The sequence below is a fragment of the Lutra lutra genome, chromosome X (assembly GCF_902655055.1).
Source record: "Lutra lutra chromosome X, mLutLut1.2, whole genome shotgun sequence".
Classification (NCBI taxonomy): domain Eukaryota; kingdom Metazoa; phylum Chordata; class Mammalia; order Carnivora; family Mustelidae; genus Lutra; species Lutra lutra.
In genome coordinates this window covers 1,082,200-1,216,854 of record NC_062296.1, presented here as the reverse complement: position 1 = coordinate 1,216,854, position 134,655 = coordinate 1,082,200, and the positions used below count along the sequence as shown (strand labels likewise).

Sequence of the window (134,655 nt, the reverse complement as noted above, 5' to 3'; positions counted from 1 at the left end):
CCCTCGGGGCGAGGAGGCAGCTGGGGCCCGGACCGGGGATGTGATGGCGCTGGGTCTGTTCTCAGACCTTGATGCCTCAGACATCTGACCTGGGCCTCCTGGTGGCAATGGCACTCTGGGGAGGTGTCCCTCCCACCCACCTCAACACACACACTTGTGATTGTTCACTCTCTGCCTTTCCCCTCCCCCCAAATTGGGCGTGGGGTGTCTCCGTGGCCTGGGGCCTTCCTACGGAGGCTCTTTGTGGCCAGCCACCCTCGGCTCCGGGATCTGCGTTTGGCATCTCATTCTGGGAGGGCCTCCCGCCTTGCCTCTCCCAGCATCTGGCTCTGCTGCCCCCTTGGGTGTGGCCCAGTTGAGGGGAGGCCTCCTGGCTCCTTTCCAGCGGGGGCTGGGGGGTGACTGATGGCCGTCAAGCCCGCCTGTGCTCACTGCTCACTCATGCGCCCTGGTGGAGGCCCTTCGCACCCGGCCACGGTCACCATCTGGGACTTCGGTCTGCGGGTGGATGAGTGCCCTGGGCCAGGTGGGGGCGGGTGGAAGGCCTCTGATTTGCCCTTGCTTCTCCCCTCTCAGGCCTGTCCCTGGGTGCAGCTGCCGGCCATGCCTGCTGTTGGCCTCCTCCTGCTGGTCCTGCCTGCCGTGGCTGGGGCCGTGGGTGGCAGCAGGCCCTTCCCTGCCTTCTTGGTGACAGACACTACGCTCACCCACCTGGCCGTGCACCGAGTGACTGGGGAGGTGTTTGTGGGTGCGGTGAACCGCATCTTCAAGCTGGCCCCGAACCTGACCGAGCTGCGCACCCACGTCACGGGGCCCGTGGAGGACAATGCCCGCTGTTACCCGCCCCCCAGCATGCGCGCGTGCGCGCACCGCCTGGCGCCCGCGGACAACGTGAACAAGCTGCTGCTGGTGGACTACGCGGCCCGCCGCCTGGTGGCCTGTGGCAGCGTGTGGCAGGGCGTCTGCCAGTTCCTGCGCCTGGACGACCTCTTCAAGCTGGGCGAGCCCCACCACCGCAAGGAACACTACCTGTCGGGGGCTCAGGAGCCAGACTCCATGGCCGGCGTCATCGTGGAGCAGGGCCAGGGGCCCAGCAAGCTGTTCGTGGGCACCGCGGTGGACGGCAAGTCCGAGTACTTCCCCACCCTCAGCTCCCGCAAGCTCATCAGCGACGAGGACAGCAGTGACATGTTCAGTCTGGTGGGTGAGCCCTTTGCCCGTGCCCTCTCAGGCCAGTGCCAGGCGCTCGCGCCCCAGTGTCTCTGCTCGGCCCTCCCGAGATCGGCTCCCACTGCCCTCCTTGCATTCCCCCTGGCCCGCCCCTGGCCCACCCTGGGAGGAGACGAGCGACTGGTGGAGATGGGAGGACGGGTGAGGGCCCAGGATGCGGGCCATTACCCCACCACTCCCCGCGGTCGGTGGCCTTTGCGGCCTGGGTTCCCGGGACCACGGGGGCCAGGGGGGGCCCTTGTCCCACGCCGCCCCCTCCACCTGCTCCCCAGGTGTACCAGGACGAGTTCGTGTCCTCGCAGATCAAGATCCCCTCAGACACACTGTCCTCGTATCCCGCCTTCGACATCTACTACATCTACGGCTTCGTGAGCGCCTCCTTCGTGTACTTCCTGACGCTGCAGCTGGACACACAGCAGACGCTGCTGGATGCCGCGGGCGAGAAGTTCTTCACGTCCAAGATTGTGCGCATGTGCGCTGGGGACTCGGAGTTCTACTCGTATGTGGAGTTCCCCATCGGCTGCTCCTGGCGAGGCGTGGAGTACCGCCTGGTGCAGAGCGCCCACCTGGCCAAGCCCGGCCTGCTGCTGGCCCAGGCCCTGGGCGTGCCACCTGACGAGGACGTGCTCTTCACCGTCTTCTCCCAGGGCCAGAAGAACCGGGCCAGCCCCCCGCGGCAGACCGTGCTCTGCCTCTTCACCCTCAGCACCATCAACGCCCACATCCGGCGCCGCATCCAGTCCTGCTACCGCGGGGAGGGCACGCTGGCCCTGCCCTGGCTGCTCAACAAGGAGCTGCCCTGCATCAACACGGTGAGGGCCCCCGCCCCTGGCCCCCGCCGCCTCTCTAGACGCCTCTGACTTCCCGCGGGGTCCCAGGGCCCGCAGTTGGTCTTGGCTGGTGGGGAGCCAATCCCAGTTCCTGCTTCCTTCCAGAATGTGGGGTCACATGGCCTCCATCCAGCCACTGTCACCCAGCTCTGACTCTCACTGCACCCCTCCTGTTTCACCAGCCCATGCAGATAAATGGAAACTTCTGCGGGCTGGTGCTGAACCAGCCCCTGGGGGGCCTGCACGTGATCGAGGGGCTGCCTCTGTTGGCCGACAGCAGTGACGGCATGGCCAGCGTGGCTGCCTACACCTACCGCCAGCACTCCGTGGTCTTCATCGGCACACGCACTGGCAGTCTGAAGAAGGTAGGCTGGGGGCTGGGGCCAGAACATGCGCCGTGAGGCCCCGGACAGGGCAGGGCCCAGGGAAGGGAGGCAGACTGCCCAGACTGGGCCCCAGGAACCCAGTTACACTCTACCCTCACCAATGCTAGTGCCCACCATGGCCTAAAGGGCTGGCTTGTGTAACAGCCCAGGCCTGTCTTGGGGCCTCCTTGCTAGCCATCGTTGCTGAGTCCTCTGCTGAATGAATGAGGAAGAAATGTGGCTGTGGCACCCCCTCCCCCGCCGAGCCTGTGCCCTCTTGTCCCCTCATGGGCCCTGGGGCTGCTTCCATTCTGGGACAGGGGGTCGTGGGAAAGGGGGAGATGGACTCTGGGAGCTCCACTGTGCTCTGAAGGGACAGGAGTCAGGATGGCTGGCCCTGTGCTGCCCCCAGGAGGGCTGGGAACACGGGGCAGGGTGGGGGAGATTCGTAAAGAGAGCTGGGTCTGTACCCTTCCTGGGCCCTCATGTGCATCTGAAACCACGCTGGGGAGGCATCATTCCCAAATCACACCCTGCTCCCCATCTAAGGTGTGCCTCTCAGTAAGTCTCCAGAATAGTGCTCAGTAGTCCAAGCATTGTCAGTTTCTTGTTCCAGGACGGGTCACCCCGCAAAACACCCTTCCCCACCCCGAGCTCTTCCACCCTCTCCCCTAGGCCTAGGTACCATGAATCTCTCCGTCTCTAGTTCTTGGAGGCCTTTTTGACTGGCTGAGACACCCCCAGTGGCCTCCAGGGATGGCCTTTGAACCCCCCTTCCCCTGCCCATGGGGGTTTGGGGGGTGGGGGGCAGGCTGAGTGCCGAGCCCCTCCAGGCCCTGGCTGCAGCTTGATAAGAGGACGCCTTGGGTGCCTGTGGCACAGCTGTGACATCTGGCTGGCTTGTCTCGTGGCCCAGGTCCGGGTTGATGGCTCCCAGTATGCCCACCTCTACGAGACAGTGCCTGTGGTGGACGGCAGCCCCATACTCCGGGACCTGCTCTTCAGCCCTGATCACCGGCACATCTACCTCCTGAGTGAGAAGCAGGTGGGCCCGTGGCGGGTGGTGGTGGGCAGCAGGGCGGGGGGCTGGGTGGGTACTGACGCAGCTGTCCCCAGGTGAGCCAGCTCCCAGTGGAGACCTGCGAGCAGTATGGGAGCTGTGTGGCCTGCCTTGGCTCAGGGGACCCCCACTGTGGCTGGTGTGTGCTGCAGCACAGGTGAGGGTGGCCGCAGGGGGCCTGTGGGGAGGGTGGCTTTGGGAGGCCCTGCTCCAGGGAGGAGTCAGCTAGACCCCCTGTGGGCTGCCCACGTGCCCGTCTCTCTCAGTCATGCCCTTGTGGCCTCATCCTCCTTCCCCTTCTCTTTCATCCAACTAACGAGCAGAACCTCCATCCTCTGGGACACTCCTTGGACCCCAGGGGACGAGGACAGAGCACACTGTTGCCTGGCACTGTGGGCTGGGCCGGCTGGCCCCTTTTCCCTCCAGACCTCCATGACTCCCCTGGCCAGGGCCCTCTGGGGCGCCTGCATCACAGGCTCTGGCCTGATCCCATGCAGATGCTGCCGAGAAGGGGCTTGTCCGGGTGCCTCGGCCCCACACGGCTTTGCTGAGGAGCTGAGCAAGTGTGTCCTTGTGCGGGTCCGGCCCAACAACGTTTCAGTGACCTCGCCTGGGGTGCAGGTGAGTGGCCTGGCGGATGCATGTAGGGTGAGGCAGTGGGGGGGGGGCATGCCGCACTCTGACTCCTCTGCCTCCCCCAGTTGACTGTGGCCATGCGCAACGTGCCAGACCTCAGCGCGGGCGTGAGCTGTGCCTTTGAGGAGGTGACAGAGAGCGAGGCCGTCCTGCTGCCCTCCGGGGAGCTGCAGTGCCCCTCGCCCTCCCTCCAGGAGCTCCGGGCTCTCACCCGGGGGCATGGTCAGTGGGCTGGGGCTCTCTGGGCTGGGAGCACTCTGTGTCCCAGGCTTGCTCACAGCCACCCCTGGGCTCACTGCAGGGGCCACCCGCACCGTGCGGCTGCAGCTGCTCTCCAGGGAGACAGGGGTCAAGTTCGCCGGGGTCGACTTTGTCTTCTACAACTGCAGCGCACTCCAGTCGTGAGTCCTGGCCTTTCTGACCTCTGTCCCCCACATCTCTTCATCCCCTGCTGGGTTGTGTGGGCCTCAGGTGGGCCCTCATGCCCTCTTCCCTCCGTTTTCCCACTGGGCCTGGGGGAGAGTGGTAGGAGGGCAGGCCCGGTCCTCTGACTTCCGAAGCCTCTCCCCGACCAGGTGTGTGTCCTGTGTGGGCAGCCCCTACCCCTGCCACTGGTGTAAGTACCGCCACGTGTGTACCAGCCACCCCCACGAGTGCTCCTTCCAGGAGGGCAGGGTCCACAGCCCTGAGGTGAGGCGGGAGCAGGGGGAGGTGTTGCGCACCAGGGGGTTGGGCTCTCTGTAGGCTGGCCTTTGACCTTTCTGCCTTTGATCTCCCGGTTCTCAGAGCCTGGGGGCGGGGGCGTGCGTGTGTGGCTGACTGGTGTTCTCCCCTCAGGGCTGCCCTGAGATCCTGCCCAGTGGGGACCTCTTGATTCCAGTGGGCGTCATGCAGCCTCTTACCCTGCGGGCCAAGAACCTGCCGCAGCCACAGTCGGGCCAGAAGAACTACGAGTGCGTGGTCCGGGTTCAGGGGCGCCAGCAGCGGGTGCCGGCCGTGCGCTTCAACAGCAGCAGCGTGCAGTGCCAGAACGCCTCGGTGCGGGCCGGGCCGGGGCGGAGTGAGGGGGCGGGGCGGGGCGTGGGGCGGGGCGTGTGGGCGGGGCATCGGGGTATGGCAGGGCTAAGGCCCGCAGCCCCTCCCCCCTCCCCCGGGCTCACGCGGCTCCCTCTCTCCCAGTACTCCTATGACGGTGATGAGTACGGTGACACGGAGCTGGACTTCTCTGTGGTCTGGGATGGAGATTTCCCTATCGACAAGCCTGCCACCTTCCGAGGTGAGGGGTGGGATGGGGCTGGTGAGCTTGCTTCCTGGGGCCTGGTTGCTATGAGCTGGGGCCGCATATGGTGTGTGTGTGGGGGGACCCTTCATTGGGGTCCTCTGAGCCCCGGGCCCCCTGCACAGCTGCTCCCCAGCAGTGCCCTCTGCCCGCAGCTCTCCTGTATAAGTGCTGGGCGCAGCGGCCCAGCTGCGGCCTCTGCCTCAAGGCTGACCCTCGCTTCAACTGTGGCTGGTGCATCTCGGAGCACAGGTGCCAGCTGCGGGCCCACTGCCCGGCCCCCAAGACCAACTGGATGCACCCGAGCCAGAAGGGCATCCGCTGCAGCCACCCCCGCATTGTCCAGGTCAGTCCCCCCTGACCTTTTCTGTCGGCCGGGCACCTGCCAATCTGGGCTCACCCTGTTCCCTCTCCTCCTGTTCTGCAGATCCACCCACTCATGGGGCCCAAGGAGGGAGGCACCAGGATCACCATTGTGGGTGAGAACCTGGGCCTCAGCTACCGAGAGGTGGGCCTGCGGGTCGCGGGTGTGCGCTGCAACTCCATCCCCTCAGAGTACATCAGCGCTGAGAGGTGAGTGTGGCTGCGTGCGCACCGGGGCCCTAAGCCCTGGGCCCTCTGCAGCCGGCCCTGACCTTCTCGGACCCCCAGGATCGTGTGTGAGATGGAGGAGTCACTGGTGCCCAGCCCGCCGCCTGGGCCCGCCGAGCTCTGCGTGGGCGACTGCTCAGCTGACTTCCGCACGCAGTCTGAGCAGCTCTACAGTTTTGTGGTGCGTGAGCTGCCTGTCCCGCACCCCCCACTCCTGCTGAGTCCCCCCCACAGCTGCCCCTCAAGGGTGCTTCTCCCACAGACGCCAGCGTTTGACCGCGTGAGTCCCAGTCGGGGCCCCGCTTCCGGGGGCACACGGCTCACCATCTCCGGGAGCTCTCTGGATGCCGGCAGCAGGGTCACTGTGACCGTGAGAGATGGCGACTGCCAGTTTGTGAGGTGGGCAGGGCCCTGTCAGCTTCAGCCTGGGCATTTTGTAGGGGACACAAGGCAGGGTGGGTCCCGGCCCTGAGCCACCTGCCCTATGTGCCCTGCTTGCCAATGTAGGAGGGACGCCGAGGCAATCGTGTGCATCTCCCCTGTGTCCACTCTGGGCCCCAGCCAGGCGCCCATCACCCTGGCCATCGACCGTGCTAACATCTCCAGCCCTGGAGTCCTCTACACCTACACCCAGGACCCCACTGTCACTCGCCTTGAGCCCACCTGGAGCATAATCAAGTAAGACCCTAGGAAAAATGGGGAGCCTGGCCAGCATTGATGGCAGTCAGGGATGTGTCCCTGAGCTGTTCTGGGGCCTTGCCTGGTGGCCAGAGTCTCGGGCATCAGGTTACACCTCCTGGGAGACCGAGCCATCATCGGCAGAGGGGGCCCGGTCCTTCCGCTGACACGGCCCTTGGCATCCACCCAGTGCCCTCGGTAGAGGAGGCCCTGGGCTCCCCCGCAGCCTTGGTAGCTGTCCTGGGCCAGGCTGGGGGCATTGGGGGGAGGGAGGACCCTAACCCTAACCCTGAGGCCCCTCCCCCCCACCGCTCCCAGTGGAAGCACTGCCATCACTGTGAGTGGGACCCACCTACTGACAGTCCAGGAGCCCCGGGTCCGGGCTAAGTACCGAGGCATCGAGACCACCAATGTGAGTGCCGGCCGCTGTGGCCCCGCCCTGCCCCGCCCCCACCCCGCCCCTGTACCCTGTGGCCTCAGCCACTGGGCTGCCCTCCCTTGTCCCCACAGACTTGCCAGGTGATCAACGACACTGCCATGCTGTGTAAGGCCCCCGGCATCTTCTTGGGACGGCCGCAACCCCAGGCCCAGGGAGAACACCCCGATGAGTTTGGCTTCCTGCTGGACCACGTGCAGACGGCCCGCTCCCTCAATCGGTCCTCCTTCACCTACTACCCGGACCCCAGCTTTGAGCCACTCGGGCCCTCTGGCGTCCTGGATGTCAAACCCGGCTCCCATGTAGTGTTGAAGGTATGAGTGGGGCACAGGGGCCAGGAGAGGTGGGGAGGTGGGGAACCACAGCCGCGACCCTGTCGTGTCACCCCCCCACGCCAACAGGGCAAGAATCTGATCCCCGCAGCGGCTGGCACCTCCCGCCTCAACTACACGGTGCTGATTGGGGGCCAGCCTTGCGCGCTCACCGTCTCCGACACGCAGCTCCTATGTGACTCGCCGCGCCAGACCGGCCGGCAGCCTGTCATGGTGGGTGGGGACGGGGGAGGCCTCCAGGGGCGCGTGGGGTGGGCGTGGTGGCGTGCTCACGGCGCGCTGGTCCCCGCAGGTCCTGGTGGGCGGCCTGGAGTTCTGGCTGGGTACCCTGCACATCACGGCCGAGCGGGCACTCACCCTGCCGGCCATGGTGGGCCTGGCGGCGGGCGGCGGGCTCTTGCTGCTGGCCATCACCGCTGTGCTGGTGGCCTACAAGCGCAAGACCCAGGACGCGGACCGCACGCTCAAGCGGCTTCAGCTGCAGATGGACAACCTGGAGTCCCGTGTGGCTCTGGAGTGCAAGGAAGGTGCCTGGGCCGGGGGCGTGGCACGGGGTCCTGGGAGGGGGGCGGGGAGGAGGGGGGCCTCTCCCCTGCTTTGCTCACTCCGCTTCCCTGCCGCTCCCAGCCTTCGCAGAGCTGCAGACAGATATCAACGAGCTGACCAGCCACATGGACGGCGTGCAGATCCCGTTCCTGGACTACCGGACGTATGCTGTGCGCGTGCTCTTCCCAGGCATCGAGGCCCATCCGGTGCTCAAGGAGCTGGATGTGAGTCCCCGCCCTGCCTGCCCACTCGTTGTCCCCTCGGTGGACCCCCCACACTCTCTGAGACTCCCCGTCCCTCCCAGACACCCCCGCACGTCGAGAAGGCCCTGCGCCTCTTCGGGCAGCTGCTGCACAGCCGCGCCTTCGTGCTCACCTTCATTCACACGCTGGAGGCCCAGAGTAGCTTCTCTATGCGCGACCGTGGCACCGTGGCCTCGCTCACCATGGTGGTCCTGCAGAGCCGCCTGGACTACGCCACGGGGCTGCTCAAGCAGCTGCTGGCCGACCTCATTGAGAAGAACCTGGAGAGCAGGAACCACCCGAAGCTGCTGCTGCGCAGGTACTGGGAGGGGAGGCAGCCCCGCCCCCGGCCTGCCCCCCACCCCCGCTAGAGCAGGCCCTGTCCAGGCTGCCCTCTGCCCACTGGCCCAGCGCCCCTTATGCCCTAGGACTGAGTCGGTGGCCGAGAAGATGCTTACCAACTGGTTCACGTTCCTGCTGCACAAGTTTCTGAAGGTGCACTGGTGGGGATGGGGCCGGGGGCGGGCAGAGGTGACGGGCGCAGGGACGGGGGAGGCGGCTAGCTGGCAGGCAGGTGGCGACCCGGGTGCCCGACCCTGGCTGCAGGAGTGTGCCGGGGAGCCGCTTTTCCTGCTCTACTGCGCCATCAAGCAGCAGATGGAGAAGGGCCCCATCGACGCCATCACGGGCGAGGCCCGCTACTCTCTGAGTGAGGACAAGCTCATCCGGCAGCAGATCGACTACAAGACGCTGGTGAGCTGGGGGCCGGGTGGGCTGGGCTCCAGGCGCAGGGGAAGGAGCCTCACCCAGGACCCACCCCGTGGTGCCCCCCACTCTCAGACCCTGCACTGCGTGTTCCCGGAGAGCGAGGGCAGCACTCAGGTTCCAGTGAAGGTTCTCAACTGTGACAGCATCACCCAAGCCAAGGATAAGCTGTTAGATGCCGTGTACAAGGGCATCCCGTACTCCCAGCGCCCCAGAGCTGAGGACATGGACCTAGGTGAGCGGCCCTTTCCTTTCTTCCTGGCCCCCACACTGTGGCCACATCACACCCGCTGGCATTCACACCTCCATTTGGGCTCTGTCTTTGGAGGGGAGTGGGTCCAGGGACGGGGGGACCCCGGGCAGGACCTCAAGGGCTGTCTGTGGCCTGCAGAATGGCGTCAGGGCCGCATGGCCCGCATCGTCCTCCAGGATGAAGACGTCACCACCAAGATCGAGTGTGACTGGAAGAGGGTCAACTCGCTGGCCCACTACCAGGTGAGGGGCAGGGGCCTGCTCATCCCCAGGGCTACCTGGGAGCCATGGCCCCGTCCTGATGACATAGGAGCTAGGGCACCGGCTCCTCCCTTCTGCCCCTGTGGTCACGGTCCCTGCTCAGGGAGGCTCGAGTGCCTCTGCCCGTGCACCCTGTGGGGTCAGGGTGGCTGGTGGCTGGGGCCCTTGGCTCCTCAGCCTCCTGCACCACCTGCTTCTGTCTCCGGGCTTTCCAGGTGACAGACGGTTCCTTGGTGGCACTGGTGCCCAAACAAGTATCCGCCTACAACATGGCCAACTCCTTCACCTTTACTCGCTCCCTCAGCCGCTACGGTAGGTGCCTTCTGTGCGGCGGCCTTTGCTGGCTCTGTGCCCTTCGAGGCTGTGTTAGCCATCATGGGGGGCTCCCTCGTTGCATGGCCGGCTTTCTTCTGGTGGCCTCCCCAGGCCTTGCCCTTGGGAGGCCTTGAGTTTCGTGGACCCTAGAGGCAGGGCTGGGCCAGTGAGAGCAGGCAGGCCGCCCCTTCACTTGCTGGGCTCCCAGGACAGAGTGAGGCAAGAATCCTGTTGGGGGCCAGCCTGGCCCCGCTGGCCTAAGCGGCATGCCTGTCCTCGGCCCCAGAGAGCTTGCTGCGCACGGCCAGCAGCCCTGACAGCCTCCGTTCTCGGGCACCCATGATCACGCCCGACCAAGAGACTGGCACCAAGCTGTGGCACCTGGTGAAGAACCATGACCACACTGACCACAGGGAGGGGGACCGCGGCAGCAAGATGGTCTCGGAGATCTACCTGACGCGACTGCTAGCCACCAAGGTGTGGACCTGCTGGGAGCCACCATGGCCTGAGCCCAGACAACTTGTAGCCTGGCCTTGGCCCTGTGGTGGGCCTGGCCTGCCCTGGGGCGGGGTGGGGGGAGGCCACGGGATCAGTGGCATCCGGCGGGCCTTTCTCAAGGCTTTTGCTTCAGGAACTCCCAGGCAGAGGTTGAGGCTGGGCCTGTCTTGGGCGGGGCCCCTGTCCCCTGCCCTGGTTCTGCTGCGGGGCTGTCCCGGCCTGGCCCCATCACAGCCTGTGCTCTTGCCGAGCCCCTGCAGGGCACGCTGCAGAAGTTCGTGGACGACCTCTTTGAGACGGTGTTCAGCACGGCCCACCGGGGATCAGCCCTGCCCCTGGCCATCAAGTACATGTTCGACTTCCTGGACGAGCAGGCCGACCAGCGCCAGATCAGTGACCCTGACGTGCGCCATACCTGGAAGAGCAACTGGTACCGCCGGACGGGGGGGGCGACGCGTGGAGGAGCCGGACAGGGGGTCGCAGGACAGGGGTCCGAGCAGAGAGGGCGCCGGACAGGGCGTCGCAGGATGGGGATCTGCGCGGGGAGGGCGCCAGATAAGGGGGCCGCAGGACGAGGGTCCAAGTGGAGAGGGCGCTGGACGGTGGGGCCACAGGACAGGGGGCTGTGTGGGGAGGGTGCCAGATGGGGAGTTGCCGGACGAGGCTCTGCACGGGGAGGGCACCAGACAGGGGGGCCGCCAGACGGGAGGCTGCAGGACAGGGGGCAGTGCGGGGAGGACACTGGACGGGGAGGCTGCACGATGGGGGGGGCCGTATGGGGAGGGTGCTGGATGGGGGGCCATGCAGGGAGGGAACCAAATGGGGGCCGCAGGACGGATTGTGTTGGGGGCTGCTGGATGGGGGGGCCGTAGGACAGGGGACCGCCGCTGGACGGGGGACCGGGCAGGGAGAGTGTTAAAGGACGGGGGGTAGCAAGACGGGGGGCTATTAGGACGGGGGGTAGCAAGACAGGGGGCTATAGGATGGGGGGGCCACAGTGCTGCCAGCGAGCAGCAGGGGGGGTGGGGATGCTGGCCATGGGGTTAGGATGGAAGGCCATGGACTTGTGTTTCTCTCTGCAAGAAGGCTGGCGGGGAGTTAAGGGATGGCTAACCTCACTATGTCACACTGGCCATGCCCAGGCTGGCCGGGGAGCATTGGCGGGAGGGGGCCTCAGGCGCTCGCTCCTCTCCCCAGCCTGCCCCTGCGCTTCTGGGTGAACGTGATCAAGAACCCCCAGTTCGTGTTTGACATCCACAAGAGCAGCATCACGGACGCCTGCCTGTCCGTGGTGGCCCAGACCTTCATGGACTCGTGCTCCACGTCCGAGCACCGGCTGGGCAAGGACTCCCCGTCCAACAAGCTGCTCTATGCCAAGGACATCCCCAACTACAAAAGCTGGGTGGAGAGGTGGGCCCTGCAACCCCCTGCTGGGTGGGCCTGGGGGTGGTTGGGGGGAAGGAGGGCGTGCTGTGGGGGAGGGGAGCTTGACTAGGCAGCCCAGAGAGCCTGCTTGCCACCCCGCCCTCTCCCCAGCCCTGTCGGCTTTAGGAAGAAGGCCCGGAGAATGGCCTGAGAGCCAGGTCAGGGGTTTTGGCGGCACCTGCCTCTATGAGCTACTCAGGGTTCCAACAGGTACTACCGGGACATCGCGAAGATGGCGTCCATTAGCGACCAGGACATGGACGCCTACTTGGTGGAGCAGTCGCGTCTCCATGCCAGTGACTTCAACATCTTGAGTGCGCTCAGCGAACTCTACTTCTACGTCACCAAGTACCGCCAGGAGGTGCGTGCCAGTTCCACAGGCACCCAGTTGTTAGGCCCCGAACATGCACTTGGTGGCAAAGGTGGGGGGCTCAGTAAGGGTAAGGGAGCTCCAGGGCTTGGGAGGGGACAGAGAGGGCCTGGAGGCCATCTCTGAGATTGCTCACGGCGCCCCGCCTAGCCAGCCCCCAAGCTGGCACCTGGGATGCTTTCCTCAGATGCTGGGGTTTGAGGGACCTAGGAGAGAAGCCACGGGCCAGAGAGTAAAGTTCTGCTTGGGCAAAAGTAAAGGTCCAGGGAAGGGATGGGTGGATGTGGGGGTGCCCAGAGGGGCGAGGCCAGAAGGTGAGCAGGGCTAGCGCCTTATAGGGCCCATGGCTTTTGTGACTGCAGCCTCAGGAGGCTGGAAACATTAGAGATGTGGAATTGAGGATGTATTATTAGTGGAAATGAGAACCTTCCAGCCAGGACACGGCCCTGAAAGCCCGCAGCCTGCACGAGCTCACTGGGGCGGCCCACACAGCGAGTCCTGGGGCCCTGGGACACTCAGAGGTGGCAGAGGAGAGAGGGAGCAGCCATGGAGACTGAGGCGGGGCTGCCAGAGGGCTGGGAGGGACCCCGAGAGGGCAGGTGCAGGGTGACCTCCCGGTTCGGGAAGGGCCGCACACACGTGCGCACCGGCGCGGGGGTGGTCAGGGAGGAGGAGCGAGGGGCTCCGCGGGGGCTGCTGCCGGTCAAGGGACAGGACGCCTTCTGGAGACCCGCCGGAGAGGTTCGGGGCATGGGAGCTGCGTGTGCCGAGGGGCTAGGGAACTCGGGGTCAGCCGTCTGGGCCGCCCTCGGAAGGGGCTGCTCTCTGGCCCCCGAGAGCAGGGAGCCCAGTTCTGCAGCGGGAAGGGCTCTGGGGCGCAGGAGAAGCTGCCCCCCGAGTTGCCGGGGGAGGGATTGCGCCTCCTGTCCTGTGCCCGGGGCCCCCAGAGAGGACAGGGTGCGCGGAGGCGCCGGGGAGGGAAGAGCTCGAGCTGGGGAGGAAGGCTTTGGCCGGAGGGCACCGGCCCCTCCTCGCCAGCCCCACTCCCGGGGGGACACCCCCCTCCCCCAGGTTCTCACCGCTCTGGACCGAGATGCCTCTTGTCGGAAGCATAAGTTGCGACAAAAACTGGAACAGATCATCGGCCTCGTGTCCAGCAACAGCTAAGGGTGGCGGAACCGGTTGTGGCGGGGGGGCGGGGGGGGGGGCGCCAACTCGGTCCTGAGCTGTCCTCCAGGCTGAGCCCTGGATCCGGAGGGTGCGGGGGCGGGGCCGGGGGGTTCCCGGGCCAATATGCCCCTGGCACACCTGGGCGCCCCCTTCATTAGTGCCTTCCTCTGGGCCCTGTGTGGGGGCAGGGGTGACAGGACCAACCCCTGACCCCAGCAGCAGCAATACCCCTGCCCCCTGTCTCCCCTGCCCCCTACCCCCTGCCCTCCTGTCCCCCTGCTCTCCCCAGCCCTCCTGCCCCTCTGCTGTGGCAGCCCCTGCCCTCCTCGCTATTTATACCCCCAATAGCCTATTTATTTAATTTATCTCCTTCTCGCCACCCCCATCTGTAACCGTGTGTCCCTTCTTCGGGATGCTGTCACCCACACACACCTTCTGTCCTTGAGTCGTCCTGGCTCCTCTGTGACAGCAGCAGCCCTGGCCTGTCCTTGGGCACCTTCCCCCCTGCGCCGTGGCCAGCCCCGCCCATTCCAAGCAGTGGGGGATCTCGGCACCAGCAGCACTTGGGGGCCGGGCAGGGGATAGAGGGAGGGGACCCCCCCAACGCCGCCCATGGATGGTGATGGGGCCCAGGGTTCTCCCCGCAGCTGAGCCACAGATCCCCCTCCCACGCAGCTCCAGAGTCAGATGGGACCTTCTCCTGGCCCCACTGGCAGCACCAGGACAACTAGAAGCGGGCCTGGGCCCGGGCCGGAGGCAGGCCTGGGGACTCTGGAAATCTCCTTCTCCCGGCCCTACTGCCACACGTCCTCCGTGTTGTCCGCACTTGCCCCAGACCCCTTGCCCTCAGCCGCCCTGTCCCGCGCCTGCCCGGCGTGGCCTGGTCACGGCGGCCGTGCCTTACTCCTTGGTTCTTCTTCTTTCTCTGAGGGCTCTGGCCCCGTCTCCTGGACCCCCAAATCCACTTCTCTCCTCTTTTTGGGCATGAGCTTTCTGTCGTCGTTGTTCTGGAATTCTTTTCCTAATTAAGTGTTGGGAAAATGGAGTCTCGCGTGGCTTTGTCCTGGGGGCATGTGGGCGGTCGGTGCGCAAGGAAGCAGGTGGGGGGCTGTCGGCCTGTGGGTGCGTGGGACGGCTAACTCTAGCCAGGGTTCCAAGGCTCTGAGGAGGACTGGGGCCATGTCCTTCCTCAGCCGGCCCTGGTGGCTCTCCCTTCAAGATCCTGTCCGAATCTGTTCCCTTCTCCCCACCTCCACGCCCCCAGCCAGGTCCCAGCTACCCCGGGCTCCTGCCTGGATGCCCAGTCTCCCCACTTCTGTCCCACCTGCCTGCCCTCATTCTAGTCTTAGTGCAGCAGGTCCTGGGAACCCGAGAAGCCAGCAGTGGATCTTGTCCCCCTCTGTGCAGAACTCCCCAGTGTTATTGGTAGCACCCAGACTCCTCCATATTGGACAGTGCTTTACTGCCCTAGCCGCCTCCAGCCCAAAGCATCTGCCTTCTTCTCCGCCAGCCCTCCCACCTGTTAAAGTCACGCAGGAGGGGAGGAAGTGGGATGCAATTCCAAATAGACTGGCCAGGAATGAGATTTGAGTGAGCCAGCTGGAACACTGGGGGAAGAGATTTCTAGACCTGAAAGGGCCTGTGCAGGGGCCCTGAGGCAGGGGTGGGCCTGGCCTGTTTGAGAGAGGAGAGAAGGCGGGTGTGGTTGGACCAGAGGGAGCGAGGTGGAGAGGAGAGGGGAGGAGGCCAGAGAAGATGAGGGGGGGCTGGGTTCCATCCCCTCTGTTGGCCACTGTAAAGAGCTCTTTGTCTCTGAGTCAGAGGGGAGCCCAGGGAGGGTTGGTGATAGAGTTGGGTGATCTGCCTTGTGTGTTGGCGCCACCCAGCAGCTTCAGCAGTCCGTCTGTGGGGCCAAGGCCGTGGACTGTGGTGGTTACAAAACTGCATTTGTTAAAACTCCTAGACCTGTATACCTGAAGAGGAGGAGGTTACAGGATGGAAATTAGACCTCACTAAACTTGACATCAAACACAGTAAACAAAAAGGGGAGGTAAAGTGTAATGAGAAAGCTGCTTGATCTAGGATAAGGCTTCAAGCCTAGACGAAGGGAAGTGCTGGGACGTCTGCTGTGCAGGCAGATGGAAGAGAGAGGCCAAGGAAGATGGTTTCCGAACATTACTGCTGTGAGGTTACGGGAACTAAGCCAATGAAAGACTAAACGCGTCAATTTTTAACCTTGCGGGAAAGAAACCGCGAGTGACTAGAACCATTCTGGGAGAATGAAAGGGGAAGCAGAGTGGATAGCGGTGTAAGAGCGAATTTCTCATGTATCAATCAAGAAAGTCTTAAAACTGATTTTGAAGGGGCACCTGGGTAGCTCAGTCTGGGGAGCATGTGACGCTTGGTTTCGGCTTAGGTTGTGATTTCAGGGTCCCGAGGTGAACCCCCACGTCAGGCTTTGTGCTCAGTGCTGAGTCTGCTTGAGACTCTGCCTCTATGCCCTCCACCCTGCTTGTGTGCACATTCCCTTTCTCTAAAATAAATATAATCTTTTAAAAAAGATATTTATTTGTCACAGAGCGAGAGAGCACAGAAGCAGGCAGAGAGGCAGCAGAGGCGGAGAGAGAAGCAGGCTTCCCGCTGAGCAGGGAGCCTGATGCGGGACTTGATCCCCGGACTCTGGGATCATGACCTGAGCCGAAGGCAGCGGCCCAACTGACTGAGCCACCCAGGCATCCCATAATCTTTTAAAAAATGATTTTTAAAAAGGAAGACAGAGACAGACCCCTGCTGTCGCCTGCTGTTAGGCGAGTCTTTGTTGTCACCATCATCACAACTGCAGTCACCCCGCCACCACCCCCCCCGGCAGCATCGCTCTTCCCCCCTCAATGCGCAGCACAGGCAGTCTCCATGTGCCACAATGGCAGATTTTCTGTTCTTGCATCTGGACTAACAGAGGATGGAGTTACAACCCACTTTGGGGGGCTTCAATTGAAGGAGCCCCACAAACCAGACAGACTAAATGAAACACACACCGTAAAGAACACAGGTATGGCGCATGATGGACCGCGATCTCTGGGCGAGGAGAAATCAGAGATGCGCCCTGAGATCGTCTGCAGAGGAAGTTTCCTGGTGAAGCCCAATGGACACTCCTAGTTTAGGAGACGGGACTGAAAGCCCGGCGACCCCAAGTTGGCAGGGCTGAGGGCGTGGGGAGCAGTGGAGGGAGGGAAGCCTGCACATCCCCAGAGGGTCCCGCTGGAGTAAGCTGCAGACCACTGATCATCGCCAGTGCTTGAGGGAACTGCCCAAGGCTGGGGTAATGACTATCTGAAGAACGGAAGGTAGTTTGTCTGGCTCTCGAGCACGACAGGACCTAGCAGCTGTCCCTACCAGCCAGGAGGGCAAAGCTCACAATTCAGGAGGCATCAGACCGGCCACCCAGAGGGTCTTGCCTCAGTAGTGTTGGGGGAAAATGACTGCTACATTGAGCTGTTCTGGTGCATAGAACAAATCTTCAAAGTAAGCTGAAAAGGATCAAACTGCTCATGGTCATGTAATAGCATCTCAGACTAAAGCTCACAGATCTGTCCAGGAATACAAAGATATACAGCACCCAAGGGAGATCATATCTGGCATCCAATCTAAAATTACCAGACATGCAGAGAAGCAGGGAATGTCCAACTTACAACCAGGAGAGAAATTCTTCACAAAAAGGTACCCAGATTGGAAAGGAAGAAGTAAAACTGTGTTTATCCTGAAGAAACCTGATCACCTATGGAGAAAGTCCCACGACATCCACCAAAGGACTGCTGGAACCCCTGGGCTAGGCAAGTATGCAGGACACAGTATTTTCTAGGAAGCGCACTCCTTCTGCGGAAAAGCTCAATTGTCCCAGCACTCCTCATCGCTGAGCTAAGTCCCATCAGCCATAAAGCTCTGATTCTAGTGTTTCTGGGTTCCTTACTCTTCTCATGCAAACTATTTTTTTCTTACAATTTTTATTTATTTATTTGAGAAAGAGTATAAGAGAGTACGAGCAGGGGGTAGGGTGGAGGGGCAGAGGCAAAGGGAGGAGACTCCCGCTGAGCAGGGAGCCCGATGCAGGACTTAGTCCCACAACCCCAGGATCATGACCTGAGTGGAAGGCAGATGCTTAACCAACTGAGCCACACAGGCATCCCCAGAGTAATTTTTTTAAAAACTTGGCCAGAGAGCCAGTGGTGATAAGGTGGAAAACCTGTATTCTGGCAGGAGGATGCATTTTCTGGAGAGTAATTTTACTTTTTTTTTTTTTTTAAGATTTCATTTATTTGTCAGAGAGTGTGCACAAAGCAGAGGGCGCAGTGGGCAGAGGGAGAGGCAGGCTCCCCGCTGAGCAGGGAGCCTTATGCGGGGCTCCATCCCAGGACTTGGGGATCATGACGAGCCAAACGCAGATGCTCAACCAACTGAGCCACCCAGGCACCCCTAATTTTGCCCTCTTGAGTCAGAGTTTTAAAAGAATAGCCGGGCGGGGCACCTGGGTGGCTCAGTGGGTTAAAGCCTCTGCCTTAGGCTCAGGTCATGATCCCAGGGTCCTGGCATCGAGCCCTGCATCGGGCTCTCTGCTCAACAGGGAGCCTGCTTTGCCCCCTCTCTCTCTGCCTACTGGTGATCTCTGTCAAATAAATAAATAAAATCTTAAAAAAAAAAAAAAAAGAATAGCAGGGCGCCTGAGTGGCTCGGTCAGTTGAGCGTCTGACTCTTGATTCCGGCTCAGGTCATGGTCTCAAGGTTGTGGGGTCGAGTCCCGCATTTGGGCTCCACACTCAGCAGCAAGTCTGCTTGAGATTCTGTCTCTCTCTCTCCTCCTCCAACCCCTCTCTCTCGCTAATAAAAATAGTAATTTTCTATTTTAATTTTTAAAACAATAATCTTTAGAAAAATAGTAATATTTGGGCACTTTCCCTCTCCCCTGGTCTGTCTCCCTCACTTGTACTCTGAAATAAATAAATAAAATCCTAAAACAGTAAATAGGCATGCCTGGGTGGCTCAGTTGGTTAAGCATCTGCCCTCTGTTCAGGTTATGGTCCCAGGATTCTGGGCTGGAGCCCCACATCGGGCTTCCTTGCTCAGTGGGAAGCCTGCTTCTCCTGTTGCTTGTGCTCTCTGACAAATGAATAAAATCTTAAAAAACATAGAAAAAAATAATAAACATTTAACCAAGTAATTCTGCCTCTATTAATGTATCTTAAGGAAGCATCGTTCATACAAAGATTTTACAGCAGGGTTCCACTGACTCACCATCTCTCATCGGCAAAGCTGAAGAGAATTTAAAAGTTCAGTAATTACATTAGAACGCATCTTTCATGCATCCATTCGAGAATGCACTCAGAGTTTTCATAGAGGAAAAGTTCACATTCGATGGGGAAAACATCCGGAGACATGTGAAACGTGCAAAATATTACCCCTTCTTCATTATTCTCCGTTTAGCATATAAACACAAGGAAAAAACTAAGGACACATTCCACCGAGCGGAGAGAGCCGTTGACAGCAAAGGACAGTGAAGGACAGAGAAGGACAGAAGCCGTGTTCTCCCATTTCCTCCACGGTCTTCAGTCAGCTCTCACGCCTCCCTATCTACATCCCCTCCGCTTCCCCCGAGGACAAAGGGAAGACCCTCTGGAGGTGGTGCCACGGTGGAAAATAAGCCCAGACAGGGAACCAACCGCACAGCTCCGTTTAATTGTCTGCACTGAGGAACGGTCAAGCGGCAAACAAAACAAAACAAAACAAACGGGCGGGCGGGCCCCGAGTGCCCTGGGGCCGGTAGTGGCAGAGGATTAGGCCCTCCTAACACAGTGGCAGCTGGTACGACAGCAGTCCCCGGGGAGGGACACGTTAGACTTCAGCCCCTCTCTCCAGCCCAGGCTTAGCGGGAAACGGGGGGCCCAAAGCGCCGCATGGTCCGCATCACCAGGGAAAGGTGGTCCAGGAAGTTGAGGACGGAAATTCGCAGGAGGCGAGGATCCTCAGCTCTCCAGTGGCTGAAAGGGAGCAGAAAAGGCAACCGAGTCGGAGGTTGAAGCTCCTCCCCTTCCTTGCTCTGCCGCCCCCCACCCCAAATCCAGCCCACCAACCCCGACATCCCCATGAAGGCACCTCCCTATACCCCAGGCCAGGCTGCAGGTGCAGGCCGAGACAGCCTCCCCCACCCCTGTCCCTGGAAGTAACCGTTCACGGAGGGTCTCGGTGTGTCCAGCTGAGCGCCCCTTCTGTGGAAACCGGGCCTGCTACCTGCTGCCGCTCCCACCGGGCCCCCTTCCAGAACTTACACGGCCAGGACGCTGCCGCTCACTGTGAGCTGCTTCTCGACAGCCTTTCTGTGGGGCTCGGCATCTGGGGCCAGGGACCCACAGGCAATCTCCGCCTCCAAGCGGGATGGAAAAGGCACGCAGAGGGCACTGGAGGAGACCGGCTTAAGGCACCATCCAAACGATTTTGCGCCTGACCCCGCCCTTCTCAGGTCCCCCTGACGAGCCCAGTCCCCTTCAAGACAGCTCCCACCCCCTTCCCCGACCTAATCATGCCCAGCCACCCTGGCCCCAGACGCCAAGCCAGGCCCATAGCCCCCCACCCCCGCCCCCGGCAACCGGGTCATCCCCCTGCTCTCCCTCCTTCCTCCCCTGACCCATCCCTCTGAAGCCAGGCCATTGGCACCCTGCTGGCATCTCTCTGCCGCCCCCCCACTCCCCCAGCACCCCCTGCCTCCCCTCTGTACCCCTCCAACCCAGCCGCGGGCCAGACCCCCCCAGCTTCCCCTGCCCCCTCCGTGACCACTGGCCCACCAACCCCGGGCTGGACCCCTCCAGCCTCCCCAACAACCCCTGTGACCACTGTCCCCCCAGCCCCGGGTAGGACCCCCCCCAGCCACTCCCCCGGTGACCACAGTCCCACCGGCCCTGGGCCGGACCCTCCCAGCCGCTCCTCCGGTGACCACGGCCCCACCAGCCCTGGGCCGGACCCCCCCCCCAGCCGCTCCCCAGGTGACTACCGTCCCACCAGCCCCAGGCCAGAACCCCCAGCCTCCCTCAGTGACTACTGTCCCACCAGCCCCGGGCCGGAACTCCCAGCCTCCCTCAGTGACCACTGTCCCACCAGCCCCGGGCAGGACCCCCCCAGCCGCTCCCCCAGTGACCACGGCCCCACCAGTCCTGGGCCGGACCCCCCCAGCCGCTCCCCAGGTGACTACCGTCCCACCAGCCCCAGGCCGGACCCTCCCAGCCGCTCCCCCGGTGACCACAGCCCCACCAGCCCCGGGCCGGAACCCCCAGCCTCCCTCAGTGACTACTGTCCCACCAGCCCCGGGCCGGACCCCCGCAGCCACTCCCCACTGACTACTGTCCCACCAGCAATCAGGCTGGACCCCCACAGCCTCCCCACCTCCTGTGACCACTGTCCCACCAGCCCCGGGCCAGACACCCCAGCCTGCCCCAGTGATCACTGTCCCACCAGCCCTGGCCAGACCCTCCAGCCGCTCCCCCGGTGACCACTGTCCCACCAGCCGCGGGCTGGACCCCCACAGCCTCCCCACCCCCCGTGACCACTGTCCCACCAGCCCTGGCCGGACCGCCGTAGCCGTCCCCAGCCCCTGGTGAACACCGCCCCTCTCCCTGTCCGCCCGCAGGCCGCCCCGACCCTTCGATCCCTCAGGGGCCCTGGCGCCCACAGCCAGCCCCCGGCCCAGGCCGCGCCGTCCGCTCGGGCAGGATACAATATGTGTCTTCGGCACTCCCGCCTTCCAGTCGTGGCAGCGGCGTCTCCGCCCGGCTCCGGGACGTGCCGCACGCTCGAGACGGGCCGAGCCCTGCCGGCGGCGGCAGCAGCTGCCTCGCCCGCGCCGCCGGGAAAGCCGGGACCGCCCGGGCCACGGCGACGGTCCTGGCCATCCGAGCCGTCGTCCGCAGCGCCCGCCCCGCTGCCCGCGCCTGCGTCTGCGCCTGCCGCCTGCATGGCCGCCGCGCCCCGCCCTCCGGGCGCCGCTCCCGCCGCCCCGCCCCTCCGAGTGGCCGCTGAGGAACTACGGCTTCTTCCCAAAGCTCCGCTTCTCGCGCGGGCCCCGCCCCCACGCCGCGCACGCGCACACTGGCTCAGGGAGGGGCGGGGAGGGGCGAGGCGGGGAGGGGCGGGGAGAGGCGGGGAGGGGCGGGGAGAGGCGGGGAGGGGCGGGGCGGTGTGGGGAAAAGGGTGCCGGGCGCGTGGCCGCTTCCCGCCAAACCGACCCGGCGGCGGCCCGCCAGGAAAGCCCGGCTCTCTCCACAAGCCCTGCGTCTCAGAGCCCGACGCGTCCCCAGGGCGCCTGCGCCAATGGGCTCCTAGGGAGGCCGCCAGGCCTGTGGTCGCTGCCCGCCCAGTGGGCCCTTGGGAGGCCCCATGGCTGCCGAGCCAGCCAGCGCTTCCTCGCAAAGCGCAGCGCCTTTGTACGCGACGTGACTCGGGCTGCCCGGAGCGCCTGCGCCAACAGCCCCCACCCACCCGCCCCGGCCCCACGAGCCTGCTGGGCCCTTGACTGGCCTCCCACAGTCCCTGTCAGCCGCCCCGTGAGCTCCCGGAGACCCCGCCCCACGGCTGCGTGGCCAATGAGAGCTCTTTCGTGAAGCCCCGCCCCTCAGGGCTCCGTGGGATCCAGGCGCGCCTGCGCATACACGACGCTTCCCTCGGGCGGCCGCCGGCATCGTGCTGGGTTCCCGCCAAGCCGGGCCTTCGGCCCGCGGCTTCCGGGACCGCCTTCCCGGCTGCGTGGCCAGCGAGCACTCCCTCACGAAACGCTGCCCCGTAGGGTGACACGTGACCCCGTCGCACCTCCGCAGTCCCGTCGTGCCTCAGCTCGACTCCCACCGCACCCCCACCCCTGCCCGAGACCTCGTGTGAAGCCACCGGACTCGTGGCCTGTTGCCCGCCCTGCCTCTTGCCGGGGTTCGGGTCCCCAGGACGTGCGGCTCGACGTCCTTGCAGCCATTCGTGGAAGGGAGGTGGGACAGAGCCCACGACGGATCCTGGGCCGCGCCCCGCCCCCATCGCCGGTACAGGTGGACAACCCGAAGTGGCCTTCGAGGGGGCGGCCCCTGGGATGAGCGCATCAGATGCGATTTTCAGAAAGATGGCCCGGTGGCCCCCGTGCGAGGGCAAGCCTGCCAGCGGGACGAGGAGCGACGGGGTGGGGCCCTGGAACTCAAGCAGTGGCCGCGGAAAACCGGGCTCGTGTCCTAGACGAACAACCAGAAGGCAGAACGGCAAAAGTCCCCACAGAACGGCAAAAGAACCCACGGCCCTGTCTAGACGCCAGAAAGCCTGTGCAACACCCCCAAGTGTAGACACCCATGATCTCTGGGTGGTGGCTTTGGGGGGGCTGACTTCCTTGTGGGGGGCTTCTTCCCCCAAAAGGCCCACGGGGACCTTACGTCACGTTTCTTTCATTTTTTTCTTGTTAAGTCGTCTCTACACCCAACCTGGGGCAAAAACTCACGTGCCCCGGACCAAGAGTCGCATGCTGTACCCACCGAACCAGCCTGCGGGCACCCCCATAATCAAAAAGCAGTGTTTTAATCAGACAAGAGATATCCATCCTGGAATGTTGTATTAGGTTTCCGTGTCCGTCCTTGGTAATCATAAAAGGAAGGACATAAAACTGAACTAGAGCATCAAATCCTGCTGGGTCTCCCCTCAAAACAGACCCTACATCAGACCACTTCACTCCCTCTGTATTGCTAATGCCAAGTGGGAACCACCATCCATCCAATTCCTTCAACAGCTTCCTGACTGGTTGCTACTATACTTGTGCCTTTACAGCCTGTTCATGCAACAGAATCACCTCTTAATTCTTAATATAAGTTACATCACATCGCATCCCTGTTTAGAATCATAAAATGATTTTCCATTGCCCTTGCAATTATATCTAAACTCCTTGATGTAGCTTATAAAAGCTCCTACGTTTGGGGTGCCTGGAGGGCTCAGTTGGTTGAGCAGCCAGCTCTTGGGTTTCAGCTCAGGTCATAACCTCAGGGTTGTGAGATCCTCCCCATTGCTCCATGATCCGCAAGAAGTTTGCTTGAGATTCTCTGATTCTCTCCCTCTCCCCCTCCTTCCTCTCAAAAATGAATAAATAAATCTTCAAAAATACCCCAACTCTGTCTGACCTGAGCTCCTAGCTTGTCCTTCTGTGTCCTCATCTGTCTGCTCCTGCATTCTCTGCAGCCTGGTGCCTTCTCTTTGCTCCACACCAAGAGTGGCCTGCCCCTAGCCCTTTGCATTTATTCTTCTGTTTGGAAGACTCTGTACAAATCATCCCATGGTTGGCTGCTCCTTGTCATGAGGATCTTGGTTCCCATGTCGCCTTGGAAAAGCCTTTTGTGTCACCAAACTAACATACTGCCCCCAGGCAACATTCTTCGCATATGTCCATTTCAGTCAATTGTATTGCATTGATCATAATCTGAAATGATAATCTTGTTTTCTTTACTTTTATATCAGTCATATAACTCTCTGGTAAGTTTTTGTTGTTGTTCTGTGCAGTTTATTTTTAAAGATTTATTTATTTATTTTAGAGAGAGCACGAGCAGGGGGAGGCGCAGAGGGAGAGATAGAGAAGCAGACTCCCTGCTGAATCTAATGAGGAAGCAAGCAATCGGGAAAATCTAGACTCTGGAACATTCTATGAGGCAAGTGCTCTGGATTCTTTCAAAAATACTGTTGCTTGGGACTCCTGGGTGGCTCAGTGGGTTAAGCCTCTGCCTTCGGCTCAGGTCATGATCCCAGGGTCCTGGGATGGAAACCCACATCGGGCTCCTTGCTTGGCAGGGAGTCTGCTTCTCTGCCTGCTGCTCCCCTTGCTTGTGCTCCCTCTCACTCTCTCTCTCTGACAAGTAAATAAATTAAAATATATATTGTTGCCTGATTCCGTATGGAGAAGAGAGAGGTTTTATTTATTTATTTATTTGACGCGGAAAGAGACACGCGAGAGGTAACACAAGCAGGGGGAGTGGGAGAGGGAGAAGGCGGCTTCCATCAGAGCAGGGATCCTGAAAAGGGAGAGTTTTGAGAGACACGGGTGTCCTCCTGCTTCCTGTTGTTAAAAGTGTGGCTGAGAGCTGTTGGCATTCATTGAGGCAGGCTGTGGAGAAATGTGCTTGCTTAGGGGCTGATGTAAATGCCACGAGGGAGGGAGCTGTGTCTTTCGGTGCCAGCGTTGCCAGCCTTTGGGACATGGCGGGCGCTTTGGGAGTGTGTCTGGAAGGAATGAAGGAGGCATCTACAGGAGGGCCGGGAGCTGTCTCAGTCACTCTAGAGATGTGGCCTGGAGCTCAGGAAAGAGGGCCAAGAGGGAAGCACAGAGACGGCAATGAAGGTGGACAGGCTCCCTTGGGAAGTGATGGTGGGGAGTGGGGTCTGGGTACAGGGCTCTGGAGCCCCTCACATTAAGAAGTAAGGTGTGTGGGGGGAAAGAACCAGCAATGGAGCGAGAGAAGGAGTGAACACCCCGAGGGGCACGCAGACAGGGTGGTTCCCCAGGAGCCCTGGAGGTGGGCAAGGGTAGCTGCCTCTCCTTCGGGCTTTCCTGGGCCCCAAGGTCTGGGGCTGCCTACAGCTGTCATGTCTACTCCCGGAAGCACCAGGCCCAGCTCAGCTGCACCCCTGCTGAACCTATCAGAGCTGGCAGGGCCCAGTTTTAGCCAGGCCTGTGCAGGAGGCCTGCCCATGCCAGCAAACTGTGGGGGCAGCCTAGCTGCTTGCGTACCTCCAGTCGGTGAGTTCCACCGTGAAGTAAATGCCGCTCTCCCGAGTCTGCCCCTTCCTGCTCCGTGCCTTTGGGAAATGGGACCACAAGCACCGCATGCCAGGTGCCAGACCACTTCCATCTGTGAGGCCCCAACTCGTCCTGTGTCTCCCAGTATCATTGTAACAAACAGCAGGGCCCACCAGGTGCATCATGTCCCTGGGGGTGGGGACTATCCCGAGGACCCTCCCCAAGGGGCAGGCAGTGGGGCTCGGGGATCCACAGTGGCCAGGGCCCAAAGGGCAGCTGGGGTGTCAGTACACCTCCTGGGTGGGCGCTTGGCTCAGAGGGGTACAGAGCCTGCCTTAAACATCGTGACCGCTATTGAAGAACCACAGCGTTCAGAGCCCACAGGCATACCCGGGGCCACCCCCAGACTCGAGGGGCAGAGGGAGGGTGCAGCCCTATGGCTGCTCCATCTTCACTAGGAGTCCCTGGTCTCCTCTCCTGACAGCACAGGCCCCTTCCCCCTGTGCCTCCCACTCCCAGCCCTGCAGCATCTTTTCTCCTCCTGTCTTCCCTCCTTTGCCTGCCCATCCCTGCCCAGCCATAGCTACACACTTCTGCACAGAGAAGCTTCCAGAATGTGCCCCCCCCCGCACTGTCACTGTCCCCACCATCTCCTCTCCCCACCTTGCAGCCACTTCTAGCTCTCCAGTGTCACCAACGACCTTCTTGCTACCAATGCCTCTTGGCAGCTCCAGACGACACCGCCCCCCTTTCTGTAAGGGTGTCCTTGGCTTCTCGTACTGACCTTTCCCCGTGGCCTTGTGTTGGGTAGCTTCTGGGCCTTTACCATGTCTCCAGTTGGGAAAATGCCTCAAGGCCCAGTCCTCTCTTCTCTTTTCATGCTTTTTCCTCTCTGGAAAGCCCCCTCACCTGTCCTCAGAGATCCTAGGACACTCTCTCCACACCTCACTCCTGACTGTCATCGCAGAAGACTGCATGGGGCTCTGGAACCAGACTGGGTCAGGCTCCCACCATACACCCTGACGATCTCATTCCTGCTTCCATGTCCACCCTGATGTCCTGGCTCAGTTCCTGACCCCTGTCCAGTGTCCAGTGTATGGCTCCTAGCCACCCAAGGGTTCTTGTCACTCCTGAGCCAGGAGGCGCTAGCACAAGGGACTCAATGGCCATCTCTAGGGTCTGAAATGCACAATGGCGTCACTCCCCTGCAGTGGACAGCTGCTGCTTGGGGCCACCATTTAGCCCTGGCTTTTGTAGGGAATCCTCCTGTCCCTCCCACCCATGGGAATCCAGGGGGCTAGCCTCCCACCACCCATCCCCCTTCTGGCCAAAATGACTGGAGCGTGACCTGAGCAATACGAGAACAGCGAGAACAGAGTTTATTTGCTGGGGGCATCCGAGAAAGAAGCTACACCTACATCCCGGGGGGAGAAGGTGCGCCTTGCTGGCTGTGAACAGGAGAGTCGGTGGACATGGAGAACAGCCATCTTTTGATCCTGAGGCAATGGCCTGGACCGGAGAGGGGAGGCAGGAGGAGACTGTGTGTCTGGCGGAACCGTCCATCTGCTGCCAGTACCCCTGGACTTCTCAGCTCGGCCAACCAGTGTTTCCTTTATGGCTTAAACCAGTTTCTTTCATGGTTAAACCCATTACTGGATGCCAAATGCAGTTCCTTCCGGTTCAGAGTCCGTCTCACTCACCTTTAGTGGGATTTGAAATTTCAACAAAAATTTCTTGACTCAAAATAAAAGGAGAGCATTGCAAAGTGCCAGAGGAACTCCCCTGCTGTTTGACATTCCCAGCTCTGGGGGGTGGGGGCAGGCAGGGACTTCTGCTCTTCAAAGCCTTCACCCTTTGGGCCTCTGTCTTCCCTGCCTGGCCACCCAGAATTCACCCCATGAGGCCCAGCAGGAGGGCAGCTTCCTTCTAGCCTTGACCATCCTAGGTGTCCTCTGCCAAGAAGCAGGTGTCTAGTGACCTCTAGTGCCCACACACAGGGCAAGGTGGGAGCAGGGCCACCAGCCCATGCTTCTAGTCCCTTCCCAGCACTCTGAGCGCTCCCCTCAGGCAGTGAGGCGTGTGCAGAAGGAAAGATCCTGTGTCCACAGGGCAGGGGAAGGGTGTACTTCCACACTGTGGGTAAGCGCAGGGTGTGGGGGTCTGGCCAAGGCTGAGTAACCTCAAGTCAGTCACCTGTCATCCCTCGGTGAGAAATGCCCACGTCCAGGAGGAAATAAGCAGAGGGAGTACCCAGAGAGCTGTGACATGAAGGGCCAAGACGTCGCATCTCTGGCCCATGCTTGGCCACTGCTTGGTTTTTGGCCTGTGTGTGTATGGAGCACAGACCCCTCACCCCGGGGCTGGGTAAGGATGAAGGAAAGGGAGGTTTCAAGAGAGGCTGCCATGGTGCAGAGTTAACAAGTAGGAACCAGCGTGGCACTGGGACTTGCCTGAGTTCATACCGCAGAGGTCCCTGACTCCCTGACCCATTTTTCCTTGTCGAGGGCACACTGGCTGCAGCAGCTGCAGGGGCCCCAGGACTGGCTGTCACTTGACCCCCTGCCAATGTCCTGCAACTGTCTGAGGTCAGGTGACAGGACTGGGCAGCCTGGGCCAGCTGCTTTTCCTTTCAGGCCTGAGGAGTTTCTGGAGGGTTTATTCTCAGTGGCCGAAACATGACAGGCCAAAGCCTATCCCTTGGAACCTGTCCAACAGCCCCTTTTCCCCTCTGCACCCTGAGGCACTTCTAGAAGCTGGCCGCGCTCAGATGCTGGCTTCCCCGCTTCACTGCTTGGGCCTCGCCGTCTTACCTTTCGCGGGAGGCGGGGGGCAGAGCCGCGTCCAGTGCGTGTGCTGCGCCTGCCCCCAGCGCGAACCAGGTACGGAGACCCGGGTGCCTGCTGGCTGTTATTCTTATTCGTATTATTATTATGAGTCAAATCGCAACAGGAGAACACATTTAATGCTACATGCAGCTTGTGGCCTGGCCGGGCTCCTCCCCACACCGGAGAATCCTACTTGGAGAACCCCTTCTCCACAGCTCCAGTCACTTCGGGGTGCAGAAAGCGGCCGGCCAGGCGCTCGATGTCATCCAGCGTCAGGCGGTTCAGGGACCTCTCATAATCCTGAGGAGAGAAGGCAGGATTCATGGGCTGCCGGTGGGGGGTACCCTGCGGCAGAGGCAGGGGATGGGCGCAGCCGGGCTGGGGGTGGACGTCCTGGGCCGCCCTGCTCACCCTCTGGAGCTGATCCAGGACCCTGGCGGCGTCCGCAGCGCTGAAGTGACGGGCCAAGACTTTGGAGACGAGCGGCCAGGCCGGGGCTGGCAGGGCTGGGGCCTCGGCCAGTCTCCGGGCGGCGCTTTCTTCCAGCAACACCTTCTCCAGAGGTTTGACCACTAGGTTGAGCTTGGAATTGGGCCCCACGCTGTAATCGGAGAGTCTCTTCCCATCTGCCAAAGAGAGATTGATGGAAGTCCTTACCCACAGGCGAAGCTCTGCGGCACCTGTCTGCGGAGGGTTCGGTCACCTCCCTGAGGGCAGAGTGGCCAGCACCCCACGCGTCACACTCCTTCCCGAGCTCGGCCAAGACACCCCGTCCCCCGAATTCCTGCGCGGCTCCCTGGGCGGCTCCTCTGCCCGGGTACCTGCCAGGGCCTTGCCCTTGAACAGCAGCCGCTGCTGGCGCACGGGGACGTTGAGCTTCTCGGAGACCAGATGTTTCAGCGTGGACACCGGCTCGTCCTCCGACACCTGTGGCCGGGCCGAGGGTGCGAGGCAGGGGTTGAGTTCGCGGGGCCCCCGCCGAGGGTGTCTCCGCGGCCTCCCCTCCCGCCCGCCTCCCCCGCCCCCCCCCGGCCCGTCCCCGCGCCCAGCGTGGGGTGAGTGCGCGAGCCGGCACGCTGGCGGGGCCCCCGCAACGCTACCTGCAGGCTGCACTCGCGGCCCTGGAGCGCTTTCACTGTCAGCTGCATGGCGGCCGCGGCGGCGTCCACTGCGGCGGGCGCGCACCCCAACCGCCCCCCGCTGCGCGCCGCCGCCCCGGGCGCGCGCCGGAACCGCCCGTCGCCGCCGGAAGCAGCGCGAGGGACGCGCCCAGCCCCGCCCCTTCCCGCCCCGCCCCGCGCGGCCCGGCCCGCCTCCGTCGGCCCCCGAGGAGCAGACCCGGAGTCCCGCCTCGGGAACGTCGGGGGACGCCACGCGCGCTGCGGGATTTCCTTGCGGCCACGGTGCCTGGCAGCCCGCCACGACAGGGAGGAGGAGCGAGTTGGGCCAAGTCGGCTTCCGGTGGAAGCTGGGCCTTGGTTGGGGGGACGGAGCGCCGGGAGAGCCGTCGCCCCCCGGCGGGCTGCTGGGGCTCGTGCAAACCCGGATTCTCGCGCTCCGGAGTCCACGTAAAGGCCCGGCGCGGCCAAGCTTTTGCCCCACTGCCCGAGGGCCCTCTGCCTCTCTTCTCTAGCCTGGCTGCGGAAAGTCAGCTGAGTTTGAGAGCTGGCTGGGGAGCCCGGCCTCTGCACTCATCCTGTCTTCATCCTCCCACGCTCACTCGAGAACAGTAGGGCCCACCTCTCACTGACAGGCAAATGCATGGGGAAGGAAGGTTAGAGAGAAAGTCTGCAGAGGTCACATGTTCACCCAAGCCAGTCCTCCATCCTGTGCACATCTCTACCCAGCCACACCCTTCCTGCCCCCACCCCAAGGGCAAAGACTGGAAGGCACCCAAGCTTGCTTCTCTCTTTTATTGAAATATATTTTCTGAGCAGTGCCCACCTACCTAACTCAGCATGGCCTCTTTGGCACTGAAAGCTGGAGAATAAAAAACCAGTAAAAAAAATAAGCCTGGATTTTTTTTTTTTCTGAGTGCATAGTGCATGAGAGCTGAAGGCCTTTGGTACACAAGAACTGGGGAGACAGTGGGCGGAGGGTAGGGGCGAAGGGTGGTGAAAGCTTGACCTAGGGGCCTCATGGGACTGGGCAAAGGCTGCTGTAGATGAAGTGGCCGATAACCAAGGCCAGCATTTCTGAGGTGCCACTCAGTGCTACGATGAAGGGGGCCTGGGAGGCGTAGTCTGCTTGAAGGCGACGGAGGGACAGCTGCAGCATGGCCAAGGCCAGCAGGCTGTTCTGTACCCCTACCTCGATGCTGACCGTCCGCCGCTGGGCCACTGGCAGCTTCAGGCATGTGGCCAGGCAGTAGCCCACCAGGAGGCCAACCAGGGGCACTGTGAGGCCCACCAGCACGATGGGCAGCCTGACGCCTGCCAGGATGAAGACCCCCATGCGGTAGGCCAGGAAGAGGCCACCTAGGAGGAGCACGAAGCTGAAAGGCTTAATGACCTGCAGCAGCAACTGGGAGAACTTGGGGAGCTTGGACCTGATCACGACACCTGCTGCTATGGGGACGGCAATGAAGAGCAGGGTCCCCAGGATCTTGGAGATGGGCACGTGCAGTGTTTCATGGATGCTGAGCAGGCGGCTGTAGAGAGCTGAGGACAATGGCAGGAAACCAGTGGCAGCCACTGTTGAGATGAAGGTCATGGAGATGGCCAGAGTAACGTCCCCTCCAAGGAGGAGGCTGAAGAGGTAGCTCCCCCCGCCACCTGGCGACGAGCAGGTGATGATGAGGCCGAGAGCCAGGGCCTTGGGCAGCATGAAGACCTTGGCCATCAGGAAAGCATATAAGGGCATGACCAGGAACTGGCCCAGGAGGCCCAGCAGCATGGGTTGGGGGCTCTGCAGGAGCCCCTTCAGAACCTCGAGTTCTACTTTGCACCCAAATGAACACTTGTTGACAAAGAGAAGAGGCAGGAGCAAGTAGAGTATGGGGCTCTCCGAGAAGTGGACCAGCTCAGTGCGGAGACTGGTGGGCATCTCTTCAGCAGGCGAGACCTTGATGCAGAAATCTCTCCGTTCCTCAATGAGCATGGGTGGAGCCTCGTGGGGATCCATGAGCTGGATGTGGAGTGGGGCCAGGCCGGGCAGGCCCGAGTGGATGCTGACCACAAAGCCACCCCCGCCGCCCCAGGTTATGGCACTCACGTTTTTGATGGTCAGCACCTCTGTGTCCAAGGAGGTGACCCTCAGCGTGGGGCCAGGTCCTGTCCCATTGGCCTGGCCGGGGTACCGGCTTGAGATCACAATGATGCCCTCGCTCTCCTCTGGGAACTCAAACTCCATCACAGAGCCGTCCCCAATGCTCAAGTATTGGCTCCCCGTCAGTGGCACGGTATGGCCCAGAGCTGTGCCGAGGTTGGCGCTGGCTATTCCGTGGGCTCCCAACGGCAGGCTGATGAGTAGCAAGGAAACTCTGAGCAAGCCTAGGGGGCCTCGGCAAGCCCCGCCTCCACCCCGTCCAGGCCACTGGGAGCTGCCCCTGGTCCTCCTAAGCCCCATGGCTCCTCCCAGAGGACCGTATGCCCAGGCCCTCTGTGGCTTAGGAGAGCAGCCCCACTCGTGCCATCGGGTTGTCCGGAGAAGGGTCCATGGGCCGGGCCTGGCCCTGTGCTGTGTTCCGTGACAGTGGAGCTCTTCCTGAGGAGATAAGAGACACAGAAAGGTTATCTGGTAAGGGTGAGCAGCTGTGAGTCCAGGAGCAAGGAGGTCTGGAAGCCCAGTGCTGGGAGACTCAGCTGAGCCCCTAGCCGCAGTCCCAGAAACAGAAAGGCAATGCCTAGTTGCGGCCCTTGAGTGCCATTTGGCTGTCCCCTTCCCCCGAATACCTGCCTCAAGTTTCCCACCCCTCACCCAGTGGGGCCGCCTACAGAAAGGAGTTCCCTTTCAGACTGCGGCTACCTGCTGCTTTCCCTGGCCTTTTCCAGCACAGTGAACATGCAGCAATGGCCTGATACCCGTGGATCTGGGAGACCCACCCCCAAACCTGTCACCACCAGCCTGTTCCCCACGGGCTTCGAGACAGAGAGGGACCACAGTGACACTGCACCCAGGATGAAATCTCCGAGAGGCTGCATGGGGATGGCAAGGAGACAAGCCTGCTGAGAGCCGGGTGCTGAAACCCGGCTTGGGCCAGATCTGAGCGGCCATCAGGCTGTTTAAGTATCATCGGCCAGGCAGAGAGCAGCTGGCAAAGCAGCATGTGTAGTGAGTGGGTAACCAACTGGCGGAGGGCCTCAGGGCTGACGTCCACCATCGCCATGCCATTGTGAACAGCCCTGCTATGGCTTCGTGGCCTACCGTACCTGCCGACAGCGGTGAGGCGGGAGTCCTGGGGCAGGAAGCGGGTCCTCTCTCCCCAGGTAAACTGCCAGAAGCAGGAGCAGGAGGTGGACAGATAAGACCCTGTGTTTGCGGGATGTTTTTCTTCCTCCTGTCGGAGCTCCCACTCCTCTGGCAGTCCCCAGAATTTAAGCCCCTTAGGAGCACTGTGTCACACCTCTGAGAGGCTCTGTTCTGAGTCCAGGGGCTCCTCCCCATGCCCACACGAGGCCCTACCGAAGCTGAGAACTTCCAGTGGGACTATGATCGGTTCTGGGTCGGGGGAGGGTGCCTGAGGATGAAGGGTTTGTCCACTTCCACTTCTCAATCTGGGCAGCCACTGTCACCTGCTGGAACTGCGGCAACCAGGGTGGGAACACAGTGGTCTACCCTCACTCCTGTTGGTTGCCTCACTGCAGTGTCCCAGTCTTGGAAGAGGCCCTTGCCTCTCCAGATCCTATCAGTCTTTGAACCTGTTCCCCCTCATCTGAGACTGGGGGGCAGGGGAAATGGGGGGTGAAGGGCAAGTTAAGCAAAGCTCATCCCTGGGAAAGTTCCCCCACCCCTGCATGCCGTGGCCTCTGCTGGTTTGGAGTTTGGGTCACTTACCCTGGAGGCCTTGGTCCAGCTTTGCATGCCACCGCTGAAGAGGGAGGCAGGAAAACCAGAGGGAGTATAAGAAGCAAAGCAGAGGGGAGTCACAGGGAAAAGACGACAGCACTCGGGACTGAAGCCACTGGGGTGGTGTGAACCAGTTCAGAAGGGAGAGGAGGCTAAGGGCCATCCACCCTGTCCTTCCAGTACGGCTGGCGGCTTTGAGTCACTGCAAGAGGGTTCTGGCCCAGATCCCACACCATTTCTGCTTGAGGGATTGGACGAGTTTGAGCAGCTGCACCCTAAGGCAGGGGAGGAAACCCTGGGCCGACCGCTGTTTCCACACCGGCCGTGTGTTCGGTGTGAGCGCAGTCGGCATTGCTAACCCGGCTCCTCCCAAGCTGGGAGTCCGGAAGTTGCCTGCCTGGGCACAGAGGTCGAGCGCCAACCGAGGAGGGGGCGGCGGACCTCGCCGCCGGGCTCGCGCTGCGGTCCTGCAGTAGACAGGCGGGCAGGCCGCCCGGGCGGTCCCCGGATCGCGCCACGGGCCCTCACGCCACTCCCAGGCCCTGCGGCCGCGCCGGTCCCTGGCCGGGCCCGGCCGCCCGAGCGAGAGAGCGCGGAGCCCGGCCGGGGCCAGAGGCCTCCTTCTGCCCGCCCTTTCCGGCCCAAAGCTCTCACCTGCCGCCGAGGCCCGGGAGCTCGGCGCCGGGGCCAGCGCCTGCCCGGCCCGCGGACGCCTGCGAGCTGGGCCCCCCGGGCCCCGCCTCGCTTGCCGGGGCCCCGCCCCCCGCCGAGGCTCCGCCCCCGGGCGGCCGGCACGCCCCTCGCGACCCGGGCCGGTTTCGAGCGGATATGACGTATCTGGGAGCGAGTCGGCGCGGGCGCACGGAGCAGGATGTCTTCCGGGTCGTGCTTGGCCCACGCCGGGGCCCCCTCGGGCCGCGGGTGCGAGTCTTCCGTAGCTGCCGACGTGGCTCCGGGCTCCGGGTAGGCGCCTTGCTCGTGCACAAACGCTCTGCGGCTGGCCTCGGGTTCCCGCCACCACCACGCAGCCCCCGGGCGACCGAGCCCTGATAGCCTCCGCCTAGTTCCAACTCCCTTCGTTCAAGCAGTGACCGAGTGTCTACTTCCAAACTGGGGGGCATCGGTGAGCTTGTCCGCCTTTCAGAACTATTTGGCGCCACTAGCAGAGTCTGAAGGCGTCGCTGGAAAGGAATGCAAACTGATGGCATAAGTTGGGCACAGAGGTGGTGAGGTGTTGTGAAAGGCTGCTGGGCAACTGCAGTCAGTCAGTGGCCACCTGCTGCTCTGGAAAAATTTGTCACGGCTCTGATGGAGGCTAGTGGTCCTGAATCACCAGTACGTGCCCACAGGAGGTGCTGGATCGTTGAGAATGGAAACAAAACAAATCAGCGTCTGTATTTTAGTTTAATTTTTCAGGCACCATACTAACTTTAATAATAAAAATCTTAGTTTAAATTTAAATACATTTAACTTAAAAATTGTATGTTTCATAAAGTTTACATGGGCAGCGTATGTCATATGTAAACAGATAAACACATGGTGGGCTTTATGCTCCAGAGGGTTTGATCAGAAACATTCAGAGGCCCTAGCTCTCCGTTCTTCTTTAGCCTCAGAGGACCAGTAAGGTGTAAGCCATTTGTGTGTACTGTATCTCAACATCCCTGGTACTACCTCTCACAAATGAAGCAAAGGGGGTCCTGATGGAAGTGGCCTGGTGCAGGGGAGAGGCCTGCGTTTGGCACAATGCTGCAATGGAAAGTGCAGTCTACAAAAGGGCAGTGCGGGTCTGGGTGTCTGAGGACGGGTATTACCGGCCAAATGGAGAAGGCGAATGGATCAGCCCGGAAGACCTGGGTAAGGAGAACCTAAAAGACTTGTCCTCCCTGGAGGAAACCTGTGTTTTAATAATCCAACTAAATGGGAGTTGCTTCCAGGGCTCAAGGGGAGTAAATGTAGTTAGAAGGCTGCTCCCTGTTACTGTCAGTCACCTCAGCCCTCCCTGAAAAGCCAAAATGGGCTGGGGGGATGTCTGGCATGAGGGGATTTGGAGGTCTGTACATGGGAAAAGGACGGCTACATTAAAGGTAAGAGAATGTTCATAGTTGGTTTGGGGGATTAATAATTTACCTCAGGAGAAGAGGAAGCGCTCTACAAATCAGTCAAGGACATCTGCTTCCAAAAGAGAAGTCATCTGGACTGAGAAAACATGTGGAACAAACAGTAGTGACAGTCAAAACGTAAATGCAGTTCAGACGGGAGCCCTGCCACTGTACTATGTAATAGGGTGGTGGCAACCCTGAGAGGTATGCTTACCTCCCGGTCTCCGGGCAGCCATCTCTAGGAATCTGTGTGGTAAATGAGTGTGCAGGGAAGACACGTTCTACACAAGCACAAGTATGGCATGCGTTTGCTATTTATAGGGACGGGTGACAACTGTCTTTTTTGCCTGCCCAGCATCAGGTAACAGGACCTCGGTTTTCTTTGTGGGAGCCATCCCTGCTCCACACTTGGTACACAAGGTCTGGATGTGGGTCACTCCAGCACTTGCCTCTGGAGTGTAGCCCAATCGGAGCCAGCCATATTGATAGGAGGATACGCCCATAATCTGACCTGGACCAATGAGAGCTAGTTCCCAGGGACTTGAGCTAGAACTGCTGGGAAGGAGGGGGCTCTTTTTTGGCTGGGATTACTAGACTGGGACCTCTACTACTGCTCCCCCTAAGTAGGGGAGACAGCATGTTTGAAAATGAAGCAAATTACAGAGAAAAGTAGAGCCAAGAGATGGAGGGAGCTCATGTCCCGATAACATAATTGGGGCTAGAATCACCTGTGGGCATTGGGGTCCGATATGGGAACACTAAATGCCCCCTCCCATGTCATTACTTAATTTTGGTTATGTCACTTTGAGTTGGGATCCTGACACTTACAACCAAGGGTGACCTAACTCCTCAAGGGTAGGTGGGGGGAAGGATACAGCTTTGCTTCCACTTTGGAAATTTGGGCAGACTGTGCTCCACACCATCATCTGCTTCCTAGCCTGGGTTGGCCCAAGAGGGGGATTTAAGCTGGCTTGCTGTTTCCATCTGTGTGACTCTGATGACTCCCCGTGAGGGCAAAGCCCCCTGAGGAGTTAGGGACCATCGCTGGGGCTCACTCCGACGGTCCCAGCATGTAACCCAGCCCAGGGCAGGCCCTTGGCAGGCATTTGGGAACAGTCAAGTGACCCCAGCAGTGGAATGAGGCAGTTGAATGGGGCTGTGTGCCTCCCAGCCTCACAGTATGGACTTTCTGTGAGGTTCTGTTTCCTTTGGGACATGCTACCAACCTTGGGGAGCCCCACTTACTTGGCTTCTGGCCTCTCAGCTGCAGTGAAATTCTCCTAAACTCGCCAGGGACTTGTCTCTATCCTGCAAGTGGGGACAGTGATAGTCCCTTCTCGCTAAGGGTTGTTGTGAGGTAGTGCGTGTAACTGGAGAGCCCGTGGGAGGCGCAGTTGGAACGCTGGCCACACAGTGATCACTGGGGCAGCTCAGTGGGCACACAGGGCTTCGCGATGCTGTTCTCTCTCGTTCAGGGGACGTTCAGAATTTTCGATAATAGGTTTAAAAGTGCATACTTGTATGATACTACCCGTTATCCATCTGTCAAACCCATAGCCTGTGTAACAGCAGGAGGGAACCCTGCTGTCAACTTGGTGTTCAGTGATGACACGTCAGTGTAGACTGGGGATGTGGAACTCTGCAGTTTCTGCTCAACATTGCTGCAAACCTAAAACTGTTCTAAGAATGCCTATAAATAATGCATGCACATCAAGCACTTGGCTCAGGGCCGGGCTGGGAGTGGACTGCTACGGTCAGCATCTGGGCCCTTCTGGTGTCTCCACCTCCGTGACCTTTGAGGTCCCGGCATCACCACCACAGTCTCTCCTTCTGGGCGGCCCTGGGGGCCTCTCACTCTTCTGCCTGCTCCTTACTTTCCTTTCTTGACACTCTGTTCACATTTTGGCTGCAGTGAGCTCCTAGAAGGTGAAGGCTCGGGACGCCCGTCTCCAGAGCGGGACTCATGAAGTCCTTCGCCCCTGCCCCGTTGAGGTTGCTTGGCTGGCTCCTGGATTCCCCAGATCTAGGAAGTTCAAACTGCCTTTTCTCCTTTTTCTGACTTCAGACCGCTTCTTTGCTCCCGGTTGTGCCGTTCCAGCAATACTCCTTATAGTTTCTTGCTGATTCTCACTCAACGAAGGGAAACAGAACCGTAATGTTTAAGAAATGGCGAATAGCTCACAACTTGGGCTTTGAAGCCCTGATCTCAAAGACATTCAAAGTCAAGTGCTGCAGGTCAACACAAGCTCCTGAGGGAGGGTGTGGGCAGTGGGGAGGCACCTGGCTGTTTTTCTCATCCCTGTCTCTAGCGGCCTTGAACTGTGCGAAGGAGTCGGTGGCAGAACGCTCTCGCCTGGGCAGGACTGCGGGAATGCCAGCGGCGAGCTGTGTGTCAGGGCAGGAGCCCTGGAAACTAGGGTTGTCTACGAAGGCTGTGGGAGCGGGTCCGCCCAGCCCCCGGCACATGAACGCACTTGATTCCACTGGGGGCCACTCGTTTATTAAGAGCGCATCCCGAAGGCCGGCCCCCTGGTGGCCGTCACACGGCCCTGTAGCGCCCCGCCAGCCCGGCTCCCCAGAGGCCCCTTCCCGCGCAGGACGAGGCAGGAGGCCGCCAGCTCCTGAACTGCCAGCAGGCGCGGCCCCTCCGAAGACGTCACACCGGAATCCGGATTGGCCAGAGAGGCGGCGGCGGCTCCGGGACCGCAGGCCCCCCCGCCACCCGACCCCGGAGCCGCCGCCGCGCGGGGGTCGGGCTGGGGCTCCCCGGGGGAGGCAGCTTGAGGAAATACGGAGAGGGGCGCCTGACTGCCCGATCAAAGCAAGCCGGGGCCGGCCCCCGCCGCCCCCGCCCCCGGTCGCGCCCGGCCCCCCCTCGGGTCACCGCCTCGGAGCCCCGACGTGCGGGGCCAGAGCGCGCTCGTCCGGCCTCGGGCGCGCAGGGGCGCCTCCTCCCGGCCGGGCGCACGCGGCCTCCCTGGGCTGGTCCTGCGCCCGGCTCGGCTAGCGGGCCGTGGTCCTCCTCGGGATGCAGCCCTCCATCTCCAGCGCCTCGGGCCAGCCTTCGTACTTGTTGGTGTGCTTGCTGTTCTTCACGTGCTGCGGGTTAGGGGCGGGAAGCCCGGCCTCAGCCCTCGGACGGAAGGGACTCCGGAGCTTCGGTCGCCCCGCGCTGGCAGCGGCCAACCATGCGCGCTCAGGGCACCCCCCGCCCCCTGCCGTCTGTCCCTGGGGCCCGATCCTGCCATCTGCAGCAGGGCAAGCACTGCACAGGCTTCTGCTGACCCCACAGGGGGAGTGTGGGCGCCGCACGCCCGGGAAGGCGAGGAGGGAACGCGATGTCCGTTCCACCCTCACCTGACCCACAGCGAGCTGCTGGAAGCTTCAGGAAGAACAAAGCCAGAGGGAACATTTCATCTCTTTTGTGGCAGCCAGAGCCTTCCAGAAACCACGGGAACAGCCTATTTGTCTCATCCGGCTGTGTGGGGGAGTGGGTGTGGGGCCAGGCTGGGGGGCGCTGGGGCTTTCACCGGGCCAGGAGCATCCCAAAGAGGAGGATGGTGCCTGGGCCTTCCCAGCCCCTTGCACAGGGCTTGACATGGTGGGTCTGGAGGGCCAGTGGGCCAGAGGGCAGCAGGGGCAAGGGGACGAGGCGTGGGGGGTGAATGGGGGTGAATGGGTCACTGGGTCCTAGCAGGAGGAGACAGCACTGAGCATCTGGAAGGCGTCTGGGAGAAAGATTTCCCAATCGTGAAAGCTTTCCCTGTGCAGATGGCAGATTCAAGGGAGCCTGAGGCGTGGGCTGAGGCACGCTGGTGGGCTGGAGGCAGAGGGGCGGGAAATGGAGGGCCAGGCTCTCATACCTGCTCAAAGGGGCTCTTGTTCTGCACGCCCTTGGCCCCCACAAACACCCAGCTGTCCCGAAAAGCCAGATCCTTCACGTTCTTGCTGCCCAGATCGCTGAAAAGCTTCCTGGTCTCTTCATTCATCCTGCCACACAGAAGGAAGAGTCTTAAGTGGTCACCGTGGCAGCGTGAGGCTGAGGCCAGCTTTGGCAGTCACTTACTTGGTGGCTGGGTCGTCATAGGATGCCACAAATACCAGGGTGCCTTCATGCAGCGGCCGAATAAACTTCAGCAGGTCGTTGACATCTGGGGTGACAGGTCCCATGAAACACGGAGCATCGGGCAGCTCGGGATGCCCACTCCCACCAGCCCCCGCTCTCCAAATAAGGAGACTAAAAGAAGGGATCAGGCCAGGGACACACACACACACGAAGGGTTGCCACGGGAGTGCAGGGACAAACTGGTATAGCAACCCTGATGAGTGTACACCTGTCCCTGTCCCTGCCTTTTCCGAACCCAAGGAGCCACAGCCATGGGCAGAGGGCGGCACGTCAGCAATCTGGCGGTACATGGCGACTCACCTCCTGCCCACATGTCAAAGGCCCGGGCCTCGATGAGCTCGCCGCTGACCCCTGCGATGACAGGGAGGGAGGGGGTCCTGCTACTCGTGCCGCCGGGCAGCTCCACCCGACCACCGCAGCCCCCCTTGAACGAGGCTAAGGACATGGCCCTGGCCACTGGGTGCAGACCTTCTGGAAGCTTTCTTTCACGCCCCCTGTGCCCCCTCCAGCTTCCTGGAAACTTCTGTGCTTTGCTTATTGGGTCACTTCTGTGGGGAGGGCAGGGGAGGAGAGGGCCGAGGCGAATGTCCAGATGCCTCCTCATGGGGAGGGCACGAGGAAGGAGGGGGGCAAGCCATGGCATGGCCCTGCTTCTCGATCTCAACTCTGACCCCACATCACAAGGACTCACCATTCACCAGGGCGATGTTCAGTCCACGGCCCACGTTGTCCTTGACACTGCTCATGAGCCTACCGGGGTGGGGGTGGGGGGCAGAGCCCTCAGATGGCACGTTTGCTCCAACGTCCTTCATAGATCCAGCTTCCAGTCTCCCGTTCCCCCCACCAGCCACCCCGAGGAGCTCACATCTTATCTTCGAGGCAGATCTTTGGTCCGATGACATTGGCAGCCCCACTGACCATGCGGAAGGCCAGGTGCTCCTCGGGGCATGGCTGGGGCAGGCCACACTTGTACTTCCTGGCTCGTGGCTCTGAGCATGAACAGCAGGAGTGACCCACGGGCCTGGCCCTGGGGTCACCTGAGATCTGAGACGGGAAGGTCAGGACCAGCCCACAGGGAGGAATGAGTGGCCACAGAGCAGGGGACCAACAGGGGATAGAGAGGACGTGGCTCAGGCCAAGGCCAGGGACACTTCCACAGACACTCTGTGTCCTGCTGGGGCTGGCCTCAGGGCAAGGTGACAGGGACCTTAGGGAGGCTTTTCTGCCACAGGTGGGAGAAAAGAGGTGGGAGGGCTGGCCTTGGTTGTGGCCTTGCAGGGAAGGAGCACAGGTAGGGGAGGAGGGAGCAGCTGGGACAGTGACTCAGGGAAGTGGTGGTGAGGAAAGCACCTGACTCCCTCCCTTGGGCAGAGGTGGGAGGACAAGAGGGGGGGCTCTGTTACAGGTTAAATTGTGACCCACAAAAGGTATGTTGATGTGCTAACTCCTGCCATCTTCGAATATAACCCTATTTGGAAACAGGCTCACTGAAGGCCTGGTCAGTTAAAATGAGCTCATCATGGGGTAGGGTTAGTTAGTTAAGCCTAAATCCAAGGACAAGTGTCCAGTTCATGGCATTTGAGTCCAGAGGCCTGGGGACACTGGGGGGTAGGGTGGGGTGCTGGCCGTGGAACTGGGTAGTGAAGGGAGGCTGTAGGAATCTGTGGAGCTGGGGCGCCTGGGCGGCTCAGTAGGTTAAGCCTCTGCCTTTGGCTCAGGTCATGATTGCAGGGTCCTGGGATTAAGCCCCACATCGGGCTCTCTGCTCAGTGTGGAGCCTGCTTCCTCCTCTCTCTCTGCCTGCCTCTGCTTACTTGTGATCTGTGTCTGTGAAATAAATAAAATCTTTAAAAAAAAAATCCGGGGAGCAGCTAGACCAGGCCTAGACGGTCTCGCGGGAGGTGCCTACAGAAATATGGATGTTCAAGGTGCTTCCTGTGTGAGCCTAGGGTGAAGGGCGCGGGGAGCTTGTTGTGACCGTGGCCGGAGTGGGGTGGCCATGGGCCTTAGAGACGCTGCCGCTGTGGTCTCAGGTGGAAATGGGAACGTGTTACTGGGCACTGGAGGAAAGGTGGGTCTCATCATAAAGTGGCAAAGAACTTGGCCCAGTCTGGTTCTGATGTCTGAGGAGAGGAGAACTTGTAGACACTGAACTGGGAATACTGAGCTGAGATTTCCAAACATAGCCCGGTTTCTCCTTGATGCTCGCAGTAAGATGTGAGGAGAGAAAGATAAACCAGAACCAGAATCGTTAAGCACAAAGGAACCAGAATGTGAGAATCGGGAAAAGACTCAGTCTAAGCGCACCGGTGTGGTCGCAGGACCAATCGCTAACGAGCCGAGGTGCGTGACTCGCGGTTCTACTCGGTCCTGTCCCCAAAGCCAGGAATCGAGGTGGGATTACCCTGAAGAGGTCTGCAGGGCCCTCCTGTCTCACACCTTAGAGTCTCATGAATCGCACAAGACACCAAGAAGGTTTTTGAAAATTTTATACCAGGGGAAACCCTGCCATCTTGGGCTGAAAAGGACAGAGAAAGGACAGAAGGCAACAAGGGTGGCTCTGAGGGCAGAGCAGCGGCTGCAGAGGGCAGAGTCGGCACCGGCCCAGAGGGTAGGACTGCCCCCCCAGGAGTGCACCCCGCTTCCCCACCAGCTCCGGTGGGGCCAGAGGACAGAGCATTGGGCCTCAGAGGAGGCTTCTCAGGCCTTGAATCCTGACAGCATTTGCCCTGCCGGGTTTCAGACTTGCTGGGACTGGTGACCCCCTTATTCCTTCCAGTTTCTCCCTTTTGAAATGGAAAGGTCTATCCTAGGCTTGTCTCACCAGTGTATTCTGGAAGCAGGTAACTGGTTTTCTAGGTTTGCAGCCGGCAAACAGCTCCAGTGGGCTGTGATGGCTAGTTTGGCGGGGGGGATGCAGGGAGAACAGAGACCCGGGAGGACTTGAGGCAGGCGGAGCTGAGAGCTGGGAGGAGTGGGGAGGTGACAGTAGCCTTACCTGCAGTCACTGAGTTCTCTGGGCCTGTGGGGATAGAGAGTTGCTTGTGTTAGGGTGGAGGCCTCCAGGGGCTGGCAGCAGGGCATCCTGGTCCTGGCCCTGTACCATGAACTTGAGATGGAGGGCTGGTCGGGCTCCACACACAACCACCCCCCCCACCACAGTTCCAGGAAAAGGGTCAATGGTACTGTAAACAACACCCAGCGCCCCCTCCCCATTCCAGAGGCTGGGGGAGAGCCCACAGGAAGCAGCCAGGCTGTTGTCCCAATGTCTGGAGAGGTGCCCCTGCCCCTCGCTCAGACTCTGCTGACTCCAACAGGGCCCAGGGTTTTAACTGGCAGAGACGGGAGCAACTGGGTGATAGGGGGAGACGGCCTGAGGGCAGCTAGACGGGGCCTGGCAGAGACACCCCCACCCCACCCTGAGCCTCTGCCCCCAGGCCCAGAGTGCCCCCCCCACCTCTGAGTGGCAGCCACGGCAGGGCAAGGAGGTGTCCCACACTTACTGGCAAAGAGCTGCTGGATGCGAGGAAAGCCACTGCCAGGCCCGCCCAGGAGGATGCTGACCACAATCCACGTAAGGCCCACAGTGACAACCAGGGCCACAATGCGGAGGGGGCCTAGAGGCAGGACAGACAGGGTAAGGCCACCTCGGTTGTCAGTGAGATCCCGAATGGCCCTGGGGCCTCTCAGGACTGCATCTTCCTGCCACTTGGGAAGAATTGAGCAGAGGACCAGAAGGTGGGGGCCTGCTGCCATCCATGAGGCCTGGGAGGGGGACTTGAGCTCCTGTGGGTGGAAGGAGGACCCTGCATCCAGGGCTTTCAGCTTGGTCCTCTGTGGCAGGTATGGAGCAGACCTGACCACTCCAGAGGCTGCCAGCCTCCCTCAGGAGTCCCCAAACTTTGTCTTGGTGGCCACTAACATATTCACATCCCACCCGTCCTGTTCTCTTTTTCTCCCGTCATGATGGAGAAGAGGGTCCCTGCTCCTTCCAAAGACCAGTTCGTGCAGCTGCTGTGGAGCGGGACCTGAGCTCTGCTCCCAAGAATCGTTATCTACTCTTTCTCCTCGACCTACAACAGCTCCCATCGTTAAGACAGCACAGGAGAGACCCTCAAATCACATCCCCGTCCAGCCACTGACCTCTCTCCCCTCCCTTCCTCTTCCCCAGTCTCACCATCCACTCTCTTCCAACCTACTCCAGTGTGGCCTTGTCTCCATGAGCCCACTGAAACAGCTTGTGGCCAAGGTCATATATGATCTTCTTGGGGTCAACTCCCTGGGTCACCTGTCAGCCCCAATGTTCCTGACCTCTCAGTTGGCCGCCTGGGTCCTCATGCTGGAAACACTTCTCCAGTGGCTTCTGTGGCAGCACATCCTAACCCCCCACCTGGGTGCTCCTCATCCTCCCTACTTAGATTGTCCTCTACTCTCCCCTGAAATGCTGGCCACACCCAGCTTCTGTCCCAGCCTGTGTTCTGTGCCTACAGTCTACTCTCCCAATAGGTGCCCTCAACTCCTGGCCCCCAATTAACCTACAAAGCAGTATTTTTTGCTCCAGCCCTCGCGGATCTTGAGGCCACACCCTCCCAGCCAATTCCTCACCAGTGGCTGTACTGGGATACATTTACAAGGCTGCGACCTTTAGCAGCCCTGAATTCCAGTTCTTGAGTTCTGCTCGGCATCACCTCTCATCTGTTCCTCCCCCAGCCAAGCCATCTGTCTTGCTGTCGGGTGGGCCTAGGGTAGGTTTGCCACCGGTTCTCACCCAGCCCATCACCGCTCCGGTCAATTTCCACTCTAAGACCACGCCCCTCCGCGACTGCACCCCGCCCCCTTTTCCTAGCCGCCATGCTCCCTGCAGCCTCTCCCACAACTCGTTTTTTCAGACAGCGGCCAGTTACCCGAGTTGGGAGAAATCGACTGCCCTGATTCTATTTCACAGCTCTTGACTTCCTGGGAGGTGAAAGGATTTACTCGAGGTCACAGAATGGGTGTTTGTGTAGGGCCCTCCATTAACAAAACCACAGTCATCGGTCCACCCGGGCCCCTCCAGACACAGACCTCCGGACAACTGAGCCTCAGTCTGGTCCCTTTTCCAACTACCTCCCGTTCACTGTGGAAGCCACCCACCTGCCAACCTCATGTCCACTTCTCTCGCTGGGTTGGGGCTGCCGGCAGGAGCACTGTTTGGGGACCGTGCGCTCTGGGAGCAATACAGCAGAAGAGCAGGTTTGGGTGGAACTCAAGGATGACCCTGGGCTTGGCCCCTGCTGCTGGGAAGACGTGATCGGTGCACCGGCTGGCTCGTCCAACGAGCTGGTGAGGCTCCTCGAGCACGCGGAGAGAAGCGCTGCTAGGACAGGAGAGTCCTCCGGAACCCGTCGGCTCACGATCGTGCCCACGGGAGCCTCTGAGGCCGCGAAGGAACGGTGGTTCTCCCGGACGTGGGCCTCCTCCGTGGGAGGCCCTGAGCTTGGGCCGTCCCCCAACCTCCAAGGCTGGGGGACACGGATGACACGGGCTAGGCTGGCGGAGACTTGCCTGGCCGTGGGGGAGATGCAAGCTGGGGTGGGAGGCAGCCCGGTCAGGCCGGCTGCCCGGCTATGCTCCGCGACGGGCGGTGAGAGAGGTGCGCAGCTCCGCGGACGGTCCGGGCAATGGCGGTCCGGGGCGGGGCCACGGCTCGCAGGCACCACCCCCGCCATCCGCTCCCGCCCTGCCGCCGCGCGGTTCAAGGGGAGAAGACCGTGGAGTCCCCGCCCCCAGGTCCGCGGACCCCGCCCATAGGCCCGCCTCCAGCAGGCGTTTCAGCCGGGGTGGGAGGGGGCCTCCACTCCGGTCCTGCCCCTGACTGTTCTCTGGTCCCGCCCCCGGCCGCAGCTCGGGAGGAGCAGGGTGGTGTCCGCGGCATCCCACGTCGGCTCCGCGGCAGAAGTCTCCCCTCGGGCTCCTCCAAAGTGGGAGATGCCGGCTTTGAGGACTGGGGTTGAGCTCGTGGCCTGCGGTCAGATTTCTGAAGCCTGGACGAAGCGACCGGATCTAGGGGTGTAATTAGAAATTGTTCGGGGGGCGCTTGGGTGGCTCACTGGGTTAAAGCCTCTGCCTTCGGCTCGGGTCATGATCCCAGGGTCCTGGGATCGAGCCCCGCATCGAGCTTTCTGCTCAGCGGGGAGCCTGCTTCCCCCCCTCTCTCTGCCTGCTTGTGATCTCTGTCAAATGAATAAATAAAATCTTAAAAAAAAAACCGAAACCTTTTGGAAAATTGACATGTGTGTCTTTAGAAAGCTGGAGACACACAGGAGTCCACGGGAAAACGGAAAAGGTGAGCAGGCCCAGGCCAGAGCGACGCCTTTCCTCCCACCCTGTTTTCCAGACCGAAGCACGTCCACGTGCTGTCGCTGGTCGCGGCCTAGGGAGGACTCGCTCCCGCCCTCTCCCCTCCCCTCCCACGGGAAGGCCTCGACGCTCGGCCCAGCACGCCCCCGTCACGCATCACCCGGAGAGCAGCACCCGCTGTCGGGCGGGCCCGCCTTGCTCTCTGGAGGGGAGCGCCCCGGCGGTAGCAGAGCCCAGGAACATGGCCTGCCCTGACCCGCCCAAGCCGCCTGCGGAAACCTTCCTAAGGAAAGAATCAAAAACAGAGAAAGCTTGTAGCGCGGGGCAGCGACAGCTCGGGCTAGGATCCAGTACCCTCTCGGTGGGCAACATCTAAGATCAAGGAAACCAGTTCCAGGCAGGCCCCTGCTGCTGCAGTCCGCGCTTAGCTTTTTTTCCTTTCCTTTTTCATGGAATTTGGGATCCGAGCTAATGCTGACCAGCCGTCAAACTCTCACAAGTCTTCCCGAACCCCGGGTGCACCGTCTCTCCCGCAAGGCTTGCAGGCGCCGGCGCCGGCAGAGGGAGCTCCTACTGCCCGCGCTCTCGCGGTGCCCGCCAGGCTCGGGGCACCCGCCCGCCCGGTAGTTCAGAGACAACCGTGTTTACATCTTGCCCAGGACAGGAGTCTCGGAGAGGCTGCTTTAATGAGTTCCCCTGAGGGGCCAGAGGCACAACCGCACAACCGCCGTCCCCACAGCTACCAAGCAAGAGACGGGATCCGCTCCAGGTCGTCGGGCCTGCCCGGCAGCCTCGCCCCACTCCCAGCTCCGCTCGCGGACTGCTGTTCAGCCAGGACGGGCAGCGCGTGGCCGCCTTCACGTCCCAGGCCCTCACGTCTCCGCCCGCCCCGGTGCAGGCAAGGGCCGTGAGGGGACACAGAACCTCTCCTCCAGGCGTCCCTACCTGTGCCCGTGTAGTTCCCGGAGCTGAGGTGCCTGTGGATGTCCTCAACGGATCTGTCATCTGCTGCTCTCAGTAGACACTGAAGCAGAGTTAGCAGCGGGTGGGGACCACCTAAGGCCCTGAGTGGGCCCCTCACCTGGGACCTCTTGCCTCCCCTCTAGATGAGGCGACCAGACCTCAGGCGACAACTGATTTCTCCCACGCAGTCCTTCCTGCCTCTGCCTGTCTTTAATAACCAACAGCTTAAGGGACAGCGAAATGTCCTCGGTAGCTCCTCAGTCCAGTCTCCAGAACAGGCAGCAAGATTTGTCCTCGACTGTCCTCATCTGGGCTCTCATGTCTCTCCTCAGTGCCTCATTCTCCCTTCGAGCCAAGGGCTTAGGTCTGGCCATGCACCGGAATGCGGTCACCGGGCTTGAGTGCCCCCGCAGCACTGCTCGCGCATCATGTGTCGGGGGCTCGCGCTCCATCTCGGGGTGGGAACCCAGATCTGAGCTAACAGCTGAACGACCTCACCGGTCCCTCGCTGCTCCACCTGAGGCTCGGCACCATGCCCTGAGGGGGAAGGGGACTCAGCACAGGCGCCCGGAGCGGAGGGGACTGCAGCCATTCATCCCATGTAAGCACAGGGACGTGAGGTGACAGACGGGTCTCCTCACCGTGTCTGTCATCTCTCTTCCCCATTATAGACCCCCAGAACTGAGGGGACACTTGTCTTAGTTCAGCAAGGCCCAAGTTCTGTGTCAGATGGCATTTGGAGCTGAGGTGACAGCTTAATGCCCTTAGTTGGGACTTCTCTGTCTTCCCCATTGCAGGATCCTAGAGCTGACAGGTGACTGTCATCAGGTCCCACTCTCTTTCTCAGTCACCCAGGGGTCAAGTGACAGTTGACTGTCATCACCAGGGCCCTTACGTGTATGCCCTGGTGTGGCGCTCAGATCTGGGGTGCCCTGACCTGGACCCTTGTGCCTGTCACAGTGGAGACAGAGCTGGAGGAAATCGGGAGGTCCCAACACACCACTCTCCGCACTCATACCTGGTCATCATGTGTTGGGGGCCCCAGAGGAGTTAGGTCCCTCTTCTACTTTGGGCTCCCGCTGCTCCCCTTATGTGGATCCTCCCACATCCCCAGGGGACTCCTCCCTGGTGATGCCATGCCAGCAGGTCCCCCAGGGAGCCTGGGGACCCAAGAGGACAATCCCCAGAACACAGCTCTCCTGGGTCCCCCAAAGTCTAGGAATGTCTGTGGGGCTCTGCAGAGGACTCTGAGCTTGAGGACCCTGCCAGGGTCCGGACGGACTCCCGCATCTTCATTTATTTGACGGCTCCCGACCTCCAAGGGCTTGAAGTTATGCTCAGGTCTGTTTTGGGGATGTGAGGTTCCAGCATGGCTGGGAACTTAGAGTAGGCCGAACAGCGCCCTCTGGTGGTAAGCGGGGTAAGGCGCGGTCACACCTTCAGGGACTCCCGCTGCCCCATTCCTTTTGTCACCCCAGCTCATCAGGCATGAGGCTGCTCTGCAGTCAAGGGCAAGACCCTTGGCAGCTACGTGGGAGCCAGACGGCTACAGCGGAGCCTGCAAGTCCCTAGGCTGGCCCCCTCTAGCTCCCGGGGAGGCCTTTGCCACCACCCCCTGTCCAGGAAGTCCTAGGCACCAGGAAGGACCAAGGCTACTGCCTGCAGGGTGGAGCCTGGCTTCCAATCCTGTCCACATGGAGTCTTCTCGGCTGCTCTGCATGGACCTGGGCTGGGGGTGGATCTTGAGGTCCAGAGCCCACTGAGGAAAGTCACCACTTAAGGGTATGTGATCTGTCCTAACCCCACGGAGCTCCCATCTTCCCTGTTTGGTGACCTCAGTGACCTCCCGCCTTACCTCACCTGATGTACCACCTACCCTGGTCACAGGAGGGGATGGGGAGAGTGCAGACGGCACCCAGGAGGGCCGCTCATGTGTACGGGGGCGACACATTCCCCTGGCTTACGAAGCAGAACAGGCCAGCCCACCAGTAGTTTATCTACGTATGGCTTCCACGTGGGAGCCTTGGCTCCCTATCAACCAGCCAGGACTCCGCCAGGCTGCGCCCTGTCTCCCTTGCCCTCACCAGGTTCTCCAGCTGGTTCTCACTGGCAGGACCAGGTAAGGTTTGGATGGCTGGAGTGAAAAGCTCCGGGCAATTGCCTCCCGAACAGGGGTGGGGAGAGAGGGGCTAAGCCCTGACAACCAGGAGCCCTGGGCTAAGTCCCCCCCTCCCAGGGAGCGGAGCCTCCCCACTCTCCCCTGCCACCCTGAGTGACTTTCTGGACCACTTGTTCCCTCCATAAAACGTACTGCCATCTGATCATTTTGTCCTTTTGTTCTGGGCTGGCTGCACCTCCCAGAGCCTGGGGCGCTGGTGCTGCACTATTGTTGAGTAGGGCTGGGGGAGAGGGGAGCACAGGGGAGTGTACTGGGACAAGCACCCCCCCCACCGCCACTCCCCCCCCCACTGTGGCCCTGGAACGTGGCCTTATTTGGAAAGGGGACTGTTTACAGAGGTAATCAAGGTTGAGTCAGACGGAGGTCACAGAAGAGAACGGCCCCTAATTTGACAGGACTGCTGTCCTAAGAGGAACCAGGAGACACACAAGCACACAGACAGGGCAGAACGTAGAGTTGGGGGCAGACACTGAGTGATATGTCTGCCAGCCACGGAAGGTCCAGGATGTCGCCACAGCGGGAAGAGACAAGGAGGGCCCCTAGAGCCTTCGGAGGGAGCTCGGCCCAGCCACACCCGGATTTCCCACTCCTGGCCTCTGAGCCAAGGGAGGACGCAGTCAGGCTCCCCCTCCCTGGCCCGTGTGCCTTGTCGCAGCTATGCCCCCCGCCCCCCAGCCCGCCTGGCATCCAGGGTGAGCCACAAGAGCCCACTGCCTCTTTCCTAAACACTTGCCTCCGTGGACTGGCCCTCAGCGATTCTGGTGGGGACAAGATCAAGGTGGAGGAGGCCCATGTGGGCAGCGAGTGTGGTGGAAGCATTTGTTGGAAGGTGAAAATGAATGTGACCCAACCTCGTACCCCTCCATGGTCTGGTGACGAAATCCTGCAGAGGGCGACTGAGTGAGGAGCACAGGTGAGTGTGAGTGTGTGGGGGCCTCAGGGAGCAGGGCTCAGTCACGACTAGACGTGGGGTCAGGTTTAGGTCTGGACTGCCAAACCCGAGCTGGCGAGAGATGTGGCTGATGAGAACCAGGTGAGGTTCTGGTTTTCGTCAGCCATGTCTGTCCCGCGGGCCCTTGGTGGGCCGGGCTGGCCCAGGCGCCCTCCTGCAGGGTAACAGGCCAGAAGCAAACAAGCAGGGAGCAGGAAACAGGGTGTGTTTGTGGATTTAATGGCGGTGAGTGGGTGGGCCATGGAGTGCAGAGTTGGGGAGAGCTGGGGGGGCAGAGGGGCATCCAGGAGGCCCGAGACACCAGGGGCTGCAGGGCAGCACGGAGGTCCCTTCCAGCGGGTGACCAGGAATGTCGAGTGGCACTGAGAGTGGTGTGAAAACGCTGGAGCCCGTCCCCTCAGTTCCGAGGACTGCGCTCAAAGCCAGCGGGAGTGTGGGGTTGGCCCCTGGCCCACAGATGCCTGCCCACTGCCCGCCTCTGACATCCCTCACCCCTGCCCTGGGTGGAAGAGCCCAGGACAGATGGGAAAGCCACTCTACTTCCTTCTGTGGGGGCTCAGGCCAGTGGACAGAAGCTGGCTCAGGAAGGGCCAGTGGCAGCTAGAGATGGTCACAGCGCGAGTCTCGAGTGCTTTGCTAGTGGCGGAATGTACTGGGCCCGGGCTGGCCGGGGGCCGGGAATGTGAAGCTGCGGCCTGTGGCCCCGGACCACTCCTGATGCGAGGCTGGGGTGACAGGCAAGTGGGAGGAACAAAGATGGGGCCGAGGTGGGTGGGGTGGGGACCTGGGGCTCAGGGCTCAGAGCTTGTGGGGGTTCACCCACTTGTAGGTGCCCTCGTACTGGAAGCCCACTCTCTTCATCAGATCATCTGCCTCTGCGGGGCCTCGGCTGGGAGAGTGACAGGCAAAGGGGAGCTGTGAGGGCACCCTGGGGCCCCCGCGAGCCCTCCCCACCCCCTGCAGCCTCCCCGCCCGGCCCCTTACCTTCCGTAAACGTAAGGGATGGGCTGGAGCCTCTCGCGCTCGATCTTGTGCAGCAGTGGCGTGAAGATCCGCCAGGCTTCCCGGAGCTCGTCACTGAGGGGACACCGCGCGGCTCTGGGGTTGCTGGTGGGGGCACAGGGCCGCGGCCCTGCCACCTGGAGCCCAGCTCCGCCCCGGTGCGTACCCGGGGCCCAGGGGTGCCCCTCACCTGCGCACGAAGTGCATCTGGTTCCCGCAGAAGACGTCCAGGATGAGGCGCTCGTAAGCGTCGGGGAGCTTCACGTTCTGTGAGGGAAGGCTTCACGCTGTGGCCGCCCGAGCCTGCCGCCACCGCCCCCTCCCTGCCCCCTCTGCCCGGGCCAGGCACCCACCTTGTATCTATTGCCGTACGTCAGGTCGAGCTCGGACTCCTCGGGGTTGAAGAACATGCCGGGCTTCTTGGTCATCATCTTGGTGTACACAGCCTCGTTGGGCTGCACGCGGATCACCAGCTCGTTGCGCTTGCACTGCTGCCGGAAGATGTCGCCGGCCACGTCGCGGAACTGCAGCCGCACCTCGGCCTTGCGCTCGTTCAGTGCCTTGCCACAGCGCAGGACAAAGGGCACTCCTGCGGGGGGCGCAGTGGCGTCAGGCGGGAGGGGGCGCAACGGCACGGGGGCCGGACCCCGGGGTTGGGGGGGCACCTACCATCCCACCTCTCGTTTTCCACGTAGAGCACGACGGCCGCAAAGGTGGCAGTGGTGGACCCGCGGGGCACCGTGGGGTCGTCCAGGTAGCCTTTCGTGGACTCCCCCTCTCCACTGGGGTTCCCCACGTACTGGCCCAGGACCACGTTGTCTGCCTGCACCTCGGAGATACACTTCAACACCTTGACCTGGGAACAAGCCGGTAGAGAGGGGCTCCTTGGGCAAGGGCGGCAGACGTGGGGAAGCTGGGGCACCACGCACGGCAAGCTTCCTGGCAGTGTGACCAGCCAGCACACACAGGGGGACACACGCTGTCTGTGTGGCTCGCTGTGCAGAGCCTGTGGCCATGGCCCTCCCATCTGAGGGCTCCCCAGGACCACCCAGACCCGCCCTCCTTTTCTCCAGAAGGAGAGGCAGCGGGTGAGCCCGGGAGACAGAAGAGCCCCCTGCAGTGCTGGCGGCAGGGGCCAGAAGGGGACGCGTCAGGGCACCTTCTCATCCCGGACGTCGTCCGAGTCGGTGGAGGCTGGCTTCTCCATGGCCACGAGACACAGCATCTGCAGCAGGTGGTTCTGCATCACATCCCTGTGGAGGAAGGCGCAGGCAGGCTCAGCTCAGGGCCTTCGAGCAGGGCCGGAGGCGCAGCGGGGCTCAGCAGCTCAGACAGGGCTCTCCAGCAGCAAAGCCAGGACATTGGCTTCCTGAGCTTACCCCTGCCGGTCCCCTCAGGCAAGGAAAGACATAGGAACACCCCCCCTTTGCAGCTGACGCTGACTGCTCAGTCACCCACTCGTGAATCTCAATCTCAAGGAAGGAGGAGCCCACCAAAACAGGGAGTGGTGACCCCGCAGAACAGCAAGATCGCACTCCTCGCCTGTGAAAGGGAGACAGACGCTCACCGGATGATCCCGAATTCGTCGAAGTAGCCCCCGCGGCCCTCGGTGCCAAAGGGCTCCTTGAAAGTGAGAATGACGCAGGCGATGTTGTCCCGGTTCCAAATGGGGCCAAAGATCCTGTTGGCAAACCTGCAGCGGGGGCAGTGTGGAGTGTGCTGCTGTACCCTGGGGTGCAACAGCAGGATGGGTGGTGCCCCACGAGTGCCCACCCCATACCCAGCGTCCACCCCCACCCCGTCACCCCGGCCCGGCCCCACCTCAGCACCATGAGGTTCTGGACCATCTCCTTGCCCAGATAGTGGTCGATGCGGTAGATCTGGTCCTCACGGAACAAGGAGGAGATGTGGTTGGACAGCCTGTCGGAGCTCTGCAGGTCCCTCCCAAAGGGCTTCTCCACAATGACACGGTTCCAGCCTCTGCAGGAGTCCAGAGCTGTGTCACTGTCACCCCACACTCTCCCTCGGCAGCAAGGGCCAGCGCCTCATCTCCCCCCAGGTCTCAGTCCTCGAGCAGAGGCAGAAGCTTCCCTCCCCGTCTTCATGCTCAGCTGACCCGCAGAGTTCTGCTGGCAGAGTCCCCAGACCCGAGGACACCTCCTGTCCACCATGCTCTCCAAAACTTCCTCAGAAGCCCTCCCACGCAGCTGGCTGCTTGCTGGGATGAGTGCTCCAGGGCTCTGTCTGGGTGGTCCCGCTCCCTTCCAGCCCCCCCGGGGGTCTCTCATAGGTCAGGACTAGCCCGGGAGCTAGTGGGGGAGCAGGGGGAGGGGATGTCAAGGGCACAGCTGCCTCCGCGGATTTTAAAATGGAAGAACGCCCCTTTCTTGGCTAGTCCCCTTGGACAGTTAATGCAGCATTCTGCGTTCAAAACCAGAACGAAGTGAAAGAGACGACTGTGGGTTTGAGAGACAGACGGACTGGCAGAGCCCAGGGGCACCACAAAGCAAAATTCTTGCGGAGCAACACTGCCGCCTCGTGGTCACCAAGGAGACCGCGGGAAGCGCAGAAAAACCAGAAACAGACCAGCGGCAGTTTCGTGGAGCAACACCGCCACCTTGTGGTCCTCACAGGAACAGCGGCGAGGGAAAGCTGGATTTCGGCTAGATGGGCCAGGAGGGCCCTCGGGAGGGTTTCCAAGGCAAATGCTATTACAAAGCCCCTGTGTTCATGCCCTATTCTCGTCTTTCAAGAGCTAACTCCTGTAGAGAAGAGCGGTCACCCTCCTTTTCCAACTCGGTGGACTAGCTGGCCCCGGGGACTCTTAGACAACCGCCAGGCCCGGCCACACCAGGACAGGGCACACCTAAGAGGCAGGGAAAAGACAAGCCTTACGTCTGGCTCATGCAGGTCTCGTGGATGTGCTTGGTGACCGCCTCGTAGACCGTGGGGGGCAAGGCCAGGTAAAAGAGGCGGTTGGCCTGTGGCCCCTGGTGGAGGGCGTTCACATGGCTGTTGAGGCGCTCGTAGGAGGCTGCATCGTTGTACTGACCAGCCACATAGGAGTTGCGGGCAAAGAACTCCTCCAGCTTGGGCTTCTCCTCTGGTGTGGCCTGAGAAAGATTGACACAGGGACACTGACCCCTGCCCGGCCCTCCCCCACTCATCCTGGCATGCTCCCTCAGAACTCAGTCATTCAAGCACCACACCGACTTCACCCCCATGTTGTCGGCTTTGCACACCTACGGGGGAGGCCGAGGTAGCACAACACCGCATGGGATGGGGCCCAGCAGTCACCTCTGGGGACCCCAGGCCCTGACATGAAGTCAGATTTCGGGAGGCTGAGACCTGGCTATCTCCAAAGTCAGGGTGCCAAACCACGGTGTGTTGGGGAAAGGCAGGTGTGTAAGACTTTCAGGGTGAAGACACTTTTTTGGCTCCTGGCCCCCCGGGGGGGCATGTATGGGAGGCGCAGCAGGGTCGAGGTCAGAGGGGAGTTGGAAACAGGGCTCCCAGGCTGGCGGGCTCCCCGCATCTTGCCCTGTGCAGTGGTGTGGCTGGGCGGCATGGCTGCTGTGGGGAAGGCGAAGGGGAGAAGCGCTCCAGGCAGGAGGGGCGCCTGTCCCTCCTGGAGACCCCCAGAAGCCACTCACTTTGAAGAAGGGCTCGCTCTGTTTCCGGATGTCGGCCACTGTGAGGCGGGAGCGGGCGTAGCCCACGACGAAGGTGTCTTCAGGCAGAAGGCCATCCCGGAACAGCCACCTGAGGGCACGGCATGGCTGGGGCCAGGGCGGGGAGGGCAGGGAGGGCTGGGGATGGTGGGACAGTGGGGTGACATGCTTACCAGATGGTGGGGTAGATCTTCTTCTTGGCCAGGTCGCCCTGGGGCGGAGGGAACAGGCGTGGTTAGGAGAAGCTGGGGGCTGGGGGCATGACCTAGATGGTCTCCTCCCCTTCAGTCCGGACGCTGGCCCAGGGTCACCACTCAGCCGCAGGAGGCACCACGACCAGGCCACCTGCCCTGTGACCACACGTACCACTCAGATCACAATCTCTGGTCACAGGGTGAGCAGGCGGAGCCACACCCAGGCCGAACGCCGGGCTTCTGAACCGTGCACAGGCTAACAAAGACGACTGAGAGCTCTCCAACCAAAGGGCATGACCTATGGCCTGAGATGCCGCCTTAGCTCAGGCCTAATGAGCTCAGGGCCTGATTTACGAAGTCAGACAAAAGAGTAGAACTTTAAAGCCAACTTTATTTATTTATTTATTTTTAAAAAGATTTTATTTATTTGTCAGAGAGAGGGAGAGAGTGAGCACAGGCAGACAGAATGGCAGGCAGAGGCAGAGGGAGAAGCAGGCTCCCCGATGAGCAAGGAGCCTGATGTGGGACTCGATCCCAGGACGCTGGGATCATGACCTGAGCCGAAGGCAGCTGCTTAACCAACTGAGCCACCCAGGCGTCCCATAAAGCCAACTTTAAAGCCAAACAAATTATAAGGCAGGAAATAATGAAAAATAAAAGTTACTAAAACAGAAAATAGGAGCGCCTGGGTGGCTCGGTTGATGAAGCGTGGGCCTTCAGCTCAGGTCATGATCCCGGGGTCCTCGCCCCGTGTCGGGCTCCCTGCTTGGTGGGGAGTCTGCTTCTCCCTCTGCTGCTTCCCACGCTCATGCTCTCTCTCTCAAATAAATAAAATCTTTAAAAAAAGAACAAAAACAAAAACAGAAAATAAGCCAAAGAAAATATTAAGAAAGCCAAAACCTGGTGTTTTCCAAAGACGAATAAAAACACAACTTTTTTTTAAAACTCCAAGAATTCCACCAAAATGGCAGAAACAGGCAACTCCATTCTGGGGCAGACCCTGCCTCTATAACCAGAATATATAACCTGCTCCTGCACCAAAGTAAGACAGCCCCATGGAAAACTGACCAGATTCTAACAAACGCACGAGAAAGTACCCAAGATCATCAGCTGAAGGGAAAAGGCAAGTGAAGCCCCTCGCGGCTGTTTCCCGGTCATTGGGACGGTTGTAACCCGGAAGGCCGGCGACACCAAGCATCAGAGAGATGGAGACACAGCCCAGATGCTCAAGTGAGAGATGGAGAGAAAGGCCCTATACGTTCTTTTTTTAAAAAAAATTTCAAATTATTTATTTGACAGAGACACAGTGAGAGAGGGAACACAAGCAGGGGGTGTGGGAGAGGGAGAAGCAGGCTCCCCACTGAGCAGGGAGCCCGATGCGGGGCTTGATTCCAAGATCCCAGGATCATGACCTGAGCCGAAGGCAGACGCTTAATGACTGAGCCACCCACGCGCCCAGCCCTATACATTCTTAAAAAAATATTTATTGATTTATTTGAGAGAGAGACACACACACACACACAGCACAAGTGGGAGGGGCAAGGGGGGTGGGAGAAAGAGAATCTCAAACAGACTCCGTGTTGAGTGTGGAGTCCAATGTGAGGCTCGATCCCAGGACCCTGAGATCGTGATCTGAGCTGAAACCGAGTCAGAACAGAGAGTGAGGAGTGGGTGAAGGAAGACACAGAATTTCAGGACGCCTGGGTGGCTCAGTCAGTTAAGTGTCTGCCTTCGGCTCAAGTCATGATCCCAGGGTCCTGGGATTGAACCCCGCATCGGGCTCCTTGCTTGGTGGGGAGCCTGCTTCTCCCTCTGCCTGCCACTCTCCCTGCTTGTGCTCTGTCATATAAGTAAATAAAATAAATAAATAAATAAATAAATAAATAAAATCTTTCAAAAAAAAAAAAAAAGAGGCAAATTATCATGGGAACTGGGCAATGGACCATGGCCATTTGTTGCGCCTTTTTTTTGAGAAAGAGAGTGAGACAGTGAGCACGTAGGCAGGGGGAGGGAGAGAACCCCACCAGGCTCCACACTCAGCACGGAGTCTGACACGGGGTTGGATCTCTCAACCGTGAGATCACGACCTGAGCTGAAACCAGAAGTTGGACGCTCACCCTACGGCATCAACTTCGCCAATGTGTGAAGTTTTCCACAAGCACATGGCAACTTCAAGCAACAAGATGGCAGATCCCAGAAATTCCACAGAGGATGCCCTAGAAAGCATCCCAATTCGGTCCCTGAGCCACCCTAATATGCTTCAGTTCTGTGAGCAAAGGAACTCTCCAGTCCAGGTGGGAGAGGCAGAGGCAGGAACGGACACAAGCTCCCGAGGACCAGCGGGGCAGGCACCCTTCCATCTGCCCACCCTGTGATCAGGGTGTGGGACGGGCCTGGGCTGCGAACCCACGCTGCTCCGGGCACTGCCGATCAGTGCCGAGACAGTAAGGCAGGCTGGGGCAGGCTGGGGCAGGCTGGGGCAGGCTGGACTGGCCGTAGGCAGAAAAACGGAGGCTCCTGGGGTGACCTGCCGTCCTCCTGGGGTTTTAGGTGAGGATGTGCACGTGGGCCCAGCCTTTAGTGAGCACCAAGCCCCCATCGACAAATGTTTCCCGGTCCTCTCTGGGCTCCACCGGGATCCCCAACTCCTAAAACAGGTGGTTCCCAAACCAGGGTTGGCTGTCCACAACCGATCTCCCTAGCAGTCTGCAGCGGGTCCCTGTCATCACGGCCACCTTCCTGCAGCTGCTCTCACTGGTACTTCCTGGTCCAACTCCAACCCCCAGCCCAGGGACCCCACTACAGCAGACAGTCAGCGGCCACCTCTGGCTTCTCCCATCAGCAGGGCTGGAGGGAGACTCTGCTCAAGTCATGTTTGCTTACGATCAAACTCCAGTGGGCTGGGAGGACTCAGGATAGGCTGCGGGCAGCAGACTGGTGGCAGGGGACAAGCCTGCTGTCTGCTGAGTCACAGCGCCCAGCACCCCAAGCTGTTTGTTCCTGCGGCCTCCCTTGGGATTAGCTACCGACAGAACCTGCTTGCCTCGTTCAGCTCAGCCCCAGTGCCCAGAAGCCTGCTGGGCTCCAAGTCGTCCAAGGGCCAAATGAGGTATGACCCAGGACGGGGGTAGGGGTTCCCGCTGGCGGCTCCTCCGCATGGGAGGTGAGCTGGCCAGCCCTCCCCACCGGCCTACACCAGACTCCTTTGCAAGAGTGAACATGGGAAGACATGGACCAAACCTCAGCACACCGTGGGGTGGGGGGGCGATCACAGGGTCTCTTGGAGAAATGCAATCAGAGGCCTCCTGTCTTTCCCAACCCCCTCATTTCCGTCTGAGGGCACAGCAGTGGGGAAAGAGCTGCCTGGGGACAGGTGGGGACTTTAGCAGAAGAAGGGGGACCTCTTAAGCTCTCCAGCTACCAGCATCTGTCCCAGCTGGGGCAAAGGGACTTGGGTCACCACCTGCCTGTTGCCACCTAGTCTGACCACAGCTTCTAGTTTTATAAGCCCCAAAACACTGTCGACATCTCTGTGAGGACCCGAGGGCGGAGTAGGCAGCCCAGTCCCTCAGAGGCCAGCCGCCAGCTGGAGGCCTGGAGGGGTGGGCCATCCCGGCCCCCAAGGGTCACCTGGGTCAAGGATGTGCCTGGGCTCTTGGGGTGGAGCCCGGGCCCTGGCTGCGGCCCAGCTGGCTCCTGGGAACTGGGGAGAGAGAACCTAGGGGCTGTTGAGGTAAGTTCCCTCCTCCACCCTGGGGTTCATGAATCATCAGGCCTTTGGGGGAAGTGCCAAGGTCATCATGACGCAGCAAGAATCTTATCGACCCAAGGGGCAAAAGCAGTCCAGAAACGTCCCCAAAAGACAGAGGGGCCAGGACTCTCAGGTAACCTGTCACCTAGGTGGACATTGGGACGAGGCCTGAACAGCCATCAAGTCCATGGTCCTTATGGTCCACGTCGGGAGACTGAGGTCCAGAGAGGTGAGGGCCTTGCTGAGAAGCCTGCAGTGAGCCAGTTGTGCCCACGTAGACTCCCTGTCCTGTTCTCTCCCCACTCCTTTTTCCATCCCCTGTGGGGGGGGTGGGGAGAGGCCTCTAGCCTGTCCAAGGTTCTATCAGATGGGGAGGACATGATGTGCCTGGCCCAAGGCTCCCCTCTCCCCAGCTCTGGTCTATAAGGAGAAACTGGTTTCTTTCATTCCAGAGCTTTCCAGACATGGACATTAAGTATCTCCACTCCCTTCCTGGCTGGGGGTGGGAGTCCTAAAAAGGGGGCAAGTGGCCAGATGGGAGGAACAGAGAGCAGCTCAAAGCCTATTGGGTAACTGTGAGCCAGCATCAGGACGCTCTCAGGAAGGAAGCTGGGCGGGAGAGTGAGGCTTGGGTAAGCAGAGGAGGAATGAGGAAGGGCAGGGGACGGCCATGTGGACCCAGCCTGCTATAGGGCCTCTGCCACTGGGGGCTCTGCGTTTGCTCTGCTCTTTGCGTGGAATGTTCCCTGACCCTGGCTCTGCCTGGGACCTGTGTGCTGGAGGTGGTGGGGGACACAAGGGCCCACTGGTGTTTTCGGTCACATGTGCCACCAGAAGCTCTGATTGGGCTAGGAACTCCCCTTGGGTCCCTTCCCCCCAGCACACAGATCGCATGGGGAAGGTGGGGCTGGCACTCACTGTACTGTAGAGAAGGCACTTGGTCGCTATTTGTTGGATGAATGAGCAGTGAACTTGTGGGTTTCCCAGAAGAGCAGGTCTGGGAGAGTGCTACCGCCTACCTCTTCTAAGTAGGGAGTGGACACCGGAGGCTGGCGGGAGCTGTCCTAGACGCTGCCTGAGCACGGCAGGCCCACCCACCTGGCTCCAGTCCTCTTGAGCGGACGACTCAGGACAGGGGGTCCCCCCCACTCTCCACTTCTGCTCTGGAAGGGTCTGGCTGTCACTCTCAGAGCAGAGGAGAGCAAAGGGGAACCCTACCAGTTGCAAGGAAAAGTTGCTCAACATTGAGCCGGCCACAGGCAGAGGCACTGACCACTCAGAGAATGAGCTCAGCCCGAGGTCCCTTGACATTGGTTTCAAAAGCCCTCATTTGCTCTGCAGAAACACTGAGGTGCAGAGGAGGAGGGCCGCCGGCTAGTCATGTGGCGAGCTTGGGTGCTCTCAACAAAGCATCTGAGGAGCTGACAGCCCAGAGTCCTAGACCATTTTTGTGGCCTGGGACCCTCTGGTGGAGCTTCCCAGGGCAGCCTGGTATGGGGGTGGGGGAAGGAGGAGGCATAATCCTGAGTAACTTTCTCCTCCAACCTGTTTGGTGGACCTAATGGTCAGACTCCCAGCTGTGAGGGCTCATGGCCAACACAGGTTAGGGTTAGAGGAGCAAATGCTGGGGCCAGGGTAGAGACGAAGGCTGCACCCCTCCAGCCCATGTCCCTGTGTCCCCCTACTCCAGGAGTTACAGAATCAGGAGATAGTGCTGGTGGTGGCCTACCTTCCTTCCCTCCCTCTGGCTCTCTGGCAGAGCCCCATCTCACCCCCAGCACTGCCTGCTGCCTCCTGCTCTCCTTTGCGGAGTTCTCGCTGGAATCACCAAAGTTGGCGGGCGCAGGCTCTGTGTACAGAGCACACCTTATGACACATGAACTAGGAACCAAATTCTGCCAGAGCTAAGGGGACCGTGACATGGATGGTGCAGAGAGATAATGCCCACTCTGCCAAGAGCTCGATAGTTCTGGTGGAATTCTTGCTTAAGCTTATACGACAGGTTACGGGCAGAAAGGGCCACAGGATGGTTAGCAGGGTCCTGCTCATGCTGAAGGTGAAGACGAAGAGCTCCACTAGGACTGCCCTCCCTCTCCTGTACCCCCATCACGTGTGGTCTGTGTGCTATACTTGTGCCTTCGCTTCTATCCTTTGATCTTCTAGAACAAAGTGTCAATTCCACAGGCTGAACAATGGGATGGGGTGGGACAGGTCATAGCTTCTCAGCGGGCCTTGGAAGCTGGGATAATGACACGGTACTCAAAGGAAGGGCGAATGTTTGTTCCCAGGGAACTTGTGATACAGACAGAGAAGGTGGAGCTCGGGCCTCAGAACGTGCCTTTGCAGCTCACTGTGTGACACCTACCAAGCCAGAAACAGGCTTGAAAGAGATACAGAGTGAATGGCCTGCCCCGTGCGCAGTTTGCCCTGTGGAGGAAGAAGTCCAACGAGAGAGTCTCTAAAGTCTTCCGCGCACAGATTTCAGAACAGCCTGGCAAGGATGCATACTGGGTGGTACTGGGAAGGTAGAGGCAACTGAGCAGAGCCCCTGGGGCCTCCAGACAGTGGGCTGGGAAAGCCCAGGCACCCAGCAGGTAGGGACCCGAGGCAATGTCACCCTCCAAGCCTGGGGGAGACTCACCGATGCACCCATGATGATGAAGATGTGTGTATCAGATTGATGGAAGGCATTGCCTTGGTACAGCTCTTCACGCAGGATCCCGCACACCTGGGTCCGGCTCAGGGCCACCTGCTCTGCCATGATGCTCTCTGGTTAAAGAAAGGCTCGTTGACAAAGCAGGAAAACAACAGAGCATGGGGAAGTTGGCCAATTTCTGCAGGGGTCCTTTGGCGTCTCACCCTGAATGGCAGGGAAACAGGACGGCTGGGGGCTTAGAAAAGTGCAGGCTCTGGGCTCCCAGCAGAGTCTCCAAGCGGCTTTATTTCACAGGATTACTAGGGGATCCCAGCTAGAGCCTCAGCTCTGCGAGACCAAGTCAGGCTGCTGGAGCACGGCGCAAACTCCTCAAGGAGCTGGATGGAGCACGTTAGAGCGGGTGCCGAGTACGGAGCGCAGGCCGGGAGATGCCGGCGAGTCGCCGACCCTCTCAGGGTCCCCGTCTCCTCGGGGGATCCAACGGAGGGATGCAGGGGACACTGGGACCGGTTAAACCCTCTCGATTTTGCCCCGCTCCCAAGCCTGGCAAATCAAACGGCCTCGCGGCACAGCACGCTCCGCGGCTGGCGCGGCGCCTAGCCACTACTTTACCTGCGCCTCGCCGCCGTCGGACGCCACGCTCCCAGCCTCCGAGTGCCCGGCCGTTTCCGGGGGCTGCGCCCCGCCGCCTCATTTAAGCAGCAGGGGCGGGGGCCTGGGCTGAGCTGACCGGCCTCAGGCGAGGCGCGTGGGCGGGGCCTCAGCGGCCCCTTGCCCAGCGGGCGGGGTGGAGCCAGGGCGCGGGAGGTGCGCGCGCATCCCGCGCAGGGGCGCGCGCACGCGTCCACGCCCTCCCGCCCTCCAGCGGCGTCAGGCTCCCACCCTCGACCCGCCCCGCCCCTTGGGCACCTGCGCGGGCCGCCCGGCTGCCGGGCGCCTTTTCTCCCCGCCGCCGCTGCGCCGCGTCCTCGGTACCTCGCGCGTCCCCGTGCAGCTTTGCACTGTTCGCCCGTGTACCCATCGCTGGCTCGGCCCAATCCTACAGTCCAGTTTTCTCGCCCGGCGCGGGCGGCCCTGCGCCCTCGCGGAGGGCTTCACTTCCGCCGGCAGTGTGTCCACGCCTCCTCGACCTTGTTCCTGGGCGGGGCCTTCTGCAGCTCCGTGGGGCTCTCATTAGCTCCTCCCCTGGTGGGGGCGGGGCGGCCCGACATCCGAGAGATGAGGAGAGTGAGTCGCGACGCCCCCCAGAGTAGCAAGTGCTGCGTATCATGAGGAGCGTCCTGTGGGCAGGCCAAGGCTGGCGGACTCGGGTTGCCCTCTGGAACAGCGTCTTGCACAATTCTGCCGGCTCCCGGGCGGGGGCGGGGCTTGCACGTTTTACTTCCGGATCCCACAGCTACGACACCGGAAGCCGGAAGTGTGAGTTTCGGCAGCGCGAGAAGGGAAGGGTGACCGCAGAACCCGGACTTTCTCGGAGCGCCGGGGCCTGAAGAGTGCTCGGGGCTCACCGTTCCTGCCCTTCTCACGTCGGACCGACTCTGCTGACAGGTGTGGTCCTCTTTCCGAGCACAGGGTACTACTGGTGGGCATTCTGCCGCCTCCGAAACTCCCCCGACTTTCGAGTTTACCCCTCCTGTTGGATCGTGGCCCATTTCTGCCGCCTGCTTTTACAGCACTGGCCAAAACGGCCCAATGCAGGAGGCGACTTACCTTGGCGGCAAGCGGGACTGTTTCCGCCTCTCTCTCTCCGCTACCGTTGCGGAGTCTGACCACACCCCTGCTTCGTGGATGAATCTTTAGTTCGGAGACATTTTCTGCTCATCAAACTTGACTGTATTCGGGGTTGTTAAATTCTTTAAAAAGGCCCCAGATATGGTTAGTCCCAAATATAGCACCTGTTGTATCTTCATGTGCCTCAGTTTGCTCACTTTGCAACAACGATTAACGTACCCGACCTCAAACCGTTTCTGTCACTGGAGGGCGCATGAGCCATCCTGGCATGTTTGAGGAGCTGCAGGGAGGCCACTATATAGCTGGGGCAGAGTGAGCGGGGGGGAGAATACTTGCAGAGGAAGCGACGAGGGACCAGATAATTCAGGGCTTTGCAGGCCTTCTTGGAGCCTTTGGCTTTTACACGCAGGGCAATGAGGAACTGTGGTAGGGAACAGTGTAGAGGACGGACAGGATCGGAATTACTTTTTAGGGTGATCTGGCCCCTGTGGGAAGAAAACTATAGGGGCAAAGGTACGAGCACGGTTAACTGTCAGGAGATTATCCCAGTAATCCAGATAAGTGTGCTTTGAGCATTTTATTATGAAAAATTTCAAAGGAAAATTTCAAAGACATACAAAAGTAGAAAGAATAGTGTAGTAAATCCTATGTCCTTACTTCCCAGCTTTGACAGTTGTCAGCTCATGGCTAATTTTGTTTAATTTATACCCCTCACAATCCTCTTCCTTTATTATTTTCCATAACAGCTTTATCGAGATATAATTCTCATACCATATAATTCACCCATTTAAAGCGTACAGTTCATGACTCCAAAAAACCGCTTGCCTCCTTAGCTGTCACTGCATTGCCGCAGCTCTCCCAGCTCTTAAACTCTTAAGCTCCATCAATCGTTCTGTTTCTTTGGATTTGCTTTTTCTGGACAGCTCATATAAATAGAATCATACAATATGTGGGGTATTTTGTGAGTTGCTTTTTTCTTTCAGTGTCATGTTTGCAAGACTCGTCCACCTTGTAGTGTGTGAATGTACTAGATTTTGTTTACTCATCAGCTGATGGACGTTTGGGTCATTTCCACGCTTTGGCTGCTGTGAGTAATATTGCTCGGAGCATTTGTGTGTGCACATGGGTTTTTGTTTCTCTCAGATACCTAGGAGTTCCCATATTATTTTGAAGCAAACTTCTGACACCATATCATTTCACCTGTAGATATTTCAGCATGCATCTCTAAGAAAGGATTAAGAAACAACCGCAACACCACTATGCCACTTAAACACGTAACATTAATTGCTTACTGTCATCAAATAGATTTTGGGGTACATTATGACAGGATTTCCTGATGAGTTAGATGTGAGCTGTGAGACAAGGTGAGGTGGGGGTGTCAAAAGGGACTCTGAGGTTTTTGTCCAGTACCTGGACATCAGCTGACAAGAAGGAGGGTTGTGGGTGGAACTGGCTTTTGGGAGCCGTCAGGAGTGCAATTTTAAGGTTAGTTTTCAGAACATTACCAGGTAGCCAAGTGGAGATGTTGAGTTTTCTATGTGTCTGGAATTCAGGAAGGAGGTCTGATTTGGGGTGTTGTCAGCATGAAGATGGGGTTTAAAGCTGTGAGGCTGAACCAGCTCTGTACCAGAGTGACTGCAGGTAGGGAAGAGACCCCAGAACAGAGCCCAGGAGCACCACAACGTGATCAGGCGGTGTGGTGAGGAAGAAGGGGCCTGAGCATTAGCAGCCAGTGAGCCAGGAGAGTGGGCTTTTCTGGAAGCCCAGGGAAGGATCAGTGGCTCATCACAGTCTGCTCACAGGTTCATGGAGGGGCATTCAGTGGAGCAGGAACAGTTTATTCAGCATTAAAGCTGTCCTCTCTCAGCTCCTGCAGACTTGTATTGGGATCAGCCTCCTCCTCTGGGTAGGCTGCCTTCTTGGGCAGAATTTAAAAGGGCTCCAGGCAAGTGCCGGCCCATAAGGCCGACTTCTGTAGTTCATAAGAGAATGTAGACAACTCTGCCTGGCTCTCTGCCGTGTTGTCTTGGGCTATGAGCCCACGTCCCATTCTCAAATTCCTCAGCATGCGTCAGATACTAGATATCCCCTTCAGGCCCTCAGTTCGAGTGAACACTCACCAGGTTCTCAGTGGTGTCCTTGAAGCCCATCTTACTAGGCAGATTAACTTCTTAGAGCTGCTGTGACAGAGAACCACAAGCCGACTGGCTAAGACAATAGACCTTTATCCTCTCCCAGTTCTGGAGGCCAGGAGTCTGAAATCAAGGTGTCTTCAGGGCCACGCTCCCTCTGCAGGCTCTAGAGGAGGATCCTTCCTGCCTCTTCCAGCTGCTGGTGGCTCCAGTCCTTCCTTGGTTTATGGCCATATCGTTCTAGTCTCTGTCATCATGTAGCCTTCTCCTGTGTCTGTGTTTCTTCTGTCTCTTATAAGGACACGTGTCATTGGATTTAAGGCCACTCTAATCCAGGATGATCTCATCTCAAGATCCTTCCCTTACTTGCACCTGTAAAAAACCCTTTTTTCCATACAAGGACACTTGTTATTGGATTTAAGGCCACTCTAATCCAGGATGATCTCATCTCAAGATCTTTCACTTATTTACATCTGTAAAAAAATCCTTTTGTCCATACAAGGTCACATTCACAGGCTATGGGGGTCAGGATGTGGACATACCTTGCTGGGATTCTGATTCAATGCACTACACGAGGTACTGAGCTGACATCTTCAGTCCTGCTTGGAGGTGTATGTGGCACATAGGACTCACGGCATGCTGAAACCTCCCCACAAAAACAATCCTCTCCGTCAGTCCCCCCTCTCGTGAGATGCTTACCTTGACTTTACAGCCTGGAGGTAGGTCCTAGGTAGAGTTTATAACAAGTGCTGAACCACGGCCTTTCTGACCCCACGTATGGGCCTGCAACTGCCTTTGGAATGAGAGGATATGCCACCTTGTAGATGGGAAAGCCTGTCTTGGGTTCCTGTTACACCTGATAAAGTGCTCGGTGTTCTGCTTAAAGCGTGGCCCCAGAACTCCTGCACAGACTACACTCCTTGCCCTGCAAGGTAAGAGAATTCTGTGAGGGTCTCATGGGACATGTCTGCTCCCTTTCTCCTCCAGGCCCTGACTTGTTGGATGAGCAGGCCCCCCTTGAAGAGTCTGCCGTGTGAGATGGTGCAGCCCAGTGGCGGCCCGACAGGGGACCAGGACGTGCTGGGTGAAGAGTCTTCTCTGGGGAAGCCGGCCATGCTCCACATCGCTTCTGAGCAGGGCACTCCCGAGACCTTCCAGCGCTGCCTGGAGGAGAATCAAGAGCTCCGAGGTGAGGAGGGTGGCAGGTGTGCCGAGTCAGATGTCAGAGGTCCCAGCCTTGCTGGAGGGGAGGCTTCATCCACTCCTCTGCCTGTGTTTTTACCGGGTCTGGGGTGGGGGTGCCCCTGAGAGCCAACTAGTGATTCAAACTCAGCCACTCTCCCTTTGGGTTTCAGGTGGGCTCCCTGGAAGTGGACCGTGAGGGTTAGATGGCTGTGTGGGAAGTTTTTTGAGAGCGCTCAGAGGACCTGCACCCAGGAAGGGGAAGACAAGGGAAGAAGCGGGGGTGGGCCCAGGGAGAAGCTGGGCTGTGGTGCAGGCTGACCCCGCAGGGAGCTCTGGAGCTGGAGTGACCCTCTGAGTTGTCCCAAGTCGGGCTGGCTGTGGTGGGCCTTGTCTGTCTCCATCCTGATCTGTCCAGAAGCGCACGGCCGTTCTGGGAGTGGCCCTGCAGCTCCTGGGGAGGGGGCGTGGGCTGCCCTGGGACGGACCTGCGGGGGAAGGGGGGCGGTTTCTGGTGCCTCCAGTGTGGGCGGCAGCACGGACCAGGTGGTGGCTCCCAGAACCATCCGGTTTCTGTCTTCACCTTGATCTGCACCCGCTCACCTGCCACCGTCTCACTTTTTTTTTGGGGGGGGGGGGGTGGCTTCTTCAGCTCCCAGGGGCCTGCACCGCGCCTCTCAGGTGGCTGGCTGCCCTTGAGTGAGGCATATCTGTGGCCACCCTGCAAGTGACCGCATCCCTCCCACCGTGAGCCTGCTGAGACATCTGGGGGGTGGGTGGTCCTGGCCGCTCGCTTGGTGTCGCTTGGTGTCGCTTGGTGTCGAGCAGCATCCCTGGCCTCCCCCACTAGATGGCAGTAGCACTCTCCCATTTACCACAACCAGCAGCGTCCCTAATGTTGTCCAGTGTCTTGCTGTGTTGGGGTCACACAGAGCTGGCAGCCAGGTTGGGGGTGGGGAGACAGCTCAGCTTGCACAAGGATGTGTGTGGGCTCTGCTGGGCGCCAGGAGGGTGCTCCAGCGAGAGGGGCTTGGGGGCAGGAGTGGCAGGCCCGCTGCAGAGGGCTCACGGCCCCGCAGGCTCCCCGGTCACGGAGCTTTTAAAGCGGCACTCTCCAGCCGCGCGGCCTGAGCTGAGGATGTGCGGTGCGTTGGCTCTGCACCTCGCCGTCAGTGGGTGCTGTGTGTCATGCCCTGGGTCACTCCTGGGGCACTGAAGGTGTCTGCCCCCAGCGACGCTCAGGATTGTGACCAAGAAGGGTACAGGGGAGAGGACATAGACTTTGCTTGGAATGTCGGGGGGCGGGGAACCTTATGGAAGAGGTAGCACGTAGCTGGGGTAGAAGTCCACTTCTGTGACGTGTCCAGGAGAGGCAGATCCAGAGAGAGAAACAGAAGTGTGGATTCCACAGGCTGGGGGTGACGGTGAAGTACCTGTGAGTGGGTTCCGGTTTTTTGGGGAGCGGTAATGGAAATGTTCTGGAACTAGCTAGAGGGGATGAGTGCATAGCTTTGTGAATAGGTAGAAGCCACTGAAATACTGTGTACTTTAAAATGATGAATTTGATGGGATGTGAATTTTGTTTCAATAGAAAAGGAAGTTGCACGTGAGTTGAGGCTTTGGTGGAGGCTGGGCAGAATTGCAGCAGGTGAGGGTGGAGGTGGGTGGGGGAAGCCCGCCTGAGGCGGGAGGCCCCTGTGTAAGGGCCACAGTCTGCTTTGCTCCCCTGTGGGGAAGGGGTCACGTGGGGACAGAACATGCAGAACGTGTCTGTGGCGCTGGCCTCAGCCGCCACTGGGGTTCATCAGGGTTTTGACCAGAGAGTGACATGAAGCTACTGCCCATTGCCATCTTGAAGAGTTCCGTGGTTGTGAGAGCCTTTGTGTGTCACCGAGCAGTTCGGTCACCGTCCATGTTCTTCCACTGCCCAGGGTGTGCCTGGGCGCAGGGCTCTCCTTTCCTCAGCCTCTGCCGATTGCCTGGCCTTGGCACACACTCATCCCTCAGCCTGGTGGGAGGGGGCCTGGCTGTTCCGTGACCAATCGCTGTACCCTGCTCCTGGGAGTAGCTGTGTTAGCCCCATTGAACGTGCCGAGGAGGACGGGGAGGCTCTGGGAGGTCAGTCACTGGGCTGCTCGGAGCCTCCTGGGCCTCCCAGGCTGCAGCTGGCCATGTCACAGGGCGCTCTGCGCCCGTGGCCGTCCCGGGGTCTGCAGGTAGCCCCGGGTTCCTGGTTCCGAGGGTAATGACCGAGCAGCTGTGCCTGGGGCCGGAGTACAGACGAGCTCCAGGTGCTTAGAGAGGGGGCTGCCCTTGGCACGTACTCAAGGGAAGTTGCGGTGTTTGGTCTCTGGAGAAGTTGATGGGCTTCGTCACTAGGGTGAGTCAGTGAATCGCTTGGGAGGGGCGCGGCAGAACGGGAGGGCGCCGGGTCGCCCCGGCTCTGGGGAGGAGCCGCCCCACCGCCCGCAGCTCTCACCAGGTCCTCTTCTCGGCCGCCAGACGCCATCCGCCAGAGCAACCAGGTGCTGCGCGAGCGCTGTGAGGAGCTGCAGCGCTTCCAGGGCAGCCAGAGGAAGGAGAAGGAGTTCCTCGTGCAGAAGTTCCAGGAAGCCCGGAAGCTGGTGGAGAGACTGAGCCTGGAGAAGCGCGAGCTGCGGAGGCAGACGGAGCAGGCCCTGCAGGAGGTGGAGCACCTGAAGCGCTGCCAGCAGGTAGCGGGGGCGGCGGGCCGGGTGCTGCCCAGGGGCGGCGATCGGCGGGGCTCAGCGCCCCGCGTTCCGGGAGCACAGCCCCCGCCCCAGCACCCACCGCCTTGGGGCTCCGCGAGGAGGGTTCACAGAGCGCAGAGGGGCCGGACCGCGGCACCTGGTCGCGGTGCTCATGAGAGCGTGAGCGCACGGGTCGGAATCGCCAAGGACACGGTGGGGGGGGGGCAGGGGGGCGCAGGGCCCCGGCCGGGTCGGAGCAGGTGGCAGCTTCTGGGGCCCCTGGCCAGCGGGGACGTGGGCCCGGCCTTTTCTCCCGTGGCCTGGGGGTGACAGCCCGCCCCGGGCCCCGCCACCAGGGAAGCCTCTCTGAGCTGTGCTGTTGGGGGACTTGAGTGTGGGGTCGTGTCCTCCCGGACACGAAGCTGAGAGTGTGGCCCAGCTCCGCCCTGCCAGGAGTCATGTGCTCAACAGAGATGGCCTGTCATGGCGCTCGGGAAGGAGTGTACCGGGTGCCTGGGGCGACCCTGACAGGGGACCCCAAACTGGGCGGCTAAAGAAAGAGACCTGTATTGTCTCCCACTTCTGGAGGCCGGAAGCCCAAGAGCAAGACGTGGGCAGGGTTGGTGCGTTCTGGGGGCCCCAAGGGGAGAACCTGTTCCAGGCAGCTTTCCCAACCTCGGGTTGTGCCTGTGGTCCTTGGCTTTCTTTGACTTGTAGATATATCCCTCCGTGTCCCTCTCTGTTGTCACATCACCTCACTGTGTGTCTGTATGTCTCTCCTCCTTTTTTTTTTTTTTAAAAGATTTTATTTATTTATTTGACAGAGATCACAAGTAGGCAGAGAGGCAGGCAGAGAGAGAGCGGAAGAAGGAGGCTTCCCACCGAGCAGGGAGCCCAATGCAGGGCTCGATCCCAGGATCCTGGGATCATGACCTGAGCCCAAGGCAGATGCCTAACAACTGGGCCACCCAGGCACCCCGAGTCAAAGTCATTTTGTGCCGATTTCGTGTGTATTACAGTCATTGGATCCTCCCCTCCAGCATGACTAGATCATAACTTGATTGTGTCTGCAAAGCCCTGTTTCCTTGTCAGGTCCCATCCGTAGGTACTGGGGGTTAGGATGTGGACGTATCTTCTGGGCGCCACCATTCAGCCTATCCTAGGCTTGAACAGGTGGCCTCAGGGCTCTTTGCTAAATGCCTTCAGAGCCTCCCCGCTTGCCCCGCCCGCATCGAGGGGTGCTGGCCTCACAGCTGACAAGTACGCCAGTGGTGGCTATCAGAGCAGACGTGGCTTCATGTTGCTGGTGGCAATGTCAGCTGGTGCCTCTACTTGGAAAAATGAGTCGGCATTTTCTCTTCAAGTTGCAAACGTGCTTGCCCCTGACTCAGCAGCCTCCCAGCAGGTGCACCTGTCTAAAGAGCCTGGCACCGAAACCTGGGCATGGTGCAGGTGCCCATCACTGGAGAAGCTGGTAGAACCGTAGGGTGGAAGTTTTTTATAACAGCTTTACTAAGATAAAAGTCACATACCGTGAAATTCATTCTTTTAAAGTACAGAATTGGGGTGCCTGGGTGGCTCAGTGGGTTGAGCCTCTGCCTTTAGCTCAGGTCATGGTCTTGGGGTCCTGGGATCGAGCCCCACATTGGGCTCTCTGCTCAGCGGGGAGCCTGCTTCCTCCTCTCTCTCTGCCTGCCTCTCTGCCTACTTGTGATCTCTCTGCCTCTGTCAAATAAATAAATGAAATCTTTTTTAAAAAAACGTACAGAATCCCTGGCTTTTTGGTATATTCATAGACTTGTATAACCGTCACCACTCTCTGGTTCTAGAACATGTTCATCCTTCCCCCCCACCGCCCTGCAGAGAAACCCCGGCCCCATTAGCCAGTACTCTGCACCCTCTCCCTCAGCCCCCGGCACTGTCCAGTCTGCTTTCTGTCTCTGGGTTTGCGTCTTCTGGGAATTTCACACAAATGGAATCCCATGGGATATGCCCCTCACATCTGGCTTCTCTCATTCAGCATCAAGATTTTGGGGGTAATGCTGCTATGTACTTTTTAAAAGTTTTATTTATTTATGTAATCTCTATACCCGGTGTGGGGCTTGAACTCATGATCCCGATATCAAGAGTCACATACCTCTCCAACTGAGCCAGCCAGGTGCCCCCAGTAGTGCTGCTGTGAATCTTTGGGTGTGGATGCGTGTTTTTGTTACCGAGGACACACCTGGAGTTCCCCTGTTAATTTGAAGCAAATTCTAGACACCATATGATTTCATCTGTAAACATTTCAGCGTCTGTGTCTAAGAAAGGGCTTAAAAGAGAGATAACTGCAATACCACTGTCACATCTGAAATAGTTAACATTCTTTGTTTGGTGTCCTCAACTAGACACAGTATATATATATATTTTAACTTTATTTATTTGATGGAGAGAGATCACAACTAGGCAGAGAGGCAGGCAGAGAGAGAGAGAGGGAAGCAGGCTCCCTGCTGAGCAGAGAGCCCGATGCGGGGCTCCATCCCAGGACCCCGAGACCATGACCTGAGCCAAAGGCAGAGGCTTTAACCCACTGAGCCACCCAGGTGCCTCAGACACAGTATATTTTGACAGCATTTCCTGGTGTGTTGATGTGAGTGAGACAGAGGGAGGAGTCAAGAGGAACGCCGAGGTTTTTGTCCTGGTAGCTGGAAGATGGAGTTGCCATCAGCTGACAGGAAGGGGGGCTGTGGGTGGAACTGGCTTCTTGTAGCTGTCGGGCATGCTGTTTCTGAGGGCACTGCTAAATATCCAGGGGACACGTTGATGTGACAGGCCAAGTGGTGGGGGGTGTTTGCACTGTTCAGTGGGGAGACCTTTGCTGAGGTGCATTCTAGTAAGGACCAGAACACAGTGAGGGGCTGAGCCACATGGGATATCTGAGGAAAGCCTGTTTTAGAGGCAGGAGGAGCATGTGCAAAGGTCCTGAGGTAGTGACATGCCTGTCATTTTCCGGGCACACCAAAGAGGCAAATGTGGCTGAAGCTGTGTGAAGGTGGCTGAGGGGTGGGCGGGGAGAGTCATGGTAGAGGCTGGTAGGGGCAGGTTATGTGGGCTTAGTAGGGCCAGTGGGAAGATTGGGGCTTTGACCCAAGCGTCACAGGGACAGTAGGGGCTGTTGTGCTAGTGTGAGACATTATCTGGTTTCCTGTTGAGTATAGAGTGTGTGGGGGGGTATTATGGGTTGGAGTAGTGTGCCCCGAAAAGGAATGTCCACATCCTAAACCCTGTACCTCAGAACATGATCTTATTTGGAAATAGGGTCTTTGCAGAAGTAATAAAGTTCGGATGTGGTCATACTAAATCCCATGATCGCTGTCCTTAACGGGAGAGAAACAGACACGGAGACATCCAGGGAAGACAGCATTGTGATGATGGAGGCAGAGAGTGAGGGGTCCCCCTCAGGCCCCTCAGAAGGCGCCAGCCCTGCCCTCGCTTGCTCCTGGACTTTAGAGCGACAGTATGTTACTGTTGTCTTATGGTCCCCACCTTGCAATCCTTTATGGATGGCCCAGGAAACTCCTCCAGGTGCAGGAGTGGAGGAGGGCCCAGGTGGAAGTCCTTCCAGCCCCCGGTGAGGCTGGCCAGAGCGGGCACTGGCCCACAGGGTCTGTTGGCAGGCCCAGGTGACGTGGAGTGCGGGGCAGGTAGCTGGATAGCTAAGCTGAGGCCCCTGAGAAGAGTTTGTCTTGGAGGTGTGACTTGGCCAGTGGCCGACCTTCAGGGGTCTGGTGGGCCTGGAGACAAGACCCGTGCCTGGAGATGCAGAGCAGAAGGGAAGGAGTGGCAGGCGTGGTGTGTGCCTGTGCGCAGGAAGCTAGGGCAGGGGCATGGAGGGCAGGAGTGGCGGTTTCCCGGGGGAGGTGGGGGGGGTCTGGCCATGGGGGACTGAGGCGCCGACTCTGGGCTTGAGCCGCCTAAGGTAATGGAGGACCTGGCCTGGACAGTGGGATAAGGGAGACTGGCCATCGGGGGTTTGGGCAACTCTCGAGTTTTGGCCTTGGTAGAGAGCCTTCTGGAAAGCGGCCAGCCATCTTGGCTCCGGTAGCCTCGGCTTGTGGATGGGAGCATGCATGTTGACGCTGTCTTCAGGTCCAGACTCCCTTGGCACCACGTCCTGCTGGGCTCTGTCCTTACAGCCTGCTTGTCAGCCTCGTGAGCTGCGAGGCAACTCTGTGCCTATGTCTGCAGGGATTGGGGGGGCATCTGGGAGTGTGGGGTCATGGGACTCGGGAGGCTTCTGGAGGTGAGCGGGGAGGTGAGCGGTGGTGACATGTCTTCATCCCTGCCTGCTGCCCTGGGGCTCGGGGGTGCCGGGGTGGGCAGCTGGTGAGGAGGCATCACTGATAGGAAGTGGCTTTTTTTCACGCAGCAGATGGCTGAGGACAAGGCTTCCGTGAAAGCCCAGGTTACATCCTTGCTGGGGGAGCTCCAGGAGAGCCAGAGTCGTTTGGAGGCCGCCAACAAGGAGCGGCAGGCTTTGGAGGGCAGGTGAGTGTGGAGGTACCCGAAGGCAGGGAGGCATCTTCAGAGCCTCCAGTGAGTTCCTCTGTGCAGGCACAGGGACCACCATCAGAAGGGAACTATCATGCTGGCGTGGGGGCCTCGGAGCCGCCTGCTGCCCATGTGCCGCCTGATGGCTGGGTTTGCGAGTGGCCTGCCCAAGTCGGTGGCCGGCCAGCTGCTCCTTGCTGCCACGTGGCTTCCCGCAGGCGGCTTGGGTGGGTCAGGGCAGGCCGTGTTCCTGGGCTCTGCTGCCGCCGGGGCGCTCCCCTCCAGAGAGCAAGGCGGGCCCGCCCGACGGCGGGTGCTGTTCTCCGGGTGATGCGTGACGGGGGCGTGCTGGGCCGAGCGTCGAGGCCTTCCCGTGGGAGGGGAGGGGAGGGGAGAGGGCGGGAGCGAGTCCTCCCTAGGCCGCGACCAGCGACAGCACGTGGACGTGCTTCGGTCTGGAAAACAGGGTGGGAGGAAAGGCGTTGCTCTGGCCTGGGCCTGCTCACCTTTTCTGTTTTCCCGTGGACTCCTGTGTGTCTCCAGCTTTCTGAAATCACATGCATCACTTTTAGGACAATTGGGCGTCTTTTCTGCCTGTGTTTTTCTGTGTACATGAAAGAACCCGCTAGAGGCAACTTGGAGCCGTTCGTGACACCATGCAGACATTTATGGCGGCACCTGTGGGCTCCTGAGCAGTGTCCGTTTCTGTCCTTCCCCTCACGATGGGCCCTAGATGTGCTGAGCTGGCCAGCTTGGACACAGAAGCCTTGCTGGGGTCTCAGGGCACTTGGTGTGGCCATTCGGAGAGCTTTCTGCTTCACACAGACACACACAGAGGCCCCCAAGCCCTGGGCCTGTCCTGTTGTCCCCTTTATTCCAGGGCCCCGGGCGGACAGCAGCTCGATCTGGCGATGGCAGTGTCAGAAATGTGCTCAGTGTATTTGGACAGGTGCAGAGAAACAGCGAAACCAGTGGTCATTCCCAGCAGCCCCTGTCGCCTCTGCAGTAGGGACTGTGCTGGGTTTTGGGCCAGCAGGGCGACGTGGCCAGAGCCTCAGACTGGAGATCTGGGGAATTGTAGGAACATAGGAGAGCGGAGCTTGGAGACTGGGGGCTGTGGGTGATACAGCTTAGAGGAGGCCGGGCTCTGGCGGCCCTGGCCGTGGCCAGGCGGGTGGGAGGCTCCTCTTCCAGGTCTGTGCTTTTGGGACTGCAGCTGAGCCATTGAGCTTGTAGAACAGGGACTGGGAGGGAAGGAATCAGCCCCAAGCCAGGCTCTCTGCGGTTGTCCAGTGTTCGGTAACCGGCTTCCATCTTCCCCTGCCGTGGGCTCGGCTGGGCACGCTGGAACCCTGCTGTGACCATCCCCTTCCGCGCCAGGGCTCGGGCGGCCAGCGAGCAGGCGCGGCAGCTGGAGAGCGAGCGGGCAGCGCTGCAGCAGCAGCACAGCGTGCAGGTGGACCAGCTGCGGATGCAGAGCCAGAGTGTGGAGGCGGCCCTGCGCATGGAGCGCCAGGCAGCCTCGGAGGACAAGTGAGTGGCCCGGGCCCACACGAGGACACCAGGGCCCCACGGGCCTCCCCTCCCCCCAGCCCCCATGTGACCCGGCTCTGAGACGGGGATCCGTGCTCTCCGGCCCACGCTCGGGTCCTCCCGCGTGGCTGCTACGTGGCCTGCATCGGGCCACCTTCACGTCTCTTGTCCTCAGCTGCTCTCCCGTCCGCCTCTGCTTCTCATGGGGCCGTTCCACCTGATTCTAAATGGTCCTTGTTTCGACGAACGGTAGCCTTAACACAAAGTGTGCTCACCGCGTGCCAAAGCTGGTCTGAGGGCAGAGGGCCTGTAGGCACAGAAGTCCCCGGAGGCCCCCGTGCGGCCTGTGCTGGGGACAGGTACCGAGGGGGTGGGCTTGCGAGTGGAAGCGCGGTGGTGGAGCACGGGGTGCTCGTTTCTCCAGCAAAGGCTCCTCTTCCGCAGGCGGAAGCTGGCCCAGCTGCAGGTGGCCTATCACCAGCTCTTCCAGGAGTACGACAGCCACGTCAAGAGCAGCACGGTGAGCAGTGAGCGAAACAGAGTGCCTGTGGCGGGCACGTCCCTGGGACTGGCCACCACGGACGTGCCTTGGTTCCTCTCCTCGCGGCTGAGGAACACAAGGGCCCGGGGAGCTGCTGCCCCGAATTTAGAACTGTCGGATCACGAGTTTTTATCTGAGGACTTGAGAGAATTGTGTCAGAGCTTTGTCAGGGTCTCAGCGTGACAGCTCAGGGCGGGACGTGGGGCAGACCGGGTGGGCCTCTGGGTGCGCTCTCTGTGGGTGAGGACACACTTGTAAGGGGACAGCATTAGTGTGGGACACCAGCTCCCATGGAGGAGGATGGCCTTGTCCCTTGAGGGGCTGGAGGCAGGCCATGTGGCTGAGGAGTCCGGGAAGGGAGTGTCGAGCTGGACAGGAAGTTGTGCCCCCTGACCTCAGAGGTCCCCCACACCCTCTGCCTTTCCTGTGCCCTGCCCGCGCTGATGTCTGGTGGCTGGCATCACTCCGGCATTGGTCAGCCGGGGCTCGTCTCTTGTTGCTTTTGGTGCTTGTCACCTGGAGCAGCCACTGGCCTGGTGGCGGCCTGGCTCCTACCCTGGGCCGGCTGGGGCTCCCTCACGTCCCCCTTGCCCGTTTCTAGGGAATGCAGCTGGAGGACCTCAAGCAGCAGCTCCAGCAGGCAGAGGAGGCCCTGGCGGCCAAGCAGGAAGTGATCGACAAGCTGAAGGAGGAGGCCGAGCAGCACAAGGCCGTGATGGAGACTGTCCCGGTGCTAAAGGCTCAGGTGAGGGCGCGCCCTATGGCCGGCAGGGCCTGTGGGCACTGGGACCTCTTGTGTCACTGGCGTCTCGGCAGCCCCTGGAGCCCTCTGATGGCGCTCCCGGGGTGGCCTTGCCCTGCGCCACGGAGCCCGGGAGGCCGGGAGCCGGACCTCCTCCGTGTGCCCCAGCATAGCGAGTCGGCCGGCCGGCTGGCGGACTGCCGACGGACGGCGGGCGTGGCCCCTCTTGGCTTTGTCTGCCAGGCGGACATCTACAAGGCCGACTTCCAGGCTGAGAGGCAGGCGCGGGAGAAGCTGGCGGAGAGGAAGGAGCTCCTGCAGGAGCAGCTGGAGCAGCTGCAGAGGGAGTACAGCAGGCTGAAGGCCAGCTGCCAGGAGTCGGCCAGGTGGGCCTTGCCGTCCAGCCCCGCGAGGAGCGGGGCCGGGGGCTGTGGTGGTGGCCGCCCACGTGTGGCGGCTTCTGAGCTGGCGCTTGTCGCCCCTCATCCTGCCCCAGCCTGCTGGCTCTGTTGACCAGACGGTTTCTCTTCTCAAAGGATTGAAGACCTGAGGAAGCGACACGTGGAGGTCTCCCAGGCCCCCTTGCCCCCCACCCCAGGTGAGGGAGCTGCAGGAGGAGGGGTGGAGAGGGCAGGGTGCTCTCTGGAGGGTAGTACTGCTCTGGAGGAGAGGTGGGAGGCGGGGAGGAGCTAGTGGTAGTGACCCCAGAGCTCGGACCCGACAGTCCTGTCAAGTTGCAGTACTCTGTGCCACCTCCCCTCTTTCCCCAGCTCACCCCTCCTTCCACCTGGCCTTGCCCAGCCAGAGGAGAAGCCCCCCCGAGGAGCCACCTGACTTCTGTTGCCCCAAGTGCCAGTACCGGGCTCCGGATATGGACACGCTGCAGATCCATGTCATGGAGTGCATCGAGTAGGGGCTGCCTGGGGGGCGGGCGGCCCGGAACAGCGCCCCATGAGCTAGCTCTAGGACCTTCCGCTTCAACTGCCCCGGCTGCTGGCCCGCGTCTGCCCTGGCGCTTGGAACCCACCGGGCCCAGGGCTCTGCTCTTCTGGTTTGTTCTGTCTGCTTGGACCGCTTGTTTCTGGGGCTTCCTCTCCTTCCACGGCCAAGTCCAGAATCACGGCCAGGGCTCTCCGGGAACTCCTCAAGCTGCCGCGGGCAGAAGGCTCTCCTCGCCCGTGAGCTCCCACATGCCGTGGCATCAGAGCACTCGTGGGTCGCGTGCTGTTCCGTGTGGGGACTGCCCTGCCATTGGATGGCAGACGTCCACTTGTGAGGCCCGTGTGGGTCCTTGCCACTCTTTCAGTGTTGCGAGCGATGCTGAGACGAACATCCTCGCGCTTCACTGACCTGTGTCTTTGGGTCAGATTCTTCAAAGCCGCTCCGTGGAGCAGCTGCTGATGGGTGCATGGGGCCCGTATGTCGCCCCTGCTTCCTCAGAGCCTTGCCCGTGGCTGGGGTGTCCAACCTGTGGGCTTTGGCCATCTGTCCGGCACGTGGCACTCTGGTTACAGTGAGCCTGAGCATCTCTTCAGAGCTTGAAGGATCCTTTCCAATTCTGCTGTTAATGGCTTGTTTGTGTTTTGCCCATTTTTCTGTTGAGCTGTTAGTCTTCTGCTCCTCGGTGTCTTTAAGCTCTTTGGTCATTAGTGGGACCGGCTCTCACGTGTGATAGAAACCGTGCATATCTCCGCTTGCTCTGCGTCAGTGCAGGTGGGTTTTGGACTTGAAGTTTGTCATCTTAATGTGGCCACGGTTCTCCACCTTTCCTTCACGGCCCGGGGTTTACTGTGGTTGTGACGCTTCCCACGTGCACGCTTTCCCTAACACCGCAGCATGCTCTTGTCCTCCCTGAGTGTGTCACTGTCTGGCATGAGCGATAGTGGCTGTGTTTCGTCATGCTGCAGAGGCTTGCGATGCTGTTCCCTGCACCAGCCCCAAATGCCCCAGCCTTGGGAAGGGAAGCCCCTGGTTGACCATGGGCAGGTTACAAACACTAGAGGGCTCCTTATTGTTGTTGTGCAAGATTCCGGATGTTTCCTCGATGTCAAAGCCAAGGGCATCAAGCCTGCCTTTGTCAGGCAAGAATGATAGAAGAATGCCATGGTCTCCCCAGGTTGGGAACGGGATGTCCCTGAAGGCAACCCGGCCAGCAGCCGGTTCTGAAGACGATCCTGGGCCGGGGGCTTGCCGGGTGTGTGCAGGCAACTGTCCCATGGGAAGGTGCTCAAGGCTTCCGGGTGCTGTGTCCCAGTCCTGACCCTGTAGTTTTTCTGCAAGAGCACTTTTAGTTTTGGGGGGGGGGGAATGTGTGCATTTCCCGTGGCCGCTGTAGCAAATGACCGACTTGGCTTAAAACAAGTCATTCTTTCATGGTTCTGTAGTCAGGGTGGCTCGGAGGGCAGATCAGTTCCAGGCCTCTCTCCCGGCCTCTTGGGGTGGCCCCTGCTGTTCTTGGCTGGTGGATGTGTTGCCCGAATCTCTGCCTCTGTGGTGACACGGCCTCTTCCTCTTCCCATGTCATCTCTCCTCGTCTCTTAGAAGCACACCAGTCGCTGGCTTGGGGCCCGCCCGCGTCATCCAGGATGAGCTCATTTGGAAATCCTTTAATCTATCTTCATTAGATCCACAAGGACTCTTTCCAGCTCCGGTCATAATCCCAAGTTCTGGCATTAGCTCATACCTGTATCTTTTGGGCCACTGTTCAGCCTAGCGCAGGGCCATCTTCTGGAGCACACAGTCTAGGACACAGGTGGGGGAAGACCGGGGTCTCCAGGGCCGGCCGCTCCGTCGAGGGGCTCATTCCCTGGGGTTGTGGTGGCTGCTTGGTGCTCCATGGTCAGGAGAGCTGGGTGGATGGGGACAGGCCCTTGCAGGCGTGGAGACTGCTGCTCCTTAGGACACCTTGGCTCCAGCTGACCATGGGCAGGAGAAGGAAGGCTGCGGGCCATGGTGGGACTGGGACGCGGACCCATTGGGCGCTCCGGGTAACAGCCGCCAGCTGTGGAGGGAGGGGCTTTGTGCTTTCTTAGGGGCACGGACGAAGGCCTGGGGGAGTCCTCTGCTGACTGGCTTCCTCTTCTGAGAGGGAGTTGAAAGGAAGAGGATGGGACCCAGGAGTAGCGAGAGAGGCCGACGTTCTCTTCCTGGGGCACTTTCCTCAGGTCCTGGCGGTGGCGCCCCGCCACGGTGGCCAGGAACTCAGACAGGTGTCAGTGCCTGGACCCCAGGCTGAATCAGGGTCTGCTCTTCTGAAGCGTCCCCTTCTGGGCTGCCCATGCCCCCTGCCTCCTTGTGGCCCATATGGGAGCAGCTGTACATGGGACGGCTGTGACTTTCCAGCGGGCCACTCACCTAGAAGCCCGGGATTCTGCTTTCTCCCCTGCTCGCTTTCCTTTGGGCTTCCAGAAGAAGTGATTGGATCCTTTCTGTGAGGGGAAGCAACCTGCCTACCTAATGATCTATGGCCCCTTGACCTTCAGCACCCTGGCTTTGGGAGGCAGAGACAGAGAGCTCGAGGCATAGCCCACCAAAGCCCAAGTCATTCTTGCTGCTGGGACGACAGCATGCGCTGTTACCCGCTGGCCCGCATGGGCCAGAAATCCGGGTGATCCCAAACGGCACTGTAAGAAAGCTTTCTCCGTCGCTGGTAACTAAAACACAGACTCCAGCTGCACGAAAAGTGATGGGGGGCAAGGAACAGATGAAGCCTGGAGGCTGGGTGCGGGGGACTGGGGGCCGCTGCGGCCGGGAGAGGCAGCCTTGCACCATTTGGGTGGATGTGGCTGGTGGGGTTGCCTGTAATTCCGGTTTCCTTTTGTATTTGCGTAGTTGCTAAGTGGCTCTAATTTGCATGTATTACTCTGATAGGTAGAACAACCTGTTTGTTCAGAGTCCGCCTGGCTGGCTAGCACAGCCCGGAGGTGGTGTCTGCTGGGGCCGAGAGGACGCCTCAGGTGCTTGGTGATCACTGACGTGCTAGGAACGGGACAGGGCTGAGCCGGAGCTGCCGGAGTCCCGCACGCCCAGGCGGGGTGAGCAGCAGGCCGGGCTGTGGGGCAGCGGAGGGTGTGCAGCGTCCTGGGCCTCCCGAGGCCTCGGTCTCCATGTGCGGGAGGTGACAGCAGAGCTGCGGCTGAGTTCCCATCCAGTCCCCCAGGCGCTGGCGGGGACAGGAACTCGGGCAGGTGTCAGTAGTAGTGCTCTTCAGGAGGGGACCCGTGTGTGTGTGTGTGCCCGCACGTGTGTGCATGTGGGTCCTCGAGATTGTTTCCGTACCTCCTCCTCTGAAGCCGCTGTTAGTCTATTCCAGAAACTAGATCACATGAGTGTGTATTTTTATGTAGTGGCTTAATTATTCTTTCGTGTAACAGTTGAGTAGTGAGCAGCTGAACATCAGGTTTCTTTCTTTTTTTGAGTATTTTTTTTAAGTTATTCTGCATTTCAGCCACTCTGGAAAATGGTATGGAGGTTCCTCAAAAAGTTGAAAATTGAGCTACCCTACCACCCAGCAATCACACGACTGCGTACTTACCCCAAAGATACAAATGTAGTGATCCAAAGGGACACCTGCACCCCAATCTTAATAACAGCAACGTGCACAATAGCCAAACTATGGAAAGACCCTAGATGTCCACCAACGGACGAATGGATAAAGACGATATGGTTCATATATACAATGGAATACTATGCACCCATCAAAAGAAAACAGAATCTTGCCATTTCGAACGACGTGGTTGGAACTAGAGGGTATTGTGCTGAGTGAAATAAGTCAATCAGAGAAAGACAATTATACGATCTCACTCATGGAATTTAAGAAACAAAACAGAGGATCATAGGAGCAAGGGAGGGAAAAGCAAAACAAGATGAAACCAGAGAGGGAGACCATAAGAGACTCTTAATCTCAGGAAACAAACAGGGTTGCTGGAGTGGAGGGGGGTGGGGGGATGGGTGGCTGGATGGTGGACCTTGGGGAGGGTATGTGCTATGATGAGTGCTGTGAAGTGTGTAAGCCTGACGATTCACAGACCTGTACCCCTGGGGCTAATAATACATTATGTGTTAATAAAAAAAAGTCACTCTGCATTTCTAGAGCTCTGTTTTATGTAACAGGTACTTTAAGTACATCCAGCTCCACACCTAGCCTGGAGCCCACTTAGGATTCTCTCTCTCCTCTGTCCCACCCCTCCACTTTCTCAAAAATAAATAAATAAAATAAAATAAAAATGGCCTCTGATTCTTCAGTATCTGCCACTGTGGTGAGCTTGCATCTTACAGCAGTGAGATTTTGCTTGCAAGTTTAAAGGCTCAGTCTGCAAACATCTGTTCAGCAGGGCGCTGCCCGGGGCAAAAAAACTAGGACAGATGTGCTTCCAGATGACCGATTGCTGTTTAACATGTAATTGGAGTATATATAAAAGACGAACAGAAAAGCTAGGAAAATACTTGAAATCTTTCCCTATCAAACGTTCCCTCCGGGGCACCTGGGTGGCTCAGTGGGTTAAAGCCTCTGCTTTTGGCTCAGGTCATGATCCCAGGGTTCTGGGATCGAGCCCCGCATTGGGCTCTCTGCTCAGCAGGGATCCTGCTTCCTCCTCTCTCTCTGCCTGCCTCTCTGTCTACTTGGGAGCTCTCTCTGTCAAATAAATAAACAAAATCTTTAAAAACAAAACAAAACAAAACCCACGTTCCCTCCTAAGCTTCGATGTTCTCTTTCAACAAAGGAAATATCTTAGGAGAATATTGATGCCTGGACCAGGAGTTAGAGAAGCCTGGGATTTTTTTTTTCTGAAATTGAGTGAAGTGTATTTTCTTCTTTCTTTTTTTAGGTTTTTATTTATTTGAGACAGCATGAGTGGGGGCAAGAGGGAGAGGGACAAGCAGACTCCCCGCTGAACAGGGAGCCCGATGTGGGGCTCGATCCCAGGACCCTGAGATCATGACATGAACTGAAGGCAGAGGCTTAACCCACTGAGCCACCCAGGTGCCCTGAAAATGTTTTTTTGTTTATATCTGTGTGGCATTAAATTGTCATCCTTAGAAATATGTTTATTGGTAAGCTGTGAAAAAGCACGATTATTAATAACATTAGCTTGAACTCCCCCATTAAAGGATCCTAAGAGAATACTATGAATAATTGTATGCCAACAAGTTAGGTAACTTAGATGAAATGGACAAATTCCTAGAAACACAGACTACCAAAATGGATTCAAGAAGGAATAGAAAATCTCCACAGACCTATCATGAGTAAAGAGATTGAATAGTTGCTGTGATCTGAATGTTTGTGTTCCCCTAAAATTCATATGTTGAAATCCTGACCTCTCAAAGGATGGTATTACGAGGTAGGGCATTTGGGAGGTGATTGGGATGGGATCCATGAATGGGATTAGTGCCTTTAAGAGGCCCCAGGGAGCTTGCTTGCCCCTTCCCTCACGTGAGGATGCCAGAAGTCTGCAGTCAGGAACAGAGCTCTTGCCTTACCATGCTGGCCCCGAGATCTCAAATTTCTAGATCTAGAACAAATGAGAAACAAATTTCTGTTGTTCATAAGCCACCTGTCCGTGGCATTCTGTTAAAGCAGCTCAAATGGACCAAGTAAATCAGTCATCAAAACCCTCCCAAGGGGCGCCTGGGTGGCTCAGTGGGTTAAAGCCTCTGCCTTCGGCTCAGGTCATGATCCCAGGGTCCTGGGATCGAGTCCCACATCGGGCTCTCTGCTCAGCGGGGAGCCTGCTTCCTCCTCTCTCTTTGCCTGCCTCTCTGCCTGCTTGTGATCTCTGCCTGTCAAATAAATAAATAAAGTCTTAAAAAAAAAAAAACCCTCCCAAAAGAGAAGTCCTAGATGGGATGGCTTCATTTAAAGAAGAATTGACTCCAATCCTTCCTAAACTCATTCAAATAATAGAAGAAGAGGAAATACTTCCTAATCCATTCTATGAGACCTTTCCTGAGCATTACCTTGATGTCAGAGCAAGACAAAGACATCACAAGAAAGCTAGAGCAATATCCCTTATGAATGTGGATCCAAAGATTCCTGACAGAAAACGCATCTGACAAAACTCAACACCTGTTTCGTGAATCTAATCTGGATTAGATTAATTAATCTGTTTCTTTTTGGCAACAGAAAGACACATAAGACCTTTATACTGGAAAGAAAGAAGTGGAACTATCTCTGTTTGCAGATGGTGTGATCATACATACAGAAAAACCTAAGGAACCACAAAAAAATGTTAAAGGTAATAAAAATTCAGCAAAGTTCAGGATGCAAGATCGACATGCAAAAGTAGTTGTGTTTGTATCTACTAGCAAGGAACAATTTGAAATGATATTTGAAATTTGAAACATTTTTAAGAAAGTTCTATTTAAAATAGCAGCAAACAGAGCAAAATACTTGGGAATGTGTTTAGCTGAGGAGGTACAAACTTGTCTGCTGAAAATGACAAAATATTATTGAAAGAAATTAAAGATGACCTAATTAAATAAATAGCAGATTTGTTTATAATAACCAGGGGCAGGAAACTACCCAAATGCCCATCAACAGTAGAACAGATAAACCATAATGCAACAGATAGCTGACAAGAAGTTCAGTCACATGACATGTGAAATTGTCATTGTGGGATTAATGAAATGAATGGGGCAAGTCTATCGGACCATCCAAATCTGTTCTGATCCTGGCTGGGGTTTGGTGCCATCTAGTAGCAGGTATTGCTGTGGTATAAAGCACTGATGAGGGTTCTGGATCCCATGGCTGGGACATCCAGGGCTGGGCCAGTTACTAGGGAATCCCTCAGTTAGCTAGGACTTGTTTTATTTACTTGATCTGGGGTTATTGGGTTGGGAGAATACGGGGCGGACCCTCCCTCCATCTTGCTTCCTGAGACAAGGTTATGTGCCTACCCTTCCTGACCCGCTGAAAGCAAAAAACTTAGCCTGCCTCTGTTTGACAGTGGAGGCTGGGCAGGGGAGCGGAGGCAGTAACCAATCGGGTTATGTCTGATTTCCAGCTATTTCAGGGCTAACTATGTTATCAGGTTGTGTTTCCTGTTTATATTCTTGCGCTGCTATCATTTATTGGGGTACTATATTGCAGAGGCAATAATGAACTGGGTGTGTATAGCTACACGCCAACTTGGCTGAATCCTTCTGAAGCCTTTTATTGTGAAATATAACACATATACAGCCAGTTGCACAAAATCAAACATCGCCATAACTTCAGAACGCCCCTTGTACCTTGTGCAAACTATGACTCTACTTCATTCCTAGAGATAACCACCACCCTTTTATGTTACTCTTTTTTTTCTTTGTAGTTTTGCTACTATTTTAGTTATCTCTTATTTTGTAATCATTCTTCAGGGTTGTCTTTTTCTCCTCTTCCTCTTTTGCCTTTTAAAAAACCACCTATTGAGGTGTGATTGACATCTGAAAAGCTGTCCATACATAATGTATACAACTCGATGAGTTTGGGGCTTAGTGTACTTGTGAAACCATCACCACATATTTACCCTAAAGACACAGAAGACTCCACTCCAAAGCTGCTAGAACTTGTACAGGAATTTAGTAAAATGTCAGGATATAAAATCAATGCACAGAAATCAGTTGCATTTCTCTACACCAACAACAAGACAGAAGAAAGAGAAATTAAGGAGTCAATCCCATTTACAATTGCACCCAAAACTATAAGATACCTAGGAATAAACCTAACCAAAGAGGCTAAGAATCTATACTCAGAAAACTATAAAGTACTCATGAAAGAAATTGAGGAAGACACAAAGAAATGGAAAAATGTTCCATGCTCCTGGATTGGAAGAACAAATATCGTGAAAATGTCTATGCTACAATAAAGCAGTCTACACATTTAATGCAATTCCTATAAAAATCCCACCCATTTTTTTCAAAGAAATGGAACAAATAATCCTAAAATTTATATGGATCCAGAAAAGACCTCGAATAGCCAAAGGAATATTGAAAAGGAAAGCCAAAGTTGGTGGCATCACAATCCCGGACTTCAAGCTCTATTACAAAGCTGTCATCATCAAGACAGTATGGCACTGGCACAAAAACAGACTCATAGATCAATGGAACAGAATAGAGAGCCCAGAAATGGACCCTCAACTCTATGGTCAACTCATCTTCGACAAAGCAGGAAAGAATGTCCAATGGAAAAAAGACAGCCTCTTCAATAAATGGTGTTGGGGGGCGCCCGGGTGGCTCGGTGGGTTAAGGCCTCTGCCTTCGGCTCTGGTCATGATCCCGGAGTCCTAGGATCGAGCCCTGAGTCGGGCTCTCTGCTCAGCAGGGAGCCTGCTTCCTCCTCTCTCTCTGCCTGCCTCTCTGCCTACTTGTAATCTCTGTCAAATAAGTAAATAAATCTTTAAAAAAAAATAAATGGTATTGGGAAAATTGGGACAGCCACATGCAGAAAAATGAAATCGGACCATTTCCTTACACCACACACGAAAATAGACTCAAAATGGATGAAGGACCTCAATGTGAGAAAGGAATCCATCAAAGTCCTTGAGGAGAACACAGACAGCAACCTCTTCAACCTCAGCTGCAGCACTTTTTCCTAGGAATATCGCCAAAGGCAAGGGAAGCAAGGGCAAAAATGAACTACTAAGGTTTTCATTAAGATCAAAAGCTTTTGCACAGCAAAGGAAACAGTTAACAAAACCAAAAGACAACTGACAGAATGGGAGAAGATATTTGCAAACGACATATCAGATAAAGGGCTAGTGTCCAAAATCTAGAAAGAGCTTAACAAACTCAACATTCAAAGAACAAATAATCCAATCAAGAAATGGGCAGAGGACATGAACAGACATTTCTGCAAAGAAGACATCCAGATGGCCAACAGACATGTGAAAAAGTGCTCCACATCACTCAGCATCAGGGAAATACAAATCAAAACCACAATGAGATACCACCTCACACCAGTCAGAATGGCTAAAATTAACCAGTCAGGAAGTGACAGATGCTGGCGAGGATGTGGAGAAAGGGGAACCCTCCTACACTGTTGGTGGGAATGCAAGCTGGTGCAGCCACTCTGGAAAACAGCATGGAGGTTCCTCAAAAAGTTGAAAATAGAGCTACCCTAGACCCAGCAATTGCACTACTGGGTATCTACCCTCAGGATAGGATACAAATGTAGTGATCTGAAGGGGCACGTGCACCTGAATGTTTACAGCAGCAATGTCCACAATAGCCAAACTATGGAAAGAGCCTAGATGTCCATCAACAGATGAATGGATAAAGAAGATGTGGTGTATATATACCATGGAATACTACTCAGCCATCAAAAAGAACAAAATCTTGCCATTTGCAATGACGTGGATGGAACTAGAGGGTATTATGCTGAGCTAAATAAGTCAGTCATCGAAAGACAATCATCATATGATCTTCCTGATATGAGGAATTTGAGAAGAAGGGTAGGGGGCCATGGGGGGCAGGGAGTGAAAAAGTGAAACCAGATGGGACCAGGGAGGGAGACAGACCATAAGAGACTCTTAGTCTCAGGAAACAAACCGAGGGTTGCTGGAGTGGAGGGGTGTGGGAAGGATAGGGTGGCTGGGGGATGGACATTGGGGAGGGTATGTGCTATGTTGAGTGCTGTGAACTGTGTAAGCCTGACGGTTCACACACCTGCACTCCTGGGGCTAATAATACATTATGTGTTAAAAAAAAAAAAAAAGAGGGGCGCCTGGGTGGCTCAGCGGGTTAAAGCCTCTGCCTTCGGCTCAGGTCATGATCCCAGGGTCCTGTGATCGAGCCCCACAATCGGGCTCTCTGCTCAGCGGGGAGCCTGCTTCCCTTCCTCTCTCTGCCTGCCTCTCTGCCTGCCTGTGATCTCTGTCTGTCAAATAAATAAATAAAATCTTTAAAAAAAAAAGAAAAAAAAAAAGAAACCATCACCACAATCTATGCCATAAAATTTTCTCCTGCCTTGATGATGATGATGTGTGTTGAGAACAGTTAATATAATATCTACCCTCTGAGCAAATTAAAAAAATATTTTATTCATTTATTTGACAGTGAGAGAGAGCACAAGCAGAGGAGGAAGCAGGCTCCCTGTTGAGGAAGGGAGCCCGATGCGGGGCCCCATCCCAGGACCCCAGGACCATGACCTGAGCTGAAGGCAGATGTGCAACAACTGAGCCACCCAAGAGCACCCTAAGCAAATTTAAAAAAAAAAAGATTTTGTTATTTATTTGACAGAGAGATAGAGGCACAAGTAGGCAGAGTGAGAGGGAGAAACAGCCTTCCTGCTGAGCAAGGAGCCCGACTCGGGACTCAATCGACCCCGGGATCATGACCTGAGCCGAAAGCAGACACTTCGCCTGCTGAGCCACCCAGGTGTCCCCCTCTGAGCCGATTTCAGGCATACAATACAGTGTTGTTAGCTATAGGCACTATGCCGTATAGATCTTGGTATTTACCTTACATAACTAAAACTTTCTATCCTTTAACCATTTTTTCTCCATTTTCGCCTCCCACTAGGCCCTGGCAACCACCATTCTACTCTCTGCTCCTATGAGTTTGACTATTTTAGATCAACATGTGAAGTCATACAGTATCAGTCTTTCTGCACGTGACTTATTTCCCTTAGCATCACGTCCTCCACGTCCGCCTGTGTTGTTGCCCATGGCAAGATTTCTGCCTTTTTTAGGCTGAATGATATTCTATTGTTGTATAGACCGTATTCTCTTCATCCATTCATCTGTTGGACGTCGGGTTATTTCTGTTTCTTGGCTATTGTGAATATCGCTGCAGTGAGCCAGGGAGTGCGGATATCTCTTTGGGATCCTGGTTTCAATTCCTTTGGATAAATAACCACGAGTGGGATTCCTAGATCACATGGTGGTTCTATTTTTAATATTTTGAGGAATCTCATACTTTCCCCCATATTGACTGTACCAACTTACATTCTCACCAAATAACAGGCATCCTAACAGGTGTGAGGGGGTATCTCACCATGGTTTTGATCTGCATTTCCCCGATGATTAGTGACATTGAGCACCTTTTCATGTACCTATTGGCCATATCCGTGTGTCTTCTTTGGAGAAATGTGTATTCAGGTCCTTTGCCAGTTTTAAAGTTGGTTTAATTATTTGTTGTTGAGTGGTGTGAGTTCCTTACATATTTTGGATATTAACCTTTTATCAGATACATGATTTGCAAATATTTTCTCCCATTCTTTAGGTTGCCTTTTCATTTGGGTGATTATTTTCTTCCCTGCGCAGAAGTGTTTGTGTTTGATGCTTTTGTTGCCTGTGCTTTTGGCACATCTAAAAAATTGTTGCCAAGACCAACGTCAAGGAGCATTGTCACTATGCTTCCTTTTCGTAGTTTTATGGTTTCAGGTTTTATGATTAAGTCTTTAATCCATTTTGAGTTAATTTTTGTGTATGGTGGGTCCAATAGGGGTCCAGTTTCATTCTTTTGATTGTAGCTCTCCAGTTCCCAATACCATTACAAACACTATTGTGTTTCTTGGCTTGGCACCCTCGTCAAAGATTAATCGACCATATATAAGTGAGTTTATTTCTGGACTATTCTGTTCCGTTAATCTATGTGTTTATTTTTATGTCAGAATGACATACTATTTTGATTCATGTAGCATTTTCTCTTTAATAAATGGTTTATTGATATTACATTAAAAAGAATGACAAAATTGTATTATCTATATTTCTAGACTGAATGGCCACCCCATAGAAGGCATCTTTGGAATAGAAAAAAGTTTTAAGAATTTGTTTTCCCATAGCCATAAAGCTGTCATACTCAGTTTGGGTAACATTTCCCTCACCCCCAGGCTCCGGTCACTGACAGGAGGAAACCAGTGTCAGCGTCAATATTTAGCACCATTTCAAAAATGCATTTTTTTTGGTCTTGAATAAAAAATTAAACTATTCTTTTAGTGCAGTAATTTCTTTTTATTTATTTATTTATTTATTTATTTATTTTTAAAGATTTTATTTATTTATTTGACAGAGAGAAATCACAAGTAAGCATAGAGGCAGGCAGAGAGAGAGGAGGAAGCAGGCTCCCTGCTGAGCAGAAAGCCCTATGTGGGGCTCGAACCCAGGACCTGGGATCATGACCTGAGCCGAAGGCAGAGGCTTAACCCTCTGAGCCACCTAGGCACCCCTATTTTATTTTTATTTTTAAAACAGATTTTATTTATTCTTTTGAGATACAGAGAGCGAGCATGAGAGACCATGAGCTGGGGGACAGGGGGCAGTGGGAGAGAAGCAGACTCCCCACTGAGCAGGGAGCCCAACTCGGGGCTCGATCCCAGGACCCCAAGGCCACGACCCGAGTCAAAGGCAGATGCTTAACCAACTGAACCACCCAGGCACCTTGAGGATTTTATTTTTTTCACAATGAAAGAAAAGAGCAGGGTCAACTCATGAGGGTCAGCCCAGCCAGGTAAGTAGACCTGCTGAACTCAGTTCCTGGTGCAGGAAGCAATCTGACACCCTCCCCTCGCTCTCAGCTCTTAGAAAGGGATCTGGGAGGGATAAAAGCAGTAAGGAAGGCACGTGCCAGAGAACTTGGGAAAAGGCTTTCTGGCGCTGTGGTTCAGCAGCCTTTGGGGGGCAGGGGAACCAGAGGCCAACGCTGTCACATGTGAAAAGGCTGCTAAGACAGCAACAGGATGGTCAGAAATCAGCTAGGGTTTCGGTTAGATGCCCTTTGAAATCCAGCCTGTACTTGCTTTCCTGTGAAGGGCTTGAGATGCGCAGAGGCATCTGAGACATGTGTAGGGGACCCTTTTTGTGAAAAGGGCAGAGAGAAGCCTCTTCAGGAAGGCTTTCTACTCATTCGTTTTCATGTCAGCTCACCATCTTGGCTAGGAAAGCCGCTGTGAGCTCTGCCCACTAGCTTCGAACTTGGACACCGCACCAATACCACGCAGACAACCAAATGAATGACATTATCCTGGTTCTGCTGCTGCTTTGGACTGAATAGGTGTGATCATGTTTGAGAAAAGTGTGTAAACATAGGCCCAGATTCTGTTAGTCTCCATCGCAGAAAATCGGCGAAGCGCTCCTTGGCTCTTGTATAATTCAGTGACTGGCTTTGCCGGGGCTTTGGGGTCATCATCCACCTGCTGGACTAATCATTCCCCCATGACGTCATCAATCCCGCGCACAGCAGGTGGATTGAAGTCCTGGTTAACTAGGAGGTGACTTTGAGTGTCTCCAGCACAACGTTCAAAGTGATCCATGCTAGATCCAGCTCACAGCTTTCGTCCAGGGCTTCAGCCTGGACTAATGTCGTAGGAAGACTGTCCAGCAGCCAGTGCGGCCAGGCCCATTCTCCAGCTCTGGCATCATTAGGCGGGTGATCACATGACCTGGAACCACAAGACCTTTCTCCCTGTACTGCTTTGCCGTATCACCAACTTGGGTGATGCTGGCTTTGATGTTCCTGCACAAGAAGTGGCCGCTGGAGAGATGCTGGAAGCCAAGGGACAACCGCGCGCAGGAGTTTGGAAGCCATTGCCTTTGCCAGGCAGGGAGGGGGTGGCCAGACAGACAACCCCGACAGCAGCCTTGGAGAAGCTCCGGGAACTTTGTTTCTTCTGCCTCTGACACTCTTCCCTTGCCAGGGACTCCTGATTGCTATAGCTTTGTAATTCAATTTAAAATCAGGAAGCCTGATATCTCCAGTTTTGTTCTTCTTGCTCAAGATTGCTTTGGCTATTGGGGCATCTGGGTGGCTCAGTGGATTAAAGCCTCTGCCTTCGGCCCAGGTCATGATCCCAGGGTCCTGGGATCAAGCTTGGAGTCGGGCTCTCTGCTCCGCGGGGAACCTGCTTCTCCCTCTCTCTCTGCCTGCCTCTCTGCCTACTTGTGATCTCTGTCTGTCAAATAAATAAATAAAATCTTTTAAATTAAAAAAAAGGATTGCTTTGGCTATCTGGGGTCTTTTGTGGTTCCATATGAATTTTAGGAGTGTTTTTTCTAATTCTGTGAAAAATGCCATTGGAATTCTTTTTTTTTTTTCTTTCTTTTTTTTTTTTTTTACAGCTTTATAAACATATATTTTTATCCCCAGAGGTACAGGTCTGCGAATCGCCAGGTTTACACACTTCACAACACTCACCATAGCACATACCCTCCCCGATATCCATAACCCCACCCCCTCTCCCAACCCCCTCCCCCCATCAACCCTCAGTTTGTTTTGTGAGATTAAGAGTCACTTATGGTTTGTCGCCATTGGAATTCTGATAGAGATTGTTTTGGGTACTGTGAATTTTAACAATATTAATTCTTCTAATCCATGAATATGGGTTATCTTTCCATTCAATTCCTTTCATTAATGTTTTATAGTTTTCACTGTACAGATCTTTCACCTTCTTAGTTAAATTTAATCCTAAATATTTTATTGTTTTGATATGATTGTAAGTGGGATCATTTACTTAATTTCTTTTTGAATAGTATATTGCTAGTGTATAGAAACGGCAGATTTTTTAGTGTTGATTTTATGTCCTGCAACATCACTGAATGCATTTATTAGTTCTAACAGTTTTTGGTGAATTCTTTAGGGGATAATTTTACCATTTCCTTTATTATTTGGATGCCTTTTATTTCTTTTTCTTACCTAATTGCTCTGGACTTTCATTAATATGTTTAATTGCTCTGGACTTTCAGTAATATGTTGAATAGAAATGGTGGGGGTGTGAGGGGTGCCTGGGTAGCCCAGTCTGTTAAGTGTCTGACTTCAGCTCAGGGTCCTGGGATTGAACCCCACATTGGGCCTTGCACTCAGCAGGCAGTTACCTTCTCTTTCTCCCTCTCCTTCTGCCCCACCTCCTGCTTGTGTGTGCTCAATCTCTCTCAAATAAATAAATAAAATCTTAAAAAAATGGTAAGAGTGGGCAGCTTTGTCTTTTTGTTTTGTTTTGTTTTGTTTCTGATCTTAGAGGAAATCTTTCAACCTTTCACCACTGAGCATGATACTAACTGTGGGCTTGTCATAGATCACCTTCATTATGTTGAGGTATATTCCTATAACATAATTTGTTGAGTTTTTTTAAATCATAAAAGGATGTTGAACTTTTTTCAAATGCTTTTTATGCATCTATGAGATTATCCTGATTTTAATCCTTCATTCTGTGGGTGTGGTGTATCACACTGATTGATTTGCAGATATTGAACTATCCTTGCATCTCAGGGAAATATCCCACTTGATCATGGTGTATGATCTTCCTAATGTGAATTCAGTTTGCTAGTATTTTGTTGAGGATTTTTGCATCTATGCTCATTTCTGATATTGGCCTGTAATTTTCTTTTTTTTGTAGTGTTCTTACTTGGCTTTGGTGTCAGGAGAATGCTTACTTCCTAAAACAGTTTGGGATCATTCGTTCCTATTCAATTTTTGGAAGAGTTTAAGTAGGCTTGACATTAATATTTCAAATGTTTGGTAAAATTCACCAGTGAAACTATCTGGTTCAGGGCTTTTCTGTGTGTGTGGGTTTTAATTACAGATTCAATCTCCTTACACATTATTGATCTGTTCAGACTTTCTTTTTCTTTCTGATTCAGTCTTGTTAGGTTGTGTGTTTCTAGGAATTTACCTGTTTCTTCTAGGTTATTCAATTTGTTGACATATAATTGTTCATAGTAGTCCCTTAATGATCCTTTGTATTTCTGTGATATTGGATGTAATGTCCCCTCTTTCATTTCTGATTTTATTTTATTTTTTGAATCTTCTCTGTTTTTTTTTTCCCGACTCTTAGCTAAATGTTTGTCACTTTCATTTATCTTTTCAAAAAAACGGTTTTGTTGATCTTTTCTCTGTTTTTTTTTTTTCTAGTCTTGGTTTCTTTTTTTAAGATTTTATTTATTTTTTTTTATTATTTTTTTATTTTTTTTATTTTTTTAAAGATTTTATTTATTTGTCAGAGAGAGAGGGAGAGAGAGCAAGCACAGGCAGACAGAATGGCAGGCAGAGGCAGAGGGAGAAGCAGGCTCCCGCCGAGCAAGGAGCCCGATGCGGGACTCGATCCCAGGATGCCGGAATCATGACCTGAGCCGAAGGCAGCTGCTCAACCAACTGAGCCACCCAGGTGTCCCAAGATTTTATTTATTTATTTGAGAGAGAGTGAGTGACTGAGAGTGCACAAGCAGGGGGAGCAGCAGAGGGAGAGAGGGAGAGGGAGAAGTAGGCTTCCCATGGAGCAGGACCCTGAGATCATGACCTGAGCAAAGGCAGATGCTTAACTGACTGGGCCACCCAGGTTCCCCTGGACTTAGTACTTTTTAATAAGGCCTTAAAGTATAGAGTTAGGTTGTTTATTTGAGATCTTTCCTTTTTCTTAAATGTAGGTATTTATTGCTAAAAGCCTCCTTCTTAGAACTGCTTTTGTTGCACCCAGTAAGTTCTTTTTAAGTTGTGTTTCCACTTTTGTGTGTATTAAGATTTTTAAAAAATATTTTATTTATTTATTTGACAGAGAGAGGCAGTGAGAGAGGGGATACAAGCCAGGGTAGTGGGAGAGTGAGAAGTGACTTCCTGCTGAGCAGGGAGCCCGATACAGGGCTTGATCTCAGGACCCTGGGATCATGATCTGAGCCAAAGGCAGTCGTTTAACCAACTGAGCCACCCAGGCACCCCTCAAGATATTTTTTTAAAGATTTATTTATTTGAGAGAGAGAGAGAGAGAGTGAGTGAGAGAGAGGGTGAGCATGAATGGGAGGGGCACATGGAGAGGGAGAGTCTCAAGCAGACTCTGCACTGAGCATAGAGCCTGATGTGAGGCTTAATCCCACAGCCATGAATCCACAACCTGAACCAAAACCAAGAGTTGGATGCTTAACTGACTGTACCATGCAGGTGCCCCTCAAGGTATTTAAATTTTTTTTTATTTTTAAGTACTCTCTACACCAAATGTGGGGTTTAAACTTACAATTCCAAGATCAAGATTTGCATGCTGTGCTGACTGAGCCAGCCAGGCAACCTCTCAAGAGATTTTTTGATTTCTTCTTTGACCCATTGGTTGTTCAGGAGTGTGATCCTTAATTTCCAATATGAATATATAAATTTTCCAGTTTTCTTCCTGTTACTGGTTTCTAGTTTTATACCATTGTGGTTGGAAAAGATATTGATATAATTTCAATCTTCTTAAATTTGCTAAGACTTATTTTGTATCTAACATGATCTGTCCTTGAGAATGTTCCATGTGTGCTTGTGAGGTATGCGTATTTTGCTGCTGTTGGATAGAATGTTCTGTATATTGTCTGTTAGGCCCATTTGGTCTGAAGTATAGTTCAAATCCCATGTTTCCTTACTGATTTTATATCTAGATGATTATCCATTGTTTAAAGTGGAGTACTGAGGAGTGCGTGGGTGTCTTGGTCAAGCATCCGACTCCTGATTCTCCTGATTTCTTAAGGTTGTGAGATTGGACCCACATGGGACTCCATGCTGGGTGTGGAGCCTGCTTACAATTCTCTCTCTCTCCCTCTCCCTCTGCCCCTCCCTGACCCTGTGCTTTCTCTCTCTCTCTCTTAAGAAAAATTAAAGTGGAGTATTGAAATCCATTTTTGTATTTTGATTTCCTTCATTCTTTGTTTCTTCTTGTGGATTTGAGTTATTTTGTTCTAGCCTGGAAGTTTTCCATTAGTATTTCTTGTTAAGTTGGGCCCACTAGGAACAAATTCTCTCACTCTTTATCTGAGAATGTCTTTATTTTTTTTCAACTTGAAAATAAATATATTCACAATGCATAGAGTTACATTCCCTTTACCACCCACCCCCAACCTTGGGAGTGCCCCAGAAACTCAATGATTCTTTAAAATATCACAGTGTAGAAGTATCTGCAACACGAACACAGTATACTCCAAAAAGAAAGAAATTCTTGATCAAAATGTCCTCCAGATCTCCATATGGATGTGCTTCTTTTCTTGGAACATTCTTTTTCATTTTTCTTACTCTAGCCTCAAAGTTCTTTAAAGTATACCAATGTTCAAGGAAACTAAGAAGTGAATACATGTAAGAATGTCTTTATTTTAACTTTATTTTCAAGTCTAGTTTTTCTGGAAATAGAATTACTGGGTGACAGTTTTTTTCTTTCAACACTTTGAAAATGTCATCTATTGCTTTCTGGCTTCCATTGACTCTGATGACGTGTCAGCCACTAAGTGAATTGTTGTTTCCTTGTACATGACAAATTGCTTTTCTCTTGTTGCCTTCAAGATTTTTTTTGTCTGTAGCTTTGAACAGTTTGACTAGGGTGTATTTAAGTATGGGTCCCTGTCTGTCTGTCCTGTTTGGAGTTTGTTGAGCTTCCTGGTTCTATCGATTAATATTTTTCATCAAATATGGGAATATTTCAGTCATTATTTTTTCTTCTTACTTCTTTAACTCTTTTCTTTCTGGGAGTCTCATTACACTTAAGTTATCACACTTGATGGCATCTCCCAGTACATGAAGCTATGTTAATTTTTCTTCAGTTTTTCTTTCTATTATTTGGATTTGGTACTTTCTATTGCTTTATCTTTGAGTTGCTGATTCTTTCCTCTTTCATCTCATATCTGCTATTGAGCCCAGATGCCTAACAAATGAGCCACCCAGCTGCCCCACGTGGTGAAGTTTTCATGTTAGTTCTTTAATCTTTAAACTTAGGAATTCGCATTTGGTTATTTTATGTAGTTTCTGCTTCTTCATTGAAACTCAGTGTTTGATGAATTGTCATATTTTCCTCTAATCATTTGAACATAGTTTCCTATAATTCTTCGAACATATTCCTAATAGGTGCTTTGAAGCTTTTGACTACTAAATTGAATATCTAGATCTCTCAAAGTCAGATTCTCTTGACTGCTCTCACTTGTGAGTCAAACTTACCATTTTCTTTGTGTCAAGTTGTCAAGTGTTTCCTGAATAGCAGCACTGTGGCTTCTAGGTTTTGGCATTTCCATAGATTCAGCTGGTAAGGAAAAAATGAGCCCAAATGGATTCAGATAGTATGTTACTTACACAGTCAACAAAAGCAAGATCAGTGTAGTGTCAGATCATGTCTCTGGTCTCACAAATGACACCAAACCAGAGGGACCGGATGACAGGTGACACAGGCAGTGGAACACTCTGCCATTGAGGAGTCATCTCTAAAATTACAGCCAAGCATGTTTGTAGACTTGTATAGAATTCTGAAGCTGTAAGCTGAGTGGAGACAAGGTAGAAAGTTCTGTGCCCAACTGCAACTGGGGAGATAGATGAAAAATGGCTTTGTTGAAGTCTCCCTTAAGATATGGATCAGAAGGGGCGCCTGGGTGGCTCAGTGGCTTAAAGCCTCTGCCTTTGGCTCAGGTCATGATCCTGCTTCCCCCCACCCCCCACCCCCGCCAGCCTGCCTCTCTGCCTACTTGTGAATTCTGTCAAATAAATAAACAAAATCTTTAAAAACAAACAAACAAACAAACAAACAAACAAACAAAAAGATAGGGATCAGAAAATGCCTCATAGAAGCTCCATACCAGCCATTTCTCCCCTTGCTCCAGGAAAATCACAGGGTATTCTGCCAAGACAGAGGTCAGATGTAGTCAGATGTGGAGATGTGCAAGTTCATCAGGGTGCCACACAAAATTACCATGCCCCTATGCTTTGCATGTTTGCTTTTGTTGTTGTTGGAAAAAGGGGCATTTTCTGAGCTTTTCTGAGTATTTGTTTTTTGTTTTGTTTTGCTCTGTTTTAATAACTTTCCTGGACCTAAACTGTGGAATCTATCACTCCCACTACAATCTGTCTGTCTCATGGAGTACAGCTGCTGTTTTTTCTTTTCAGATTAGAAAAATTCTTATTTTTACTTATTTAAAAGATTTTTATTTTTGTGACAGAGAGAGAGAGACAGAGAGAGTGCGAGCGAGTGCAACCACAAACAGGGGGAGCTACAGTCAGAGGGAGAGTGAGAAGCAGGTTCCCCACTGAATGTGGAACCCAATGCAGGGCTGAATCCCAGGACCCTGGGAACATGACCTGAGCTGAAGGTAGTAGCTTCACCAACTGAGCCACCCAGGCGTCCCTTATTTTTATTTTTTTTTTAAGATTTTATTTATTTATTTGTCAGAGAGAGAGAGAGAGATCACAAGTAGGCAGAGAGGCAGGCAGAGACAGAGGGAGAAGCAGGTTCCCTGCCGAGCAAGGAGCCCGATATGGGACTCGATCCCAGGACGCTGGGATCATGACCTGAGCCGAAGGCAGCCGCCTAACCAACTGAGCCACCCAGGCGTCCCCCTTATTTTTATTTTTTAACCTGGCTTCCTAGTGTCTGCATAACTTAGTGCTTTAGCCAGTGATTTTGGTAGAGATTGTGCTGAAACTTCTTGAGCCCAAAACTCTTCTCACTATTTGCAGATTGATCTGTGTGTGGGTTGGGAGTGTGGTGTCTCTCTTGATCAGATGGGGGCCCCCAAATGTGGGGTGATGATCAGGTGGAAGCTGTTGTTGTCTACCTTTGGTTACTTTCCAGAACACTGCAATGGTCAACAATAACTTGTCTAGTTTTGTATTTGACTTTTTTGTGGATAAGATTTGTCAACCTCTTTATCATACTGGGAATTCCACATATAACACCTTTATTTTTGAAGGATATTTTTACTGGGTCTGTAGAATTCTGGTTTGGAAATTATTTTCTTTCAGCACTTTGTATGATTTTCTTGTTTTCTGGATTCTGCTGTTTCTGTGCAGAATTCAGCTATTCATTTTAGTGTTCTTTTCCTTCTTTTTCCTCTGGCTATTAAGATTTTTTTCTCTTGGGGTGCCTGGGTGGCTCAGTGGGTTAAAGCCTCTGCCTTCAGTTCGGGTTGTGATCCCACGGTCCTGGGATTGAGGCCCACATCGCGCTCTCTGCTCAGCAGGGAGCCTGCTTCCCCCTCTCTCTCTGCCTACCTTTCTGCCTACCTGTGATCGCTCTCTGTCAAATAAATAAATAAAATCTTAAAAAAAGACTGTTTCTCTTTGTATTTATTTTAGCAATTAAGATTTTCTTTTTGTCTTTATATTTTAGCAGTCTTACTACAATGTGCCTAGATATCACATTCTTTGTATTTATCTTGCTTGAACTTTTTTTAAAAAAGATTTTGTTTATTTATTTGACAGAGAGAGAGAGATCACAAGTAGGCAGAGAGAGAGAGAGAGAGAGGAGGAAGCAGGCTCCCTTCTGAGCAGAGAGCCCGATGCAGAACTTGATCCCAGGACCCTGAGATCATGACCTGAGCCGAAGGCAGAGGCTTAACCCACTGAACCACCCAGGCGCCCTTGCTTGAACTTTAAAAAAAAGATTTTATTCATTTATTATAGAGAGAGAAGGCATGAGTCGGGGGGGAAGGGTAGAGGGAGAGGGAGAAGCAGACGTCTTCCTGAGCAAGGAGCCCAATGTGGGGCCAAATCCCAGGACCCTGGGATAATGACCTGAGCTGAAGGCAGACACTTAAGCAACTGAGCCACCCAGGCACCCCTAAACATTTTATTTTAAAGTAATCTCTACACATAATGTGGGATGTGAACTCATGACCCTGAGATCAAAAGTCACATGCTCCACATGCTGAGCCAGCCAAGCACCCCTATTTTTAGCTTGCTGAATATTTTTATCAGGAAGGGTGTTGGATTTTGTCAAATGCCTCTTCTGTGTTTATTGAGATCATCATGTGATTTCCATCCTCCATTCTATTACTATGTAGTAAATATGTGTTGAGCTGAAGACCAACTGAGTGTTTGAGGTCCCCTATTGTGAACTGAATTGTGACCCCTGAAAGATATTTTCAAGTTCTAACCTGTGGTACCTGTGGATATAACCTTATTTGGAAATAGGGTCTTTGCAGATGTAATCAAGTAAAGATGAGCTCATATTGGTGTTGGGGGGGGTGCTAAATCCAATATGACTGATGTCATTAGAAGAAGAGGGACACCTGGGTGGCACAGCTGGTTGAGCATCCCACTCTTGATTTCAGCTCAGGTCATGATCTTGGTGTCACGAGATTTAACCCCCACTTCAGGCTCCGCACACAGCAGTGAGTCTGCTTAGGATTCTCTCTCTCCCTCTGCCCCTTCCCTGCGTGTGCTCTCTCTCTCTCAAATAAATAAACACATCTTAAAAAAAAAGAGCTGAAGAGACATAGGCAGTGTCACAGAAAAAAGAATGTCATGTGAATATGGAAGCAAAGATTGAAGTGAGTCACCTATAAACCAGGGAATGTCAATGATTGCTGGTGACCAACTGAAACCGGGTGAGAGGCGTGAAACAGATTGTTTCCAAGAGCTTTCACAGTCAGTATGGCTGCCAACATCTTGATTGTAGACTTCCAGTCTTGTGAAATGTGAGAGAATCACTTTCTATTGTTTGAAGACAGTAAGTTTGTTGTACTTTGTAACAGCCTTAGCTGTTAGCTTAGCAAAGTAGTATATCCCCCCAGTCTTCAATTTTGTCATTTCAGTTCCACTTGACCACTTAAAGTTCTGCTGATTTCTCTGCCCCCTAACAGCAACCCTCTGCCTCTATCTGCATTGAGAGCTGAAGTAATTCCCAGGGGAAAAGTGGTTGCAGGTGGTCAGCGTAAATTTATTACTCCTTCCAGGGCTTTAAATTTTGTTTGTTGTGTTTTCAGGGCCTCTCTCCTTTAGCAGGTCTTTGTTTCCCAAGTACAGTGAGACTACAGAAAATGGCTACCACTGCTCAGCTTAGGTCTATGGCCTCTGACCCTGTGCAGCTTCAGAACTCTGCACATGTCTTGGCGGAGAGCACCTGTTGGTTTGAGGACCCTAAAGTCTTCAGTTTTGTCACTACAGCCCCACATAACTGTTAAAACCTCTCATGTTTTTTCTGAACCTTAGCAATAGCTTTCTGTATGGGTTAAGTTCAGATTCAGCATCTATCCTTCAACTAGAGCCAACATGTTCCTTTAAACAAAAAGCAGCTGCAGTTCCTCAGCTCATGTCTAAAAGTTTCTCCCTGTCTTAGTCTGTTCACGCAACTATAACAAAAACACCACAGACTGGGTGCCTTGTAAACAACACATGTATTTCTCACAGTTCTGGAGGCTGGAAGTCCAAGATCAAGTGCAGATTTCAGTGTCTGGTGACGGCCCAGTTCCTTGTTCATAGATCACCACCCTCTCCTTGTGTCCTCACCTGGCAGCCGGGACAAGGGTGCTCTCTGGGGTCCCTTTCATAAGGGCGCTAATACCATGCATGAGGGCTCCACCCTCATGACCTAATCACCTCTCAGAGGCTTCACCTCCTAATGCTGTCACACTGAGAGTTAGGGTTCAATATGCGGGTTCTTGGAGGACACAGACATTCAGACCATAACATTCTACCCTGACTTGTCAAAATTCATGTCCTTCTTGCACACAAAATGCATTCATTGTATTGCAGGAGCCCCCGAAGTCTTAACCAGTTACAGCATGAACTTTGAAGTCTAAGGCCAAGTCTCACATGGATATCACCTAACTCAGATATGGATAAGACTCAAAGTATGAGCTGAGGCAAATTCCTCTCCATCTGTGAACCTGTGAAACATACATGTTGTGTGCTTCCAAAATACAATGGTGGGATAGGCATAGGATAGACATTCCCATTCCTAATGGGTTAAATAGGAAAGAAGAAAAGAGGGACAGGTCCTAAGTAAGTCCAAAATCTAATGGGGCAAATTCCAGTAGACCTTAAGCCTCAAGAATAATCTTCTTTGGCTCAATGCTCTGTCTTCTGGGCCCACTGGGGTGGCAATGCTACCACATGGCTTGGTGGGATGACCTGCAGCTGCTCTCTGCTGGGACTCTGAAGCTCTCCTGGGCTGGGATTGCATGCCTGATGCTGTGCTGTGTAACCGTGTCTTTTTCTTTTTAAAGATTTTATTTATTTATTGGACAGACAGAGATCACAAGTAGGCAGAGAGGCAGGCAGAGAGAGAAGGAAGCAGGCTCCCCGCTGAGCAGAGAGCCCGATGCAGGGCTTGATCCCGGAACCCTGGGATCATGACCTGAGCCGAAGGCAGAAGCTTTAACCCACTGAGCCACCCAGGCGCCCCGTAACCTTGTCTTTTTTAAAACCTGGGCGGAGACAGCCATGCCCCTCAAACCCCATGTACTCTGGGCGTGGGATGAGAGTGTCAGCCCTGATGATTTCTGAATCACCTTTGAGGTCATCCTTCCATTGTCTTAAAGAATAGTACCTGGCTTCTGTCGAGATAGCGAATCCATACTAATCTCCCAATCAAGTGGTCAGGTCACTTGGCCACATTCTTAGTGTTGTCATTTTTTTTTGCAATATGGATAGGCCGAGGATTTTCCAAAACTTTAAGTTATGCTTTCTTTTTTGCTTAACAATTCTGTCTTCAAATCACTTCTTTTCAAGTCTTACTATAAGCAATCAGGAGGGGCCAAGCTGCACCCTCAACAATTTGCTTAGAAATTTCTTCAGCTAAGGAGGCGAGGCGATGAGCATGGCGGGTGCCGGCGAGGGCGGGCACCCCCGGGCGCGAGTGTCCCGCCTCGTCTCCTTCAGCGCGACCCACCGACTCCACAGCAAATCTCTGAGTAATGAAGAAAATTTGAAGCTGTTTAGGAAATGCAACAATCCAAATGGCCACGGGCACAATTATAAAGTTGTGGTGACAGTGCATGGAGAGATTGATCCTGTTACAGGAATGGTTATGAATTTGACTGACCTCAAAGAGTATATGGAGGAGGCAATTATGAAGCCCCTCGATCATAAGAATCTGGATCTGGATGTGCCATACTTCGCAGATGTTGTAAGCACGACAGAAAATGTGGCTATATATATCTGGGAAAACCTCCAGAAATTTCTTCCTCTGGGAGTTCTTTATAAAGTAAAAGTGTATGAAACTGACAATAATATCGTTGTCTATAAAGGAGAATAGCTTTCAGGGGTTAATACTGTAGAAAGACTAATTTCTTTCCATATTTAAAAAAGGTCTTTATATACCCTTGGACGATTACGAACTCGTCACATACTTGTTATACCTCCACATTGTGTTTGGAGTGCCTGACTGATTGAAATCATTGTGCGTAAGACCTGTTGTGAATTCAAATCTATCTTAAAACCAAACTTGTAAAACATCCTGAGTGTCATTTAGAGAGTCTTTTATTCATAGATTAAAAATCACTTCATTTTCAGTAAAATGTTGTGCGAAGTATAAAAGTAAAATAAATCAATTTTTGTTTTTCTGTTATCTCATTTTTAGTATTCATTTTTTTCTTGGTATAATATGAATGGCAAAAATGTTTGCAAGACTTATAGGAGGTGAAACTTAAAAAAAAAAAATACAGGTGACCACAGAGTCCAGAAACCAAGAACATATACTTCTTCCTTGATTGCTTTCTCGGGTATGTAGGGACATAAATTTATTCAGTGAAAATCAGACAAATCACCTTGGTGATGCGTTGTTGATGGATGTAGCAGGATTGGTGAAAATACCACTTTAGTGCACGTTGTTCAGTGCAGTTTGGCACGTGTTGTTTAACCAGAAATTGCTAGTGAGGAACAGCACGTTCTTTGAGCATTTGTTGGAGTATCATTAAACTATTTATTATGTAAAAAAAAAAAAAAAAAGAAAAGAAATTTCTTCAGCTAGAGGTGCCTGGGTGGCTCAGTGGGTTAATCCTCTGGCTTCGGCTCAGGTCATGATCCCAGAGTCCTGGGATTGAGCCCTGCATCGGGCTCTCTGCTCAGCGGGGAGCCTGCTTCCCCCTCTCTCTCTGCCTGCCTCTCTGCCTACTTGTGACCTCTCTCTGTGTGTCAAATAAATAAATAAAATCTTAAAAAAAAAGAAATTTCTTCAGCTAAACATCCAATTTCATGGCTTGTCAATTCTGTCTTCCACAAAACACTAGGACACAAACATGATTCAGCCAAGTTCTTTGCCACTTTTTAACAAGGATGGCCTTTCCTCCAGTGTCCAATAATGTTGCTCATTTCTGTCAGAGACCATATCAGAATGACCTTTATTATCTACATTCTACCAATATCCTGTTTGTGATTACATAGGCCATCTCTAAGAAGATTGTGGCTTTCTCTACAGTGCTCCAGAATTGTCTGTTCACATCAATATAGGCTTTTCCTAGTATGTACTTTGAAACTCTTCCAGCCTCTACCCATTCCCCAGTTCCAAAGCTGCTTCCACATTTTGAGAGATTTGTTACAGGAGCACGTCTCAGTGCTAATTTCTGTCTTAGCCCATTCAGGCCGCTGTAACAAATGCCATAGTCCAGGTGATTTCTTTTTTTCTTTTTCTTTTCTTTTTTTTTTTTTTTTAAAGATTTTATTTATTTATTTGACAGAGAGAGATCACAAGTAGATGGAGAGGCAGGCAGAGAGAGAGAGAGGGAAGCAGGATCTCTGCAGAGCAGAGAACCTGATGCGGGACTCGATCCCAGGACCCTGAGATCATGACCTGAGCTGAAGGCAGCGGCTTAACCCACTGAGCCACCCAGGCGCCCGTCCAGGTGATTTCTAATAGCAGGTATTTATTTCTCATAGTTTGGAGGCTGGGAATCCAAGATCGAAGTGCTGGCAGGTTTGGCATCTGGTGAGAGCCTGCTTCCTGGTTCACAGATGGCCATCTTCTTGCTGTGTCCTCACACAGTGGAGGGAATGAAGGAGCTCTGTATGATTGCATTTATAAGGGCACTAATCCCATTCATGAGAGTTACCCTTCTGACTTGATGACCTCCCAAAGGCCCCACCTCCAAATATCATCACACTGGGAATTAGGTTTCAACATATAAGTTTTGGGGTGGATACAAATGTTCATTACATAGTACTCCTCTCTCTGGAATTTCAGCCCCTTAAGTTCTTATTGCTTCCGTAGTTCTATGCCCTTAAAAATAGGATTTTTATAATTTATCAGCTTTTCTTTTTCTTTCAAAAAAAAGTTTATTTATTTATTTCAGATAAACAGAGAGTGAGTGAGAGAGAAACTGTGGGGGGTGAGGGGCAGAGGGAGAAGCAGACTCCCTGCTGAGCAGGGAGCCCCATGTGGGACCCGATCCCAGGACCCTGGGATCATGACCCAAGCCCAAGCACATGCTTAACCAATTGAGCCACCCAGGCGCCCTGAGAGTATTGTTTTAATGATCTGATCTGTGTAATAAAGTACCTGAAATCAGTCTGCCTTGAAATAATAGTCATTGAGGGACCCCTGTGTGGCTCAGTCAGCTCCGTCTAGGAACTGTTCTCTCACTGAGTTCCAGATACGTTGATTTATCCATGCGTTTATTCCACAAATAGTAACTGAATATCTGCTATTGCTGGTCACTAGGCCTGCAGTGAACGATCCAGGAAGACACTTCTGCTCATGGAGCTTACATTCCTGCGGGGGGGGGGGGGGCGACAGTAAATAAGGTTAATAAATAGTGTGTTATATGGCAATGATTACGAAGGGAAAAAGAGCATGGAAGAGAGATAGGAGATGTGGATGGGGATTCGTTTTGGATATAATGGCCAGGGAAAACCTTGTTGAGAAGTAAGCATTTGAGGAAAAACTTGAAAGAAATGACGGAGCAAGCTACATCGATATTTGGGTAATATAATATAAACATATCTATAATAAGTAAGGAGATTAAATCAACAATAAAAAAATTCCCCATCGAAGGAAAATACATGATCAGATGGCCTCACTGGAGAATTTTACCGAACATTTAAAGGAGAATTAACATTGATCCTTCTCAAACTCAAAAAACAGAAGAGGAGGGAACAGGTAACTCATTTTGTGAGGCTAACAGTACCCTGATACCAAAGCCAAAAAAATATCACAAGAAAACTACAGATCAATATCCCTTATGAACATAGAGGCAAAAATCCTCATTACAATACTAGCAAACTGAATCCAGGAACAAATTAAAAAATTACACACAGGGGCACCTGGGTGGATCAATCAGTTAAGTGGCTGACTCTTGCTTTCAGCCCAGTTCATGATCTCAGGGTCCCGAGATAGAGCCCCCCATGGTGGGCGCCCTGCTCTGTGGCGAGCCTGCTCAAGGATTCTCCCTCTTCCTTGACTCGTGCTCTCTTTCTCTCTCTTTCTCTAAAATAAACAAATAGGGTGCCTGGGTGGCTCAGTCACTTAAGCATCTGCCTTTGGCTCAGGCCATGATCCCAGAGTCCTGGGACTGAATCCCACATTGGGCTCCCTGCTCGGTGAAGAGTCTGCTTCTCCCTCTATGCCTCCCTCCTGCTGCGCTCTCCCTGTCTCATGCTCTCTCTCAAGCTCTCTTTCTCAAATAAATAAATAAAATCTTTTTAAAAATAATAAATCTTTTTAAAAAAAAATTACACACAGAGTCACCAAATGAGATTTGTTCTAGGAATGCAAGGGTGGTTCCATATGTGAAATCTACCAGTGACTCAATAAAACAAAGGAAAAAAACCCCAATCATCTCAACTGGTACAGATAAAATTTTTTTACAAAATCCAGCACCCTTTCATGATAAAAATATATATTTTTTAAGATTTTATTTATTTATTTGACAGAGATCACAAGTAGTCAGAGAGGCAGGCAGAGAGAGAGAGAGAGGAGGAAGCAGGCTCCCTGCGGAGCAGAGAGCCCGATGCGGGGCTCGATCCCGGGACCCTGGGATCATGACCTGAGCCGAAGGCAGAGGCTTTAACCCACTGAGCCACCCAGGTGCCCCCCATGATAAAAATATTTAAAAACCCTAAGAATATAAGGAAACTTCCTAGACATGATAAAGGGAATTTATGAAAAATTCAGAGCCAAAATCATACCTAACAGTGAAAGACTGAAGACTTTCCCTCTAAGATCAGGAGAAAGGATATCCACTTTCAAAACTGATTTTTGACATTGTACTAGAAGTTCCATCTAGAGCAGTCAGGCAAGAAAAAGAGATAAAAGACATCCACAATGGAAAGGAAAAAGTAAAACTACCTGTATTTGCAGAGGATATGATCCTATATATAGAAACCCCCAAGGAATCCACAAAACACTGCTAGAGCTAAAAAATGAATTATGCAAAGTTTCAGGTTACAAGATCAACATGCAAAAATCAGGTTTTTTTCTGTACATCAGTAATGAGAACTCTGAATATGAAATCAAGACAATTCCACTTACAATAGTATCAAAAGAATAAAATACTTAGAAATGAATTTAACCAAAAAGGTGTAAGAATTAAACATGAAAGCTACAAAACATTGCTGAAAGAAATTAAAGAAGACCTAAATAAATGGAAAGACATTCCATTTAGGTGTTTGATCCATTTTGAGTCAATTTTTGTATATGGAATTTGGTAAGGGTCCAACTTTATTCTTTCTCCATTGCAGATGGTCTTGGCACTTCTGTTAAAAATCATAAGGCCGTGGATGTATGGGTTTATTTCTGGACTCTCTGGACTGAAAGATTTAATTTTGTGAAGGTGGCAATACCACCCAAAGTGATCTAAAGATTCAAGGCAATACCCATAAAAATTCCAACTTTCTTTTTTTTTTTTTCAGAAATAGAAACGTCAATCTTTATATTCATGTGGAATTGCAAGGGGGCATGATTAACCAAAAGAATTTTGAAAAAAAGGAACAAAGTTAGAGGACCCACACTTCTGGATTCCAAAACTTATTACAAAACTGCAGTAATCAAAACATCAATGTGGTGGTTTAAGGATAGACATATAGACCAAAGGGATAGAATTGAGGGTGCAGATGGTGCCAAGATGAGCATCAGAAGCCTCACCTATATGCTTCAGTCTCATACAGCAAATGCTCTGCAAAAGGCAAGACATAGCAGACGCAGGCACAGCTCATTCTCCCCTAAATAAGAAAGGAAACAACCCAACAATCCAAATGCATTCAAGAGCCCTTTGTTCATTTCCTTATTTTGTTCTGAGCATCACATTCTAGTCCTTTCCATGGGAGATGCCACAAAGAAACTGGAAGAAATGAGCGGATAATAAAGTTGTTCAGATGGAGAAAAATGCAGAATGGGTATTATCGACTATGTGGCTAACAGAGACCTGAGGTAAGGACAGAAAATGGAGTTGTAAAGGCTGGAAAAGCAAGAAAAAGTGGAACAGAAAGAAGACAAAGATGATAAGAAAATAACGAGAAGTGTGAAGGTAAGGATGGCAATGACGATTATTTTGTTGAAAAAGGTTTTTTTTTTTTTAAAAGATTTTATTTATTTATTTGACAGACAGAGATCACAAGCAGGCAGAGAGGCAGGCAGGGAAGGGGGAAGCAGAGAGCCCAATGTGGGGCTTGATCCCAGGACCCTGGGGTCATGACCTGAGCCAAAGGCACAGGCTTAACCTACTGAGCCACCCAGGTGCCCCGAAAAAGGTGGTTTTAATAGAGACTTTTTTTCTCTAAAGAAGCTAACTCCCCCATTACCAATTCCATATCTTTTAAAGTTAAAAAAGGAAATTCAAAGGAGTAAAACTTTCCAAAGAAGCAAAGGAAATGTACTCAGAAAATTATAGAACACTTATGAAAGAAATTGAGGAAGACACAAAGAAATGGAAAAACATTCTATACTCATGGATTGGAAGAACAAATATTGTTGAAGTGTCTATGCTACCTAGAGCAATCTACACATTCAATACAACTCCTATCAAAATACCATCAACTTTTTTTCACAGAACTGGAACATTCCTAAAATTTGTATGGAAGAAGAAAAGACCCCACATACCAAAGGAATGTTGAAAAAGAAAACTGCAGCTGGTGACATCACAATGCCAGACTTCAAGCTCTATTACAAGCTGTAATCATCAAGACAGTATGGCACTGGCACAAAAGCAGACACATAGATCAAAGGAACAGAATAGAGAGCCCAGAAATGGACCCTCAACTGTATGGTCAACCAATCTTTGACAAAGCAGGAAAGAATAGGGAATAGAAAAAAGACAGTCTCTTCAACAAATGGTGTTGGGAAAACTGGACAGACACACACAGAAGAATGAGACTGGACCACCTTCTTACACCACACACAAAATTAGACTCAGAGTGGATGAAAGACCTCAATGTGAGACAGAAATCCATCAATATTCTAGAGAAGAACACAGGCAGCACCTCTTTGATCTTGCCCACAGCAACTTCTGGCTAGACACATCTCCAAAGGCAAGGGAAACAAAGGTAAGGGAAACGAAGGGAAAAAGGAACTACTGGGATTTCATCAAGATCAAAAGCTTTTGCACAGCAAAGGAAATAGTTGACAAAACCAAAGGACAATTGACAGAATGGGAGAAGATATTTGCAAATGACATATCAGATAAAGGGCTCGTATCCAAAATCTATAAAGAACTTACCAAAGTGAACACCCAAGAACGAATAATCCAATCAAGAAGTAGGCAGAAGACATGAACAGACATTTCTCCAAATGGCCAACAGACACATGAAAAAATGCTCAACATATCTCAGCATCAGGGAAATACAGATCAAAATTACAGTGAGATACCACCCCACACCAGTCAAAGTTGCTAAAACTAATCAGTCAGGGAATGACAGATGCTGGTGAGGATGCGAAGAAAGGGGAACCCCCTACACTGTTGGTGGGAATGCAAGCTGGAGCAGATACTCTGGAAAACAGCATGGAGTTTCCTCAGACAGTTGAAAATAGAGCTACTCTACAACCCAGCAATCACACTACTGGGTATTTACCCTAAAGATACAAATGTAGTGATGCGAAGGGGCACATGCACCCCAGTGTTTATAGCAGCAATGTCTACAATAGCCAAACTATGGAAAGAGCCCAGATCCAGATGTCCATCAACAGATGAATGGATAAAGAAGAAGTGGCATAAACACACACACACACACACACAATGGAATACTATGCAGCCATCAGAAAATTGAAATCTTGCCATTTGCAACAGTGTGGTTGGAACAAGAGGGTATTATGGTAAGCAAAATAAGTCAATCAGAGAAAGACAATTGTCATATGATCTCACTGATATGTGGAATTGCAGAAAAAAAGACAGAGGATCATAGGGGACGACTGGGAAAAAATGAAACAAGATGAAACCAGAGAGGGAGACAGACCATAAGAGATTCTTAATCTTTGGAAATGAGAGAAGCAGCCAACACAATCTGTTAAGACATAGAACAGGAATTGGCAAACTACAGCTTCATGGCCAAATCCAGCTCAGGGCTTGTTTTTTATTTTTATTTTTTATTTTTAAATTAACATATAATGTATTATTAGCCACAGGGGTGCAGGTCTGTGAATCATCAGGCTTACACAATTCACAGCACTCACCATAGCACATACCCTCCCCAGCGTCCATCCCCTAGCCACCCTATCCCTACCCCCAGCCCCCAGCAACCCTCAGTTTTCTTCTTGAGATTAAGAGTTTCTAATGGTTTGTCTCCCTCCCGGGTCCCACCTGGTTTCATTTCTTCCCTCCTTACCTCCCACAACCCCCTGTCCTATCTCTCAAATTCCTCATATCAGGGAGATCATATGATAATTGTCTTTCTCTGCCTGACTCATTTCAGTCAGCATAATACCCTCCAGTTCTATCCATGTCATTGGAAATGACAAGATTTCATTTCTTTTTTGATGACTGCATAATATTTCAGGGCCTCTTTTTAAATAAGCCATGAGTGAAGGACTTGATGTGGGGACATGCAGTCAGCCTGCCGGTCCTGCGCGCTCGGCCCGGCTGACAGAAGCGCAGGTTTTGAAGGGCACCGGGCATTATAGGAGGGGCAGGGTGGGCAGGAAGTCGGGAGTGAGCAGGCAGTGCGAGCAGCAGAGGACCCGAGCACAAGGGCGCCTGCTCCGGCAGCTGCGCTAAGGAAACGCAGCAGGCGGGCACTGGACCGTCATAAGCCCGCCGGGCACTGACTGGGTGCAGAGGGCACGTACGGGGTCTCTAGGGCTGCTTGGTGGGAGCCAATCACGAGCCAGGGGGCAGTACAGGGGGCGTGTTTGCGCAGGCGCTCTGGGTGTCCCGCCTCGCCGTGGGCACTAGGGGGTGAAGGTTGGTGAGCAAGGCCCTTGTCCTTCCGGGCCTCGTGAGGAGTGAGGCAGGAGTTAAGATGGGGTCTGAGGCAGGCGGTGGAGGGGCCAGGAGGGCAGTGCACGAAGGGACGGGCACTGCGGGCATTGCGGTGGGTGCGCTAGGTGGTCCTGGTGAGCTCCATGACCCTAGAGCCCCTGGTGATGCAGGTGGTCCCCGTGACCCCGGTGACCCCAGCCACCGCGGAAGCCGGAGCAATCCCAGAAGTCCGGGCATTGAGGGAGAGGCAGGCGCCGCGTGTGCGGGCGCTCGTCAGATGGAGAAAGCACCCGGCGCACCAGGGCCTGATGGAGATGCAGCACCCGCGGCTGGAGGTCCCGGGAACCAGCCGCTTCAGTTGTATCCTCTCCATGGAGCCCCTGTGGGCTGGACGGCACGGGGAGGGGCTGAAGGTGGTTTGATGGGGGACACAGGCAAGCGGGCTTGAAAGGGGAGCAGGAACTCTGGACATCTGGAGGGTATTGGCTGGGGTTTGGCCTCTGCTGGCAGAGGATGGTGGTGGAGGTGGGGAAAACCAGCCTGGGGGAAATGCGGGGGTAGCGGCAGGGCCGTCCAGGGTGGCCGGTGTGTGCAGGGGGGGAGGGGGTGGACAGCCTGAGGGTCAGCCTGGCCTGAAAAGAGGCCTCGTGGAGGAGGAGGCCTGCGGCAGAGGCGAAATGGATGCTATGGATGGTGCCTTAACCATAGCTCCCCAGCGTCCTCACTGTGCCTTTCCCATCACCCATGGAGGCGGAGATTGCCTACCGGTTCCTGACTCCAAACGCTGAACTTCAAGGACCAGTTCGGAAGGAGCTCAGCGTAAACGGAAACATCCTGACTGTGTTAGTTTTACGGTGGTCCGGGGGAGGTTGGTGGCGAGTGGCTGGGGACAGTGCGAGTTCGGGAGGAGCTGTAATGGGAACAGGGAAGGGGTAAGTCTAAGGAAGGAGTGTGATGCTCCAGGATTGTTGCTGTGCGAAGGGACAGATGGGCGATGTACCCTTCTGCCCCTCTCACCTGAATTTTATTTCGTTTTCCCTGTTAGCCGACTGACTGCTGAAGACCCTGGCCAACTCCAGATTTCCATCACCTCCTGTCTTGACCAGGTTTCCCTGGTGATTCGGACCGTGCAGCGCATTGTGCCTCCCTTTTTCTCTAAGCCGCAGCAGGATAAAGGGGGCTGAACTGAACTGCGTGTCCCATCCTCGGGCAGCCCTGACTGGGCCACTTATTTCTGCAGTAGTTGCTCCTTTATTATTGGGGCCTAATCTTTTGCCTATTTTGGTACTTCGGTGCTTGGGATCCAGGTGTTTTCTTTGGTAATTATATGTTCAATAAATTCATAAAATAAAACACCTGCTATTCTGTGTCTGAGTTTAATTTTAGCTTCTCCACCTCCTAAGATTGCCTTTGTTCTCATGTTGAAGGAGACGTTCTGGAATTCAGAGATTCAAGTAATATAAGGCAATTGAAGACATTTAGGAAATGGGAGAAATTATTATGTCCTGTTATTCAATGTGAACTACTGTCAGCATGTGGGACTATCGCCTTAGTTTTACAGTTGTATTTATGTATTAATCTAAAACACCAGAGGACCAAGTAAGAGTTTGTGGCTTATTGGCCTTGATTCAAATCTGTGAAGAAAAGTGCTGAGACAGCAGGTTAAGTGGGTCCCACGCCACCCTCTGTACTCACCTGTCAGCTGAGGCCTCGTCCCCCGAGGCTCCCTCCTTTGTGCGGCTCTCTTGCATCATCTCTCCCTAGAGTGTTCCTCCAGTTCATTATACTGCTGCTTTCTTCCCGAATGTCATGACAAGGGTCCTTGAGGAAAACAAAAGGGGAAGTGGTTCCCCTCGGGCGGGGGGGACGGGGGAGGAGAGGAAGTAGATTATTCTTCGCCTTCCACTGAAAGACACCCTCATGTAACACCAAGGTGGGGCTGCTTACAAAGCAGCAGAGTGACCTCGGAGGGGAATGGCTGAGGCCCCAGTGCGAGAGGTGAGTCTCTGGGATGGAGAGAGGAGGAACAAAGCATTGTCTGGGGACAGTCCACACTGCAGAGAGAGACTGAGCTGTGTAGAACGCTGGGGCTACATGAACTTGTACCTGCCTGGGTGTCTATAAGTAGGTCTTCCAGAAGAAGCTGGGAAAACAAAGGCAAACCTGTCTTGTCTGTGAGGAAGGTGTCAAAGCAAGAGGGTGACCAGTGTCTACAATGGCTTCTGGCTTGAGGGAGCATTTCATTGAGCAATGTCACCAAAGCGAGCCCCAGACTGGAACTCAACTCTCCCTGTCAGTCCTGTTCTTCCTTACTTTCTACTGGGTAGACAACTTTTTTTTTTAAGATTTTATTTATTTATTTGACAGAGAAGGAGAGAGAGAGAGAGCACAAGCAGGAGGACCGGCAGGCAGAGGGAGAGGGAGAAGCAGGTTTCCAGCTGAGCAGGGAGCCCGACATGGGGCTCAATCCCAGGACTCCGGGATCATGACCTGAGCCGAAGGCAAACGCTTCACTGACGGAGCCCCCCAGGCACCCCTGGGCAGGCAGCTTTAATATCTGAGGCATGTGGCGGGTCGACCTGAAGCTAGAGAACAAGGATGTTTCTATCAACGTGAAACACCAGATTACTACGATGAGAGGTAAAAGTCACAGGATCTTGTCCATAGATGCAGAAAACGCACTTGACAAAATACAACGTATTTTCATCATAAAAACCTTCAATAAATTAGGCATAGAATTAATAAACCCCAATATAATAAAGGCCACATATGACAAACCCTGCAGCTAACATCATACTTAACGGTGGAAAGTTGAAAGCTTTTACTCTAAAATCAAGAACAAGGCATGGCTGGGCAGAGGCATACTCAGTTAAATTTCAATCCTTAAAATTTAAATTCATTGAGAATTGGGTTTGGGCCTAGCAAATGCTTACAAGACATATTTGTACTAGAAAACAATGTGCAGTAGACACACATCTGAAATTGAGATTTCGAATTGAGAGTTCTAAAAACGTCAATCAAGGTAGCTGGCACTATTCACCAGATGGTGTAGGTCGGGGGCCAATAAGCTCTTCACGTAAGAGACGCGGAGCTGGCATTGGCCAGGAGGTTGTAGCTTCCCAATCCCTGTTCTGTGTCTTGACCAGCTGGGTTGGCTCATTCTCTCACCTGCTGAGAACGCCGGTGAAAATCTCTAAATGTAACTTTGGACGGGTCCCTTTTACCTATGAATCCTATTAATTCTTGCATCATGGATTTTGAACATATGTTATTGGCACAAACATATTTATGATCATTTTCTCTTCCAGATGGAGTATTTGCTACTTTTACTATTATGAAATGTATAGTTTTCCTTGAATCTGATTTATCTAATAGGCATACAACCATGTTAGCCTTCTTCACTCACTATTTATTTGTAAGTCCTTTCCCATCCTCTTACTTCCAACCTACCAGTCTTTATATTTTAATTATGTGATTCATGTAGACAGCACATACTTTGGTCTTTTACAAAATCTAACAATGTCTCCTTTTAAGTTGGACTGTTTGGCAAATTCACGTTTAGTATAACTACTGATATGGTGGGATTTAAGTCTGCCATTTCACTATTCATTTTTTGTTTGTCCCTTCTCTTTTTTGTTTTTGTTCAATTTATTTGAGGCGAAATGCACACAAGGAAAATTACACACTTTTAAAGTATACAGTTTTATGAGTTAGGACAAAGGTGTACACAGCAAAAGTCAAGATACAGAACATTCTCATCACTCTCACAATTCCCCCTATGCTTCTGTACAGACACTCTACCCTTCTACATTCTGCCTTCAGACAACAAATATAGCTTAGGTTTGCCTTCTCAGCCTAATGGTTTGGAGATTCATCTAAGTTGTTGGGTGTATCAGTAGTTCATCCCTCTTTGTTACCGGCCGGCATTCTATTGCATGGATATACCATAATTTGTTTAACCATTCACCTGCTGATGGACATTTGGCTTGTTTCCAAATTGGGATTATTACTAATAAAGTTGACATGAAAATTCATGTACAAGTCTTTGCAAGGATATAAATACATATATATATATATATATATATATATATATTTTAAAGATTTTATTTATTTATTTGACAGAGATCACAAGTAGGCAGAGAGGCAGGCAGAGAGAGAAGGGGAAGCAGGCTCCCTGCTGAGCAGAGAGCCTGATGCAGGACTCGATCCCAGAACCCTGAGATCATGACCTGAGGCTTAAGCCACTGAGCCACCCAGGTGCCCCTATATATATATTTTAAAGGACATATATTTTTAATTCTCTTGTGTAATAGAGTGAGAGTTCTGGGTCATATGGAAAGTGTAAGTTTATTTTTTTAATTTAAAGATTTTTATAAAAATTTATTTATTTGTCAGAGAGAGAGAGAGAGATCACAAGTAGGCAGAGAGGCAGGCAGAGACAGAGGGAGAAGCAGGTTCCCTGCCGAGCAAGGAGCCCAATACGGAACTCAATCCCAGGACTCTGGGATCATGACCTGAGTGGAAGGCAGCCGCTTAACCAACTGAGCCACCCAGGCATCCCTATTTTTTTAATTTAAATTCAATTAATTAACATATAGTGTGTTATTAGTTTCAGAGGTAGAGTTCAGTGATTCATCAGTCTTATATAATAGCCAGTGCTCATTACATCACCATCCCCCCACCCTCCTCCCCTCCAACAACCCTCAATCTGTTTCCTATGATTAAGAGTCTCTTATGGTTTGTCTTCCTCTCTGATTTCATCTTGTTTAATTTTTCCCTCCCTTCCCCTATGATCTTCTGTTTTGTTTCTTAAATTCCACATGAATGAGTTCATATGATGATTGTTTTTCTCTCTTTGACATATTTCGCTCAGCATAATACCCTCTAGTTCCATCCACGTCATCACAAATGGCAAGATTTCATTTCTTTTGATGGCTGCATAGTATTCCATTGTATATATACACCACATCTTCTCTATCCATTCATCTGTGGATGGACATCTAGGTTCTTTCCATAGTTTGGCTATTGTAGACATTGCTGCTGTAAACATTTGGGTGCAGGTGCCCCTTCTGATCACTACATTTGTATCTTTGGGGTAAATACCCAGTAGTGCGATTGCTGGGTCATAGGGTAGCTCTATTTTCAACTTTTTGAGGAACCTCCATGCTGTTTTCCAGAGTGGTTGCACCAGCTTGCATTCCCACTAACAGTGTAGGAAGGTTCTCCTTTCTCCGCATCCTCGCCAGCATCTGTCATTTCCTGACTTGTTAATTTTAGCCATCCTGACTGGTGTGAGGTGGTATCTCACTGTAGTTTTGATTTGTATTTCCCTGATGCCGAGTGATGTGGAGCACTTTTTCATGTGTCTGTTGGCCATCTGGATGTCTTCTTTGCAGAAATGTCTGCTCATGTCCTCTGCCCCTTTCTTGATTGGATTATTTGTTCTGTGGATGTTGAGTTTGCTAAGCTCTTTCTAGATTTTGGACACTAGCCCTTTATCTGATATGTCATTTGCGAATATCTTCCCCCATTCTGTCGGTTGTTTTGGTTTTGTTGACTGTTTCCTTTGCTGTGCAAAAGCTTTTATCTTGACAAAGTCCCAATAGTTCATTTTTGCCCTTGCTTCCCTTGCCTTTGGCGATGTTGGTAGGAAGAAGTTGCTGCAGCTGAGGTTGAAGAGGTTGCTGCTTGTGTTCTCCTCAAGGATTTTGATGGATTCCTGTCTCACATTGAGGTCTTTCACCTATTATAAGTCTAATTTTGTATGTGGTGTAAGACAGTGGTCCAGTTTCATTCTTCTGCGTGTGGCTGTCCAACTTTCCCAACACCATTTGTTGAAGAGACGGTCTTTTTTATCCCCCCACTGGACATTCCTTCCTGTGGCTAGTTTAAGTTTACCTTTACAAGAAACTGAAGAACTGTTTTCCAGTATGATTCTACCAATTTACACTCCCACCAGTGACGTATGAGATTTCCATTCCATCTATATCCTCTTTTAGTCATCCTTATGTCTTTCAACTTTATTCCTCTTTTTCAAAATCTGATTTGCCTATTCTAGGTTCTTTGCACTTCTATACACACTTTGAAGTCAGCATGTCAATTTCTGCAAAGTCAGGACTTTTATTGGGTTTGCATTGAATTTATAGATTGGTGTGGTCAGAATGTACCTCTTAAGAATACTGGGTCTTGGGGCACCTGGGTGGCTCAGTGGTTAAGCCTCTGCCTTCAGCTCAGGTCATGATCTCAGGGGCCTGGGATCGAGTCCCATATCGGGCTCTCTGCTCTGCAGGGAGCCTGCTTCCTCCTCTCTCTCTCTCTGCTTGCCTGTCTGCCCACTTGTGATCTCTCTCTGTCAGATAAATAAAAAAAAATCTAAAAAAAAAAAAAAAAGAATACTGGGTCTTGGGGCACCTGGGTGGTTGGTTAAGCCTCTGCCTTTGGCTCAGGTCATGATCTCAGGGTCCTAGGATCAAGCCCCAGGTCAGGCTCTCTGCTCAGCTGGAAGCCTGCTTCTCCTCTCTCTCTGTCTGCTGCTCTGCCTACTTGTGTGCGTGCGCTCTCTCTTTCCATCAAATAAATAAATAAAATCTTTAAGAAAAAAAAGAATACGTGGTCTTCCGATCCATGCACATGATCTATTTCTCCATTTATGTAGGTTTTCTTTAATTTCTCTTACCAATAGCTTTTAGTTTTCACTGTAAAGGTTTTGCACATACGTTTTTATTTTTTATTTTTTATTTATTTATTTATTTTTAAAGATTTTATTCATTTATTTATTTGACAGAGAGAGTGAGAGATCACAAGTAGGCAGAGCAGCAGGCAGAGATAGAGGGGGAAGCAGGCTCCCAGCCAAACAGAGAGCCCAATGCGGGGCTCGATCCCAGGACCCTGAGATCATGACCCGAGCCAAAGGCAGAGGCTTAACCCACTGAGCCACTCAGGCGCCCCTGCACATATGTTTTTAAATGTGTCACTAAGTGTTTCACGTTTGGGATACTATTATAAATGATAGTGATTATTTTTTTGTAGCTTACTTAGGATTTTCTACATACACAAATATGTTATCTCTGAATGAAGATAATTCTATTTCTTTTTTTCCAATCTGTATCACTTTTATTTCTCTTTCTTGCCTATTGTACTGCCTAGGATTTCCAGGACAATGTTGACTAGAAGTAGTGAACATCCATACCTTGTTTCTCAAACTTTGGGGGTGGTGGTGGTGGGGTTGTGATGAATGACATGGATTGATTTAAAAAAAAAAAGATTTCGGGCGCCTGGGTGGCTCAGTGGGTTAAGCCGCTGCCTTCGGCTCGGGTCATGATCTCAGGGTCCTGGGATTGAGGCCCGCATCGGGCTCTCTGCTCAGCGGGGAGCCTGCTTCCCTCTCTCTCTCTCTCTGCCTGCCTCTCCATCTACTTGTGATCTCTCTCTCTGTCAAATAAATAAATAAAAATCTTTAAAAAAAAAAAGATTTCATTTGTTTATTTGAGCGAGAGAGTGAGAGAGCATGAGAGGGGAGAAGGCCAGAGGGAGAAGCAGACTCCCCATGGAGCTGGGAGCCCAATGTGGGACTCGATCCCAGAACTCCGGGATCATGACCTTAGCAGAAGGCAGTCGCCCAACCAACTGAGCCACCCAGGCACCCTGGATTGATTTTTTTTTTTTTTTTAATGAAAACCAGTCTTTCATTCTTAGGATAAACCCCACTTGGTCTTGATTGTATCATCCTCTTTATAGGTCGCGCGACTGAATTTGCTAATATTTAATCAAGTTTTTTCTTGACCAGGATATTGGTCTATGGTTTCCTTTTCCTGCAATGTCTTCATCTGGTTTTGATATTGTGTAATGCTGGCCTCATAAAATGATTTGGGAAGTGTTTCCCCTCCTCTGCTTTCCGAAAGAATTTGTATAGGATTGGTAATATTTGTTCTTTAAGTATTTGGTAGTATTCACTAGTAAAGCCATGTGGGCCTGGAGTTTTCTGTTCCATTTCTTTTATAGATTTGGGGATATTCATGTTTTATATTTCTTCTTGAGTCAGTTTTGGTAATTCCTTATTCGCAAATAATGTTCCTGATATCCCCTGGTTACACTTTTTAAAAAAATCAGTTTTCTTGTTATTTTTTTAAAGCTTTCAGTTTCATGGATTTTTCTCTATCATTTGTCCATTTAACACTTTATTCATATCTGCTCTTATCTTCATTATTTCTTTCTTACCATGTGTTGAGATTTTAGTTTGCTCTTCTATGTCTGATTTTTTGCAATATTGTTCTATCAATTACTACAAGAGGAGTGTTAAAATGTTTACCTCTGATTGCAGATTTATCTATTTCTCCTTTCTTTTCTGTGAGTTTTTTAAATTTAAATTCAATGAGCCAACTTATAATACATCATTAGTTTCAGATGCACTGTTCAGTAATTAATCGTTGCGTATAACACCTAGTGTTCATCTCACTACGTGCCCTCCCTAATGCCCATCACCCAGCTACCCCATCCCCCCCACCTCCCCTCTAGCAACCCTTAGTTTGTTTCCTAGAGTTAAGAGTCTCTTGTGGTTTGTCTCCCTCTCTAATGATTTCCCACTCTGTTTTTCCCTGTTCTGTGAGTTTCGTTTCATGTATTTTGAAGCCCCTTTATTTGTAGCACATACATATTTAGAGTTTTAGGTCCTCTTCATGAAGTGACCCCTTTATCATTAGCAAAAGTCCTCCATTCCATCACCTTCCTTGTCCTGAAGTCTACTCTGCCTATTGATATAGGCACTCAAACTTTCTTAAGATTAGAGTTTGTGTGGTATATCTTTAACCATCTTTTTACTTTTACCATATCTTCATGTCTTCATATTTGAGGTGGATTTCTTTTTTTTTATTAAAGATTTTATTTATTTATTTGACACAGAGAAAGAGATCAGAAGCAGACAGAGAGGCAGGCAGAGAGAAGGGGGAAGCAGACCCTGCCAAGCAGAGAGCCCAATGTGGGGCTCTATCCCAGGACCCCGAGATCACGACCCAAGCCAAAGGCAGAGGCTTAACTCACTGAGTCATCCAGGTGCCCTTGAGGTGGATTTCTTTTTTTTTTTTTTTAAGATTTTATTTATTTATTTGACAGACAGAGATCACAAGTAGACAGAGAAGCAGGCAGAGAGAGAGGAGGAAGCAGGCTCCCTGCTGAGCAGGGATCCCGATGTGGGACTTGATCCCAGGACACTGGGATCATGACCCGAGCCAAAGGCAGGCTTTAAGCCACTGAGCCACCCAGGCGCCCCTTGAGGTGGACTTCTTATGCTTAGTTTTCTTATGCATAATTTTGCTTTGCCTTTTTATCCACTGCAGCAATCTCTGCTTTTTAGCTGCACTGTTTAGACCATTTACAAAAATTGTAAGTAATGTTATGGTTGAGTTTAAATCTACCATCCTGCTGTTTATTTTCTATTTGCCCCATGTGTTCTGTGTTCCCCTTTCCATATTTTTATGACCTCTTTCAGTTTGACTAATTTCTAGAATTTTGCTATGTGTGTATATATTTTATGTCTAGGGGTCTAGGGTTTCTAATAAGTATTTTAAGTTATTATAGACTACCTTCAAATAATTTCAGATCATTTCACATTTAATGTAAGGACATTACAATTACCCCCTCATCTCCTTTGTACGCTTTTATATATTTTATTTCTTATAGTGGTTATAAACCCCATGCTATGTTGTTCACATTTTTGCTTTAAATGGTTTGCTATGATAGAAAGAAATTTTAAAATGAGAAAAATATTTTTATATTTACTTACATACTTTACATTTCTGGTACACATTTTTAAAAAAAAATTATGTTCAATTAGCTGACATATAGTACATCATTAGCTTTTGATGTAGTGTTCAACGATTCATTAGTTGTGTAGAACACCCAGTGCTGGAACTCTTCATGACTTCACGTAGATCCAAGTTCCCATCTGGTATCACCCTTCTTTGTGGAGAATTGTTTTTAGCATTTCTCATAGTGCAGGCTTTCTGCTGACAACAAATTATCTCAGCTATTGTGGGTCTGAAAAAGTCTTTATTTTTGCTTTCTTTTTCATTGAGGTAAAATTAGCATAATATAACATAAACCATCAGTGGCATTTAGTACATTTACATGTAAAAAGATTGCCAGGCAGGGCTGGCACAATGAAGAGAGTAGCTAGGGAAGTTGGATAAATTAGCCCGGGATAGGAGGGCAGAACACTCTTCTGCTGAGGCAGGAAATACGCAAGGGTGTCTGCTGTTGTGGGCAAGTCTGAAGGTCTGATATGGGGCACGAAGCTGACAGACTTCTTGCCTGATGATGAGAGAGGAGAGGAGAGAGTGTATCATTGAGGGCCTGGCAGGCCATGGGAAGGAATTTGGCTTTGGCTCTGAGTGAGATGGGAGGCACTGAAAGGTTCAGAGCAGGAGAAGGAGGGACCCAACTAATGTCTTTTTTTTTTTTAAATTAACCTATAATGTATTAGTTGTTTCAGGGGTGCAGGTCTGTGAATTATCAGGCTTACACATTTCACAGCACTCACCATAGCACATACCCTCCCCAATGTCCATTACCTAGTCACCCCATCCCTCCCCCACCATCCCCCAGTCACCCTCAGTTTGTTTTGTGAGATTAAGAGTCTCTTATGGTTTGTCTCCCTCCTGATCCCTTGTTTCATATTTTCCTTCCCTACCCGCCCCCCACAACCTCACACCCTGCCTCTCAAATTCCTCATATCAGAGAGATCATACGATAATTGTTTCTCTGATTGACTTATTTCACTCAGCATGATACCCTCTAGTTCCATCCACGTCCTTGCAAATGGCAAGATTTCATTTCTTTTGATGGCTGCATAGTATTCCATGGTATATATGAACCACGTTTTCTTTATCCATTCATCTGTTGATGGACATCTAGGTTCTTTCCACAGTTTGGCTATTGACATTGCTGCTGTAAACATTTGGGGACCTGACTAATGTCTTATCGCTGATCCTGAGCTGGGGCTCTGCTGGCTTGGTGATGGGGAAATAAGGGTGCCATTGCAGATCATTACAAGATGTAGGGCCTTTACTCAGGTAGAAGTTTCTGAGGGATTTTCTCCCTCAGAGGTGCATGCACTGTGGCTCCAAGATCTGAGCAGCTCCTTTTGGTGTGGGCTTGCCGTTTCCATTCTCCTGGCCTTGACTTTACCACTGGCCTCCTGATCCTAACCCCCCTCCTCCAATTCTGAGTCTTATTTCCTTAAGCTTGAAACCTGTCTTCTTTGTCCCTGGACCTTCCCTCACCCCCCACTGCCTTTTAAACTGGAACCTCCAAACGTAGATCCTCGTCTGACTCTGAGTTGGACTCTACAGGTTTCTGTGCCTGGTTCCATGAAGCTGGGGAACGAGACCCTGGTGTCCCAGTTTCTTCTGGAAGGGCTGACTGACACAGAGGAGTTGCGGCACTTGCTCCTTGCAATTTTTCTGCTTGTCTACATAGTGGCTGTGGTTGGGAACCTGGGCATTGTCAGCCTTATTGTAATGGGCTCCCAACTTCACACCCCCATGTACTTCTTCTTAGCCAACCTTTCACTACTGGACATTGCATATATCTCCAATACTGTGCCCCAGGTGTTGGTACACCTGCTGGCACCAGTGCGGACCATACCCTATCATGCCTGCCTTACCCAGATATTCTTTCTCCACTTCCTGGCTCCCTGGGAGTGCTTCCTGCTCACAGCCATGGCCTACGACCGCTATGCGGCCATCTGCCAGCCCCTGCACTATCTAGTCCTCATGGGCCCATGGACCCGGACAGGGCTGGCTTCAATCTCTGGCCTGCTTGCCTTGGCCAACGCACTCACCCACACCATCCTTGCGGCTCTACTCAAGTTCTATGGGCCTCGCCTTATCACCCACTTCTGCGACCTCCCTCCACTGATGAAACTCTCTTGCTCAAGCATGCAGGCCAATGAACTCGCCCTGTTTTCTTCAGCTCTGTGGTGGCTCTTGCGCCCTGTGCCTTGGTTGTGATCTCTTATATGCACGTCGTGGCTGCTATTCTCAGGATCCGCTCCGCTGAGGGCCGACGAAAAGCCTTTTCCACCTGCGCTGCCCACATCATGGTGGTCTGTGTGTTCTACGTCACTTCAGTCCTCTGCTACATCCTCCCCAGCTCTGCATACTCAGGCTCTCGGGACCGGGTGCTGTCCGTGCTGTATGTGGTCCTCACTCCCGTGATGAACCCCATCATCTATAGCCTGCGGAACAAGGAGGTGAAGAGGGCTTTGCTCAAGGCCCTTGGGAAAGAAAGTGCCTCCTAGGCACTGGTTACATCAACTCCCACCACACTCGCTCTCTCTGCTGGGGCCAGCACATGCCTGATGCTTTGGGGCTGAATCCATTTGGTGAATCCTGTTTTGTGTGCCAGGTTCCCCCTCCCCATTTTCAGCCAAGATCCAATATTTCTGTTGTGGTTCTTGACTCTGATACATTGTTTTCTGTTTATGGAAGTCAGAGTGGTCATTGGAGAAGTTGTGCAGTTACAGAAACTTATAAAGTGATTCTCCCCCAATAACGCCTGTACAGTCTCACCACCCAGAGGGAACCACTGTGAACATTTTGATGGTTTCTTTCTGAACTACAAATGTATGTACATGCATATTTAAAGTTGGAAAACAAAACTGGAATCATAGTGTATTTACAATTCCGGATGCTTAGATATTTTAAAATTTTCCAACTATAATATATGCTTATTATAAAATCATTCATACCTTACACAAAGGTGTGTTGTTAGGAAGTAAAAATTTCTCACGATCTCAGTGTCTGTAGTAACCACTCTGAACAGTTTGATGTGTGTTCTAGTTTTTTCCCTAGGATATATTATTCTGCATTCATCTTTTTTTTTTTTTTTCACAAAGAGGATCATACCATTAAAGTGGGCATTTAGTTAGACATGAGCTGGAGGCAGAGGTGGTGATAAAGAGGTGATAGGTTAGAAGCCGGAGGACACCCTGTGCCCTCTTCTTCCACCTCAGCCCCAGGGTAACCCATAGCTTCATTATAATATATTTACATTGTGGTTTCAACTCCTCCTGTCCCCCCCCCCCACAACCGACCCTGAGGGAAGATGGCCCTGATAGTTCTGGCAATTACCTTGTAGGGCCCAAAACTCCCCTTCTCAACTGGTAGGAGTCCCTTAGATGATTGGAAACAACCTCAGTCGGAGACCCCCTCCCCCTGCTAGCTATGACCCATAACCTATACATACAAAAAGAAACGACACCCCCAGCTAGTCCCGGTGCAGTTGCCACGTCTGGGCCTGTCCACTCTCCCAACTTGAGAATGTACTGTCCTTAATAAACTGCTTTGTGCTTGCTACCTTCCTTCCAGCTGTCTTTATTTGAGTGTGGATCCTCATGTAACTCTTCAGTGGGGGATCCAAGAGACTTTCCTGCTGGTAACAATACCATGTACCAAATGGTCTGTTTACAATCCTTGTTCCATGAATTCTATGTTCTTGTCATTTGTACAATTTTTCTACTGGGTTATTTGACATTTTTTTTTAAGATTTTATTTATTTATTTGAGACAGAGAGTGAGTGAGCACAAGAGTCGGGGGAAGGGGCATAGAGAGAGGGTGAAGCACTCCCCACTGAGCAGGGGGCCTGATGTGGGGCTTGATCCCAGGACCCTGAGACCATGACCTGAGCCGAAGGCAGACACTTAACCCACTGAGCCACCCAAGGGCCCCCTACTGCGATGTTTGTCTTTTATGTATTTATTTCTTAGAGTTATTTACATTTTAAAAATATTATCTTTAGTTTACCATTTGGGTTACTAATGTTTTCCTAACTTGTTTGTCTTTTCATTTTATTTATTTATTTATAAAGATTTTATTTATTTGACAGAGATCACAAGTAGGCAGAGAGGCAGGCAGAGAGAGAGAGAGAGAGAGAGAGAGAGGAGGAAGCAGGCTCCCCAGTGAGCAGAGAGTCCGATGTGGGGCTCAATCCCAGGACCCAGAGATCATGACCTGAGCGAAAGGCAGAGGCTTAACCCACTGAGCAACCCAGGTGCCCCGACATGGATTCATTTTTATTCATGCATGGCTCCTGGGTTTTGTATCATGCATACACTTTTTCATCAGGACTTTCTCCTTTTATTTTAATGGTTTCATATTTTTTTATTTAATTGTTTGCTTTCACTTTCTCCCCACTTGATTCCTTTTTAAAAATTATTTTAAAAAAGATTTTATTTATTTATTTGACAGAGAGAGACAGCGAGAGAGGGAGCACAAGCAGTGGGAGTGGGAGAGGGAGAAGCAGGCCCCCCATCAAGCAGGGAGCCTGATGCACGTCTCGATCCTGGGACCCTGGGATCATCATCCAAGCCGAAGGCAGACGTCCAACTGACTGAACCCCCCAGAAGTCCTGACATCTTGAGTCTTTATTCAATGTACAGTTACATTCATCCAATTTTTTACATTATGTTATAACATCCTGCTTGATTCTGCCTTATTTGCACATGCATTTCTCTATGATAGATTCCCAAAGGTGGGTCAAAGGGAGTGAACATCTTAAATATTAACAGAAAGTGCCAAATAAATGCCCACATGCATTTTACTACTTCTTCAACTGATAAGAGTCCTTGTTTCTAACCGCAACCTTGTCTAACATTGGAGGTTGCTAACTAGTTAAATTAATCCTCCACTAAAATCTGTTCTAGTGTCACTGAGCAAATCCTAAAAGTAAGACTTGAAAGGATCAAACTGTTTCCAAGTAATAAAGAATCCCAGAACAAAGCCCAAGAATATGTTTGGGAACACAAATACCAAGGCAAAATTTCATGATGTCTGGCATTCAATCTAAAATTACAAGGCAGGTGAAGAAGCAGGAAAACGCAATCCTACTGTGAGGTGAGAAATTAACCAGAAACAGGCATCCAGATTGGAAAGAAGAAAGTAAAACTCCCTTATTTGTATACAACCTGATCATCTATGGAAAAAACTGATGTAATCCACAGAAAAACTACTAAAACTACGGGCAAGTTTAAAAACGTAGGAAACCAGATACAGTACAGAGAGCTAACTCCTTTTCCTGCCCTGCTTAACTAATTGTCTCAACCAGTTTTCTTTACAGATCTGAAACAAGGTCAGTAAGCCACAAAATTACAATTCCACTGTTTCTGGGTTGTTTGATCTCGTGCAAACTAAGTCTGGGTGGCTCAGCTGGTTTAGTGCCTGGCTCTTGATTTCAGCTCAGGTCATGATCGCAGGGTTGTGAGATTGAGCCCTGTATTGGGGATCTGTACGGTGCATGGAGACTGCTTAATATTCTCTCTCTCCCAATCCCCCTTCCCCTCCCTGCATCACTCTCTTAAAAAAAAAAAATCCCTCCCCCGCAATGATAAGAATCATAAAGCCAAGAGTGCCCAAAGTCCAGTACAACTAATTAAACCCTCATGATAAAGTGGCAGCTGGCATAGGAACCAGTGCCCTAGGGAAATATGCACTGCCCAGGGGGGCCACTAGGTCGGTCTTAGACAACTTTCTCTGGCCTGGGCTTAGCAAGAAAGGGGGGCACAAAGTGCTGCATGGGCCAAACCAATAGGGAAAACTGGCCAAGATAGGAGGTGATGGAAATGTGGAGTTGGCCAGGGTCTTCAGCAATTAGTCAGCTAAAAGTGAGGGAAAAAGAAAATCAAATTAATGTGATAATTCTGCCCCATCTCTCACTGCCCCCACAGGTAGTGACAGGCCCCGTATGCCACATGTACCTCCTTAGATCTTACCTGTGGGTAATTCCAATTCACCATTAGAATAGTGATTGACCTCAGCCACCTTCCACCACCCCCAACCTGGGCTCCTTTTACAGCTAACATAGCTAGGATGCTGCCGGATACCATGAGCTCCTTTTGAATTGTTCCTTGTAGGATTGGCCATTTGGAGACAGGGACTGGTGGGCCACCTCTGTCTACGTGTCTGATGGGAAAGGTACAGTGAGAGAGCTGGTGGAGAGTCAGTTAAGGCACCACCCAATACCAATCTTGTCTGTGCTTTGGCCTCCTTATCACTCCAAGGCCTGCTCCCCCTCTGACCACTCTCACCCCTCACAGTACCCCCAGGTCTGCTCCCCTCCTTCCTGGTCCCTCAGATCATCTCTCCCCACCATCTGCCCTGGCCACCACTGGCCCCTTTGCTCCAGGACAGCCTCTCCAGCAGCCCCGGCTCCTCCCTGGACCCTCCTTCCTCTGTGCCCCCAGGCTGACCTCCTCTCCTCGCTGTCCCATTGCCTCCCGTAGATCCATTCCCCTGGCCAGCCAGCCACGCCTCAAACAGGTACAACGGGGGGGACACCTGGCTTCCTGGTCCTCTGGCTGTGGGCCTGACAGGCACACCCAGCCCTGATGCAGGATATGCACAGCGCGACACCCCGCATGTCCCCTGGCCATGGTACCGCATGTCCTCCAGGTCCTGGTGTGGCGTCTCCGCCCAGGGCCAGAAGCTTGTGGCACCTATGTGACCCATGGGTCTCCCCTGGCTGTAGCACTTGCCTTTCCCTCACCACTTCCACGGGGGCCCTCATGGCCTTCAGGGCCATCTGGACCGCTAGGGTCACCAGGGCAACCCTGACCTTTAGCTGTGCCGGTCACACTGCCTGTGCCTTGGTCTGTGGCCTACATGGTTCCTCAGCTTATACTTCTGGCTTCCAAGCCCTCCCTGAGCCACAGAGTGAAGGAGGCCCCCTCAGGAAGCTCTGCCCCTTAGCGGATGATGTCACCTGGGCTCACCCGCGCACCTGCGTAAACCACCCCTGGTGCCATTCCCGAGAAACCCCTCTTGTGAGGCTGCTGGCACGTGACTGTTTCCTGCCAAACCTACCTCGCCCCCAAGTCTGTGTCTGCAAATGCCCTCGCCTGGCCCAGATGTGACCAACCCGCTGGCTGTGTGTCCCCCTGTCACGGAGTCCTGGGAGGCGGCCCGACACCTCTGAGCCACTGCTCGCCTGGTCCTCTGTCTGGGCTTTACACGAGGCCCGAGTCCGTGTGCGCCGGCGCCCAGGAGGGCCCCACCTGGACCCGAGGGCGGCAGGGCGGGGAACGCCACCCCTGGGGCAGCTCCCAGTCACTTTACCCTCCGCTGGCCCAGCGCTCACGGGCTCTCCCTCCCCCAGGAGCAAAGTCTTGCGGCTCTCCGGGGGGCTGGAGGCGCCAGGGGCCCTCAACTGGGAGGTGACCCTGTGTCTGCTGGCCTGCTGGGTGCTGGTCTACTTCTGCGTCTGGAAGGGGGTCAAGTCCACAGGAAAGGTACGGCCGGAGGCCCCCGCAGGGCTGGGGGTGACGGCCGGGCTGGGGGCAGCACGGCCCTGGTGGGGCACGGGGGAGAGAAGGGCGGGCTCTGCCAGGGACCACCGCTGCAAGGGGAGGGGCCGGGGCCGCGGCCTGAGCGCGGAGCAGGTCCTTGAATGGAGACTGTTCCATTCCCGCCCATGCCTGGACCGTCCTCCTTGCCCTCCAGACTCCCCACCCATGCCAGGATTGTCCTTCCCGCCCCTCCAAACTCCCCCGCCCAGGCTTGGATCGTCCTCCCCTCCCACCTCCAAACTCCTCCACCCATACCTGGATCGTCCTCCCCACCCTTCCAAACTCCCCCGCCCATGCCTGGAGCGTCCTCCTCCGCCCCCCTTCTCCCTCCTGAGGTGGGGAGAAGCCCAGGCAGCCGCTGCCCCTTGCCTGTGTCGGGGCATTGCCGACTGCCCTTGCCCCGCTTTCTCTCTATTCCTCACTCCCTTGTGCTGGCCCTGGTTGGGGGCGGGGGGCACCCAGGCTATGGTCTCCCCTGCCCGCCTGTCCTGCTCTGCTCAGCGTGGACGGCAGGCAGGAGTCATGGGGCCCCGTGTCGCCCTCTGGCCGGCGGGGTCTAGCCCCGACTACCAGACTCGGCCTCTCTGCACAGTGACGTGCTGTCGGGGGCCGGGGGGCGCGTGATCTGCCCCCCCGCTGCTGTCCCGCTCCCCACCTCTCCCTTCCGTCTGCCACTGACCTGTGCCGGCTGTGGAGCTGCTCCCGCTCCAGCCCGGGCGTGGAGCTTCCTCGGGGAGGAGCCGAGGCTTGGAGGAGAAGGGGGGGGGCTGCTGGCCAGCCTCCCTCCCGGCTTTGGAGCAGCTGGGGGCCCCAAGGGGGAGGCGGGTGCCGCAGGGCCCCTCTGAGCCGCCCGGCCCCCCAGATCGTGTACTTCACCGCAACATTCCCCTACGTGGTCCTCGTCGTGCTCCTGGTGCGTGGCGTGCTGCTGCCCGGCGCCTTGGACGGCATCCTCTACTATCTCAAGCCTGACTGGTCGAAGCTGGGGTCCCCTCAGGTGAGGGCGAGGTGTGGGGCAGTGGGGGGGGGGCCAGGCCGCAGGGCCCCTCACATCCTCCCTTGGCCGGCCCCGCGCAGGTGTGGATAGATGCCGGGACCCAGATTTTCTTCTCCTATGCCATCGGCCTGGGGGCCCTGACGGCGCTGGGCAGCTACAACCGTTTCAACAACAACTGTTACAAGTAGGTGCCCCCCGACCCCTGCCCCCCCCACCCTGCCCATGGGCAGCAGGCAGCCTGACCACCGCCCCTCTGCCCCCAGGGACGCCATCATCCTGGCTCTCATCAACAGCGGCACCAGCTTCTTCGCTGGCTTCGTGGTCTTCTCCATCTTGGGCTTCATGGCTGCAGAGCAGGGCGTGCACATCTCCAAGGTGGCGGAGTCAGGTAAAGACCCGCTCCCCGGCCCCTGGGCCGCCGTGGCCTTGGCCTTCCGGCGCACTGCGCTCGCAGACACATGCGCCAGGGGTCACCCTGGGAGCCAGAAGAAACAGTCCCCGAACTTGCCCCGTCCCTCTGGGCCAGAGGGAGACCCAGCTGTTCCGGAGGGCTGGAGCCTCGTGGGCCAGGCCCCGCGGAGCCTTGAGCTCCTCCCGTCCACCCGGCCCCAGGGCCTTGGCGCAGGCCCCTCCCATCTGTGAGGCCAACGTGACCGCGGAAGCCCACCGCCCCTCCCATCTGCCAGAGGGCGCAGGGCGAGTGGAGGGTCTTTCCGGGCTTCATGGGGACCTGTGACTGCAGTAGCGGCTGGAATCAGAGGCCGGGAGTCCAAGTCAGACGACCCACCCTTAGGGGCTTGAGTGACACCCGGCAACACCTTGACCCGAGAGGCAGGGCAGGGCCCTCGGCCACGAGATGCTCGGGCGTCCTCCATCCCTTTGGGAAGGGGGGACGAGGAAGGCAAGCGACGATGACCTGGAACGCGGGTGGGGCACACCCATGTCTGAACCCTGCCCCTTCCCCTTCAGGGCCAGGCCTGGCCTTTATCGCCTACCCCCGGGCTGTCACGCTGATGCCTGTGGCCCCGCTCTGGGCTGCCCTGTTTTTCTTCATGCTGCTGCTGCTCGGCCTGGACAGCCAGGTTTGCCGGGGGTGACAGAACACGGTGGGCGGGGGGAGATGGGGGACACTGAGGGAGGGGAGCTGACGGCAGGGAGGGGGGAGGGGCGTGGCCTCAGCGCCTGGCCACAGTTTGTAGGTGTGGAAGGCTTCATCACTGGCCTGCTCGACCTCCTCCCGGCCTCCTACTACTTCCGTTTCCAAAGGGAAATCTCTGTGGCCCTCTGCTGTGCCCTCTGCTTTGTCATCGACCTCTCCATGGTGACCGATGTGAGTGGGGCCGGGGCGGGGGCTCCCCCTCTCTCCCCCCCCCACCCCCCGCAGCTTCCATCCGCCCGCCGCTTCCCCTGACCAGGCTCTGTCCCCAGGGCGGGATGTATGTGTTCCAGCTGTTTGACTACTACTCGGCCAGCGGCACGACCCTGCTCTGGCAGGCCTTTTGGGAGTGCGTGGTGGTCGCCTGGGTGTACGGTAGGTCTGCCGCCTACGGTAGGTCTGCGGGGCCGGGTGGGGGGGGAGGGGTCGTGGCCTGCAGGGGAGGTGAGGTCTCTAGCTCCAGCCCTCGTGCCCCACCCGCCCCAGGAGCAGACAGGTTCATGGATGACGTGGCCTGCATGATCGGGTACCGACCTTGCCCCTGGATGAAATGGTGCTGGTCCTTCTTCACCCCACTGGTCTGCCTGGTAAGGGCCAGGGGAAGCTGGGCAGGGGGAGGGACGCCGAAGGACCTCCGGCGGCTGAGAGCGGGGGTTCTCACCCACAGGGCATCTTCACCTTCAACGTGGTGTACTACAAGCCGCTGGTCTACAACAACACCTACGTGTACCCGTGGTGGGGCGAGGCCATGGGCTGGGGCTTCGCGCTCTCCTCCATGCTGTGTGTGCCCTTCCACCTCCTGGGCTGCCTCCTCAGAGCCAAGGGGACCATGGCTGAGGTCAGTCTCCCGTCCCGCCTCTCCCTTACTCCACTCCCTGCCTCGCACCGGCTCAAGGCATTCCGTCTCCGTCCCAAGGGCCCGTTCTCCCGCCCGCTAGGACGGACCGGCGCTGGGAGTCTCCGGGGCCAGCTCGGGGGAGGGGGGTGGAAGGAAGGCAGACCCTCCGGGGCCTGAGGTCCCTATGGGGAGAAGACGGGTCTGTCCCTTGCCCCTCACCCCGTTCCCTGGTACAGAGAGTGGGGTGTGTGGTCAGTACCCACGGGAGGAGGGCCCCTGGTCCCCCAAATGGTGGGGGGGGGTGGGAAGTGGACAGAGGCGGAGGGCTAGCATGGGCACCTCCCCCACCCCTCCCCTCCCCTCCCCGGGCCATCGCCCAGGGACTCAACGTGTCCCTCTCCCCTGCAGCGCTGGCAGCACCTGACGCAGCCTGTGTGGGGCCTCCACCACTTGGAGTATAGAGCTCAGGACTCGGATGTCAGGGGCCTGACCACCCTGACCCCAGTGTCCGAGAGCAGCAAGGTGGTGGTGGTGGAGAGCGTCATGTGACAGGCGCCCTGGCTCCCATCACCAGCTCACCCTCTTGTAGCCATAGCAGCCCCTGCTTTAGCCCCCCACCCCTCCGGGGGGCTTGCCTTTCCCTGACACTTTTGGGGTCTGCCGGGGGGGAGTGGGAGGAAGCACCACGAGTGCTAAACTAAAATAACTTTTTCCATTTTTAATAAAACGCCAAAAATACCACAACCCACCAAAAATAGATGCCTCCCACCCCCCCCACCACCCCCCAACGGAGCTGGTACGAACACTGCTTCCCAGGCCCTACCCACCGTGCCCCCGCCCCATGCCCACTGCAGCTGTGTCTCCCCCGGCCCCAGCACGCCTGCCCCTCGGGGCTGTGCCCGACGCTCCCTCGGGCGGCCCATCTACCCCAGAGGCGGCAGTGGCAGCTGGGGGACCAGGGCGGGAGAGCCAAGGCGGCTACTTCCGCTGGGCCCCACCCCTCTTCCCGTCCCTATTCTAGAAGCTTAGAGAGCCAGCCAGCAACGGGACCTTCCGGTTCCTGCGCCAGTTGCCACCAATATCAGTTGTGTGAGCTTGTGTACGAATGCACGTGTGCGTGAGTATGTAGGGTGAACCTAGATCTCTTAGCCAAGGTCACTACCAGGTGTAAACTGTGCCTGTGGGCAAACGAGGCTTGTATTTTGCACATTTTATAAAAACTTGAGGAAAGAGATTCCTGCTTGTATATTTCTAAAGAGAAAACAGCCCGGCGTCCCGACTCTCCCTGCCACTCCCGGCCCCTCTGAGCACCCCCTTAGTCCTCTGCCCCAGCCAAGGAGTGTGAATTTATAAATCTAATTTTCATAGGCAAAAGCTTCAAGCTGTTGAGCGTGCGAGTCTGTCGTGTGGGTGTGCATGTGCAGTCCCAGTCCCGGGGCCCTAGGCCAGGTTGGACAGAGACTGCATGGCGGGGGCGGGGGCCCTGCAGGAGCATCCCCCTACCCCGTCCGCCCGCAAGCCGGCAGGGCGAGATGCAGCGTTGTGACCCCCGTCGTGACTCCCCTGGAGTGGAGCAGGTCCCAGAGCCGGCAGAGCACCTCTTCCCCTCGCACCCGGTACACGCGGGGAGAGGAGCCAGAGAGCAGGGCAGGTGGGTAAGGGATCGATGAGAACACACAGGGAAGAACTGTTTGCGGGTCAAAGTCATAGATTTCAGGCAGGATTGGAGGTGAGGATGAAGAGTGTTTTCTAAGTGTTAGGCTTGGCTCGTACTGACGTAGGCCCATCAGAGAAGAAACAGAGTGGACGGACTGACAAACGAAAAGCTATTCCCGGTGCGTTCCACATACCCATGGAATCTCTTTCTGGTCACTGTCACGTGCAGCCTGCTAATTCCTGTGCCTTTTATTTCCATAGAAATTTTTTCACACCTTAGATTGTGCTGTGTCCTGGGGCCCCCATACCCCCTCGTGGCCTCTGACTTTTTGGCCCTGCAGATGACCCCTCTGCACCTGGCTCCGGGGCTCCTGTCCAGCTCCCCGGATGGCTCAGTTTTTCTCCGTCATTCAGCCGGAGTGCAAGGTGGGCTTGGAGGGATCCCTCGGAGGATCGGGTGCTGTTTGAATGACTGCCATGAACTGGGGTGCCGGTAAGCACTGACGTGTTCCACGGTTGCTCCCCGTTTCAGGGAGGCATGGGAGGGAAGTATTTCTGCATGATACAGATCGTTCATAATGCGCAAGCATGTGTGGGCTTATATATACACAATAAATCAATACGAAATACTGGAAGAAAATGTAGATGAGCTTTATTTGATTTTTGAATGGAAAAGCCTTTTCCAAGCTTACCAACAACGGAATAATAATAACCAGTCACATTTATTGGGTGATTACCATGTTCCAGTTGGTGCTCTATGCACTGACTATGAGTGAGCTCATCTCCTGAGACACCAGCATTTTACTGCGGTTATCTTTAGTAAGTAAGATGACCGATCTTTGTTTTCTTTTCCAAACTGGCCCATATTTTCTTTATTTAAAAATTTTTTTTATTTTAAAGATTTTATTTATTTGTCAGAGAGAGAGAGCGAGAGCGAGCGCACATGCAAGCAGGCAGAGGCAGAGAGAAAAGCAGGCTCCCTGAGCAAGGAACACGATGCGGGGCTCGATCCCAGGACTCTGGGATCATGACCCGAGCGGAAGGCAGCGGCTCAACCGACTGAGCCACCCAGGCGTCCCTATTTTCTTTATTTTTGACGGTGAGCATCAATCACCTTTGTAATCAGAACACAAATTAAGAAAGTTATTCAGCAACTGTTGTTCAGAAAAAGTTCTAATTAGTTCCCAAGTGAACTACTTTGCTGAAGTTTTAATAGTTTCGTTCAATTCATCGGAGGCCAATCTTTCCTTTGAAAGTGCTTCTAATTGGCCCCTTTTCTTGATATGGTTAGGATTGTGATAAGGTCCCTGAAGTCTTTGCCAAACCCCAGCCCCAGACGAACCACCTTGGGGCCAGCGCGGCACAGCCTCGTCTGCCTTCAGATATTGAGCTGCTTCTAAAAAGCGACCTTTTCTGAATTGCACACGTAATGTTCATCCTTCCTGGAAAGTTATTCCTCCAGAGGACAAAAGGTAGTTTGCTTCATCAGCATCTCATCAATATTACATGAAGAAATCTTTTGCTTTTCTCCCCCTTCCAAGTACTCTGAACACATGCACATATGTGTGTGAACACAGCAAACACAGGCAGCAAGACACTCAGGAGGGCTCAGCCCCCCATGGCCCTTTTCTCTGTAGTGCCCGCACCAGGCTGTGTAGCAGTCATGGCCTTCGTGTTTGTGAGGCACAGAAAACTTGCTTGGAATGTAGTAAATTTATCTATCTATCTATTCATTTATGATTTTATTTACTTGATATGAAGAGAGAGAGAGAGAGAGAGCAGAAGCAGGGGGAGAGAGAGGCACAGACAGAAGCAGGCTTCCTGCTGAGCAGGGAGCCTGACATGGGGCTCGATCCCAGGACCCTGGGATCATGACCTGAGCCAAAGGCAGACACTCAACAGACTGAGGCACCCAGGCGCCCCCCTTTTTTGTAGTAAATATGTTAGAAACACATAAGGCCTGGTCTGTAATGACTATGGTTAAAAGGTGACAGGGCAGGGCATAAGGAAGGTGATGGTTAAATCATCATGGATCTCTGCCAGTTCCAGATTTTCAACATTTTTCTTGAATTCCCGAGCTCTGAGTCAGTTAGCCACCCAAACCAGGACGTCCTGTAGGCCCCCAGAAGCCAACCAGCCCCTACTGACCTCACTATACTTCCCCCACTCCCCAAATGCTTCCCTCTCCTAGTGCTGTCTTGATGACAGGTGTTTCCACAGCCGCTCATGTTCTGATGTCATCTCCCATCCAGTGAATCCCCTCAAAAGCGTCCCAGCCATCCTTCCTAGGCCACCCAGGCCACGTTGGCATTTTCTCTCACCTTACAGATTCCTTGGCTCCTTCCCTCTGGGAACGTGCCCCATCCCAGACTGCTGAGGAGGGTAGCGGGCTGTCACCATTCACCTCTGACCATTCCCTGCCCCTGCAGGGGCCCTGTGATCTCCAGAGCTCTCCCTCCTCCCCAGGGTACTCTGTGCTGCCTGGAGTGGGGGAACTTCCTGTCCTTGCCCCTCCCCGTCCCAGGCTGGAAGCGTATGTGCACGTGGGTGTGTATGTGTGTGTGCACGGGGCCGCCTGGGTTAGTGCTGTCACTTCCTCCTCTCACAGAGAGCAAGGCCACGGTGGATGGGAACCTGAGGCCGTGCTTCTGCCTGCGACACTCTCATCAGAGTTGCCTTCAGTGAGAACTCGAGCAAGACAGTAATCAAAAAGGGGTCATGGACTAAATACTCCTTGAGTTGGGCCTTAAAGGAAGAGTGGAGGTTAGAGCTATGGCAC

The 134,655-nt window shown here is 54.4% G+C and overlaps 9 protein-coding genes and 2 pseudogenes across 21 annotated transcripts in view; 5 read left to right on the top strand and 6 right to left on the bottom strand.

Annotated features, from left to right (window-relative positions):
* The window catches only part of PLXNA3 (plexin A3), a 16,295-nt gene extending 1,485 nt beyond the window's left edge, over window positions 1–14,810 (top strand). For all 3 annotated transcript variants that reach the window (XM_047714785.1, XM_047714787.1, XM_047714788.1), the window contains 32 exons: window positions 577–1,200; window positions 1,503–2,042; window positions 2,243–2,425; window positions 3,342–3,470; window positions 3,542–3,642; window positions 3,983–4,106; window positions 4,187–4,343; window positions 4,423–4,522; window positions 4,697–4,811; window positions 4,959–5,159; window positions 5,301–5,397; window positions 5,556–5,746; window positions 5,828–5,973; window positions 6,052–6,172; window positions 6,254–6,390; window positions 6,499–6,669; window positions 6,988–7,081; window positions 7,180–7,419; window positions 7,507–7,650; window positions 7,730–7,964; window positions 8,065–8,207; window positions 8,288–8,544; window positions 8,654–8,720; window positions 8,832–8,978; window positions 9,066–9,225; window positions 9,382–9,485; window positions 9,719–9,815; window positions 10,105–10,295; window positions 10,577–10,746; window positions 11,514–11,726; window positions 11,952–12,102; window positions 13,183–14,810. In XM_047714785.1, the coding sequence (XP_047570741.1) occupies window positions 604–1,200; window positions 1,503–2,042; window positions 2,243–2,425; window positions 3,342–3,470; window positions 3,542–3,642; window positions 3,983–4,106; window positions 4,187–4,343; window positions 4,423–4,522; window positions 4,697–4,811; window positions 4,959–5,159; window positions 5,301–5,397; window positions 5,556–5,746; window positions 5,828–5,973; window positions 6,052–6,172; window positions 6,254–6,390; window positions 6,499–6,669; window positions 6,988–7,081; window positions 7,180–7,419; window positions 7,507–7,650; window positions 7,730–7,964; window positions 8,065–8,207; window positions 8,288–8,544; window positions 8,654–8,720; window positions 8,832–8,978; window positions 9,066–9,225; window positions 9,382–9,485; window positions 9,719–9,815; window positions 10,105–10,295; window positions 10,577–10,746; window positions 11,514–11,726; window positions 11,952–12,102; window positions 13,183–13,278 (5,619 nt within the window). In that variant the 5' untranslated portion in view covers window positions 577–603 and the 3' untranslated portion in view covers window positions 13,279–14,810. The remainder of the gene's footprint in view (window positions 1–576; window positions 1,201–1,502; window positions 2,043–2,242; window positions 2,426–3,341; window positions 3,471–3,541; window positions 3,643–3,982; window positions 4,107–4,186; window positions 4,344–4,422; window positions 4,523–4,696; window positions 4,812–4,958; window positions 5,160–5,300; window positions 5,398–5,555; window positions 5,747–5,827; window positions 5,974–6,051; window positions 6,173–6,253; window positions 6,391–6,498; window positions 6,670–6,987; window positions 7,082–7,179; window positions 7,420–7,506; window positions 7,651–7,729; window positions 7,965–8,064; window positions 8,208–8,287; window positions 8,545–8,653; window positions 8,721–8,831; window positions 8,979–9,065; window positions 9,226–9,381; window positions 9,486–9,718; window positions 9,816–10,104; window positions 10,296–10,576; window positions 10,747–11,513; window positions 11,727–11,951; window positions 12,103–13,182) is intronic.
* A 4,176-nt stretch (window positions 14,811–18,986) lies between these two features.
* On the bottom strand, window positions 18,987–21,618 carry LOC125091338 (EKC/KEOPS complex subunit LAGE3-like). Its single transcript, XM_047714894.1, has 4 exons — window positions 21,487–21,618; window positions 21,038–21,421; window positions 19,599–19,727; window positions 18,987–19,310 (listed from the first exon to the last, which is right to left on the bottom strand). The coding sequence occupies exons 2-4, from the start codon at window positions 21,274–21,276 to the stop codon at window positions 19,196–19,198; spliced, it is 483 nt and encodes a 160-aa protein (XP_047570850.1). The 5' UTR covers window positions 21,277–21,421; window positions 21,487–21,618; the 3' UTR covers window positions 18,987–19,195.
* Window positions 21,619–26,422: 4,804 nt separating this feature from the next.
* Window positions 26,423–29,155, bottom strand: UBL4A (ubiquitin like 4A). 2 transcript variants are annotated; one of them, XR_007124648.1, is made up of 5 exons: window positions 28,992–29,155; window positions 28,713–28,818; window positions 28,303–28,517; window positions 27,877–28,191; window positions 26,423–26,766 (listed from the first exon to the last, which is right to left on the bottom strand). XR_007124648.1 is itself a non-coding variant. In XM_047714889.1 (4 exons), exons 1-4 carry the CDS (start codon window positions 29,037–29,039, stop codon window positions 28,081–28,083), a joined length of 480 nt encoding a protein of 159 aa, XP_047570845.1. In that variant the 5' UTR covers window positions 29,040–29,155; the 3' UTR covers window positions 26,423–28,080. The 2 variants fall into 2 exon arrangements, 1 of the variants encoding a protein (XP_047570845.1); XM_047714889.1 differs by having other exon boundaries at window positions 26,423–28,191.
* A 634-nt stretch (window positions 29,156–29,789) lies between these two features.
* On the bottom strand, window positions 29,790–33,660 carry SLC10A3 (solute carrier family 10 member 3). Of its 3 annotated transcripts, XM_047714808.1 has the most exons (3): window positions 32,887–33,520; window positions 32,262–32,323; window positions 29,790–31,596 (listed from the first exon to the last, which is right to left on the bottom strand). In XM_047714808.1, exons 1-3 carry the CDS (start codon window positions 33,059–33,061, stop codon window positions 30,028–30,030), a joined length of 1,806 nt encoding a protein of 601 aa, XP_047570764.1. In that variant the 5' UTR covers window positions 33,062–33,520; the 3' UTR covers window positions 29,790–30,027. The 3 variants fall into 3 exon arrangements, with proteins under 3 accessions (XP_047570764.1, XP_047570766.1, XP_047570765.1); XM_047714810.1 differs by lacking the exons at window positions 32,262–32,323; window positions 32,887–33,520 and adding an exon at window positions 33,553–33,660; XM_047714809.1 differs by lacking the exon at window positions 32,262–32,323 and having other exon boundaries at window positions 32,887–33,048.
* A 3,815-nt stretch (window positions 33,661–37,475) lies between these two features.
* Window positions 37,476–45,139, bottom strand: FAM3A (FAM3 metabolism regulating signaling molecule A). Of its 3 annotated transcripts, XM_047714882.1 has the most exons (10): window positions 44,668–45,139; window positions 44,257–44,327; window positions 42,627–42,740; window positions 42,122–42,145; window positions 39,989–40,112; window positions 39,815–39,873; window positions 39,424–39,474; window positions 39,064–39,148; window positions 38,861–38,987; window positions 37,476–38,096 (listed from the first exon to the last, which is right to left on the bottom strand). In XM_047714882.1, the coding sequence occupies exons 1-10, from the start codon at window positions 44,829–44,831 to the stop codon at window positions 38,001–38,003; spliced, it is 915 nt and encodes a 304-aa protein (XP_047570838.1). In that variant the 5' UTR covers window positions 44,832–45,139; the 3' UTR covers window positions 37,476–38,000. The 3 variants fall into 3 exon arrangements, with proteins under 3 accessions (XP_047570838.1, XP_047570836.1, XP_047570837.1); XM_047714880.1 differs by having other exon boundaries at window positions 44,257–44,932; XM_047714881.1 differs by lacking the exon at window positions 39,424–39,474 and having other exon boundaries at window positions 44,257–44,942.
* Window positions 45,140–49,754: 4,615 nt separating this feature from the next.
* On the bottom strand, window positions 49,755–61,952 carry G6PD (glucose-6-phosphate dehydrogenase). 3 transcript variants are annotated; one of them, XM_047714817.1, is made up of 13 exons: window positions 61,806–61,952; window positions 60,816–60,943; window positions 54,403–54,440; window positions 54,212–54,320; window positions 53,454–53,671; window positions 52,380–52,538; window positions 52,126–52,251; window positions 51,718–51,811; window positions 51,228–51,414; window positions 50,912–51,147; window positions 50,749–50,825; window positions 50,541–50,633; window positions 49,755–50,445 (listed from the first exon to the last, which is right to left on the bottom strand). In XM_047714817.1, exons 1-13 carry the CDS (start codon window positions 61,849–61,851, stop codon window positions 50,355–50,357), a joined length of 1,602 nt encoding a protein of 533 aa, XP_047570773.1. In that variant the 5' UTR covers window positions 61,852–61,952; the 3' UTR covers window positions 49,755–50,354. The 3 variants fall into 3 exon arrangements, with proteins under 3 accessions (XP_047570773.1, XP_047570771.1, XP_047570772.1); XM_047714815.1 differs by having other exon boundaries at window positions 61,740–61,904; XM_047714816.1 differs by lacking the exon at window positions 61,806–61,952 and adding an exon at window positions 61,443–61,600.
* On the top strand, window positions 57,381–80,447 carry IKBKG (inhibitor of nuclear factor kappa B kinase regulatory subunit gamma). Of its 4 annotated transcripts, none has more exons than XM_047714830.1 (10): window positions 57,381–57,532; window positions 65,681–65,882; window positions 68,378–68,589; window positions 72,995–73,113; window positions 74,497–74,649; window positions 75,094–75,169; window positions 75,792–75,935; window positions 76,176–76,318; window positions 76,469–76,530; window positions 76,703–80,447. In XM_047714830.1, exons 2-10 carry the CDS (start codon window positions 65,696–65,698, stop codon window positions 76,843–76,845), a joined length of 1,239 nt encoding a protein of 412 aa, XP_047570786.1. In that variant the 5' UTR covers window positions 57,381–57,532; window positions 65,681–65,695; the 3' UTR covers window positions 76,846–80,447. The 4 variants fall into 4 exon arrangements, with proteins under 4 accessions (XP_047570786.1, XP_047570789.1, XP_047570785.1 ...); XM_047714833.1 differs by lacking the exon at window positions 57,381–57,532 and adding an exon at window positions 62,057–62,378 and having other exon boundaries at window positions 72,998–73,113; XM_047714829.1 differs by lacking the exon at window positions 57,381–57,532 and adding an exon at window positions 62,057–62,378.
* A 9,415-nt stretch (window positions 80,448–89,862) lies between these two features.
* LOC125092189 (adenylate kinase 4, mitochondrial-like) lies at window positions 89,863–94,360 on the bottom strand (annotated as a pseudogene).
* A 6,996-nt stretch (window positions 94,361–101,356) lies between these two features.
* LOC125091333 (6-pyruvoyl tetrahydrobiopterin synthase-like) lies at window positions 101,357–102,120 on the top strand. Its single transcript, XM_047714890.1, has one exon. It carries the CDS (start codon window positions 101,365–101,367, stop codon window positions 101,806–101,808), a length of 444 nt encoding a protein of 147 aa, XP_047570846.1. The 5' UTR covers window positions 101,357–101,364; the 3' UTR covers window positions 101,809–102,120.
* Window positions 102,121–109,937: 7,817 nt separating this feature from the next.
* Window positions 109,938–111,206, top strand: LOC125091334 (EKC/KEOPS complex subunit LAGE3-like). Its single transcript, XM_047714891.1, has 3 exons — window positions 109,938–110,254; window positions 110,611–110,736; window positions 110,940–111,206. The coding sequence occupies exons 1-3, from the start codon at window positions 110,172–110,174 to the stop codon at window positions 111,076–111,078; spliced, it is 348 nt and encodes a 115-aa protein (XP_047570847.1). The 5' UTR covers window positions 109,938–110,171; the 3' UTR covers window positions 111,079–111,206.
* Window positions 111,207–119,284: 8,078 nt separating this feature from the next.
* On the top strand, window positions 119,285–131,766 carry LOC125092188 (sodium- and chloride-dependent creatine transporter 1-like; annotated as a pseudogene).
* The last annotated feature ends 2,889 nt before the right edge of the window (window positions 131,767–134,655 follow it).

Bases quoted from the DNA above. Each gene is read 5' to 3' on its own strand.
- LOC125091338 (XM_047714894.1), bottom strand. From the start codon at position 21,276: ATGCAGGCGGCAGGCGCAGACGCAGGCGCGGGCAGCGGGGCGGGCGCT. The intron at 19,728-21,037 runs GTATCCTGCCCG...GGTCTCCTCCAG, and splicing joins GAGTGCCGAAGACACATATT to TGCCCTCTGCGTGCCTTTTC. The intron at 19,311-19,598 runs GTAAGTTCTGGA...GCTCCCTTTCAG, and splicing joins AGCGGCAGCGTCCTGGCCGT to CCACTGGAGAGCTGAGGATC.
- UBL4A (XM_047714889.1), bottom strand. From the start codon at position 29,039: ATGCAGCTGACAGTGAAAGCGCTCCAGGGCCGCGAGTGCAGCCTGCAG. The intron at 28,819-28,991 runs GTAGCGTTGCGG...GCCCGGCCACAG, and splicing joins GCCGCGAGTGCAGCCTGCAG to GTGTCGGAGGACGAGCCGGT. The intron at 28,518-28,712 runs GTACCCGGGCAG...TCTCTTTGGCAG, and splicing joins CAAGGGCAAGGCCCTGGCAG to ATGGGAAGAGACTCTCCGAT.
- SLC10A3 (XM_047714808.1), bottom strand. From the start codon at position 33,061: ATGGCCCTTAGCCTCCTCTCCCTTCTGAACTGGTTCACACCACCCCAG. The intron at 32,324-32,886 runs GTAAGTGACCCA...TGCTTCTGGCAG, and splicing joins GCTGGACCAAGGCCTCCAGG to TTTACCTGGGGAGAGAGGAC. The intron at 31,597-32,261 runs GTACGGTAGGCC...TTATCTCCTCAG, and splicing joins CGCCTCACCGCTGTCGGCAG to GAAGAGCTCCACTGTCACGG.
- FAM3A (XM_047714882.1), bottom strand. From the start codon at position 44,831: ATGGCGGGGGTGGTGCCTGCGAGCCGTGGCCCCGCCCCGGACCGCCAT. The intron at 42,741-44,256 runs GTGGGTGGCTTC...TCCTGCCTCTAG, and splicing joins AGTGGACATGAGGTTGGCAG to GCCCCCTCCGCATTGTGGCC. The intron at 40,113-42,121 runs GTAAGGCTACTG...GTTCATGCTCAG, and splicing joins AGAGAACTCAGTGACTGCAG to AGCCACGAGCCAGGAAGTAC.
- G6PD (XM_047714815.1), bottom strand. From the start codon at position 61,851: ATGGGTACACGGGCGAACAGTGCAAAGCTGCACGGGGACGCGCGAGGT. The intron at 54,321-54,402 runs GTAAGCATGTCA...CCGTGCCCTCAG, and splicing joins AAGATCTACCCCACCATCTG to GTGGCTGTTCCGGGATGGCC. The intron at 51,415-51,717 runs GTGCCCTGACGC...GCTTGTTCCCAG, and splicing joins ACGACGTCCGGGATGAGAAG to GTCAAGGTGTTGAAGTGTAT.
- IKBKG (XM_047714830.1), top strand. From the start codon at position 65,696: ATGAGCAGGCCCCCCTTGAAGAGTCTGCCGTGTGAGATGGTGCAGCCC. The intron at 74,650-75,093 runs GTGAGTGGCCCG...CCTCTTCCGCAG, and splicing joins CAGGCAGCCTCGGAGGACAA to GCGGAAGCTGGCCCAGCTGC. The intron at 76,531-76,702 runs GTGAGGGAGCTG...CTCTTTCCCCAG, and splicing joins CCCCTTGCCCCCCACCCCAG to CTCACCCCTCCTTCCACCTG.
- LOC125091333 (XM_047714890.1), top strand. From the start codon at position 101,365: ATGAGCATGGCGGGTGCCGGCGAGGGCGGGCACCCCCGGGCGCGAGTG.
- LOC125091334 (XM_047714891.1), top strand. From the start codon at position 110,172: ATGGAGAAAGCACCCGGCGCACCAGGGCCTGATGGAGATGCAGCACCC. The intron at 110,255-110,610 runs GTATCCTCTCCA...ATAGCTCCCCAG, and splicing joins GGGAACCAGCCGCTTCAGTT to CGTCCTCACTGTGCCTTTCC. The intron at 110,737-110,939 runs GTTAGTTTTACG...TTTCCCTGTTAG, and splicing joins AACGGAAACATCCTGACTGT to CCGACTGACTGCTGAAGACC.